Raw genomic sequence first — 144,179 nt, forward strand, 5'->3', positions numbered from 1 at the left:
GTGCTGAGACCCCGGGGGGGGCACTCACATGTTAAGGTGGTACGGGTATGTGCGGCGCTCAAGGGTCCCTTTTTCAGGCTCTCCCGCAGTTCCTTAAGCCCCACATTTGGATCTGCTCCAGTTCTTTGAGCCTCAAACTCTGACAATTGTAGCTCTTTAAGCTCAAATTTGGAAAAATTTTGAAATTTTTAGCTCAACAGCCTATAATTTGGCCCTAATTTCAGTTCTTCAAGCCCCTATTTTGCCCGAAAATCAGTTCTTAGTTCTCAAAGTTTGGCGCTCCGCGCCGCACACCCCTACCAAAATTTAAGTTGAGTGCCCCCGGGGCTGAGACTTGTGGATCAACGTCTAGGCGTTGTGCCTTTGCGTAGCGCACTATAAATCACTGCGCGTTTTTTTATAATTTTTCACAAGGTCATCCATCAAAATGAACCAAAATTACACACAGGATTACTTCAATACTCTACTCTAAACACATGTCCGTAACCATGCAAGCAGTAGTCCAACTGACACAACATAAAAATGTACTGACATGGAACAACTTCCTGGATCACATTCACAGTCCAATAATTGACACCCAGCTCAAGAAGTGTCTGCTTTATAAATATTCATATCGTACTGATCACTCCCATTTGTCAGATTAGTGTCTATGAAAAGAGCGGTATTGTATTCAATCTATGATTGCTGATATACACGGATGATGAGTGCAACCTGCTTGTAGTGCAACGCGATATATTAAAAAATTGTTTGACCCTGTTACATCGTCACTTCTACGGCGAATTGCCCGTGCTATTTCAAGTAAACACATATCAAAACGGAATTACCCCCTTATTTATTTCTGGGCATTATGACACATCATTTGTTGCAATGGTCCCAACATTGATGTCGCAGCGTACATTTAACCCAAGATTTCAATGTTGCAGCAAAATCCTATTTAATTAGTATCCATGAAAGGAAATGTTTCGAATTTGGAGGCGTTCAAAGCGAGGCCGGTCGAGATCCGTCGGAACATGCTTTTCAATACGGAATAAATGCATACCTCATCGTGACATCATCCAAGCAGCAAAGTTCATTTCCCATTGAAAAGCGTTATCCGACGGATCTGCAGTCGACCATTCTGAAGCACATGATAATCAATAAAAAAATGGCACATTCACATCAGTACTTATTGCTATCGAATCTGTGACGTCAATATTGATATCGATTTACAATTAGGCTGTTCCAGTTAAATTACATACCCATTGGCCATTGGCTGTTCCATTTAATTTATATACTCCCTCTGGAATAGATTTCCCCTAATCAAATTGCATAGTGTGAACTTCAATCTATCAAATTGCATAGCTTCACTGTGAAAGAGAGATTTTTTTTACTTTTTTTTTTTTACTTTAAAATTTTTTTTACATTTTTTGTGTCAGTTTTGGTTTGGGTCCGAATCGACCTGCTTCCATTCTGAATAGCAGAAAATGGCGAAAAATTACATACAAGGCAAAAGGCAACTATTCTAGGCATTGTTGACATGGTGCCTTCGCGAAAGAAAGTTTCCTACTATAAAGACCTAACTTTTGAGACGGCTTTCTATGTTTGAAGGTGCAAAATTAACAATAAGGCGCCCGGTTATACCGCCCGCGTTCAGCATGTCATCAAAGTTTGTTTTGACAGATGACGTCAGACGCGATGAAGTTTTTTAATCTCCGTCTTTGATAATATCGAATGATAGAATTCGCCATCTTCGTCCTGTGAATAATTTGAAGAAAACGCTAGAATAGAAGGCTGACGCTGCGCCGAAACACGTATATGTAAGTGTATAATTATTTAATGATAAATGAACTATCATATCACTAAATGTTCCTGTCATTGCTGCAGTGCAAAACTTCTCATGCAATTCCATCTTTAACATTACATTCAAATAATAATTATATTGTAAATTGGAACTGACGCCATTTTTTTTCAGGAATATCTTGTTTGGGGAAGAACAAGGGTTAATCAGTATGCTTCGACAATATTTATAAATACATATTTATAAATACGCACGTGACCACCTCCGCGCTGCTATAACAGCTTGTAGACAGTAAGTCTCGAAGTGACCTTTTACCATAGCGGGTGGTCTTCCTGTACATTTGAACGCAAAGGTGGTAAACAACACGAGACTAATGTGCAATTACTATTATTATTATTATTATTATTATTATTATTATTATTATTATTATTATTATTATTATTATTAGTATTATTATCATCATAATTAGCGTTATTATTATCGTTATTATTATTATCGTCCCAGGCACAGTCCTTCCCACATATTCCCTGGAATATAGTGAATACAAGGTGGTCGAGGATCAATCACCATTTACATTCAACATCAAGAGGTCACAAATAGGAAATCCCGCAACAATCTGTAAGTCAAACAAAATTTCATGTGATCTTTTGTAAATAAATCATTATTGAAGAATAATTTTACTGGCAAAACCATCAGCTGTGGTGTATTGTTATTTTTCAAGTACTGTTCAAAAACATGAACATACAAGTTCTTTGTTAAAGTCCCTGGTCCATTGTAAGCTCATTCCGTCAGTCAATCAACAACTACGGAAGTATGGTCATAAAGCAACGTAAAGGATTGTGAGTGAAATCTTGTCTCACATGCATAGATTTGTGAGTCACCGAAATTAAAAGCCAGTTATAGTCCATATGTTACAATCGTTGGAGGAAGAGTTTAATCAAATTTATTATATTAAAATAATATTATTATTATTTGCTATAAATCAGGAAATGTTGTATATACATTAACGACTCTGTCAGTTTTGATTTAAATATCGCACAATTTACACGAAAGATTGATGATAAGTAATTGTCCATTCGGCACTCATTATGGTAGTAGATCACCCCTCATTTAGTGTAATTAAAGTGACCCGCATCCGAAAAGTTTCGATCTTTAGATTGACCAATGATGCAACATCGATGCTTAATATTTCACAAGTTGTAGGGATCGACCAATATCGACCATCTATTCCAAGATCGAGGTTACCATGGTTACGCATTTGAAGACCTGACCGCAAGAAGACCGTAAGTCCACTTGGCCCCTAAACATGTATACACTAAAGTTGCGTATAGTTTCGTATAGTTTGGTTATGTTTTATACATGTTCAGGGGCCAAAACTAATCTTTCACAACCTTTCATCACCCTGGAACATATGTTTTAAACATTATAAAACCCTAAGAAACTATACGTAACTTTAGTGTATACATGTTGAGTGGCCAAGTGGACTTACGGTCTTCTTGCGCTCAGGTCTTCATTTATTGCCCGGATCCTTTTCAACGCGTCATGTTAGCACCACCGGACAAGATCTTGATGCAGTATCCGACACCATACTGACGTTTGCACAGGGCTCACAAACCGCTGTTGGAAGTGTTACTATTATACCGGATAAATCGAAGGAAGATCCGGAGGTGTTTGAGGTTTCTATTGCGAATCCCAGTGACGGAGAATTAGGCGAAATCAGCCAGGCTAGAGTGACGATTTGCGACACAGACTCTTCAAGTAAGCGAGCACTATACATTGTGTCATGTGGTGTAACCAATGTGGTAGGGTGGTGATACCCCTCGCCCCGTCAGGGACCCCGGTCAAGGACCAAATGAAATGCACATTTTGTCAGTATGTAGTACCGGTAGCGGCCCACGTAGCGGCATACATTTACGATATGAAGTATAAATCAGTCATACTGTGGCAATGGAACACTTTCAATTTTGACCCCCGTATAACCCTATGGGGTCATTTATTTCAAATTGCCCAAGGGTGCTAGGGTGGCATCAGCCAGATTCTGAACCAGTGGGTCTCTCAGATATAGAAAAAACAAAACAAAAAACATTTTGTGCGGACCAGACTATTTGTACATTTTTGTCTTATCCACAGAGACTAGTTTTTTCTTAGATAGTACGAGCTATCCGGTAATGGAAAACAGTGGCTCGACAGTTGTAGTGGTTCGTCGGACGGGGGAAATTGGTAACGAAGGAAGTGTAGGTAAGTTGCAGTGCATCTGGACAAGTATAGACGAATCCAACTTCACGCATTCCTACACCTCAAAGCTAGGTCCCTGCTGAGTCTATTCCACCAGAAATGTGAAATGATGCGTCCATGGCGGGAATTTTACGTGTTACACGTAGACAAAATGTCGGGTTATATAAAGTTTATGAAAACAGTTTTGAAAACATGTAATATGAAAAAAACCAAAACAACGTTTTTAAAAATGTTATCAAAATGTTACTGTAACAATATTTTTCGGCAAACATTTTTGCAAACTATTTTTATAACACCAGAATGTTTTGCAGTACATTTTATAAAAACTTTTTTTTTATTGAATGTTATTAATGTGTTATACCATCTATATAGTTACTTATATAACCCGATAGTCTACACTCATCTAGATGCATTTATTACTGCTCTGCGTGCTAGCCATGCGCTTCAACGAAAAAGTTCAAGTTTTTGAAATATTTTCTCAAAATATCAAGAGCTATCATAAGAACTACTGAACCAATACTAGGCTTGTTTGTTCTCATTTTAATGCATTTTTCATGCTGGTTCCAAATATGGTCATGAAAATTTATATTGATTTTTTGAAATATTTGAATTTTAAAAAATTTGAAACTTGTCGTCTGCAGTCGACACCCGCGTGAAGAGAGTTAACGTTTTTTGTAATACGTTGTGTGTTTGCTGGTATATTACAGTTTTGGTTACTAGCGAAGTTGATGCCAAATCAGGAGCAGACTACACCGACGTTAGAGAAGTATTAGAATTTTCTCCTGATGAATCCGAGAAGGTAGTTGAGCTGCAGATTTTGGACGACACTGTCGTGGAGACTGCCGAGTGTTTCAGGGTTTCGTTGTATCAACCCGTGGGTGGTGTGCTTAACACAAATGCTAATGCTACAGTTACGATCAAAGATGATGACTGTGAGTATAAAGTCGTGTTCACGTGGTGTGATATAAGTGACTTATTACCGGTAATAAGTGACTTATGTCCGACCGTTTAGTTACGAATAAAGTAACATGAGATGACCGCATTGTTGCTAATCAAAGATCAGGAACTGATATGATATAATCTCACGCGCTTATCATTTGCAAACACAAATCATTTAAATGGGCATTTCGTGATCCACAGCCTCATCCCCCACTTTTCCTAAAAAAAAGTTGAGATCTTTATACCACTGGAAACCTCTGGCTACATAATGTTTATATACCAAACATTTCTTACAGATTAATTCGTTTAGCAAAAATATCGTCAAATTTGAATTTCGTTCTTGTATACCAGGGAATAAGCTTTTTTCGTGGATATCTAATGAAAATGTCATAAAAAGAAGATGCTAGGATCACGAAATCCGCCTTTAACTTGTATTGCCAGAATTGTATCATCGAATCGGGAGTACTTAGAGACTGTTTTTTCAGTGTAATTTTGTGTTTCTCTTTAACAGTTTGTTTTTCATTAGAAAGTCGATACTTTGGTGGTTTGGAATCTACAGTTCCTCTACAGATTGGAATTACGAAGAATGGATACCATGGTGCTCCAGCCACCACTGTTAGTAAGTACTGTTTTCATCTGTAACTGTATTGTGCATAATGTTATACGCTGCATACGCTGCAGATTAAAATAAATACCACCCAAAAGGTGCAAAACAACATTAATATACATGGCCGATAGGGAACAAAATTTTACTATGTTGATTAATGTGAAATAAGTACTCTTTAGTTAGCAGATAAACAAGATAATTTTAATGTATCAGACGAAATGACGAATTTCCAGCGATTCCGTTTTGTACAAAAGTTTGTGTGACTTCGGCATACTGGGAATCCCAGAACAACGTGTAAAATAAACCATCCCTTTGCATTATAATGAATATCATAGGGGACGACCGTATCGATTTATTTGCAATGCTAAGCCGTTTTACTATGTTCGCTATGCGCGGTCGGCGAATCGCTAAAAGCACTGCACGGGTTTATAATCATATTTGGACGGTAACATAATTATACCTTTTGCAGGGTTTCGAACTGTTGAAACGGGGACAGCTGAATCGGATAGAGATTTCACGTATATTGATCGAACCATTGACTTCCCATCTGAACGCAGCTTTATGTATGTTTCTGATCTTGTTCTCCGTAAGGATGATACATACGAAAGTCAGGAAGCGTTTCGTGTTACGCTAAGCTCCGACGATGAAAATCGTGTGTGCGAACCCTCATCGGCGACGGTCATGATCGACAGCATTGACGGCAAGTATATGAGGCTATAGACATGTTGCTGTTATTATTATTATTATTATTATTATTATTATTATTATTATTATTATTATTATTATCATTATCATTATTATTATTAGTAGTAGTAGTATTATTAGTGTTAATATTATTATTATTATTATTAGTAGTAGTAGTAGTAGTAGTAGTAGTAGTAGTAGTAGTAGTAGTAGTAGTAGTAGTAGTAGTAGTAGTAGTAGTAGTAGTATCAGTATCAGTATTATTATTAATAAATAACGATCATATTAAGCATGATTATTGTTTAATGTTTAATGATAATGTCGATTGCATAATTGCGTAAACTCTAAATAAACATTAATTTTCACCAGGTTGGCCGTCGCAAAATAATAAAGGAGACAAGGAGAAAAAGCAATCCCGCCTGGGAATCGATCGAACCCAGGACCTCAGGTTTACGAGACCTATGCCTTAACCACTTGGCCACGGGAGCTTCATGATTAGGCTGGTTGAAATTCGAACCCATAAGCGGTCACTTAAACTTATCTCCTCCCCTGCGTAAACTCTCGTACTTTAAATAAAACGCGTGACCGATCTCATGGTTCAATAACCCAATTATATCTCACGTTATGATTGTATTATGGTTGATCTTCTCGTTGCAGAAAAGTGTAACCATGCATGCCTGAACGACGGTGTATGTGTTGATATCAATCGATGCCTGTGTCAACCTGGATACACCGGAGATATTTGTGATCAGAGTAAGTTATATTTCATTTGCAATCATTAGCGTATCCAGTGGTATATTTCATTTGGAAAAGTGGTGAGATGCACTGATGACAAGAAAATAAAGGACAGATGGAAAGACCGTGGAAATTACACTAAGGCATCAGCCTCCTCAGCTTTGCAGGGGTAGTAGTTTGCTTCAAACTAGAATTAAGAAGAAACCTGAAAAGATCCTATAAGGATCTGAGGCAGGATTCAGATCAGGCAGAAGCTGGCAGAAGTGCATAATTCCCGATTGTTTTCGACAGCTGGCTGAAAAATAGACAGAGATAATTATCATGATTATGGTAGCCACTGCTGGTCTGCTGCTACATTGACTATCTAAAAGCTTTCGATACTGTCTAGCAAGAAGGTCTCTGGAAAGCTCTGGACCACCTAGGCTACTCTCCGTAAGGATGATGCATGCGGAAGTCAGGAAGCGTTTCGTGTTACGCTAAGCTCAGACGATGAAAATCGTGTGTGCGAGCCCTCATCGGCGACGGATCGACAGCACGACAAGTATGAATCTATGAATGAGCCCGTAGACGTGTTGCTGTTATGTTTATTATTTATATTAACGATGATGATAACGATGATGATGAATAAACATGATTATTGTATAATGTTTAATGATAACGTCGATAACATATTGTGTAAACTCTCGTACTTTAAATAAAACGCGTGACCGACGGTTTATTGCCCCCTCTTAAAGACGGACCCATCTCATGGTTCAATAACCCAATTATATCTCACCTTATGATTATATTATGGTTGAACTTCTCATTTCAGAATTGTGTAACCGTGCATGCATGAACGGCGGTGTATGTGTTGATATCAATCGATGCCTGTGTCAACCTGGATACACCGGAGATATCTGCGATCAGAGTAAGTTATAATTTCATTTGCAATCATTAGCGTATCCAGTGGTGTATTTCATATGGAGGAAAAGGAGGTGCACTGATGACAAGAAAATAAAGGACAGATGCAATGAGTGTTGAAATTACACTAAGGCATCAGCCTCCTCAGCTTGGCAGGGATAGTAGTTTGCTAAATCATTTAAACTAGAAACAAATCATATCAGGATTCTCGGGCAGGATTCAGATCAGGCAGAAGTGCAGTAGACCAATAATATTGTTTTCTTTCATTTCGACAACTGGCTGAAAAATACACAGATATAGGGAAACCACCGCTGCTCGATACTGTCTAGCAAGGTCTCTGGAACGCTCTGGACCACCTAGGCTACTCGAGAAAGATAGTTAGACTTCTCTACGCCTAGACAGACTTGACATTTACTATGGAATATTTCTTCACGAAGTGCCAAGACTAATCTGAAAGGCGTATGCATAAACCGCACGGGTTAAATATTTAGTGGTGTGTGTCGAGAGATGGTGTCAAATTTTTTGTGATAGAAAATGTTCTTTCCATGAGTCTTCATTATGGTGCTCATAATGTAGCGAATTAGCCTAAAAAGGCCCATTCAGTGATTTGCTCATCCGGACAAGCATAAAAATCATCATAATTCAGATTTTGGTACCTTTGTTATTGTCATAGATGTGCTAACATAGCCTGTAAGTGGTTCCGCCGAAAGCTGTGTATATTTACGACAAAATGAGACATTTTACACGAATCTGTAATTTAGATACTGACAGTATCTAAATTAGCTACGTGTATTTGAATGGGGCTTCAACTTCATCAATACTGCTGTTTTCTTCGTTTTTTGCCAAATTTGTCATTTCAAAAATACCAAATGACAATTTGAATGACTCATCCTTCACTTTTTAGCAATTTATAAACAATTTTAATTTTTTTACACTTGCGCTGGGATCACTGAATGGGTTTTAAGGAGACTAAATTTGAGTTTTGTTGGAGGTTAATGTCTGAATTTCGGAACATTCTTATGATATTATTAAATTAATTGAAGTTTGAGGTGATATGTACTGAACTTAAATACCAGTAAGTGTTGATCAAAACTGAATGCACTTGTAATGTACCAGTTTTGAATGTGGGAGGAGCTTTTGAAAAAAAAATGGCTCTTCAAAGTGGTATGTACTCAGAAAGTTTGAACGCCCCTCTGAGGTCAAGTGTTCTAAACTTGCTGTACATAAATAAACAGCGTGAGTTTATTGGACAACCAGGAATCCGCGCAGTTGTTTTTGTACCGTAAGTTTATAACATTTGACCCCAGTGAGGGACATTCAAAGTTTCTGAGTTCGTACCACTTTTAACAGCCATATTTCAAGCTCCTCCCATCCTACTATAATTCACCAGAATCTGTTTGTGTGTTTGTGTATCTGTTTGTCTGTCCGCCTCTTTTCTCGGAGACCGGGGGTCGCGCGTTCCTCAAACTTGGTGGGTGGGTGCAGCTTGGTATGAGGAAGAACGAGTTTATATTTTTTAAGGTCAAAGGTCAACGACCGGGTCAAGTCTAATTGAAGTCTAATTTCAAATTGCTCCTATGGAGCTAAAACTTGGTGGGTGTGTTGACCTTGGACTAACAAATAAAAGTTTCCACGGTGACCTTTTCGTCAGACCTACGGTTAAGAGGTCATAGGTCAAGAAAGGTAAAATTTTCAAATTGCCCCTATGGAGCTCAAACTTGGTGGGTGGGTGGATCTTGGACTAACAAACAAAAGTTTCAACGGTGACCTTTTTGTCGGACCTACGGTTAAGAGGTCATAGGTCAAAAAAGGTAGAAATTTCAAATTGCCTCTATGGAGCTCAAACTTGGTGGGTGTGTTGACCTTGGACTAACAAACAAAAGTTTCCACGGTGACCTTTTCGTCACACCTACGGTTAAGAGGTCATAGGTCAAAAAAGGTAGAAATTTCAAATTGCCTCTATGGAGCTCAAATGTGGTTGGTTGGCGGATCTTGGACTAACAAACAAAAGTTTCCACGGTGACCTTTTCGTCACACCTACGGTTAAGAGGTCATAGGTCAAAAAAGGTAGAAATTTCAAATTGCCTCTATGGAGCTCAAACTTGGTGGGTGAGTGGACCTTGGACTAACAATCAAAAGTTTTCACAGTGACCTTTTTGCCAGACCTATGGTTAAGAGGTCATAGGTCAAAAAGCGTAAAAATTTCAAATTGCTCATATAATTGAGCTCAAACTTTGTGAATGGGTGTAACTTTGGCCAAAGAAGCGCAGGTTTGCGTTTGTTAGGTCATACATGGTCAAAGGTCAGGTCAAATTTCAAATTGAGGGCGAATGTAAGGGCAAATTGTAAAACGCTGCAATTGAGCTCAGCTGTGAGGAAAGTGATCCCAGCCAAAGGACACACCCTGATTTTGAGATCTGAAAAAGCCAATAACCATGATAGCCGAAAACCGCGAGATACGGGTAACCGCCTAGTTTTCAAAATTTGCCACATTACAAGTGCATTCAACTGTGAAAAATACCAATTGCCGGCAAATTTTAGGAAATATCACCTCAAAAGCTCTCAAACCCCAATAAATTTGATAACAGAAACATAACGTCCGAAATTGTGTCCCCACAAAGCTTAAATTCAGCCTCCTTAAATCCGCAATTTTAGGCAAATGCACTACATTATGAGCACCATAATGTAAAATTCTTGGAAAACACTTTTTCTATCAAATATTATTTGACATCATCTCCTGACACACCCCAGTAAATATTTAATCCGTGCGGTTTATGCAGACCCCTTTACGATTAGTCCTGGCACTTCGTGAAGAAAATAATATTCCATACTAAATGTCAAGTCTGTACAACACCTCTTAAAGTACAATAACTTCGAAGTTTGAAGTTCACCCAATTATATCCCATCTTCATGATTATACTGTGATTGAACTTCTCATTTCAGAATTATGTAACCGTGCATGCCTGAACGACGGTGTATGTGTTGATATCAACCGATGTCTGTGTCAACCTGGATACACCGGAGATATTTGCGATCAGAGTAAGCCATTACATTTGCAATCTACAGTGGCGGGGCAATGATTTTTTTGGGGGGGCAGCAAAGTGAATTTCAGGAGGAGGGGCAAAATCAACAGATTTTGCGCAAAATTGCAGCAAAAAGTGGAACTTTTCGTAATTTTGGGTTTTTACTGGGGGAAACTATGGACAAGAGTTCTGACTGAGGGAATTTGCCCCCCCCTCCCCACCGTGGTGCCGCCACTGGCATTCAGTAGCGTATCCAATTGAACTTTTTCGGTAAATCCCATAAGCCTCTGCGAGTACACCTGAGAACACGTCATTTTACGTCACGCCGATCTGCGCCGATGCGCACATCGTTTATCGAACATCGTTACTGCGCATTACAAGTCGGCGTGACGTAAAATGACGATTTCTAAGGTGTACTTGCAAAGGCTTATGGGATTTACCGAAAAGGTCAATCCTTTTGAATCGAGGAGACACAACGAGGAAAACACCATTCACATGTTCACAGGGCAGAAATCGTAACGTTCCCGAGTTCCAATAATTGACAATTCCGGACTACGTCCGGGAGTTTCAAAAAGTATAGTGCATGTGACTCCAAGTTTTAATCTGCATTAACATCTGTACTTAGGTGTCCGCACGAAGAAATCTTTGCTCTACAAATGATTGGAAATCACACATTTGTAACCACTTTTCATCACAATATATGATATGTACACACAGGTAAGCAATGTATGGATGGGGCAAACAGGTTGTCAATTATTGTTGATATTAATATTTTACCAATTACATTAATGCAAACTGGAGTCACTACACCGAACGTTCTACAGTACAACTTCAGAACAATTCCACAAACGTTCAAATTTTGTAGTTACTGCATAGGGCATCCGGGGGAAAGGGTTTTAAACGAAATCTCCCTCCTCCACACAAGATTTCGCCACTGTTTGCGATCATTCGATGTGAAAAATGATTTCAATAATTCATTTATCATGTTTAAATATTTCCCTGTGTTTCAGCTCAATGTACCTCTCCGTGCGTTAACGGAGTATGTGTCGGTCCGAACGAGTGCCGTTGTAACAACGGATTTTCAGGAGCTACTTGCGCAGGTCAGTTATTCCATGCAGTAACAAAATGTTCTAAGAGACTGATATTAAATTATAAATCATCCTAATGTCTTAGCACTAGCAGAAAAACTATTTCTCATGTATTGTTCTTAAATATCGAAAAATTGGAGCCCGAATTGGAGTTAGCCGAGCCAAAATGCCATCAACGGTAGGAAAGGGTCAATATTATTAGAACACTATATTTTAGGGATTTTCAATTCAACTTTTTGGTCAATCCCATAAGCCTTTGCGTTTGTAAACCTGATGTCATCACGCCGATGCGCACATCGAATATACCAACACTTCAGTTTGAAGAGTTTGATTGAACAGATTCATCAGGATCGGTATAGTAAACTGGTTAACAAAGTTCTTGTATCTGATCCAGATACACTGGATCAGATACAAAGAACTTTGTTAACCAGTAAAGTGAGAGTTATTTTGTGTACTTCTTTTCTTTAGAATTTTCTTCAGAAAGTTGCGCAGGTTTCTGTTTCAATGGAGGCGAGTGTGTCATAAGAGGATCGACCAGGACCTGCAGGTGATTATATTCTGTTTTGTTTATATCGCGGCTGTTTGATATGATCATTTATTAGATTTTCTAACAAAACATTATATAATGTTTAATTTTAGACGTAGACAATACCAACAACTATCAAACTAATATGAACATATATTTTCAGGTCTTTTTAAAACATAGATTTTCGTTTCCTTTCCAACTTATTCGTCTGTTTCTGTTTTTTGTGGTATTTTTTATTCTATAAACTGTATATTTATGTCCAAATTGAGGGCGCTATTTATACATCTTTTTAATTTAATTTAGCTAAATAATATAAGTTATTCCTAACATTTCATGATAAAAAGTTTTTTGAAAATTTCGTTGCTATAATAAATGATATTTGATACTCCTCTCCTGATGTTTATACCAGTGTCTACTCCTTGTAAAGATGAAAATATGATTTCAGATAAATAGCGCCATCAGTGTTCACCTTTTCTTAAAAAATGACGCAGTTTTACATGCTATCAAACAACCGATTATTTGTTTGTCTTTTTCCTCCCACCCCATAATAAACTGCAGCTAACAAAATTCTTCACACGTTCATTAATTTGTGTTTTGTTTACTAATTACCTTCAAAACAATATGCATATTGATGCACATAATGGTCACAATAATAATATAATGTTTTAATTATTAAGAGTAAATTAATGATTATATTATTTCATATGTCGTTGGGATTTCCGCATTCTGACAAACGCTATCTAGAATAACTAAAATAGTTTATTTATCTCTTGACTTTTATATCATAAAATATGTTTCGTTTAAGATGCACTGATGGTTTCACTGGTGACCAGTGTGATGAGCAGATTGTTACGGACAGTGGTAATGGTAATGGTAAGTTAAAGGAAGATTTCGTCGTGATCCTAGCATCCTCTTTTTATGACATTTTCAGTAGATATCCACGAAAAAAGCTTATTTCCAAAATTTCAATTGATTCCGATTTTGCATTTGCGAGTTATACATGATTATGTGCATTACACTGCTCCATAGGCCACTGTTGTAATTTCGTTCTGGTATAGACGAATCCAAGTAGCCAAGTCATGGTCAGGATTTGGTCGGACATCTTTGGGTAGCCGCTAGCACCAACCTGGTGCTTTGAGCGTCCAATTGTGCAAATAAAAGCCGCCTAACACCTAGAAAAGATGCAAGGACGAGGAGGGTTAATAGAATAATAGCTAATAATATATATAATCGAGATAATTCCGCAGGTAATCCCGTCGCATCTATTCATACATATAGTATGGGCGGCCGTGAGGGCCAAAAGGGTCTCAAAACTACACAAGGGTCTCAAAAGTACAATAAGGTCTCAAAAACACACAAAGGTTTCAGAAATAAATACACAGTTAAGTCTCAATAGCACAATACGGTCTCAAAAACAGAGAAAGGTCTCAGAAACAAACACACAACAATGTCTCAATAGTATAATAAGGTCTCAGAAACAGGGAAAGGTCTCAAAAACAGAGAAAGGTATCAAAAACAGAGAAAGGTCTCAAAAACAGAGAGGTCTCAAATACAGAGAAAGGTCTCAAATACAGAGAAAGGTCTCAAAAACAGAGAAAGGTCTCAAATACAGAGAAAGGTATCAAAAACAGAGAAAGGTCTCAAAAACAGAGAAAGGTCTCAAAACAGAGAAAAGTCTCAAACACAGAGAAAGGTCTCAAAAAAAGAGAAAGGTCTCAAAAACAGAGAAAGGTCTCAAATACAGAGAAAGGTCTCAAAAACAGAGAAAGGTCTCAAAAACAGAGAAAGGTCTCAAAAACAGAGAAAGGTCTCAAAAACAGAGAAAGGTCTCAAAAACAGAAAAAGGTCTCAAAAACACGTTAAGGTCTCAAAAACACGCTATGGTCTCAAAAACACGTTATGGTCTCAAAAACACGTTATGGTCTCAAAAACACGTTATGGTCTCAAAAACACGTTATGGTCTCAAAACACGTTATGGTCTCAAAAACACGTTATGGTCTCAAAACACATTATGGTCTCAAAAACACGTTATGGTCTCAAAAACACGTTATGGTCTCAAAAACACATTATGGTCTCAAAAACACGCTATGGTCTCAAAAACACGTTATGGTCTCAAAAAATACGTCAAGGTCTCAAACCAGGTATTACAACCGACCGTTATATGTGCAGTACCGCATGCAGTATACTGCACACATCAGCAGGCGAAACTACACATTCCGTCACGCACTTCCGCATGAGGAACTACATATCCCAACTTGCATTTCCGCATGCGGTGATGCAGGTCGGGATGTGCAGTTCCGCATGGGGAACTGCAATATTATTGGTGTATTTCCGCATGGGGAATTTCGGTATATAGGCCTATGGATGGGTCATTTTGTTTTCAAAATTTTCTTAATTTCTTTTGGAAAATAGACCAACTTTGCATCACTGCAGCCAAAATGTTTCTCAAATTGCTTGCGGTTGTAAGTTGTAAAAACTAAGACAATTTGTGTTAGATTTGGCCAAAACTTTTGTCCAAATTTCTTACAAAATTACAAGTTGGACTTAAAAAGTCTTATCATATAATGCGATTGAAAAGAAATTTTGCATATTTGAACACGTTCCTAACGTTTTCCTACACCTTTTAGTGTGTAATATAGAAACGTTGCCCAAAATATATGTGCCAAAATTGCTTGCTCCCCCCCTCCCACACCCTTTCGACCTGCCAAAATTACTTGACCCGCCCTTTCGACCTGCCAAAAATGCTCCCCCTTTGACATGCCAAAAATGCTTTGCGCCCCCCCCCCCTATAATTCACCACCCCGGCCCCGGGTGTACAATTTATTGCACCACCCTGACAAGTTCATCAGGCGCCTAGAGGTGTAAGTGAATTGAATAGAAATTTAGTATGAAATGGGTCTATTGAGAAGATTTATCAATTTTGTCCAGGTATTTGGAACATGGGATCACTCAGGGTCCACCACATATCCATGTTGGTATATCACTGTGGAGGATGAATCTTATTCAAAAATTGAGTTTTATTGGAATTCAGCAGCAGGCATTGCATTCACTAATTTGGACATTTTCAAAACAACTTGCACCTCCCTCATCAAAACAAAACTTCACTGAAACCCTCAGTTTTGGCAAAAATCAATGCCTTTTTACACCACAGAAAAAAAGTCTTCTTTGTGCAAGGGGTAAATGTGAAAGATAAAAAGCATCACAAAGAGAATATTTTGAGGCAATTTATGAATTGTTTTCAGCTCAAAAAAATTGACATATTTTGCTTAAAATTGTTTTCCTTATAAATTTGGGGTTTTTTTTTTCTTGTTTCACCCTTGCTATTAAAAAAGCTCAACAATTAACTTGTCTAATATTGATCAGCCCTTACACCAGTCACCATGAAAACAAACACATAGATACATGTTAAATTGTATTCTTATTTATAGTCACTTTATTTTTCTAAGCACACACAAGTATTCCAACATGTGGTCAGTATACATGTATGATTCAAACAAAAATACACAAAGTTGTAAAACCTAAAGCATGTGTTACATTTTTAGAATTATTAATAAATTTGTTGTTTAAAATTATCAAATTTTACTAGCAGTGCCCGTATTATTTTGAATATGCATAATTAACATTAAAAGTTGGGTTGTTTGTCTGTCACTTTTTAATTGATTTAAGGAATATCAACAAGGAATTACAAGAATAATAACAAAGCAGCCATGAAAGTGAAAATTTTAGCTCTTTTGACCTTGGGAACTCAGGCCTGTACATGGGGGAGTGGGGAGGGGTGCGACCACACCTTCACCCCCAAATTTGCACAAGTATACACAAAGTACCAAAATATCACATTTTTGTGAGCATAGCAAGCAAAAAAATCAGGTTTTTACGCTTTTTTGGTCAAAAAAGGTGAAAATTCCACTTTTCACTATATCACCCCCCCTGAAAAAAGTGTACTTTCTCAAAATCAGCATCTCCAAAAAAATCCTGCGTAGGCCTACTACGGGCCTGAGGGAACTGTGACAAGCCCTAACTTACAGCTAAAGAGCATTACTTCTTGTCATTTATATAAAGCACTTATGATTTAGAGCTAATAATTCTGTTTGTACTGAATTTATTCCTAAAAATCATAGATTCTGAATCAGCACCCCAAAATTGACTAAGAACACTTCTCAAACCTTGTATAGCTCTCTGTGTAGACCCCAGTCCGAAACCCCGTCAGTCCGACACCAGCGCCTTAGACCGCTCGGCTATCAAGGCTTGATGGTGTCATGATGAAAATTTAAAAATATAATCGCAACTTCATTACTTCAACATACCACGTGTGACAAGCAAATACAGAAAACGTACCATATTTTGGAATTTTATTTGTTTAAAAACATTAATGTGTATTAATAGCGCTCAATTGTTGATAACTGCGTGTTTTATAATACAGAAATAGGAATGAGGCTATACACGCACAATAGTATAATCGATTTTGATTCACACGTGCGCTACGAACTCGCCGTATACTAAAAGCATAGGTTATCAATGTGGCGTGGCCTACCATTTTTCTTGTAGCTTCGTTTATACACGTCGATGTTTTCATCAATTACACAATTAATCCACATTAGACCCCTAATTTTATTTCAGGAAATAAAAGATTAGATTACCATAAAAACGAAACAGTTATCATTGGTTGGGTCTAATGTAATTTATACATGGAATTTGCAACGTTTTTTCTATCGCCATTCTCGCTCAATTAAAAAAATATTTTGGCGTAGGCCTATATAAAATTGAAATAAAATTCTCTGCCTCATAAAACGACATCAAATGTGCCACAATTGGGTATCACGAATCGTTATATATGATGTGCAGTTAATATTCATATTTTCTTTTATACAGAGGATGCTTCAGTTTTGACAGGAAAAATATTTTCTTGAAAACCCTCTCACTCGGTTATTTTTAAAAGATAACCACGCTTCCCTAGAATGTGCAATAATTACAATTAAAATTTTTATTATTCTAACAGCAAGCGTTTCTAAAATGCAGTATGGCGAAATGTGGTGTAGATATTAACAAACCATCTAACCCAATAAGTATGATAGGGCCTATATTGTGACGAGCTTAGTAACTTAGGGACCGCTCATTATTAATGTGGGAGGGGGGCGGGAAAAATGTAGGGAGGTTATGTGATTTTCACTTTGACAAACAGGGGGGTTATGTGATTTTATTTTTCCTGATTGGGGGGGGGGGGACATGTGAAATTGAATAGTCATTCACTATTTTTTAATACCAAGAATCCTGGAAGGTCTTGCATACAGTAGCAATATCAATCATACCAGTCCTCATACCATACATAATTGTCTAACTTGACTTGAACAAAATTGTTCCCATTTTGCACCATATGTCACAATTTTAGCTTCAATTGGGGCAAAAATGTGCGCGCTTCACGCACATTTTATAGTTATAAACATTGTCAACAGCCAAAATGTGCTGGATTCACTATACCAAGTTCAAGATATATTTTCCTTTTCCTACCCCATCCCCCCAATGTCAAAAAAGAAATCTACGCCACTGCCATATGCTACACACACCTCTCACTCCTCACCACATTTTGACCACCCCACCTCCAAGCACACACCTATAAATTTCAAGATCAAAAGTAGATCTATTGACATAGGGGTAGATCCGTGGGGATGGGTGTGGGTTAAATTCCCTCCTATTTGGCCAGGGAGATGGTCCATACAATCACCTGTAGGCCTATGTGGGTTTCTGACCATATTAACCATATAATTATTTGGTAATTTTAGTCACAAAATTGCAAATTTTTGTGCGCTTCGCGCGAATTTATTCCACTTTTGCATCATATTTCATCAATTCAGCTTCAAAATTGCAAATATTTCCTCGCGCTTCGCGCGCATTTGTACAATAGGCCTACACTTATTTTGTCGCCAAAAAGAGCTGGATTCCCTATGACTTCAAGAAATTGTTTCCCACCCCATCACCCCAATGTCAAAATCCCAATCTCTGTGACTGAATTAATTAATATTTAAGTTTGCTTGAAGCGGGGGGGTTATGTGATTTTGTTTGATTCAATAGGGGGTTACATGAAATTGATTCATCGCAATAGGGGGATTAGGTATTTTTCACCCATAAAGCTCAACATTTTCCCGGCCCCCCTCCCGCATTAATAATGAGCGGTCCCTTAATTTAGCATGTGATCCTAGCATCCTTTTTTATGACATTTTTCAATAGATATCCACGAAAAAAGCTTATTCACAAAATTTCAATCCGATTTTGCGTTTGCGAGTTATGCATGATTATGTGTATTACACTGCTCCATAGGCCACTGTTGTAATTTCGATCTGGTATACCGGTACCAGAACAAAATTCAAATTTTTCATGTCATGATATTTTTGCTAAATGAATTAATCTGCAAGAAATATTTAGTACATAAACATTATGTAGCCAAAAGTTCCCAATGGTATAAAAATCTCAACTTTTTTTGTGAAAAAGTGGGGGTATGAAGCTGTGGATCACGAAATGCCCTTTTAACTGCATGTCAAAGCACGTAGCCATTTGACTTAAACTTTTGATTAATACATCCAATTTGGAAATGTACCAAAAATTGCATTTCCCCATGCGGAAATACACCAAACATATTGCAGTTCCCCATACGGAAATACACCAAAAATATTGCAGTTCCCCATGCGGGACTGCAAGCGGATGTTGCAGTTCTGTATGCGGTACTGCATATATACGGTCGGTTGTAATACCTGATTTGAGACCTAGACGTGTTTTTGAGACCAAGATGTGTTTTGAGACCAAGACGTACTTTTGAGACCCTTTTGGCACTCACGGCGCGGCCGCCGGGGTCAAAAGGGTCAACGCCGAGGAATACTATGGGCGGCCGTGTGTGTCAAAAAGGGTGTCAAAACACGTTCATGTCTCAAAAACACGTCTAGGTCTCAAATCAGGTATTACAAAGTCAACCGACCGTTATGTGCCGTCTATGTCTCTGAGGTATATGCCTCTGAGACCTTTCTCTATTTTTGAGATCTTTCTCTGTTTTTGAGACCATAACGTGTTTTTGAGACCATAACGTGTTTTGAGACCATAATGTGTTTTTGAGACCATAACGTGTTTTGAGACCATAACGTGTTTTTGAGACCATAACGTGTTTTTGAGACCATAACGTGTTTTTGAGACCTTTTTCTGTTTTTGAGACCTTTCTCTGTTTTTGAGATCTTCCTCTGTTTTTGAAACCTTTTTCTGTTTTTGAGACCTTTCTCTGTTTTTGAGACCTTTCTCTGTTTTTGAGACCTTTCTCTGTTTTTGAGACCTTTCTCTGTTTTTGAGACCTTTCTCTGTTTTTGAGACCTTTCTCTGTTTTTGAGACCTTTCTCTGTATTTGAGACCTTTCTCTGTTTTGAGACCTTTCTCTGTTTTTGAGACCTTTCTCTGTTTTTGAGACCTTTACCTGTTTTTTGAGCCTTTTCTCGGTATTTGAGACCTTTCTCTGTTTTTGAGACCTTCCTCTGTTTTTGAAACCTTTTTTTTTGTTTTTGAGACCTTTCTGTTTTTGAGACCTTTCTCTGTGTTTGAGACCTTTCTCTATTTTTGAGACCTTATTGTACTATTGAGACCTTGTTGTGTGTTTGTTTCTGAGACCTTTCTCTGTTTTTGAGACCTTATTATACTTTTGAGACCTTATTGTGTGTTTATTTCTGAGACCTTTTATGTGTTTTTGAGACCTTATTATACGTTTGAGACCTTATTATGTGTTTATTTCTGAGACCTTTGTGTGTTTTTGAGACCTTATTGTACTTTTGAGACCCGTGTGTGATTTTGAGACCCTTTTGGCCCTCATGGCCGCCCATAATATAGTCCTTTTGTTCGCAAGTACATCAATGCATAGATACCGCGTGTAGTTAATCCGATTATTATGTCACTTCAACAGCGAATAGACCATGCTGTGTGTTTTGTCGAAGGGAACTGTATTGTGCTATTCTTTTGTCTGCCTGTGTTTTCGCGGAAGGTGTAAAACGGGTGATGGAATGCAGTTTAAAATTTCCGCCAAGGCCGAATCATTTCACATTTTGAGTGCATTGTAGCCGACGTCTACCCAACTAAAGGCTGCTAGTCAGGTGTAGGAATGCGTGTATTTGGATTCGTCTATACCAGAACGAAATTCCAATTTGACGATATTTACTAAAAACGAATTGATCTGCAAGAAATTTTTGGTACATAAACATGATGTAGCCAGAGGTTTCCAGTGGTATAAAAATCTCAACTTTTTTTTAGAATCTCAACTTTTTTTTTGGAGGGATGAGGCTGTGGATCACGAAATGTACTTTTGAGTAACTCTATTGGTAAGGTGCATTGGCACGATTCAAATCTTTAGTATTGCTTTTATATGACGTTGAAAACGGTGTTAAATATTGCTAGTCTCTGTTCCAAACTGGATTGTGCTCATTCATCACGAAGGAAAACAAGGTGGCTCGAACAAAGACTATAATATCTGATCTGGTCGATAGAGGGCATAGTGATTGAAAATTTAATGGTCACCGAGTCTCTGTCTAATTCAAACAGCATGCTTTTGATTTTGACTAAAAACCAAGCTTAACATGCTGCTTAAACTTAATTGTATTTTTGGGCTCCAAAAATATTATACTTGCCTCAAAACATATATAATAAACACACCTATCATCTCCTATTAACATCATTATTCTTCGCATGTAACAACAAGACGAAGTAAACAACTTTACAGTTACTTAAAATGGGAAAAACATCACAGTTACTTCATCTGAATTTGAGATATTTTAGAACTAGTAGTAATTTTGAAACCAAAATCCTTATTATACAAACTTGAAGGGGTGTCCCGCCACAGTAGCTCACAGTGCGGTAGTGATGCGTAATGTGCGCAATGATCAGTCGCGTCGGAAGCATTAAAATCTGGGTTTTTTTTTCACATTTAAACGTTGCTAGTGGTAGTACGTGATGTTGTAAAATAGCAACCCAGTCAAAAAGCTTCAAAAGTACAAAATTTGCTTCACACCCCGGAACACCCTTCCTTACATACACACCCTTTTTAGATTATTGAGCGCCCTGGGGAAAAATTGGGGTCAGTCGACGTAATAAATTTTCCTTTGTTAATTTTTCATTCCTTTTATCATTGCCTATTTATTTTTTTTTTTTTCTATTTGCATCACATTTTAGGCGCGCATAGCTTGGTGCTCTTAGGCGACCATACTGGTATTTGTGTAGGAAACTCCCGGTACAGCACATTTATTATGTACAGCCCCGCTACCGTCTCGCTCCACCTATAGGGCTAGGGCCGTTAAAATCGAACTTGCAAGTAATGGTCTCCCAATTTATTAGAGCCCCGCAGGGCATGAAAGCAAGGGTAAATAACAATTTGCGATATCAAAAAAATATATCAATTAAGTTAATTGTTAAGTTAAAGCATCCCGGTGGTGTGGCGGTGGGGGAAGCTAGCTGGAAATTTAAGGCAAATCACAAAAGGCAATATTGATCTTTCTTGCAGCGAGGGAGTTGCAGGACTGTACTGATGCTGTACCTGGTTTTCCACTACCATACGGCCACCTATAGTACGTCTATTTCTTTCCAGAGGCCTGTAACAGAGGCCGTCTGTTAGTTGGTACTGTGCACTAATCCCCACAAATGATATACTATACGATTTCAGAACTGTCCGGCGGAGCAATTGCTGGAATATCCATCGCTGCAACAATTGCTGTCGTCACGCTTGTCATTGGTGCCATGATAGGATTACGATTGTTGACAAGAAGTCGCCAGCTTCCTCTGTCAGGCGCACAACGGCCACCAGCGATCCCACAGAATCAGCCTGGTATCTTATTTGATGGACAAGGATTGGTACGTATACTGCAACTTGGGTCTGCTCTGCATGCTAGCCATAGGCTTCAACATAAAATGGCCAAGTTTTGAGATATTTTCTCAAAATATCAAGAACTATCTTAAGAACCACTGAACCAATACTAGGTTTCTTTGCACTCATTCTAATCATGCTAATTCCAAATATGGTCATGAAAAGGGGCGTGCCCTTGGCGTCACATGCCGGGGGGGGCAGAAAGAAATGGGTAAACGGAACATAAAAAAAAAAGTGGGATGTGGTAGGCCATGTATTAATGTATAGACGAATCCAACGAGCCAAGTGATGGTCAGAATTCAGTCGGCCATTACTGGGTCCCGTCTGCACCAAACTGGTGTTGTTACTGCCCAATTAGGTGGATTAAATCCGCTTAAAAATCAATGTTGAATTGTATTGTGTTGTAAACATTCATCATTCTACGTGTAACACGGGTGATGGAATGCAGTTTAATATCCCCGCCAAGGCCACATGTAACGCGTGGCATTTGTTCTAACTATATTCTTTCGGACGGTCAGCTCAGTAGCAAGCGCCCACAAGAGCAGCTTACAAAACGCACCCGAGGAGTGTGCATTGATGCCGTGTTGAGTCACCCATCTGTACTTTTATATTGTCTGTTTTCTCATTTTTCTATTCGCCGTAGAAGTGACGAATAAGAGGATTAACTACCATTACTAGTTGCATTACAACGTTCACGCGTAATAGATGTCAAAGAACAAAGATAAAGACCTGGATCGTAATTGTATAGAATATTCATATCATATCATGTTGAGCACTCGCACCTGTAAGATTAGTATCTTTGAAAAGAGCGGTTGTATCCCATCTATGATTGCAGACAGGTGATGAGTGCAACCTGTTTGTAGTGCATGCAGGGTGATAGGCCTATATTCACAAATCCTCTCATTTCGTCACATCTACGGCGAATTACAATTTCCAATGTTTGGTTTCCAAGTCCCATTACTTCTCGGCATTTTGATTCATTAAAACACTTTATTGTTTTTTATTATAAAAGAGTAATTTTATGTTCTCCATTGATTTTTCCAGATGTTTCCATACACACCGCGACGATAGACCAGGCAGGACAGCATGTGATACACGGGTGTGAGAGTTCCTCTTTTCAGCTGATTTCCTCTTTTTTATTTTACCCATTTTTTTTTTAATTCTTAGCCCATATTTGCCGTTTTTACCCTGATTTTACGCTGTTTTTCAGTTTGTTTTTAAATAATTTTCCTCTTTTTTGCTGATGCTTCTCACACCCTTGGTGACTTACGCTGAATGCTGATGCGTCCAATGCAGTCAACTCTGCGGGGCTCGTTCATTAGACGCAGCAGCTTCTCAGCGCTTGTGTTGTTGTGTCATCTCTCTCAACAAGTGATATGCAATTATTAACCTTAAATAATAATAAATAATTATAAATCTTAAAAAGTAACATCTCTTTTACGTATGTATACAATTAAAACGTGGTGTATTTAAAGTTGACATAATGGTATATAATGTTTTGATTTGAGTTATCTTACTATAAATAGGCTAATGTTGTGTGTGTGTATGTATGTATGTATGTATGTATGTGGTTTATGTAAAAGGCTCCGTCAGTTTCGATCCAAATGTCGCCAAATTCATACGGGAAATCGAGGAATATACGGGAAATTGCCTCGACTTTATTTGGTTGAAATCGGTCAAGAATTGGCCTCAAAATCAGTGAAAATGTGGTCCGTTGCTATGCTGGGTAAACAAAAAAGTGAGTCAGTTGTTAAGCTAGCCATGCGCGTCGTACGGGCGTATCTAATGCCAAGCCGCTCGCGTAGCGCAGCGATACCGCGCGGGTAACGCAGCACTACGCCATGCCGCGCGTAAACGACGCAGAGTCACGTAATGAATGATAATACGGGTGAACGACCGACCGTATAAATACGGGGAAAAGATGTGTGTTAAAAAGTACAAACAACATGAAGAGGTAGGCCTACTGTAATTAAAAAAGAAAACAAAATGAGGACAAACAGGTAGGCCTACGAGTATGTGGGTTATAGTTAGTCACAGTAAGAAAATGAAAACGGGAATAAAATAGGCTAAAGAAGGAAAGAATAATAAAATCTAATAAAATTAGATGATTTAAATAAAAAAGCTATTAAACTGAGGACAGAACTAAATAAATAACATGAAAACGGGAAATCACAAGCTAAGCAGCAAATCAAAAATGAAGCCAACAGGGAAATGTAAGAAAGGACAGATTTAGAAAATAACGGGAACGGGATTGAGTAAATAAAAAACATGGTAACGGAAATTCGCAAGCTTAGCAGCAAAATGTTTTTTAAAAATGGAACAAAATTGGCTCATGTAGAAGAAACTAAAAAGAAAGAAAGAAGCTAAAATGGAAACTTAGGCTTAACGAGGGTCAGACTCAGATAAATGAAATTTACCTTTTCAATGATTCTACCTGTTCAGTAATTCCTCCTGTTTTAGTGAACGCTCCCATTTACTCACCTAGCGGGGACCCGCGCGTAGCGCGGGTGTCCCGCTAGTCTTACTATAAATAGGCTAATGTTGTGTGTGTGTGTGTGTGTATGTGTGTATGTATGTATGTGGTTTATGTAAAAGGCTCCGTCAGTTTCGATCCAAATGTCGCCAAATTCATACGGGAGATCGAGGAATATACGGAAATTGCCTGGACTTTATTTGGTTGAAATCGGTCAAGAATTGGCTGCAAAAACAGTGAAAATATGGGTAAAAATGGGGTTTTTGTTATGAAAATCAGTTGCCAGCCTGCGCGTCACTGCAGCTGGCAGGCAGCGCGTCGGCGCGCGAGCGTAATGCGCAATACGCCAATGCGCGAGTAAACGGCGCAGAGCTACGCGACTTGCGAGCCAGAGACCAGTGGACATGATAATACAGAAAGAAGGAAAAATAAATAAAAATTAAAGGACAAAAAGGTACATGGACGGGTCACGGGATTATGATGAAGATGAACACGTCCGCATACACGCTATGAGAGGACGTATACGGGAAAAATATGTGTGTTGTATAAACAAAATGAAGCGGTAGACCTATACTATAAAGAAAAATGAAATTAAAATGACAAAAGAGGTCAATTAGGCCAACGGGTTAAATTAACTAAATGAAACGGGAACGAAACAAAGAAGGAAAGAAACTAATCAGGAAATGTAAGAAAAAAAAGAAGCTATAATAATGATAACAGAATTAAATAAAAAACATGGAAACGGGAAATCACAAGCAGCAAATAAAAAATGAAGCTAAAAGGAAATGTATCAAATAACAGATTTAGAAAAAAAAATGGGAACGGGTTTAAATAAATAAATAACATGGAAACGAAAAATCAAAATGTATCTTTTCGATGATTCTACCTGTCCAGTAATTCTTCCTGTTATAGTGAACGCTCCCATTTACTCATCTAGCGGGGACCCGCGCGAAGCGCGGTATCCCGCTAGTTTCTATAATAATAATAATATAGTAATGTATATTAAATGATTTCATATTAAAAGGTTTCTATGCAAAAACGATTCTCTTATAAACCATCATGCGCACAGTTTCCACCTCGATACACCTGAGCACACATTTTTTCGTCCCAAGAGCTTCCAAGCAAACAACAACAAGCAGCGAATGTCTCCACCATAGTCTTTGATTACATTACACGGTTGAGTGCATAGCAATGTGGGAGCTGTGAAGCTTCTGGCTAAAAAAATGGGCATCATTGATTGGTTTTTGTGGAAACCTGAAGTGTTCCCTTCATCCAATCAGATATTTTAAATCAAACGAAAGCTAACACTTCCCCCTAAAACACTTTTAGTCACTAGGTCAACAGATAACACAATTCAATGTTATAGCAAGGCGAATGTGGAAAATCTGTTGAAAACTACCTATCCAAGCACATTTTTTGACCAAAATGTAGGTTTTAAAAGTCAAAACCTCAAGTGTTCCTTACAATATTTTTTCCAATTTTATGTCATTAGATGAAAAAGCACACTTATATTGTCCATATACTAGCTTCATTTTAATGAACAATGACCAATTCTCTTTAAATTGCAAATCTTGTGCATAAGGTTACTATTTTCGCCTGTTTTGTCATACGGTTGTAAATTCAATGAACTATGACTTTTAAAAAAGAGCGCTTACAAATTGATATGTTTCATGAATCTCCATTTAATTTTATTTTAAGAAGGAGATTGACTTAGAAACAGTGGCATAGCCAGGGAGCAAAGAGGGCAGCTACCACTCCTGTTAAAATATTTGCCTTCCTTGTGGAAAGCTAGCCGCCTTTATATTTAAGATTTTTATGCCTTTTTGTACTTTTTGTTGCCCATTTTCGCTAAATTTTCCCACTTGAATGTTGCATTCCCCCTCGGCCATCCACCATTCGCCCCGTCTCCCAAAGTCCTGGCTACGCCACTGCATAGAAAGTTAAGCAAGAACGAAAGGTAGAAAGACATGAAAGAAGGGAGGGAGACTAGGGGAGGATGGAGGAAGAGATGGAGAGTGAGAGGGGGCGTGGAGGACAGAGAGAAAGAGCAAGGATAAAGAGAAAGTAATAAAGATACGACATTGTAAAAGGGTATTCTTCATCTGTGAATAAAATAAAATAAATGTGCACGTGTGCATGCATATTCAATTATTTCCCGTGCTCATAATATGAATTTTTTATTTTGTGAAACCATATAATATAAGAAACTAGTATTTTCATAAGTAAAAAAGCGGGATGAGGTATGGGGCTTGCAGTGGGTGTCAATACGTTACAACAAAAACCACTAACCGCTAAATTTGGATATCCAACTAGTTTGCCTCGCAGGGCTACAAAGAACCACTAACGGCAAAATATGGATACATCCAACAAGCTTAAACTCTAAATTAGCCCCTGATACTTGAAGAATGATGGAAATCAAGTGGTAAAAGATAAAAACATTAATAATAGAAGTAGAATATAAATTATATTCAGTATCATAAAAACAAAAACATTAAAGCCGCATCCTCGAGGTCGGTGACTCCACTCAAAGTGGGGTCCCAATATAAGGGCCCCCGCAGGGCAAGAAAGCAAAGAGTAATCTGAATGTAATATAGCCAACAGCGCCCCCACGTACCAAATATTGGGGCTGCAGCGCTGAAGACGTCCAAGAGAATACTGGATGAAAGCTTCCTCTCGGTAAGCAATTTCAAGTTTGTGAGAAATAAGAAAAGTTAAACATTAACCTTTATTTGACACCACACAATTCCATATCTTAATCGAAAAGGCAGAAGAGGCGCATTTTGCACGCGGCTTTGCCTCGGGGGGAGGGGAGTACTCGAGTTTGGTTTTGGAAGGGTGTGCTGCTGAGAATTGGAGAAAAGTGGACTCATCGATACAAAAAGTCAAATTGTTGGCCGAATTTAACCCAAATTGTGTTAGTTTTTACAAGTTTTCCCCAAAAAATTTGGCTCTAAATGTTGACTGTAGCCACCAAAAAACGAGCCAAGCACATTATGGCACTTCAATTATCGCGACAAAGTTTCATGAAACTAGGAGTCCGCGTGAAATTCACCGTCTCTAGTTTCCCGCAGCTGGTCGGATATCAAGTACATGTAAGTTAGCAATATAAGAATGTAGACAAGCTTCTAATCATGTGACTCTAAATGATGCGACAGTCTGAAGCTTCAGGGGTCTGGAAGACCGCAAACTGTTAGATCACAAGTAAACATTGCTAGACCTATGCATACGTTGCAAATAGACCCAAAGAGCAGCAGCTAGATCCCGGTGGGGGATAACCCCCCATATTTTGCCAGGGGGAGCTTACTTATTGTGTCTTCTATACTATTCATCATATACCCCTGCTTAACGGAATTCAACAATATTCAATACCCAAAGCAATATCCTCACTACAATAGGCCCCCAAAACAGAACTACCCCACCCCGCATAATCGCAAATGGACACGAAAGCTTCATTCCCATTTATTTCATCCAAAACGGTCCTGCCATATACCTTCCCCAATCAAACACATTTCTCTTGCATTTGATCATCTTCTACTCTTCCCTAGAAAAATCATTATAATACCAACTCTACACACCATGGAATTCACCATATCACGTCCAAGCTCACATTGGGCGCCCCATTCCTTTTTAAAGGAATTTTTATTATGATTAGGGAGCACGGTGGCCGAGCGGAACGGGCTAGGACTCATAATCTGAAGGTTGCGGGTTCGAGCCCCGGCGACGCCATCGTGTTGTGCCCTTGAGTAAGGCACTTTATCTCGATTACTCCTCTCCACCCAGGTGTGAAATGGGGAGCTGTTATGAATACTGTCCATTGAGCGCCGCCCAAAGGTGTGAGCATGCCTTGGGCATTGTATGGCAGCTGACATATTCTAATGACGGCGGAATAAATGTAAAGCGCTTTGGTACATGTTCACATGTGAAAGGCGCTGTATAAATACCAACATTTTTTAACATTTATTATACGAGGAGGTATCCATACAAACTGCAGCACCGTGTGCAGCTACAAAAATGGGTGGTTTTATTCAAATGAGAATAACTCGGGGTTTGCAGAAAGCAATACAACAATTCTGTTTTAATTTAGCCGTTCAGGATCTGCTCTTTTCACTTACATCGGCTTCTTTTTAGATTTCGTACAAAAGCGTCACAAACACGAGTTGACTTTATTTTGACTCACCCTGTAAATCGCGACAGCCGAAAACTGCCAATATGGGTAACCGCCTAGTATTGACCATAAAAACAGCCGGCTCTCAACACGCAATATTCAAAATTCCCGCACCGAAATTTTCTAGTACAATGACGTCATGGTTATTTGTGCTCAATTGTCGTCAGCTTTCATTGTATTACTAGGACGTCATTGCACTAGACAATGTAAGTGCCCTGGAATGTGGAATATCGCGTGTTGAGAGACAGCTGTTTTTATTCATTTTATGGCAAATTTGAGTTTATTTTAAAATAAAACACATTATTTGTGCTTGATAATTATTTTTCTAACATATAAGGCGTAATGTGTGATTGCCGGAGACTTACTTCAAGCAAGCAATTAATATGTACCATTTCAACAGTTTTAAAAAGGAAAGTAAATGTATTTTATTGCAAAAATATCTTTAAACATGTACGATTCTACAGCTACAAATAAGCCTAAGTGAAATACAATACAATATTTTAAGGTTTTTCTATCAATACGAGTTTACCAAGAACAACAATAGACAATAAAATAGAGCATCTGAAAATGATCAGTGATAGCTTCCATGTAGTTATAAACTTTTGTTTGATAAGCAGCCTCATCCCCCTAAATTACTGTAAAAAAGTTGAGACCATCAGAAACCAGTCACAACATCATAATACATGAAGTTTTCTTCTAGATTCGGTCGTTCGACAAAGATTTTGTCCAATTATCGGGTTGTCGACAACATGCGTAATACCGTATATTATCTCGCGAATCCAATATCCAAATCAACTAAACGTTTGGATATAGGCTTTTTCGTGGACATGTATTGAACTATACCATTAACAGATGATGGATAAATCACGAAATACCACTTTCAACATCATAAACCATTACCATTACCTATTTTTGCATTTTTCTCAAAAATTATAGCACATTGGTGACAAGTAAGATATGTACATTATAGGGGCAAGGACTACAACTACTGTACTGAAAATTCAGCAACTCAAAGCAAGTAGTTATTGATTTATTGATCAAATATTGGTTTTCCTCATTTTTGACTGTAACTCCACAACTGTTGTCTGTGCTGAAATAAAATTTCCAGCGCAGTAGTTGTAGTCCTTGCCCCTATAATATACATATCTTACTTGTCCCCAATGCGCTATAATTTTTGAGAAAAATGCAAAAATATGCACAAAATTGGGCAGGGGGTAGTTCCCCCTTAAAGCCATATTGTAACATTTCCATAAAAATAGATTAGTATTTCTTTTTCATGTCGTATGTCTTTATTTTTAAGTTATATAAAGATAAAATCTATTTATCATACCACAAAAATTTCACATCAAGTACAAAATATAATCCATGTCTGATTTACACAACTCGACTTTATATTTTCTCGAAAAGTTGTTTTTAGTCCTTATTGATACATTATCATGAGAAATTCAAGTATTGTATTAAATATCAATGGGTGCAGTAGACTACTGAAAGTACTGCTTACCCATAGAACTACGAAGGGGGAGGGTGTACCACCGCCCCTAAGATTTGTTATCCGTCGCAAAAAACAAAACAAAAACAAAACGCACGCGTTTACGCCCAAAGCTAATCGTAGATCCATCCTTAGCGCTCATGTTAGTGATAAAATATCATTTACCTCAGGACCTTGTCAAAATGTTCTTGGGAGCCACAACCATGATGAAACAGTGCTATAATTTTCTAAATGCCATACCACTATTGATGATAGACTGCACAAATACTCCATCTACTTGTCGATATCCATAAATCGTAAAGTTAATGGAAAATAATGCCAATTTTGACAAATTTGGAAACTTGAGGCGTGAGCTCATTAGGAAAATAAAAATCAATTGCCAATTACATTTGACTATGCCTATAGATGAGTTGACCTTAATGTTTATCAACAAAGGCAAGGGACTGGTATATCTTTATGCTTGAGTGAACCATATACAACCACTGCACTGTTCAATAGTCTTATTGTGATGTGGCGGGAGTTTTAAAAACACGAGCCCTGAACAAAATATGATGCGCGCGCATACTGTCAGGCAAAAAACAATGGAAATTGAGATGATGCATGGGCATATACTGCCAGGCATTGACGTCAGAAGTCGACTCATCTACACTTTCATGTAACGCGGACTTTCTTGTATAATTCCGAATCTATTTTTTTTTTTTGCGGGGACTTCAGATTCTAAACCAGGAACCCATCTTCACTACCAGCAATACTTGGGACAGTGGCTCTACCACTTTTAGATAACTGCACAAAATTTCCAAGACTACTAGGTACTGGGCTAGGTGTAGCTGAGCCTCGATGACCAGACAAGGCCCCAACACGATTTGCACTCCTGTCCTCTTGTTGTTTACGTCGTAGTCTCTCAATGTAGTCGCGTTCATCCTGTTCTTCACTTACTCTGGAGTCTGCCGTCATAGCACTTATACTGGGAGGAGCACCTGGAAGGATACATTCAAGAACATAAATTGTATGATTACTGAATGGTGAAACTGGTATTTTTCTAACGGTGCGCGCGATTACTGAATATGTCGGCAACTATAATGACACAATTGATACCTCCACTAATGCATCTAACCATGTGTATTTTCACACGGCTCATTTTATCTCACTTGAAGCCCGCAGGAGAGGAGCATTACCTTGCCGTGTTTACATATTGAGACAGATAAAGCTGACACACAAAAAATAAAAATAAAGGAGATCCAAAGGCTTACATTACAAAGGTGTCATTTTTTTACTCGTGTGCGTGATTTTTTTGGTATATTTTTATCCTTAACTCAAGAACCGGAAGACCTGTGGAAATATAAATGCTATTATTGGCTATCATTATTGGTCTTACCATATGAATCCCAGCTAGGAGCGTACGATGGTGGTCTATATCCAGTGTTATAGAATCCCGGCTCAGCCTCACGGTACATCCTTTCTGAGCCACGGTCACGCACAATTGGTCGATGATCCTCGTCAAATCTATCGCTTACGCTGTAATCCCGATCACTATAATCATCACGATATCGTCGATCATCGTAATCGCGATTAGCACCGGAGTAGCGACGAGCATCGGAATAGCGACGATCGTCGTAATCGTAGTCATCCTCGGTGGAATATCCGCGGTCTCTCTCGGAGTCAGCTTTGGACAGCGAGTCCATTGAGTGACTTTCCGTCGGAGCGCTATCTTGACTGCAATATTTCAAAAAAGGTAAAATCATTATAAATATTTAATTATCAATCGATTTGGTACTAAAATCATTAATTCCGGGATCACGTTTTAGAAATATAGCACAATCATATCTAAAAATGTGATTTTACTCTCACGTATCTGCTTTAAAATGTGGCTAAGGGATGAAAAACCGCCGATCGAGTTTTTGTGCGGCACAAACAATCATTTTCCCTCTGGTACTTAATATGTTCTTCTATTTAAAAAATAAAGATCGGGGACGAAGTCAATCCAAGTAATCAATTAATGGCGTGACCTAAGGTAACAACTCGATATTAAACTAACACTGTAACAGTACCTTCCACGTCGCACTTTTTCCAGCTTAACTCCAGATTTATCTGTTAAATGAGAGAGGGAGAGAGAGGAGAGGAAAACAAAGATTAGTCAATCATACGATTTGTTGAGGTCATTCTGATAAAGTATCAAAGAAACAATAAACTTTGCTTAGAAATTTAGTATACAATGGTAACGCGGGTGACGGAAAAACAGCATCACTTGGCATCCTGTATTTTAGGTCATCATTGTAATGTCAAACATAGGATTCGGTATGTGGGTGGGTGGGGTTATTGCGGAGGGATGGAGTGGGTTGCTATTTGTGTACTTAGAGCGAGTCGTTATTTATTATAGTATATATGCAGTGAATGATAGCGCTCATACCTATAGTTTACAAATTTAAACTTACCCGCCAATTCTTTCTTTGCTCTTCGTTTCTTCACCAAACAGCAGCACAGGAAAATATTGAGAAACACACAGGATAGGAGGAGAAGAAATACCACCAGCAAGAACAGATACAACGGTAAGTCACCTACCAATATACCTGTAACAAAACAAATTTGTTATGAGATCACAATGTTCGGTATATTCCGCGGACGGAAAACTACATCACTAAGGAGCACCATCATAGCATTGTCTGGGATGGCGATCCCTGGTAGTCAAGCGGCAAGTTAAGGGTGGACGAGGTATTGTTGGTCGAGCCAACCTAAAAATTGATTTTACTTCTACAAATCGTATACTTTGCAAACTTGCTTAATTTATTGTTGTTAATGAGTTATGTACGTTTTACAAAAGTGTTGTTGTTTCAGCCCTCTTTACAACGTAACTCAAGAACCGCAGCACCTATAAAAGTATATCTGTGATACTTTAATTCTTCTACACGCTCGCTATGAATTGAGCAATGCAGTTTTTGTCAAAGCTCACTACCATTCGTAAGATGCTGTGAACTACCAAATCACAACAGTTTAAAATAATTAATAACCTTAATTGAACTCTTCATTAGGTAGCCTGTGAGCCTACTGAAGAAGATCTGTAGATACATGTCGCAAGCTACCACAGTTCTGCAAATAGGAAGTCTTGTGATTGTTGTTACACATCTACTATAGCACTAGGATCCACAACATATTCATCAATCAGGGCACAATTCTTTGACCCCAATACATTTGTACATTCATTAAATGACCTTTGACAATTTGGGTACTCATACTCTGCAACTTGAAGTCAAATTTTGTACTATGATTGTTTAATTGTGGTTATTGAACTTCGTCATTGAGATGAGGCCATTGTGGTCCATAGTATAGTATTTATAATATTTAGTATGGTTCACAATGTGCAATATATCAATTTTTTCTTTTTTTTCTTTTAGCTTTGGTATATAGGTCCCCTATAGCAAATATTTATCATTATAAATATGAATAATTTTCTTTTTTGTTCCATGAACCATATTTTTGACACAGTAAATGAAGTTTTTGGATGTGCGCTGTAGAAATCCCATTAATAATGTATGTCTTGTCATTAATTGGAATCAATCCCGCTCTACTTAGATCCTCAATAGGAAATACCAGTGTGTACGATTTGGTATAAGATGCCAGGAAGAGTCGCGTATTTAAATATGTAAGCCATTTTGGCATATAACTAGAGGTAGCGAGTTTAGCAGACTGGCATTGAAGACACTAACACGTTAATAAGACACCTTTTAAAAATGTTGAGTTAAAGTGAATATTCTTTGTTAAATTGTGCGAAAGAATAAGTGGAAAGTAACGTCACAAAATAATGTTACCGTTACATAACTTTCAACCTCTATTCAAACACTTTTGTAAATCGTTTATATTAGCATGATTAGTGTGTCTTGACATACTGTAACTAGAATAATTATGAAGTGTTTTCGTCACAAACGTAAGTTGTTCAACACCAAATCGATCTTTTCGAAAGCTGATACTTCAGCAATGAGACAGAGCAACCATTATTACCACAGATGGTGGTTACTAACCTTTAGGCGGTCCTGGCGGCAATGTTGGCTCAACTGTAACAGTAATATAGATGAAACAAATTACTTCAAGAAAAATATATTTATAAAGCAAATACTGAAGGAGTAATAAGCTACAGAAATTCAAACAAACCAAACCCGAACCCAGCGACAGGACGAAATAATAGGACAGCGACAGACATCTCTTCTTACCCTCAGTGACTGCATTTATAATGCCCGCATAGAACGGGCCAGGTCCCAGAATATTTTTGCCTCTCACTGTCACCTCATACTCCGTACCAGGACTCAGATTGGTAATGGTGAATATTGTAGCATTAGGTGGGTTGACATCGACGTACTGGTATTGTACGCTGTCTTTTCTGCTAAAACGGACGGTGAAAGTTTGGTCTAATCCACCGTCAAAACCTGATACAACAAAATAAAATGGTAAGGTTAGCATTTTCTAACAGTCCCAGCATCAGCATTTTAGTTCATCTACAACATGTTTAAAGAGGAAGCCCCGCCTGAGCAGTACTTCTGGGGTGAAGCAAATATGCCTGGTTATCAAATTAATCAATGACAAGCTTGTCTCTGAATTTGACAGGTGCTAATTGGTGCAATAACATAAAAACATCAATTAGCACCTGCCACCTGTTAAATTCAGAGATAACCTTGTCACTGATTAATTTGATAACCAGTCAGTTTTAGTTCACCCCAGGAGAATGGCTCTGGCGGGGCTTTCTCTTTAACCAATCATTCTGGGCGGACATATACTTGGATCCTGACGGAACCAGGCTCAAGTTAATTTCTCAAACAAAACTCTGCTGCTAGGCTTCTCATCAATGGAATCTGAGTCGTAGTAATCCCATCGGTTCACATTCAGTGACTTTGAGAATCAATTCACCTGTGATTAGATTTGCGAGAACATTTTTAAATTTCCTAAAACCACACATCAGTATGCATTTGCATCCATGGTTTTACTATCACCTGATACTAACAATTGGAGGTTGTTTATTCCATCCTCCAGAGTACACCAGACACACACAATTCATCATGGTTTGTTGTCTGCAGAATTATAAACAGTTATTTTGTAATTTAATCTATAATTACCCGCTTTCCAGCTCAGTGTTATGGAGTCATGTGTCTTTCTTACAACAGTCGGTTCGGAGGGGGCATCTGGGGCACCTTCAAACAAGAAAATTCAATAAGATATGGTAAATAATCAGACATGGTTAAAGTTATGGTAAATAATCAGACATGCACTTTTATTTATTTTTAAAACTTAATATGTTGTTGATTCAAAGTGTAGTTTTACTGTTACAATTGATAATAGTATAAGCATTTAATACAATTGATTTAAAGTTAGATTTATTATAACTATTTCAAGAAATGTTAATGTATGTGGCATATTTTGTGTTCTTATTCAATTGGTGTATGAAACTCTTATCATACAATCTGATTGGTTCTTGGCACTACTGTATAAACTTATCACGTTTCCAACAATTTAGGCCCAAAAAAAAAATTGTTGTGTTGCCCTCAAGTGGGAAAATGGGAAAGTTGGGTCGGACGGTCGGATTTCTTTTTTTTTTTTTTAAACCTTCAGTTTTTTAAAATCCCCTAAAATTTTAAATAATGCTTCTTCAATTAGGGGAAAATTTTGACTTCTGGATACCTGCTAGACATCAATTATTAAAGACTAGTCTTTCAATAAAATATTAATTTTAAGTGAAAAACATTGATTTTTTTGAACAAATCTGTAAAAATCATCATTAAAACAAAATGCGACCCTGATTTTTCAGGATTTAGGGTCGGACGGTTGAGGGCAACACAACAATTTTTTTGGGCTTAAAGTATGATTTGAGAGTGATAATCACCAACATGATAACAGAACGTCTGAAAACTAGGGCTGGGCCACTTGCCAGCCGGGCCGGTTAGGTCGAAGTTACAACCGATCCTTGCGATTACAACGATTTACCGGCGGCCCGATGTCGGGCAGCCGGTTTTGAGTTACCCACACTAATCTATACAGACAGACAGGCGAGTACTTTAAGATTTTACAACACAAGATTAAAGTAAATCACTGGTACGCGAACAGGTGTTCAGGTTAACTGAATCAAAATTCCTTTTTTAAAGGTACTTACTTGTTTTCTCAAGTTGGACGATAAATAAACCTTCTCCCAATGCATTGTGGGCTTTACACTCATACATTCCATAATCAAAATTTTCATTCACATGACTGATGATCAATCTACTCTCATATCTATTGCTGTACTTTACATCCTTCCACGTGTCCTCGGCATATCGGTCAGAGGTCATGTTGACTGGGCCGCCATCTTTTTGCCACGTGAATATTACGTTTGGGGATCCTTCTGCGGCGCACCGCAATATAGCTGTTTGGCCCGCAGTTTGTGCTACCTTTGAAGGCATACTCTGGTCTATTTGGGGCTTAACTGAAAGGGAAAATATGTTTCATAATTATAATCATATTAAAAAGGTCGTTTTCATGCTAAGTTAGATCAAAGATTGCTCATTATCAACAGCTATTTGTTACGTTTGAAAGCACAAACGGTCCTCTATTGTATTACTTTCTAAAATTATACTGCCCACAAAAATATGAACATGATAAAATTCCTATCACCAGATGACAAAATTCTAAAAATATATTATGTAAATACCATACAGTTTGATCAGCTCGTAATCGGCGGGCCTTATAACATCGCGGATTAATATCAATATATTTCATTTTGAGAATTGCCTTGTGACATCTCGTCAGAAGCATCACACAATATTAATTGAAGACCTATACTTCGTTTCATTTATTTAACACGCACAATACAGACCAGATAGGTCAACTATATCACTCTTAACGTGGATCTACTTTTCGGCGTAGTGGTAAAAGCTTAAAAATTCCTGCCGACTACGAGCTGATCAAAGTATACTAACATTGTACTATTATTTGTACGTCCTTCTTGGCCGATGGTTCGATTCCGTTGTTAGCATTGCAGGTATATAATCCCGCGTCAGCTAAACTAACATTCAGTATCCGCATAATCTTCTTGCCTTCTGTATACTCGTGTTCGAAACCCGAGAGATCAAACCCTTGCCTGGTCCATGTGAGGAAATTATCTGGCTTCGGGTGAGCGTCGGCTTCGCATACAATCTCGCCGACGGCGTAGAGTGTAACGGTTATAGTTGCAGTGGTTGATATGGTTGGCGCATCTAGAAAATATTAATAACAATCCGGGATAACAATGAATACGAGCCAGATGAATAATAATAAGATTTTGTTTAATAGGCCCTATAACCCGATGGTATAACCAATATTATCACTGGTCTTAACAGCACAAACCGTCTGAGTGATATTTTTTTCCGTCAACAAACAACAACGTTGCCATTTTTTACAGGAAAAAAAACCCGTTTTTTGCTTTGATCGCTTCTCGCGTTCGGCGAATCGCCTCTCGCGCTCAGCGAATCGCCTACAGCACTTCACGTATTAGATTGGGACGGTTTATATTAAATAGTTATTCGGTATTTTGTAATATATAGCAACATTGTATACGTGCGAATGTGGGTACACCTGGGTCATACCGATGTATCAAATTAATACTTTCAGCAGTGAGTTGGTTATCACTGACCAATTTACTTTCAGTTTTCAACAGAATTCCAATATTGTATTTTAAAGAAAAGACTTGTGCCGACAAACACTGCAAGATTTCTATTTGGACCGCCTGCACAGGTACACCATCGTCAAGGTACCTACCTGACTGGTACACATAAAGTACCTACACAATACCAATGCTGCTACTGCGCAGGACCCACCAACAGTGGTACTGCACTGGTACTAGTCCTCTGGTACTGTACTGTACCAGGCAAGTACCTAGGCGACGGTGTACTTCTGCAGGCGGCCGTGATAGGAACATGGTAGTCACTAGGATCCAAAACATTCTCATCTATTAGTGCACAGTTCTTTAACCCCAATACATTTGTACATTCATTGAATGACCTTTGAAACGTTGGGTACAAAAACCTCATACTCTGCAACTTGAGGTCAAATTTTGCACTATGATTGTTTAATTGTGGTTATTGAACTATGCCATTGGGATGAAGCCATTGTGGTCCATAGTGAGTGTACTTACAATTGACGTTGATAGTTGCTGTGATATTACTGTTCCCTTCTTCATTGCTAACGAGACACATATACTTGCCACCGTCACTACGTGTCAGGTTCTGTAACACCAATGCACCGTTATCATTGATAGTAAGCCTCGGATTGGACGCTACATCAATGGCGGCGTCGTTCAAATGCCACGTGTGTGTCAATGTCTCGGGGTTGCCTTCAGCAGCACATTGCAAGGTGTGGGTAGTAAAATCTTCACCAGTGTCAATGGTAGAACCTGACGCAGTCGATATCTTTGGCTTATCTGTAAGGCATGTGTTCAAAAATGTAAAAAAATATTCAAAATTTACTTTTTGCAAATCTAGTTACTTGGTGAAGTGTCCAAACAAAACCCTAATGCGTAAGGGAAATCCCGAAGTCAAAGCCCTAATGTGTTATAAACATGGAAAGGAATCTTAGGGTTTGACACGAAGTTTTTGCACTACGACTTGATATAAATTATAGTAATAACAGCCTAATGTCCTTGAAATTCCTGATGTGGCCGTAAACTACGAATGAGCCGTAAAGTCGGCAAATTGTATTCTGAGTTACATTGTAAAATGTGCTTGAAGGTCGTATTCATAGGTACCTCAATTTGGTGAGACATGATTCTCATTTGATAGTGCGAGTCAAACACCGTTTAAACTAATTGATAATCCTATTGCTGAAGAGAATAATAGTCTTCTATACCTATTTATATAGAATCCTTAACAAGCTCTAGTCTTTGTTTGCTTTGGCTATACGCTAAATCCTGTTCAAGTGGTGGGTTACAAAACATTGTATTGTCTTGGATGGAATAACCAACAATTAACAATGAGAGGACATTCATGAACCTCGTTGACTTGGGGATTATTTGAAATGACCGCCAATTATGACTGTTTGGTATTTATTACCAGAAATGTGGAAAAAGAGACACATGTAGAAACGAAAAAGGTACCATTTTGTTGAAGGAGCAAATTAAGTTCAACAAAGTCCATAACTCCGCTTCTTGATATCGTTTGAAGTCAAATGATATACCATTTTAAAGCTTTTGATATATATTTTCTAAACACGAAATGAAACAAAATTGACCGGAGGAGGAATTCACGGCTCATTCGTGATGTCCGGTCTCAAATAGTCTCTCTCGAGCTCTGTTAACATGGTGAAGTGATATTTTCCTGGAACTAATGCCAGAACATACGGAAGAATCTATCCTACATATTTCGTCCTATATACGAATGTACTTACACTTGATATCTAGGGTGACAGCATCATTTGTACTCTCTGTCAGGATTTCATTGGATGCACGACACTTGAATACAGCCCCATTGTCACTAGCGCTTACTGATATTACTGTTAGCTCACTGCGAGTAATTAATCCTCCATATTCTCCATCCGTGATGTTTGGCTCTCCACCTGAACGAAATTAAAACAGTTTGGTTTTATTCTCCTATTGTTTAATTCAATTCAGTTTAATGATTTTTTTTAATTCAATTCAATTTAATGAATTTTTTAATTCAATTTAATGAATTGAAATAAAAATTGAAGAGACCACTTTTACTGTCATATAATTTTATCTCTAACCTGGTTTTTCTTGTGTTTCTATATAGACCAGCTTGATTCCGGTACAGGCCAGTATACTTTAATATGTGTTTTAAGCCTGACTATGAGACTTCCATCCATGATTCTATTATTAATACTAAAGTCATTAAGGACAAGTGTGTTTCTCCAAAGAATGAGTGTATCAAAATTAAATAAATAAAATCCAGTATCAAAATTAAATACGATATCAAAATTAAATACAGTATCAAAATTAAATACAGTATCAAAATTAAATACAGTATCAAAATTAAATACAGTATCAAAATTAAATACAGTATCAAAATCAAATACAGTATCAAAATTAAATAATTATAGTATCAAAATTAATACAGTATCAAAATTAAATACAGTATCAAAATTAAATATAGTATCAAAATTAATACAGTATCAAAATTATATAAATGGCTACTGTACGTTAACGATACATTCACATAAATAAGAGCACACCTGTGATAGCAACACCATCTCTCCACCAGGATACATCGGACGCTGGATTACTGCTCTTAGTCTCGCATGTCACCGTTACATTATTGCCTTCTTTTGCTGCTGCTGGTTCTGCCGTGACCGCAATGGAATCAGGTGGGACTGAAACAAAGAAATGGTCAACATGATAACATTGGCTACGATACGTCGATGATACATTTACACATAAAGACAAAATATATCGCTTATCAACATGATAATACTCTACATCGACAACATATATACATATTCCACTAGATACGTCATTCAACATGACGTTGCGGGTTACTGTACGTAGACGATATACTCGCAAAGAACGCTAAGAGTTACTTGTAGTGGTTCTACGGTAGCAGCATTTGTAGCATTGCATGAATAATTGGCACCATTGTCAGTCTTGTCAACGAGAACATTGGCTACGATACGTCGATGATACATTTACACATAACCACAAAATATATCGCTTATCAACATGATAGTACTCTAAGTCGACAACATATGTACATATTCCACTAGATACGTCATTCAACAATGTAGACGATATACTCACAATGAACGCTAAGAGTTAATACATCTTGTAGTGGTTCTACGGTAGCAGCATTTGTAGCATTGCACGAATAATTGGCACCATTGTCAGTCTTGTCAACGAGAATCAATAAGTCTCGTGATGCTCTACTGCCACTCTTTATAGTTGGACCCATGGCAGTAGGTGATGCTACTACTGGCTGAAGAAGAAACAAACAAGCAACATAAATATATTCAATCAAGTCGCTTATTATTCAATGCGTTCACATAGGCATTTTACGCTCTAATCAAAGAAGTTAGACAAGGCGGACTCCGTCATTTTTGCGTGTCGCTCTGTAAACTCTTCCATAATGTTGTAATAATCATCTTCATTCTCTCAGACCCACTTTCTTGGTCATGTCTACAGCATTATGGTTATAATTATTATAGGATTAGTAGATTGGGAACGATCAGGATTACAAATGTTCAGTTGAGTTGATTGTTGAGGAAAAATATAATTATCTAGATGTACTTCCAATTTAAGGGTCTGTGCTCGCAGAAAGCAGATAGAAATTGACTTGCTCAAAAGGGTTGTTACGAGTCGTAGCTCCAAAAAGTTGTTCCTTGTTATGTAAATCAGACAGTTTCACGCTCCGTACCTTTTACACATGATTCCGGAGCGTGCTCTATGCTCAAACCTTTCCCTATTTTATGTGTGCAAGCTCGTTTCTAAAATAAAAAAAATAAATGTCGGTGATTTAACGTGCGCTACACCTAAGTACCAGCACACTTCAACCATTATTCCGCTGCCATTAGGATATATCAGAATCATTTCCGCTTCCACAAGTCCGCAACTGATGCGCAGGTACTCTCAGCTGACTTAGATTGTGATTACCCCAGCAGCTCCCCATTTTACACCTGGGTGGAGTGAAGCAATTGGGAATTAAGCCGTCTTGCCCAAGGACGCAACACACTGGCCGCGGTGGGGGTTCGACAGGTGAATGGACACGAAAGGAGAGCATCGCACGAGTATTTCGTGCGGAGTACATATCACATTAGTGAACTCATGGAATGTAATGAACACATGACATTTCAGCTGTGAGAAGAAAACTGGGCGAAAGATGCACTAAAGTGATATCAAGTTCATAATTACCTTCATTAGTGTACTCAGGGAATGTAATGAACTCATGACATTTCAGCTGTAAGAAGAAAACAGGGCGAAACATGCACTGAAGCGATATCAACTTCATAATTACCTCATCGTTTTTATACCAAGCGAGATCCGCAAGTGGATTACCATGGAATGCAGAGCAGCTAAGTCTTAAAGATCTCCCAGATCGTAAGCCCTCTACAGCGGCACTAATCTGAGGCGGTTCTGGCGGATCTGTAAAGAGATGACCAACTTGTCACTCATTAAGTGTATATAATAAAGTGATGATTTACAATTTATTTCACATACATGATAGCCACATAATATTATTTAAAAATCGAATCGGATCCATTGGATTTTTAAAACTAATTGGATAAGTTTTGCTTTGATTCATACATATTATTAATACCTCAGAAATCATCAGGATACTTTTGGTTGAAACGTAACAACATTACCTACATTAAACTGATGTTTGTTCTATAATTTGCGCATTGCATTACTCTGCCTTTAAAAAATATTACATTTTCACGTCATAACTTGAGCCCCACCTTTTATGTCTTTCATCTAACATAGACGTGACCACATAGAGGTTGTTATCCGGTAAGAGGTAGTACATGGGTAAGTTAGCAGGCCTTGTGCCGTCATGTGGTTCCAATGAAGTAACTTAAGCTTATGTCATTATCAGATGTTATCAAATGTTGACAGTCTGGTTACAGGGGGTAGGTTTCATACATTATTTGACTAAATGAGTTATTGCATCGATTTGGCTGAAAAGAGCGATACAACTATAAATACGGAATTTTAAAATGCAGGATTTCCATTAAAAATACTCATAGATTTACTCTCGTTTACATACACATAACATTAACAATCGCTGTCGTCGACGCTATCTCGTTGCCATTTGATGCTTGACACAATATATCCATCCTGTCTGCCGTTCCAGTCATATTCAGTGTAAGAGTTGCTGTTGTGATATAGCCGCCATCAGGATCTTCGATCACAGTTGGGTCTGATTGTATGGCGTTATTACCGCCTCCAGTCCACAAAATGGACGCTTGTGGATTACTTGGTGCTGGAAATGAAAGCATTATACTATAGAGATTATCATGATTGTCCATAATCTGATAATTGTGTTACCTCTAACAAAATGAGCTCGATACGTAGTAAATGCAGGCCCTATTAAATGACTTGTTACCCAACCTACCCAGCAGTTTCCTAATTACATTTGACTATCCAAACGACAATATAAAATACTAAAAGGAAGTGTACGGCAATCACAACATTATCGAATCATATGGTTTTATTTTAAACACACTCATATTGACCATAAAAACGAATAAAAACAGCTGGCTTTCAACACGCGATATTCCAAATTCCCGCGCCGAAATTGTCTAGAGCAATGACGTCCCAATAATACAGTGAAGGCTGACGAAAAATGAGCACAAATAACCATGACGTACGTACCTGTTTTGCATGTCAATGTGACGATGTCTCCTTTTTTAACCATTTCTTCATGGCCAGTAATATTAACGAATGCCGGTGGATCTGCAATTGATGCAAAAAGACATGATATCAAAATCTCTAAGCATGTATAAGATGTGCGTAAAACGTATAATGCGGTATTTTTGCTACAGCGTTTAATCAGTCAAAACGAGACTTAGGGCTATATATTGGTATTTAGGTAAACAAACTGATGATAAATGGACCCCAAATGATACCTTGAGGAACGCCATTACAAATCTCGCATAAATTATGTGGGATGGCCACCGTTGACAGCAAAATCACCAACGTATCAGAGTATCAGAGAGATTTCTTACTCTTTTTATACGATGGTACAGTATACTTAAGGATTGTAAAATAAGCGTCATGGAGGCAACATGTCATCAATCATGTTGATTATTAAAAACAAAATACAGTAGCTGTTTTCGAACGATTGGCCGTCTAACGTTTGTTCGATATTCCGCTTGTACTAAGCCTATATGCAATTAACAACAAAGACAAGGTATACTTGTGTCTTTCGATCGGGTTAGGTCAGTAGGGTTAACCGTGTCGAACAAGTGGAGTGTCGATCAAACATCGGGGCGTCCTTTTCAAATAATTGACTTACACACGACTCGCAGGTCAACAAATGCCGTAAGTGGCTCCGTTTGCACGACATTAGTAGCTTTACACGTGTACCTTGCACCGTCATCACTTCTATCGGCTACAGGGCGGATTTCATTAATTGACCTGATTCTATCGGTGATGTAAGAAAAATCTAATCGCACATCGTCCTTCCACCAATACACCTATATTATAGAAAACAAATTAAATGGGATTCACTGATCATCGACTCTCATTTTTTAAAGTAAATCTTCGACAATCACAACATTATGCCTTATGGCCACGCGTTTTGAACTCGCCACCCAAAAATGGTGGTTTTGTTACGCTTTTCCAAATCGAGACTCGTTCAAATTGTTATATCTCTGCTTAAACAAAAGGTATTGTAGTGTGTTTGGTGTCATTTTGTAGCTAAATGAGTGACCTAACGGACTTCCAAAGGAGACTTGTTTATCAGCTAAGATAGTGGAGTTATAATTTTTTGAGTTCAGAATGGCCGAGGTGGTTGTTGTGGCGGTGGCGGTTGTGGCGGTGGCGGTATGTACAAAGTCTATGAGAAATATAGATTTTGTGTGTGCACGTTGAATCAACTGATCATATCTTTGCATCCATATGGGCTACAGGCATGGTTAAGAGCTCTTGTGAAAGGTTATTAATTATGCTAATTGTTTTTAATCATTTTGAACTCTTTATGATTGGTTTAGTCTATAAAATACAAACTTTTACGCACAAAACTACCCGTTTTCATATTAAACACTGTAGTAAGCAATGCGGATGTCTTCAAAATCTAAAAGTTGCTGTAAATATTTAATTACTTATCCTATCATAGTCAAAGTATACATTTTCTGAGAGGAAATTTGATGAGGAATCTAAATATGGACTTACTTTTTCTGTATGGGTTAGGGGTAAAATGTTTTAGTTCAAAATATGTTGAAATGTAAAAAAATTTGAACATATTTTGGGACACCCTGTATTCTGAGATTACCAAACAGCTGTGATTTTTTTCTTCCCCAGTCAGTAGGATCCCCCTAACCTCTAACCAAATCAATGTTGTTTACTTTCAGTTTATAACTGCACGTTAGTAATAAGCAATGCATTAAGTGACCCATTTTTTATTTGGAATTTTTTTATTCCACCCTGTATAACTTCAAGGTCACCCTGTACAATGAGTTGAAATGTGTATATTTGAATTGCTTATGCCTTCAGCTTTTCAAAAATGTATACTTTTGCTAGTTTAGGGTTGATAGTTGTGTAGATATTCTAATTTGAAACTTGATTGGTGTAAAAATTCATAATATTTGTGATGTAACGCTAAGGGTGGCGAGTTCAAAACACACGGCCTTATATGTAAGAAAAAATAATTATCAAGCACAAACTCATATTGATCATAAAAACAAATAAAAACATCCGTCTCTCAACACGCGATATTCAAAACCCCCGGGCGCCAAAATTGTCTGGTGTAATGACGCACAGTGTCATCGACCCTATATCTTCATGGGAGAAATCGCCATGGTAGGTTGAATCCACAGCCACGATTGGCCATTTGGTTCAGACCTTTGAAGCTCTTTGAGACGAATAATTAGTCGAGGGACATGACTAAGGCTACTCACAATAACCATGTAATTGATCTTGGTTGTGCGTGAATAAGCTTGTATACCCCATTGAAGTCAATGGTCATCGACTTTTATACTGCCTAGTAGTGAGTGCAGCTGTACTACACGATGTAGTCCATACAGGACCAACGCAATATAAAATTAGAGTTTTGGTCCGATTTTGAGTTCAAAGCGCACGGCCAATTTTCAAAGCGCATTCTAGCGACCATCATATCTGGTCAACACGTATTTTCAAGTGTATGAGACCACATCTGGTTTCTTGAGAAAAATTCATTTACGGGAGATATTCATCATTTTCAAACCCGGTATCCGAAGATTTTCGTCTGATATCAAAATCGTGCATAGCAATTCACGTGTATCGATCCCATGTATTCATTTTAGTGTCTCTGCTACACTAAATAATTATTAGCCAGGCGGTGTCGGTGTGTGACGTCCCATTATACAATGAAGGCTGGCGACAACTGAGCACAAATAACGTTGACGACGTCATTGCACTAGACAATTTCGGCGCGGGAATTTTGAATGTGTTGAGAGCCGGGTGTTTTTATTCGTTTTTTCATGGTCAATATGAGTTTGTTTTAAATAAAACCACGTGATTCGTGCTTGATAATTATTTTCTATAGGGCATAATGTTGTGATTGTCGGAGACTTCCTTTAACTTTTCTATGACCTTTCAATAGGCCTCTGATACAAATTGACATAAATAAAAATCATTATTACGGATACTATCATTACCACAACCACTATATCGCCGCCGTCGTTCATCACCTCACCACAACCACCGCTATCGTTCACCTCACCACAACCACCGCCGTCGTTCACCTCACCACATCCACTCCCGCTGCCATCGTTCACCTCACCACAACCACTACCGCCGCCATCGTTCACCTCACCACAACCACTACCTCCGCCGTCGTTCATCACACCACAGCCACTACCTCTCCCGTCATTCACCTCATCACAACCACTACCTCCACCATCGTTCACCTTACCACAACCACTACCGCCGCCGTCGTTCACCTCACCCAAACCACTGCCGCCGATGTCGTTCGCCACAACCAATCATGATGCAGTCATGTCTACAGTAGAATTCACCGCGACCTTTCCAGGACTTAAAAACCCCATTAAAAGCTATTAAACCAAGATAACACTCATTGAAAACAGCTCAACTGATTAAATCAGATCTTCTCTGGTTGTGCACATGTGTCTGTTTTATATGTGCGGTATCGCAATGAGCTGGTATTTATAGCTTCAGTTGGGTAACCGATTATAAAGGAAACGCAAGGAAACAATGGTATGTGGACCTTTGTTCACGAAATGAGACAATGGCCTGCTTTTTGTTAACCAACATTCTTGAAAATGAGCAACATAATGATTGTTGACTTAACACGGTTTGGAAATAATTTCTTCATATTTTTGGTGTTATCTGTCGTTTACATATCCTTCCTAAAACACCAAAGTACGAATATTTCCAAACATCTAAATTAGCTAAAAATTTAGGACATGTTACAAAACTATATTTTCTAGAATTTTAGAAGAGTACTTTTAATATCGGCCGGTTATTTTTCACACAGCGACGTTAACTAGGCAAATCCCCATACTTCTAACGTAGGCTATTTGTAGAGGTCACGCGTCAATGGGAAGAGCACACTGTGTATTGTGTATAGGAAAACGGACAGTAATTGCAGTATGTGATGACAACCACATGCCCTACCTCCACCGTCGTTCACCTCACCACAACCACTAGCACCGCCGTCGTTCACCTCACCACAACGTCATTCTCATGTCTCACTCTTAATCATTGTTGCGTCATCGTCGTCATCATCGCCTATTATTGTAATCATCATCATTCTGTCATTATCATCGTCATCATGGACATGGTCATTATATCATCTTTACCATCATCATCAGCTATTATCATTAGGGAACAAACCAAAAGGTCGATGCCGTCCTTTCGTTACAGAGAAGGGAGTCAAAAAGTTCCCTTGCTAGTATCATTATCAATACCATCATCACCAACACCATCATTATCCTCATCATCATACCACCATCATCTATACTTACATCTGCCAGTGGGTTCCCTCTTGTAGATACACATGTCAGTGTCAATTCTGTTCCCGCTCTAACTTGCATACCTTCTACAAATCCGCTGGTAGAAATAGCTGGAGGACCAGGTGCAACTGTGACAAACGAGAATCCAAAGGGGAGAACAAATTTATAGTGAGAGATACAGAAAAGGGTTATGTCCATGTATATCAGCCTAATGGCCGTTTGAACACTGAATATGTTCCATCAACTAGTGAAAGAAATACATGATAATATAATTACCCAATACCAACAAAATAGTTTCTTAAACAATGGTATTCCAAAACATGGTAATACTTTGGCTCGTCTTCCTTTTTCTTCTTACTTTTTCTTTTGTTATAAAGGAGTATTTCGTGATCCTAGCATCCTCTTTTTATGACATTTTTCAGTAGATATCCACGAAAAAAGCTTATTCCCAAAATTTCAGTTGATTCCGATTTTGCGTTTGTGAGTTATGCATGATTGTGTGTATATTACACTGCTCCATAGACAATGTGTTGTAATTAAATTCAAATTTCACGATAATTATCTTTGCTAAACGAATAAATCTGCAAGAAATTGTTTGTACATAAACATTATGTAGCCAGAGGTTTCCAGTGATACAAAAATCACAACTTTTTTTTAAAAGAAAAGTGGGGGGATGAGGCTGTGGATCACGAAATGCCCTTTTAAATGGGCATATCATTTTGGTTATAGGTGTTGCGAAAAGATAATTGCTGATGCATTTTGTTTCCTATTTCATGTCATGAAACTTAACATTGACATTAGTCACTCTCATTTAGTCACATTACTACGGTGATTTTCATCTAGTTGGATGTGTCACTGACTGACTATTACACATTTTATCTTCATTCCCGTCATCCAATAGTCCGTCCCTATATCATTTATAGTATAGATACTCACATTGCACATTGAGTGATACGGATAGCTCATACGGTGACGTTAGAGCAGGATGTGTAACAATACATTTGTATTCAATCCCGTTATCCTCCTTTTCAGGATTCAAAGTCAGCGTACTAGAGACACTGGACAGCTTCTCACTTCCTCCAGGAGTCACCTAGAACATTAAAATAATAATAAAACCGGTATAGTTTGTAGGAAAATTCATAGCAAAAAGCAAAACAGTGAACCGTGGATGTAATACTGACGAAAGCCCGTTGCTTATACCCCGTTTACATTGGGCGAAAGTCGTAATCGAATTCACTTAAGTCGTAATCGACTTAATTCGTATCATAAGTGTAAACAGGCACAGTCGTAATTAATCGTAATTCAAAAGTCGTAATTCCAATGATGACTTGTATCATCATTCATTTCAAATGAATACGAATAAGTCGTCATTAATTACAACTTTTCGCTAATGTAAACGAACACGTTGTTGAATTCGTATTCATCTGCCGTAACCACTGGTAACAAACGAATTCGATATTTGTGAATGCGAATTTCGAATGGAATTCAGCCAATGTAGTGTAAACACCCACCAAACGAATTAATCTGCTGTCGTAATTCAAAATACAGCTTAAGTCGATTACGACTTTTGCCCAATGTAAACGGGGTATTAGTTACGAAACCGGGAGAAGCGTTGTGGCCTTGAAAGATACCGGGTGACGGGACCGGATGAAGCATCCGTAAATATGTTGTGGTTTTATTGTACTGACTAATATTAAACAATGAAAAGATTACTATAAACTGCCACCATCTCGGATTCGTCGCTATGTAAAACTCACAACGAACAATACCGTAGGCCTACTGTTAATGTATCTATGTATATTCGCTGTAGAAGTGACGTAATTAATCGGATTAACTACCATAGCAATTGATGAATACAATTTTGAATATATCGCACTGCACTACAACGTTCACGCGGTACCTGTGCATTGAACCATAGATGTCAAAGAAAGGCTGATCACTCGCACCTGAAAGATTAGTATCTTTGAAAAGAGCGGTATTGTATACAGTCTATGTTTGCTGACATACACAGGGGATTAGTTTAGTACAATCTGCGTGTAGTGCATAGCGATCTACTCAAAAAAATTTATTCATCTATTGCTATGGTAGTTAATCCGATTATTACGTCACTTCTACGGCGAATTGTTACCTCTATAACTGGCGTATCATGAACCAATGGTTGGCCGTCTTTCAACCAAGTAATCGTCGCAGCTGGCTTGGCGTTATTGGCACGGCATGCGAGTACTACCGGCTGCGGTGGTTGTATAGTAATCGCAGAGCCATTCTGACGGCTGTCGATTACTGGAACCTCTGGTGGTACTAAGAGAATTTGTGGGAGAAAGTTGAAGAATAGTGGTTATTCAAACAAGGTAATGTTAAACCCGGGGGAGGTCACTCCCATTGTGGCCTGTACACCATCCGTGATAATGAAAACGCGTAAAAAGGGCCGTTTCTCGTGGGTAGGCACGATACTCGCGTATCGCGTTTAGGGTGTCAAAAACATGTAAAATTGGAAAAAAGGGTAGCAAAATTGCAATTTCTAAATAGGCTACGCGAAAATGAAATTTAGGGTATGAAATTTGATGTTAGGGATGAAATCCCTGTTTGAGGTGTCGTTTTAACCAAGGATTAAATCCTTGTTTAGGGTGCTTTTCAAACGTTTATTATCGCGGATGGTGTACAGGCCACAATGGGAGTGACCCCCCGGGTGTTAAACATAATTGAGTTAGGATCCTTTTATCAATTACTGCAATTGGTTAACTATTGTATTGAAACTTGCATGTGACGTTAGGTCCGTATGCACAGAACAAGTTAGACCAGGTCTAACTTTAGACCCAGTCTGACTATGGAGATAAGTCCAACGGAGGCAACTTTTTGGTATTTACAACTTATTCTTTGTAATGTACATACATGTAGCTTAATATTTGCGCGTATTTGTTCTCTGTAGCTTAATATTAGATGGCTGTCGTTTAATTTTTGGACCTTGCCAAGAGTATAAGCAGGAAAAGAAAAGATCAAAGGGATTCCACCCTAACTCTAACTTCTATTCGTTAGGTTAGTCCTGGTGCAGACGATATTTGTGTCTATTTAGACACATGTCTGGATGTGTCTTTCTGCACGACACCGATTTTACAGTGTGGATATTTTAACGTATAGATTATAGAGAATCATTACCCTTCAGCAGATTTATAACAGGTCTTTGATGCTATGGATCAAACCCAAAAATATTTATCTGATAAAAAGACGAACAAGACCCTTATCAGTCATCAACACATAATGAACTCCGAACATTGAAAAATTCAAAAAATGTCAGAATTGTACATTTGCATGACCATATTTGGCAACAGCATGAAAAATGTATTAAAATGAGTACAAATAAAACTAGAGCTACTGTGGCTCACAAGCCACAAATATCAGGCGGTGACTTCTGATTTACCTCATTTGACCTTTGACCGTGGGTAAACTCAGGTTGACAACTCATACTCTCTCAACTCAAGGATAATTTGCATTTAAGCCCAATCGGGCCTTACTTTAACATTTGACCTTTCCTGAACAGTGACCTTGGATGACCTTTACTCCCCAGGTGTCAGGGATCATTTTCCGCAAGTTACAGCCCGATCAGAACAACTCCAAATTTGTCCTGAACTTTGACCTTGGATGACCTTTATGGTTTCATACTCCTGAAGTGTCAGGAATCATTTTCTAATTTTTTGCAAGTTACAGCTTGATCGGAACAATTTAAAATTTGACCTGACCTTTGACCTCAGATGATCTTTGCAGTTTCATACTCCTGAAGTGCCAGGCATTGTTTTCCCTGAGTTACAGGTCGATCGGAGCAACTTTCAATTTGACCTGACCTTTGACCTCAGATGACCTTTGCAGTTTAATACTCCCCAAGTGTCAGGGATCATTTTCCCAGAGTTACAGTCCAATCGCAGCAACTTAAAATTTGACCTGACCTTTAACCTCAGATGACCTTTGTGGTTTTACACACCCCAAGGGTCAGGGATCATTTTCCCCAAGTTACAGCAACTCTAAATTTGACCTGACCTTTGACCTCTGATGGCCTTTGCAGTTTCATACTCCCCAAATGCCGCGGATTGTTTACATTTAGTTACAGCCTCATCGGAGCAACTTTAAGTTTGACCTGACCTTTGACCTCAGATGACCTTTGCCGTTTCATACTCCCCAAGTGCGAGGGATTGTTTTCCCCGAGTTACAGCCCCATCGGAGCAGCTTTAACATTTGACCTTTGACCTTGGATGACCTCGGTTGATGTTTCATGATCCCTTATCAATGATTATTTGTACATGTACTAAGTTTTAGCTCAATCGGACATATTTCAAAATTTTGGTAGAAACTATATAGCATTTACCTAGTAGCCTTTAGTGTGCATGTATAGATTTTCATAAATGCATCATGGGAAGGAATAACATTTGACCACCAAACCCCCACCGCACAAATATTCACTATTATTGCACAATCAGAGGCAACTATATAGCATTTACCATATACCTTGTGTGTATTTTCATAAATGCATCATGGGACACCATAATTTCCCGTGATTATTTAACTAACCACAAAATGGGCTATTCCACTGGGCGATTTTAGACACGTCCAGTTTGGTCCTTTCTGTGGTTAGGATACTGTTTTTAATAATATTTACTTCACTTTCTTGGAAACAATATGCTTGTTATCAAAATAGCAGACACGCTGTCTCCCAGCACAAGTTACTTACCAAATTGCTGCCTCTAAAGATAGCTGCTTCATTACATTTCACGCAAATATTTTCACAAAATGACCCCTATTAAGCCTTACATGAACTATGACCCCAATCTGTGGTACAACTTATTTGAAGCTTGGGCCAGCGGTTCTTGCTGACCATAATTGGTGGTCATAGCATGTCATTTAAAGGAAGAGTAGCATTTTTAAGATTTTCACAAAACGACCCCTAATAACCTTCACGTGACCTTTGACCCCTATCCGTGTAGAAGTTTTATTAAGCTTAGGTCAGTGCTTCTTGTGGCCAAGTTTGGTCAAAACTGGTTCAAGCGTCTGGCACTAGTAGCAATTTTTGGTTCTACTAAAGAAGAAAGAAGAAGATTTAGGAGCTTCACAGTATATCAGGCGGATAAATCCGCCTGATATAATAAGCCTAGTATTAGTTCAGTGATTCGTGAGTTAGCTCTTGATATTTTGAGAAAATATCTCAAAACTTGTTGAAACCTATGGCTATAACACGCAAAGAAAGAGCTGACTGGTAGCTACTGGTTTTAACTTTATTTACCTTGGACAGTGAGAAACGCTTCGTTTGAATTACTTCCAAAGATATTGAGTTTACACTGGTACGGAGCATCATCGCTTAGCAACACACCCTGGATATGTAAGTTACCCTCTGTCGCTGGATCACCTGTAATTGGATATTAAACTAATTAATCATTAGACATGAAAAAAGGGCGCTGTTTTGTTTACTGTTAGGCCTTACATGTAGGCCTACTCTCTAAATGTATAAGACCACTCAAAAAAGAGTGAAATGTGTTTTTAAACTTTAAAACCACTCAAAAATGCATGAAAGCCACTCTAAAAGAGTGAATTTTAACTCTTTCAAGATAACAAGGAGTTAAATGAAGGACATCTCTAAAAACGTGTTGTTCTTCATTTAACTCCTTGAACGAGTTGAAATACACTCTTTTAGAATGGTTTTCACTCTATTAGAGTGGTTTTCACTCTTTTTTGAGTGGTTTTAAAGTTTAAAAGCACATTCCACTCTTTTTTGAGTGGTTTTATAAGTGAATCATCTCTTTTGGGGAGTTAGTTTTTCACTCTTTTACATTTCGATAGATAACATGATAAACACAACATATTCAGGGAGCATTATGTACTGTTTTGGTTTTATGTACTAGTAGGCCTATAGCATGTACAAACTGATGTAAATCAGCTCAGCATATGAATTATTTAATGTTTTATTTCGCTATCTTTCAAGAAGGAAAATGGATTGGCTAATTGATCAAAAATCTCGGTTAGATTTTTAACCATCAACAAAATAATTTCTGTGACGCATACAAATAAAAACAATCTGTCAAAATAAGGAAATGAATTACAAAATTAATGGTCCCAGAACATCTCCCTGTGGAGCACTAATAATATGGAAGCTGTATCCTGCCTGATGTATCTCTTAACTATGCCCGCGGTACCGGTAAGCGTTAATCTATAATATTGGTCCCCAAATGATACCTTGTGGAATACCATACCTGTGATAGAGTATCTTGGATGGCCACCAACATCCCGCCCTGATGTGAGTGCTTGGCCTGATTTCAGCCATGTAGGAACAAACGTGGCACCTTCTGCTAAACCGGCTACGGCACAATTCAGAGTGGCTTCGTTTCCTGCTATAACTGTCGTATTAGCTGGTTGTACCGTGAAATGGGGATCGCTTAAAACTGTAAAAAAACATGGTTATTTTGCATAAATTTACATAAAAGAAGTTGATACCTGTATCAGTTTGGGCTGCTTTTTTTTTGTTGTTGGTACAATTGATATCAAACGTTTGTAAACAATAATGTGATCAAATCAGGGGTCTGGGAGAGTTACACTGCAAAAAACGAAAAACAAAAAACAAACAAAAAAACTGGAAAAAAACCCGTAAAGTTTAAAGAGTGAAAAGGGAACAGCATCAGAGCAACAAAATGAGTTAATGGAACTCAATATCGATCAAAAGAACAACAAAATGAGTCGATGGATTTGTCGACCAAATGAGTACAATTTTATTGCCTTGTTGTTTCCTTTTTACTCAACAATGAGTAAGTTTCATATCTTTTATTTAGAGTGTAGGCATACCTATATTTAGGGATGCGTTTTAAAAATGTAACATTGTGCAATATTTCCATTGCTAAGTATGTGGTGCGGGTTTTTTTCTCGTAATGTTTACATTGAGGCAATCTAAGCAATAAAATTGCTACGACGCCCTCCTTTTTTTTAACCATTTAACGACAGATCTCAGAGAGGGCAGACTATAACATTGTCAGCAAATCTGCAGCAAATCGAAACCGAAGAAACCGCAATACGCCAAACCCTAAACAACGCAAAATATTTTAAAACGTTATTGGGTCCGTTTGGTCAACACGTTTTTAAAATGTTTTAATACATGTATTTAAATGTCGGGATATATCCCTATGCAGTGTTTTAAAAACGCCTTAACAAAACACTTCAACAACATTTAAAAAATGTTAGCAAAATTTTATTTATTTATCTATTTATTACACTTTATCAAGAAAATGTTCATTTGTAAAATATTTTGAGCAAAGTTTTTTTTGCAAAAAGATATTGTCAACTCTAAAATATTATGTTAGAATGTTTTGCAGCAAGCAAGTTTTCAAAAAACGTTTTTGAATGTTATCATTGAAAAATATGGGCTCGTTGGGTGAGAGCTGGGGGGGGGGGGGTGGTGAGAACATGCTTGTTGGCATTCAAATGCAAAATGTACAACATGAAACGGACCGTTTGGACCTAAATTAGGAGGGCATTGCATTGGTTAAGAATATGACATGGGGTCCTCGAAAGTTGAATTTCTAGTTCTAAATGGCTTCAAATGGCTTTGTTATCTCAAAAAAAAAAGTAAAATCAGTGACAAATGAAGTTGCTATTTAAATTGAAAAAAAAAGGTCTTTGGGTGACATATCAAATGTAAAAAATCACGTTACCTCCAAAGTGGGAGTGAACTATTTCGATCTCATCGACCAGGCATAAAACTGCACTTTCCTTAAACATGTTAAAAAAAATGAAAATGCGCGTGAAATTGGGCAAAAAGTACCAAAAAAAAAACAGGCTGAAATAAAGTTGCGGGAATGTTGACAAAAAAAAAAAGAATTCAGTTTTAAAACTGAAAATTCTCATGCGTGATCGACTTAAACAACAGATTCGAATTGATGCTGTCAACGAGACACCCTATACATCCTCCATGATTAGGCCTACATGCATCTCAGTCTCACCTCTGGATGCCCTTACGATATAGAGGCCATCCACATTGATTTGATACGCTTATTTGCACCAATTTGCCACAATTTCAGGTCATTGATCATTCAGACTGAGACAAATAACAGGTTTCTTCGGTCACATGTCTGTCGATCATCTAGTTCCATGACCAAATGGACTCTAACCTCCATATCAATTATAGAAATACCTGAACCATTGAAGTTAATTACTTAGGGTTAACATCTTCAGTTTCAATCTTTTGAACCGTGAAAGTTAATTTCCAGGGCTGACATTATTTCATTAACATTTCTTGGTCAGTTACATTTCATGAAATTAACGAAGTTGATACATAATGATCTGTTTCGCTAGCACTGAATTTAAAACTATCAAGTACGATGAAGAACGTCATGGCAGATAAGATTCACCTGTTATGCGCCATTAAAATGACTTTTATCCCAGGAAACACAGAAATGTTTTAAACGATGTGTTATGTGTTTACGGTTTTGGTCAAAAGGATATAACCATGATAACCCGGGATGATAACATTTAAATATCGAGTTATACACCGTATGAAATAAAGGTTCTCAATATAACCTTTTTTGTCCTCTCAGGAGAACCCTCCCTCGTGAATCTCTAAAAAAGTTTTTTTGGTTCTTTAGAGAACCTCTGGGTTCTCCTGAGAGGACAACTTAGAACCTTTTTATAGAACCTTTGTTTCTCAGAGTGTATACAATTCATAAAAACGTTTTTATTTCTATTAGGGCCTATGAAAACATATACAATGACGTATAAAAGTTACCAAATGTTGTCAAATTATTGTGAACATTTGTTGGCAAACAATTATTTTGTCAACACTTATAATAATAAACATGAACCTTTTGCCGCAAGTTTTCAAAAATGTTTTTGAATGCATTAAAAACGGTTTGTGTGAGTGTGTGATGGGACATTGCCACGATCATTCGTGAAAACGAACTTAATATAGGCATATAGGAAACTGAATAAAGAAAAAAGATTTTGTTAAAAACATTCTGAAAATTGTTGGTGCTTTAATACATCACACCTTACCTGTTGCAATTGGTACAAAATACATCAGAACCAAGCTACGTATTGCAATGGGTGTCATTCTGGATCGTCAACATTTGACAGTAACTAGATGAAAATGCCAATGAAATCGCGAATTTCTATAAGAGAGAAAGAAGAACCATATTTACGATATTAGGGGCCTATTATTAATGACAATGTGACAAATTGAAAGGAATGTCACCAGGGGGAGGGAAGACGGGCACAAGAGAAGGGACCGGACTAAGGGAGCGATCGTTATTTATGGCAGGGGGGGAATGGGTAAATTTCGGGGGGAACACAACATTTTTTTGTGGTCTTGAGGGGGAACCTGAAATTTTAGTTGAACCAGGAGGGGGATTATTAAATTTTAAATGGAGAAAATTGGCGAAAACAAGGGGGAACGCGAAAATTTTGAGCGGATGCGAGGGGGGAACGCGAAATTTTTTGTCGATATTTTTGCCAAAACACCCATTCCCCCCTGCCGTAAATAACGATCGGTCCCTAAAAAAGAGAGGCGGTGAGAGAAACTAAAAGGGAGAGAAAAGGAGGCGAGGAGAGATACCCACTCTCCTCCTTTTCTCTCTCTTCTGAGAAGAGAGAAAAGGATCTAGGAGGCGAGTGGGTATAAACAAACACCAAGATGTAGGCTTTAATAAAAGTTGAAATTAGACAGAGAGCTATAGGGGCTCTGAGAAAGCAGGAGAGCAGGGGCCTGGGGCACATGCTCTTCATGAACTTTGCAGCAGAGGCGCGTATAGCTATAGGGAGCAAGGGAGGGTATGTGCCCCTGGGCGCTAAATCGGCACCCCCTTCCGACACAACAACCCCTAAACCATGCTAAAGCTACGCCATTGCTTTTCAGCCCTGGTGGTAAACAATTTATGTATAGGGGTCATCTTTGTTTGTAAATAATGCCTCCAATGTTTACATACATTGTATTCAATTAGGACAATTTATTGACCTAATAACCCAGTCAGCGTTCCAATTTCTGTGGTCAGAAGATGGCGTTGTACCCCGCCGACTCAATTAAATCATAGATTATCAAAAATAATCGATGATTAAATTGCAACTTCGGCAACTGTGTCAGATTAGGGATTTGAATGTTTCATATCAGATAGGCCCTAGAAAAGCACTAGTTAGAACACTGTCAGCAAAAATAAATAGACCTACAGACAAAATGTTTTGAAAATGATATTTAGGCCTAACATTTGTTCACTTTCATTTTTTTCTGGCAACCTTTTCTCCTGGCTTTTTCTGTCCTTTAAAATATGATAGGAAAACACTTGGATTTGCTCATTTTGCTAGGCTAGAATTGCCCTTTTTGATGTGAGCATGTGAATGTGAAACAGAGAGGATATGAAAATAGTGCTTTGCACTTGTTTGGCGAACCATGCATACAGGTACCGCGGGACAGGTACCTCCATGATCATAGTTTGCCCGGGAGTTTGCCGCCCAGATTTAACATGTTCAAAGACAAATTGAGCGTCAGATTTGATTTACTAGTATCAGAAAACCTGTTTAGTGTTAGCTCAGTGTGTGATGATAAAACCATAAAATAATTGTCAGTAGCGCATCATTTTTCCTGCATAGTTTGACATTTCGATATGATTTATGTGTTGTCTAACAGTTCCTATCACAGACCAACTGGGAACAATAATTGGGAGCATGAAAGGTCAACAATGGGGTAAAACAATTGATCCACAAGTGAGAAAATTATGAATGACTTGCCATAACAAAGCACGTTTGCCATATTTTACACCAACATCATGGTTTATACCATAGTGATTTTAAATCTATGTTTATACTCAAAATGGAAAGCCGAAAGTTCAAAAAAGACACTGTCATCATGGTCATATTTTCTATAGGCCTAGACCTGTAGGCGTAGCTACGTATGGCCAGGTTCTCAACATATTTACAAATTGAAAGCCTGGCCCGTAACTTATTGGGAGGGGCTGATTTTGAAAAAGTTGACCTTTTTTTCTCAAAATTTGGACCTTTTTGGACCAAAAAGGCATAAAAAAACCAATATGGGACTTTTGTGGTATTTATGGGATGGGGGAGGCCACCCCAATGCCCGTTCAATGGCTATTAACTTTGTACATGTATTTTGGTCTCATTTTTTGGTATAGCCTAAACCTTTCAACTGCTGTTTGAAAGTAGGCCTACTTGTCTTGGTATACGTTTAGAACTGGTTCCAGTTCCTCGCTCGCAGGAAGGGGGGGGGCGGGGTTCGCGAAGCGCGCACGACACAATTTCGCAGTCCCAAAGCATGCAATCACTGCTCACTATTTACCACATTGATATTCTGGGTTTTTTTTACTCCGACCATGTCTATGCACAAACCACAGCTTAAGGAAACGTTGCACAATATTACCATTCCATGCCTGAACCTTTCTGACCGGCTTTCCCCCTGTATATTAAACGCTCGAAATACTGCCAAGTATTTTGCCCCGGAGCTGTATTTACAGATTTCCCTCATGAATCTGAGTGGACACATGGTATTTTGTGTTTTATCAATTTGGCCGAGTCGTTCATCATGTTCACTAAAATATACATGGAATGGAAGCATGCTATATCGCTACAACACATACAATAACACATTATATAACATGTATAATAGAACACGGTTTTCCAAGTTCACATGTATCTAGGCCTATAGCAAATGATCCCAATAAAGCTCTGGTAAGAGTTCCTAGTCGTGATTGACGAATCCATCTACTTCGCATGTTTTAAAACCGCGGCCACCCGCCCATCAAAATACTATCTACAACTCGACTGATGATGTTCAGCAACTTACCTTAAAATATTCGTTGTTTCAAATTTCAACAAATCAAAATGACTTTCTCCAAATATTACCGAAAAGTTATATCATCCAGCTTATTCCAAATCTTGGTTTCAAAATGTAGGGCCTATGTGTTACAAAAACCTTTAGTGTAAAAGATGCACTCGCGATATGTTATGTTGGTAGCAGCTCTCCTCGGTAAATAAATCTTCTCTTGACCATATCGCTACATTTCTCTGATACTAATCGATTCAAAGTTTCTGGAAGTTACCATGGTTTAAAGTGCATGTTGCCCACAATGCACCACTATATCTTTAAACGTTCTTTAATTTGCGCTTTTTATATCACTATTCTGTATCAAAAATTATGATTTTAAAATTATAGTATTATAATGAATACCTTCAGTATTGTTAATAACTGTTTGAAGGTATTTTTGAGCATAAAACGCTGAAAATAATGGTACATTAGGAACTATGGTAAAAAGTTCGATCAGTACCAATATGCAAATGAGGTGATACCCGAGACAACTGGTGCCGCGCTGGTCAGCATTGGAAAATTGGGTGTTGTGAGAAACAGGACGAGTTCGAGCACTTCTACCGCATCTAAACTTTCATACTTGAACAAGAGGTTCAGACAGATAGAGCAGTTACCATTGAAAGAAAATTGTGACATTGTGGAGTTATAATCGTGGAATTAGAGATAGAAATTGGTGGAATTGTTTATTGGAGCTTTATGTGTGTATGGTGCAAACCGGTGCAACCTGTGGTGTGTGTGTGGTCAGAACTGCAAAGATGTTCGCCATAAAATGTCTCGTCTTTGAGGTTGTTTGGATTTTATGTGCTACTGGATTTGTGCGACAAGGTAGGGCGATAAACATGATAAAGAATGTTATCTATATGCATATCATATCAATCAACATCTTGAATGTCAGTATTTTAACGGCGTGTTTATAATATTATCCGCCTAAATATGTTTCCCGGATACGCATGTAGGCTATGGCAATATGCATTGATTGCATTCCCATCTTCACCCTGGGATCTCCGAGTGGGATCACCCTATCCCGGTTTGCCCCTATTTTTTTATGAAGTAGGCCTATGTAGTATCAGGGATATCCCTGGTAGTATCCCGCATGCATATGATACAGGAATAGAGAGCCCCGGGAGAGAGCCATGCATGGGGATCAAAATGGTAGTTTGAAAAATCGTAACGGGGATGACTATGTAAATGAAAACTGTACATGATGTAGGCCCTAAGTGTAAATACTTATAGTTTTATGAAACAGAAGTTCATGCACATGGGTGACGGAATATAGGATCTGTGGAATTACCCCCATCCAGGCCATGATCCTGCCCGGGGATCCTGCAGGCTTGAGAGTACTTAGTCAGTTGCCTTGGCCGCTGCGCGCTGTCCTTCATCCTTGCTTTACCATGTATATATGATCCCTGCAAGGTGTTTGTATCATCAATGGAGTTGATCCCTGATGAAGTCTTCACAGATCCCCCACTCATCCAAGAATACTGATACAATCAGAGTAACATCTGTAAATCATCATGTCTTCTTGCTTGGAAAGACTGTTTATAAGAGCCTCAGGCAATTTAAACACTGAGTTGCTGCAATCATAGACCCTGGAGTACTGCAATTTAGTTTAACCCCCCCCCCCCAAAAAAAAAAACCATGTCGCTTGGAGAGATTTCATGCTTGCTGCAACCATAGATTATCAAAATAATAATAATAATCTATGCTGCAACCAGGGATATCCCTGCTGGATTATATTTTAATAGCTGAAACTTTTTGCACGAGGAACACTCAATAAAATTGTGAATTGGTTTCATTTGATCATTACCCAAAGAACTTTTTACATTGCTGCCACATAAAGTCCCTCACCAAAAGTCCCTCACCATGATAATATAATCTCTCACTGAATGATCCTGCTTTTTTTCTCCAAAATTCAAAAAATTTCACTTCCTTTCAAAATTTTGTTAACTATTTTAAATTGAGAATATATTTGGCAATATTTTTGCAAACTATTTTGTCCACACTCACTCTGTAAATATCATTTGCAAATTGTTTTTCAATCAGTGTTATCAATTTAAGTTTTATACCGTTTAGAGATGAACTTGATATTTAAAGTAACATTTTCTGTTACAAACATTTTGTGTTTAACACATTTATGTCAGTGTGTATGATCTGTCCAACTTTTATTTAAGATTCCGGGCAAAAGGATCTGGGTAATGTCTTCAGAATATTAGTATATCAGTGATCAGTGAAAGTAGTACCAGTATTAAATCTCTTTTGAAAGAAGCACTTTGAACTTGAAGTATGGTCCTATGATAACATTCTAAGATGGTTCCGGTATAACTGCCGTAATCCTAGTTAAGTGATGTTTATCATTTATCAGAGATTTATCAGAGATTTATTTATTGAGAAATGAAGACCGACTCTGGAATTGGTTGGCAAAATACGTTTTCTCACTCTCAGAGCGTTCATAGACCAAAATAGGCCCTACTAAATAGTTCTATAAAAATACAAGCCCTATAAATAATAATTAATAATAAATATAATTACCAAAGATCCTGGGCAAGGATGATTTTTAAACAGCCTTTTAGTAATTTGCTAAAATGCCATTTAAAAATCTTAAAACTCTGCTTGTTTTTAAGAGGGAAAGTCGAATTAGTGTAATTACATGAATGGATGTTTGTAAATTTGGATCCAGAAATCTTTGACTTATTTTGATCCATTTCAATCGATAACCCTTACATACAAACATCCAAATAATATTGTGGATACTATTATACTGCAGCCAGGGTGATGATATGAAAATAGGCCAATATATTTAGAATTCAATTACTCACAGTCACTGATGCGTTCATGGTCAATCATTTCACATCAAATTAGGCATCATTGTCTGCTTAATTGGGCAACAGTAAACAGTTGATAAACCAGATGATAAGTCACATTTTGATGTCAATCTATTAGCTATGTAATGATCCTGCTGATTCCAAGAAGTGCAACAGAAAATAGGTCACAGCATTAATTCTCCATTTATCATTTATTGGTGGGCATGAATCTGAAGCAATCTTTGCACTAGGATCCAAAACATTCTCATCCATTAGTGCACAGTTCTTTTCCCCCTAATACATTTGTACATTCATTGAACGACCTTTGAAAATTTGGGTACAAAAACTCATATACCGTACTCTGCAACTTGAGGTCAATTTTTGCACTATTGTTTAATTGAGGACTATGCCATTGGGATGAGGCCATTGTGGTCCATAGTGTTGGTAATTCATTTCAAGAGTTCGTTTCTATGTGAAATTTACCCAATTTGCAGGAAAGTTCCAGCTCATGACCCTCATGGATTTTCTTTAAAAGTTACTCAAACAGTTACTTTAAAATATTATGCTATTATGTTAAAGTTTATTTTAAAAATTACATAAAATTCAGATGTTGTCAAATGCAAGCCTTGAAATAAGCAGACTGGAACCAGGAGCAATTTGTTTTGAACATTGCTCCTGGTTCACTGGGATTTTACAAGAACCAGGAGCAATTTCTGAAGAAACAGGAGCAATTTTCAATATTTAAAATCCTTTTCTGCATATATACAGCATACCAGCACAACTGCATCAAGTGCAAATCTGTAACCAGGAGCAATTTATTTTAGAAAATTGCTCCTGGTTCATGTGAATTTTACAAGGACCAGGAGCAATTGGTGGCTTTACGAGGGTAAATTTGCTCCCCGCGCCCGCTTATTTCAAGGCTTGGTCAAATGACAATATTCAAAGTAAGACGTCTGTAAGCCTTAGCCTAGATGTTACTTTTATGTTCTCATGATAGTCTCAATTAAGTGTGACCCAGTCCCAATCTATACAATTTCTGTCAAAGTTATATTAATCAGGGAAAGGCAAAAATGCACAAAATTACAGTGTTATAAAAGGCATTGCTATTTTATGTTAAAATATTTCAGTTTCTTGTTGAGACTAACTATAAATGTAGGTACCATACCATACATCACTGTTTATGAGAAACTTGGCTACTGTGTGATAAACTGTTCATGTTGGGAGCATCTGGGAGTCATACTTTAATTGATAAACATAAGACAATCAGAGAGACATGCCAAACTTGGTATCAAATTACATAGATAAGCAGCTGTTATACCATAACCTGATATAAAATAAGAGATAATGAATTTATACAATAATCATTATCCTTTCCATAAAAATTATCCCATTTCTCAGAGATCTATGTTCTGGGAGCTATATCATATATGTGAATATGAGAAACAAAAGTTTATGAGAGATACAAATAACGACTTTCGATAATGGGGAGCACGGTGACCGAGCGGAACGGGCTCCGACTCATAATCGGAAGGTTGCGGGTTCGAGCCCCGGCGACGCCATCGTGTTGTGCCCTTGAGTAAGGTCCTTTATCTCGATTACTCCTATCCACCCAGGTGTATAAATGGGTACCGGCATTCTTTAATGCTGGGAAGGTATAACAGACTCGCTGTGGAGGAGGTGTAGCGATCCCCCCACAGCAACATTACATGGAGGAGTCTGGCCCAATCGCCAATGAAAGAGAGATGGGCACTCCGTTCACTGTTTATATGATACAGGTTCGACTCCTTTACCTTTACCTTTTTTTTACAAATAATTCCGTTTTCAAATAGACCCAAAACAATGACCATCTATTCTTCAATTTCATATTAAAAAAAAAGCCTATTCCATAATATTTAAAATGTTGATTTTATACTGCATGATAATATTGATATTGTCTGAATTTCAAACAATTAAATTGCCCTAACACCAGTAAATACCACAAAATACCACGATGAAAAATTCTGCGCATGCATGAATCCCAGGGTCTGCGATGACGCAATCACCCTAAGTGTGACATGCTCACGGAATTGCTGGCCGGGCAGCAATAACCTGTGTAGCTACCGGTCCGTGATCGTGTGGTTGGCATACGGGGGTCAAATGTTCGAATCCCGGGGGTGCCAAGTCCAAAATTCTTCTTTTTCTTGACTTTTTCGGATCTTCTTTGACTTCCGATATCAAAAAGCAGGGTTCAGTGTTAGGGTTAATAAAAAATAGCTAGCCTTTTGAATTCTTTAGTGGTATTTGCCACAACTAGGAAATTAAGCCATAAAGCAAATTGATAGAGTCTACATTGTAGATAAAAAAATAGGTCAAATTGTTGATTTTAATACTTTATAACCATGAATCTATGCAATCACAATTTTAATTCATTTCAAATTAGACTCGTTTTCAACCACCTTGTCATTTTTAAAGGAAATTCCTGTTTTTCAGCAAGAGGCACATGGAAATTAACTGTCTTTTCAGACTGTGTCTTTTGATACCGTACATAAAGTCGTAATGCCCTTCACAATTGAATTTGAGTTTATTCCCTCCCGACATCCCGCATCCAAAATTGAGAATTACAAAATATTTAATTAAATTTTTTATATTTAATATTTTCTTTGTTAAATGACATTTTAATGACATGAATTTGCTAATTTCTTACCGTACTTAGATCATCCCTAAAACTATGATGGTGAACAAACAAAGAACACCCCTGCATATCAATGTATAAAATCAAACATAATTGCAATATAATTAAATCCGCAGACCCAAAATGTACTGATGATATTGGGCTGCGGACCACTCATTTCACAATAAAGAAAATAATAAGTAATTAATAGTTAATAATTAAAAGTTACCACATGCCTTTTTAAAAATCTTAAACTAAAAATTTAATGTGAAGGGCCTAATGTGCCTTGTTATGGCTGTGACGCAGGAACTTAGGGACGCACCATTAGATATTATCGGGGGGGCTAGGGAGTTTGGGCTGCCTTTGGAAGCAAAATTTTTTTTTTTCGCCTTGCAGCGAAGTTGTCTTTTTTTCAATTTTAATGTATACCTTTATACAGAGCTGGGTAGGGGAAATTTTTTTTTTTTGCTCATCAGTGAGGCAAAATTTTTTTTTTTTACTCATCAGTGAAGCAAATTTTTTTTTTTTTTGCTCATCAGTGAGGCAAAACTTTTTTTTTCAAAAAACTCCCTAGCCCCCCCCCCATGATATCTAATGGTGCGTCCTTATCAACCTTTATCTATTACCAATGAATCCAGTCTTAATGCCGCGTCCTTTCCCAGGAATACAGATACGACCTCTTGACCCTAATAACTGGCTTTTAGATTGATATTTGACACTTTTCGAAAAAGCGATAAGATTCATCTGTTTTGTGATAAGTTTTAGGTTGACTCACTCTGATGACATAAGTGGTATATAAACAGATAATCCTGTCTTGATTGGAATCACATATTTTGTAACAAAGCCACCACAAAATTGATCTTTCCTAAAATTGAAAAGACATGTTTCCTGGAGTTTATGACAGTATCATCATACTCTCTTTAAATTTCAACCCATGATTCAACAAAAAGTGGTTCAATTTTGTCAGGCTTTCCCAAAAATAATGCTGTTGATGTGACCAAAATGTGCACTAAATAGATGTTTACATTATTTTTGCCATAAAAAGCAGTGTAAAGTATGAATTTGACCTTTTCCTGGTATTTCAAATTATAGAGTAAGTTAGATGTCCCACACCAGTGCGACACCACTACCAACTTTAATTTCATAACACAATCCAAGAAATAAAGTTTTTAAATAGAACCTTTTTTGTCCTCTCATGAGAACCTTCCCTCTTGAACCTCTAAAAAAGGTTCTTTAATTTTAAAGAACCCTTAAATGTTCTAAAGAACAGAAAACATTATTTAATCACATTTTTGAGGCCATTTTCGATGGTTTTGGAACCATTTTTGGTTCTTTAGAGAATCCCTAGGGGTTCTCCTGAGAGGACAACCTAATAGAATTTACCCTTTTAGAACCTTTATTTCTTAGAGTGCATGTAGGCCTAATCAGAGAAGATCTTCTCTGGCAAAATGTAAGCCTAAATGAGATTCAAAACAATATCCGCAAGGAACATGTAAGGCCGGAAAAAGTAATGGACAAGAATGAAACATTAATTTTATACTGCTTATTAAACAAATGTATAAAAACAGAATGGCCAATGAAATTAAATTTGTAATTGGAAAAAAAAAACCAAATAAAAAGCAAATTAGGAACATGTAATCAAACTTGGAAATGTAATCTCATCCTGTTTACAACCAAGTTGTTGTAAGCTAACAAACATGCAATTGTCAGTGATGTGGAATGGAATGTCCTAATGACAACAGACTGAAACCTAAGCTTCCCTCTAGCAAGATGAGATGATGACATGTCATCACTTACCCTTGCCAGCTGGTTGACAAACCCACAACAACCACTGATGATGCTGATGATGATCACCAGGATGACCCACTATCTGTCCAACTCATAGATAAACAAGTTGCCACTCGTCATATGCCCTCCCCCCCCCAAATCCACATCTTCATGAACTTGACTGTGATAGTTTCCAAGACACATTTTAAGAATTCTGACAGAAATAATTTAGTGTATGCCTCTCAGATTCTCTGATCAATGTTTAATATCAACTTACAAAATAATCAGTAGCAGAACATAAAACCATATAGACCATTAAAACAACTCAACTCTTTTCTAGATGTGACTTTGTTGTACTATTGATATCAGCATGATCAGCAAGTGTTTTGTAGGTGCTGAACTCTTGCAGACTGTGGTGGGTGCAAAGGGGTGTCTATAACCCACCCAATTTCTGCAAACTTATTCAAAATCAGCCTTTTCTGATGGTGACGGCTAATTTTAGTCTCACTGCAGTGTGTGCCCCTATCCCTAATTTTAGCATTTTTGTTCTTCAAATATTGAATTTGCCTCTCTGTCAATGTGCATGGAAGAACAATATTGTGGAAATAGGGACAGTCACTGTCACACATGGTTTTATGAAATTTAGGCATCAAAAAGTTTCTTGCACTCAGATTTTACCTTCATGGTAGGGCCTATATCTTACAGTCTGGTTCTAAATCCCCCATTATATGGTAGGATCAGCCCTAAAGCTCACAGACAAATCTGTACAGGTCACATTCAGGGAAGATATCTTACACTTCCCACAATGCATTTCTTCCATTATAATTTTCTGTACTGATTTGCTATCGAGCACAACATGGGGGGGGGGGGTAGTGACAAAAAGTATCTTGATGAAAAGAGCACATCCGGATCTTGCAAAATGTGTTTATTTTGTCTGCTATTAGTATTATAACACATCAGTCTATTCTCGAAAGGAAAACAAAGGGAACCTGCACAAAGTAAGGCAAAAAAAAAAAAAAAAGTGTTTGTTTGCCCAGACACGACCGACCCAAAAATTCAAAAAACATCATACACTTTTTTTTTTTTTTTTTTTACAATGATATAAAAATAAAGAAAAGTGATGTTTTTTCCCCATAAAAATGCCACATGACACTTGAAAGTTAATATTCTTGGCAATCACAGGATTCATTTTTCCCATTTAGCCCTCCCCAACCATGCCAACAATAGTTTACCATCAATCAACATCAATATAGAGAACTATTAAGCACAACAAGTACATGTGCAGGTACGGTCTGGGATTTTGTACTCCAGCCCGATTTTGTTACCAAAGAGGTTACGCGCAGTGCTTTCGCACGCTTTTCGGGCGGGTTGATGCATTTATATTTGGTCCTATTTTCCAAATTTTTTAGTGATAGTTTTGTTATAAAAACAACAAAAATCACATGTTTTTTTCTTCTTGTGTAGGAAATACTATTCAAATAGCTAGGTTAATGAATGCATATTTAATACTTATTGCTCTAATTATTAGACTTATTAGACTAAATAATGCACTTGCGCTACGCATCAACATCAGCGCGCATGCATTATTTTTGTCTAATTTTTCTCCCAACAAATAATACACGTTCATTAACCTATAATTAAAGTTTGACACAAGTATAAAATGTAAGGCTGAATGTAGTATATTTTCTCTTACCCCACTTGCTGCAACACATGTACACATCTAAAAAAAAAAAAAAAAAAAAGGAAAAAAAAAGGAAATCGACCTACCGACCCACTCCTTTGTACCCCATGTCTGGGCAAACAAACACTTTTGTTTTTGGCCTAATGGGAGTGTCATTTGAATGATGAAATAAGGTGATGGAACATGTTGCAAAGGATTCTGGGAAGGGTAAGAAATCTTCTATGAGTTAGTATGATGAAACTAGTAATGATTTGGTAAGATTTTTTTATGAGATGTATGATATTTTCCTGAGTTGAAAAAACAACAACAAAAAAGGCCTATGGGACATATCACAAGAAAGTACATTGAAAATCTGTGGTTAGAGGATCTGGGGAACATTTTTAGGTCTACTATAGTTGGAAAGTATGGAAAGAGTTGCATCTCTGGCCTGCTACACATGCATAGGCTTTTTTAAAGGATCTGTTGTTGCTTTCCATTGTTCACAATTTGTTTGTTTTTTTGCATTTTGTGAAGAAATAAGGACTTGAAAAAATTGGACAAAGTGGTGTGCAAAATGAAGGGGCATATCTTCTTGTTCTATTGGTGGCATCGGTATCAATGTAGCTTACATGCTTTTAAAGATGTAGAAGTCAACAAGTAGTAGGGGCCTACATGTCAGTGATGTACCACTTTTTGGCTTCTACCTTTTAGTCAAAAAGTGGTACATCATTGATGTACCATTTTTTGGCTTCTATCTTTAAAAGCATGTAAGCTACATTGATACCGATGCCCACCAAATAGAATGAGAAGATATGACCCTTCATTTTGCATACCACTTTGTCCAATTTTTTTTTTTCTTCACAGAATGCACAAAAAAAAATGCAAAAAAAATACAATGGGTGTAGTACCCCCTTAATTTAACAAATAAAGTTAATGCGAGAAAGTTAAAGGATCGTCTAAATTAAAGTTAAAGGATTTACTCAACCACTTAAAGTGAAATATTTAGAAAGTTTAGCCTTTGTATTTGATGAATACAGTTCGTGGTATATTAAGAGTCAAGTTTGCTACCTTTCACTTCCAGTTACACCAAAAATGTGGGTGCTTTTAGCATTTCTGACATTACCGCCGACCAGGGTACATGTATAATAATGGTTAAAGGCACATTTAAACATTATTTTGTGGGGATGGCAACTGAAATATTATTATTATAGAACTTACTATTTTGATTTCATTTTCCTGATGATGTAGTGTAGTGCAGTCATATATTATACAAAACAACAAAATAAAAGTTGCAACAACATGTTTAATTCAACAAAGGGGCATCATTTGAGAATTTACTTCCTTTTGCCAGTACTAATGTGGCATTTCTGCAACATTGTTTTGTGATATTTAGAAATTACCTACAAAATAGTGAGTTAGTTTAAGAAAGGCCCTGACAAACTTTACCAATATTCACTTCCAGTTTCAAAAATAGGTATTCTCTTCAGAAAAGAACTGGTTCAACCAAAATATTGGATGAACTAAAAGCTCACCTAAGTTCTGCTTGTTTGACCTACGGTTAACAAGATTTCGCACATCCCGTATTTGTTTCAAAGAAAGCACAACGAATTGATGCCAGCACTTAGGTGTAAATACCTAAATGACGCATAAGGATTTCTTATAGCGGCTTATTGTATTGGCATAGGTTGCTGAATTCGGGAGCAGATGTTTTTGCTTGGAGATGGTGAAGCTTAGCCTTATAACCCTTTTGCCTGTGGCAGTTTTTGAAAGAAAAAAACCTGATTGTTGTCATGGATATTGAATATTTTACCAAATGGAACATTTAGGGATTTTTGCGTGTGTACATTCACTGTGCGCTTCCTTTATACTCACACTTGAAAATTTTACAGTAGCTAAATTTAAGGTTAACATCTATTTTAAAGTGTTGCGATTTGGTAGTTCACAGCATCTTGAGAATGGTTAGTGAGCTTTGGAAAAAGTTTGTCAATTTACAAAATAAACCATTATGTGCTAATCAGGCTAAATACCCCCTACCAAAATGTCTTTACTGAAAATATACAGTTCATTTTGGTAAAATTTTGTCATGTTATTTTTAATGCAATCTTGTATGTGGTTCTTTAGGATTTGAAATGCTGTTTTTATCAACATAGTTTTTGCAGTGGCGGCGCCAGGAATTTTTTTTTGTTGGTGGGGGGCATTGGGGGCAATGTGAATTTCAGGGGAGGCAAAATCAACCAAATTTTGCGCAAAATTGCCGCAAAAGGTGGTATTTTTCGTAATTTTTGGTTTTTACTGGGGGAGACAAGGGTTCTGACTGGGGGTATTTACCCCCCCCATCCCCCATGGTGCCGCCACAGAGTTTTTGGCATTATTGCTCAATTGCTGTCCATACTGGACCTGTGGTTGCACCTGAGACCATAATTGCACTCAGTATTATTTTTTTAGCCCATTCTCCACACTGTACCTGTATAACCTGTATACAAAAGGAATTCCCTCTCATCTGCCTTGAGCACCATGTTTTGTTGTCAACATGGCCATGAACATGTGGTTGTTAGTCATCAGTCATCACCCTCATTTAAAGTAATCTTGGCCATGTTCTGTATACAAACTATATGGGTGATATTTGTTCACATTTCACAATGCTGAATTCCATACATGTCTGTTGATGAAAGAGTTATCTTCATAGCATTTTAATATTATAACATAATTATCCTTGTTTAGTGAAATAATAAACATAAAACTGAAAGGAACATAAAAATAACAAATGTCCCTTTGAAACATGATGAAAATGTTTGTGATTCATGGTGTTTAGGTACAGGAGTTATGGGGGTAAAGGTATTTTGCAAGGTGTGAGTTTAAGTTGTGAGATGTCACTATATCGCTATATAATACATAGGCTTAGGAACCGGGGGAGGGGGCTCAGCCCCCTCAATAATTTTGGTGCGGGCTGGAATACCTTTCTGATAAAATAGAGAGAAAATGGGTGTTTGTGACCTATATTTTGCTAAATTTTTTGACTCCGAGGAGGGAAACCCCTCAAAACCCACCAAATTTTTTTTCAGGTTTCAGCCCCCCATGTTGAAAATCTTCCTAAGCCAATGTAATAGCAGGCAAATATAGCAAGGCACCCCCCTTTATGGGATGCATAGGACTGTGTTGGCAATCTAAATTTGACATCTAGAACTTTGAAAGTTTTGGAAAACTCTAGTCTTTGTCAAAGACGACTCACAATCCTTGCCGGGGGGAGCGGCGAAGCCGCGATAGCTCGCCGCGAAGCGGCGAGCGCGAACCGGTAATTTTTACCAACTCAATTTTTACCATGCTATACTCCTACACATGTTGGTAGCTCGCGGGTAGCAATCAGTTTTCCAGTCTGTGTTACAGAAAAACTCCAGTAGTAAGATGTTGCCTAATTTACAGGAGTGAAATGGTATGTGCTATGCGTGACTGCTTTTGGGCTCTGTTGCTTCAGTATAATATCTAGAGATTGCCCCCTCCCAGAAATTTTTCGGGGATAAAATGGGTACATCCAAGTGCCATTTAAGTATAACTGAAAATGGGATAAAAAAATGACAGAGATGGGGATGGAAATGTAGCTTTGCTCCTCCACAGTAAAAGGCTGGCTATGCTCCTGATCCACATAGGTTGTGTCAGTGTGCTCCGTGCTCCACACAGCCCTTCAGGATAGCCTCCTGTTCCCTGCTTTGCTAAGTCTGTGATGGCTACAGACTGCAGCTAATGCAGGCATCAAAGGGAGTCTTGAACATAACCTCCTCAAACCCTTCACCTTGGTTCGCTCTTCAAAAATTATTTCTAGGCAAAGATTCACCCTCTGTCCAAAAATATTATTTCAAGATTCACCACTAGACAAAAATTATTAGGTCAAGATTCACCTGATCTACACAAGGGTGAAAATTAGTCAAAGATTCACCTACAGTTTGTCCACTCTGAAGTACAAAGTGACAACTCACGCGTTTACAGCGCGTAAACAGTGCACAGTGCTGCGTCTCTGCTGCAGGTATGCGTGCCTTCAAAGTCGCCACAATGTATGCGTCCGCATCTGTACTTTGTACTTCAGAGTAGTCTGACTGTATGCAATTATTTGTTTGGTTGAAGCATGGAAGTAAGAGTACTTTTACTTCCATGGTTGAAGATTCACTGCATCTGAGCTGAAAACGTGTTGGGCCAAGATTCACCCTATGGTTTTGTCCAATAAGTTAAAGATTGGAAACATTTTCACCAATGAAATGGTGATTTCCTTTGATCCAGGTGCAATCATGATCATTTATACTCTACTAGTGCACCTGCTGCTGTAATAGCCCTGTAGCTATAAGGGCACCATCTGCATGATAGAGATACTTTTTGACCCCAGATGATGATAGAGATACTTTTTGACCCCAGATGACCTTTGAACTGAGATGACCTCAATGTAATTTTTTCATGCTCCCTCATATCAAGTTTAAGCACAATAGGGCAGTTTAAATTTAGCCCCTAGATGATCTTTGACCTCGGTTGACCTCAATTTTGTTTCGCACATATATTCCCCTCATATCAAGGATTCCACCCACCAAGTTTGAGCCCGATAGGACAAAGTTTGAAATCCATGACCTTTGACCTTTGACCTCGGATGACCTCCATATGTTTTTCATGCTCCCCTCATATGAAGGATTCCACCCACCAAGTTTGAGCCCGATCGGGCAAAGTTTGAAATTTGACCCCTCCGTAATGACCTTATATTCCCCTCATATCAAGGATTCCACCCACCAAGTTTGAGCCCGATAGGACAAAGTTTGAAATCCATGACCTTTGACCTTTGACCTCGGATGACCTCCATATGTTTTTCATGCTCCCCTCATACGAAGGATTCCACCCACCAAGTTTGAGCCCGATCGGGCAAAGTTTGAAATTTGACCCCTCCGTAATGACCTTTGACCTCGGTGAACCTCGATTTTATTTCAGGCATATATTCCCCTCAGATCAAGGATTCCACCCACCAAGTTTGAGCCCGATCGGACAAAGTTTGAAATTTGACCCCTCCGTAATGACATTTGACCTGGGTCGACCTCGATTTTATTTCGGGCATATATTCCCCTCGTATCAAGGATCCCACCCACCAAGTTTGGGGCCGATAGGACAAAGTTTGAAATTTTGACCTTTGACCTTGACCTCCGATGACCTTCAAAACTACCCAGTAAACAGCGCACGCCCGGTACCCATCTATGTCCGAAATATCGAATGATGCGTCGAAGCGGGAAAACGCATTGCCAGACAGACACACAGAGCTCATAGTTTTATTAATGCTAGTGCACCTGTAGCTTTGCAGCAATGCATTCTGGGTAGACATTACAGTGCATTTCAAATTGGGCAGACAGCCAAAAGCTGAATGAAACATGTCCAGAGTTGCCCATTACACATCTTTGTATCCAGTTGCTGCTGCTTTTGCTATCCAGTTGGGGTATTTTTCCCCCTAGATGACCTTTGACCTCGAGGGGCCCTTCAAAACCACCTGGCCAACATGCTTTTCCCCGTCACCTACCCATATCCGAAATTTCGGCTCGATGCGTCGAAGCGCGGCGGAACGCATAGCCGGACAGACAGATAGACAGATACACAGATAGAGACCGCTTATTATTTTATTAGTATAGTGCACCTGCAGCTGTGAGAGCCCTGATGCTGTGAGAGCACTGGCCCACCTCAATTTTGTTTGCGCATATATATTCCCCTCGTATGGAGGATGCCACCCACCAAGTTTGAGCCCGATAGGACAAAGTTTGAAATCCATGACCTTTGACCTTTGACCTCGGATGACCTCCATATAATGGTTTTCATGCTCCCCTCATACAAAGGATTACACCTACCAAGTTTGAGCCCGATTGGACAAAGTTTGAAATTTGACCCCTCCGTAATGACCTTTGACCTCGGTTGACCTCGATTTTATTTCGGGCCTATATTCCCCTCGTATCAAGGGTCCCACCCACCAAATTTGGGCCCGATCGGACAAAGTTTGAAAATTTGACCTTGACCTCCGATGACCTTCAAAACCACACGGTCAACATGCTTTTCCCGGCACCTACCCATGTCCCAAATATCGGATCGATGCGTCGCAGCACGGCGGAACGCATAGCCGGACAGACAGAGACCGCTTATTATTTTATTAGTATAGATGTGATATACCTACACCATACAATGTACATGATGGGATGGAAAAATGATCAAACCAATTCAGTTGTTTTTAGACTCTTTGTGAAGTTCAAAGGTTTTCAAATGCCACCTTCCTGCAGGTTTTACAAAGAAGGCTAACCTAAAACTTCCAAGGAACATTGCAATCATGCAGATAGACATTTTGACTGACCTTACGACCTCTGAAAGTTTAGCTGTCACAAGGAAAGCATTCTTTCAAGATGGGGTGAAATGACCTGTGACCTTAGTGTCTGCTGCACCCATCATCATGATCTGTTCCCATGGTAATAGTATCTTTTCCAGTCTTTGTTGTGCTATAATGGTTAGGGTGTAGTCATGAAAGGGGTTATCTCAGATTTTAATAAAATCTAAGTTAGGCCCCTATTCCCAGCAAACATTTTTCTTTAAAAAAAACCCGTTATAAATGTGGTGTTTGTTTTGTTCAAAACATTTAAATAAGAAAACTGGTGGGGGGGGGGGTAATAATAATAGGCCTATACTATAGGCCGAAAGGTCATGAACAAAAAAAAAAACATTTTGTATGAAAAGCACTTGTTACCAAAATTACCATAACATATTTTAGATAAACATTTTTGCAAAATATTTTGTCAATAACATTAGAATTATGTTTTGCAGCAAGTTTTCAAACTGAATGTTATTAAACATTTTCATTTTTTTAATACCCTTTCTGCAAAATGTTGTTTTGCGAATTGATCACAGAAAAAAAAAATATAAGGAATTATAGCCTATGCCTAGGCCTACATGATTGAATTAAAGGAGGATTTTGTGATCCTAGCATGCTCTTTTTAATACATTTTTAAGTACATATCCACGAAAAAAGCACATTCCCAAAATTTCAGTTGATTCCGATTTTGCGTTTTGCGAGTTATGCATGATTATGTGTATTACACTGCTCCATAGACAATACGTTGTAATTTCGTTCTGGTGCACCAGAACGAAATTCAAATTTCAGCGATATCTTTGCTAAACGAATTAATCTGCAAGAAATATTTTGTACATAAACATTATGTAGCCAGAGTATTCCAGTGATATAAAAATCTCAACTTTTTTTGAGAAAAGTGGGAGGATGAGGCTGTGGATCACGAAATGCCCTTTTAAATGATTTTAATTATGAAAACAATACCAGTAGGGCCTAAAACAATAATTAAATAATGATAAGGCCCTTCGCACTGAATTATTAGTTTCCTGTTGAAGATTTTGAAAAAGGTGCGAGGTGACTTTTAGTTATTAATTGTCTATTATTTTCTTTATTTTAGTTTGAACAATTACAAGCAACCATCAACTCATTTTGACTAGAGCAGGCATTTAATTATTTCACAACAATATTTGGTTTTGTAAATAAGTGAAGGTGGAGTTGTAGCCTACTCCTTGTTTTCATCATTATTGTTGATATTATTAAAGTCAGAAAATGGCAAATAGAAGTAGTTGAAAGTTATTAAATGGAGAAAATCAGAAACAAAAATAAAATAATTAATTATTTTGTGATTTTCAATTTCGGACGCGGGCGGTAAGCAGGAAACTAATTAAGTGTGAAGGGCCTAAAACAATTTCAAAGAACTTTATAAAACACAGAGCTTTCATATTGCTGTTTTGGAATAAAACACAGAGCTTTCATGTTGCTGTTTTGGAATAATTGACAGGCCTAAATATAATCTACAAGCCCATTCATGACTGCATTGGAGCCTACATTTTTCCAAATTCTATGGCCCCCAAATAGACATGAACACTCCCTTAACCCTAACAGCCCTGAATACTACAAAATACTACTTGATATATATGCGCTGTTCAGTGCATGCATCCCACGTGGTGTGATGACGCTAATAGCCCTAAGTGATATATAGGCACGGTTTCGCTGGCCAGCGAAGCCCAAGACCCGTGGCAAGGTGTCGCCGACCGAGTGCCTGGCATGCGAGGGGTCTCGGGTTCAAATCCCACCCAGAGCAAACAACTTCTTTCTTTCTGTTCTCTCTTTATTCTTTCCTTCTTTCCCTAAAAAAAAAAAAAAAGCCCCCTAGGCGGTTAGGGTTAGGTTACCACTATCGAAACTCAGTATAGGCTTCCTTAACCCTAACAGCCCTGAATACTACAAAATACTACTTGATGTAGGCGATGTTCGTGCATGCATCCCACGTGGTGTGATGACGCAATCGCCCTAAGTGATATACAGGCACGGTTTCGCTGGCCAGCGAAGCCCAAGACCCGTGGCAAGGTGTCGCCGACCGAGTGCCTGGCATGCGAGGGGTCTCGGGTTCGAATCCCACCCAGAGCAAACAACTTCTTTCCTTCTTTTCTCTCTTTATTCTTTCCTTCTTTCCCTTCCCGTCGCCAAAAAAGCCCCTAGGCGGTTAGGGTTAAAAGGCTTTGCAATTTCTCCAATTAATTGCTTCATAAGTGCACAAAATAATAGTTTTCTCCTTTGTTGTATTCATTTTATTGGCTCTATACTTTAATTTTATAAAAATATTGGACCTAATTAAAATGTAGTTGAAAACCTACACATTTTTCTCTCATAATTTATGGGCATACGACCATGAAAAGACAAGAAGACAAAACATGTTTCACATGAAATCATTCAATTGAGAACATAAATCTACATGAATGTTGTAGTTCAATGTTAAAAGCACCCATGGTACCCTATAAATCTTGAATTGGATTTTGACAAATTGTTGTTAAGTATAAGCCTACATTACATTTAAATAGTTTGCACCAAAGCCTATGTTTGCAAGGAGTTGTTTTCCTGGTGTTGTTTTGTACATTTGGACATTTCTTGCCATGAAACACATCAAGCAATAGACAAATTTAATAACAATACTGACTCGAGTATAGTCCCACCCCGATTTTGGGTGAACATTTTTCAAAATTGGGGTGGGGGGTGGGACTATACTTGAATTTTAAAAAAAAACACTGCCCGGATTTGGGGTGTCCTTGGACCTAGAGCTAAATGCATGAACCTTGGAGATTTGAACCCTGGCCCTGGACCTTGAGAATGCAAGTCTGATACTCTAACTATATTTCCTATTTTTCTCTTATTCCATGCAGGATCTTGTGAGCAAGCATTTATAGAGCAGCCAGCGGAAACCTCGGCCATCATTGGAGATGCAGAGGCCATCCTCAAATGTGCTGTATCTGATATTGCAGGAGACCTCATATGGGAGAAGGATGGGGTCATCATCGCACATGCTAACCCAAGGGAGGTGAATATTACTAAAGAGACACGTAAGTGCACATAATAGTTGAAACATTTTGTCTATAGTAAATAGTCTGAAATTTGAAAGACATAGGTGTAAATCCTGAAGGGGATACCGGGATGGGGGATAACCCCCCCCCCCCCCAATATTTTGGTAACGCGGATGGTCCATACAATCATCCCCAATGTTGATGCCTGGGGCCTCTGATGAAATTAACCTCATAATTATTTGGCCATTTTCGCCAGAAAAGTGCCAATTTTTGCACTATTTGTGCGAATATGTTCCAGTATTACACTATATTTCACTGTTTTAGCTTCAATATTTCAAAATTTTTCATGCACAATTGTGGCATAAACTTTTATATTCAGATGCCAAAAGGTGCTGGATTCAATATATTTAAGAAATTTGTCCAATGGGCTATTCCATAAAATAAGTGCAAACTCAGGATTTCCCTGCAAAGTCACTTCAGACCACTGTCATCCCTGTATAGCCCCGAATTACTTTGTTAATCATCTGGGGCACAATTATGGTTGAGTATGTTTGTTTTGTATTCTGTTTTCAGAATCACCAGAAACCACTCATGTGACTGGCAACCATACAGCAGGAGAATACCACCTGAGTCTGAAGAACGTCACCTTACAAGATGATGGTAGCTATAGATGCTATGTCACAGAGATTGCCAATCACACAATGATTACTTCACCAGTGGTAAAGTTGACTGTTGGAAGTAAGTTCTTGTATAAGCCAAAAAAAATGTTTGGTTGCCCTCAGAGACCGACCCAAAGTATCAGAAATCTTGGGTCATTTTTTTTTCGATCACATTTTCCGAAGAAACCTTAAATTTGAACAGTATCAAGGACATTTTATATTTGCTATTCACTCATTTCATTTATTAAATGCATATTTGATTAAAAATAAGAAGTATTTCTATTTAAATTCTGTCCAAAAATGCATAAATTTTTTAATGTAAAATGATCAAGAATTTGTCAATACTAGCCTTTTCAAAGTGGTGGAAAAATGGAGGAAGAGCCCATGAAAAAAAAAAGCCTATCGACCTACAGACCCTCCAAATTTTTGTCATGGACGGACGGACGGGCAACCAAACAATTAATTTTTTTTTGGCCTAATTGGAGACTGAAGTATAAAAACTAGTTTGCATCTGATGATTAGCTCCCCATATTATGTGATTGGTTATACTTTGATGATAGTTTGATCAGGTCGTAATCAGCAAGCATTGTAAAATCGCATATTAATACGATATATTTTATACAAGAATATAATGTCTGGTGACATCTTGCAAGAAGCATCACAAATAATTAAACAAAAAATCTGAGAGATGTTGTACTGAAAATTTTCACCGCACCTCTGAAACATTATCCGGGACATTATTACCAGCAAAGATACCCCTTAATATTAATAAGATAAGAAGACTACTAATGTTGCATCCCAAACAAGTTTTTTTAGCAAACAGGAATAGTTGAAAGATATGCTATATATTACTCCATGACTTTCAGTCCAGTCAGATGGATTCCATCTGCTAAAATACAAAAAGATGAGACCTGGGTAAAGTACATGGACCATTTAGCATTGGGCTATGAGGCCATGTTCACATACAGACATAGATTGAGGAGAAATGGAGTTGTTAATTTGTTTTCTTTGACCACAAGGTGAATGACTGGTCATCTGGAGGTTAAAAAAAAGTAGTTGATGGGATGGTTGGCTTGTTGAATCATAGACATGTTGAACCAAAAACTGGGTACTAAATAGGGGTGTATGAATGAGTGGTCATTTTGGGAAAGTTCATCTTCAAAAGGGCATTTTGTGATCCACAGCCTCATCCCTCCAATTTTCTCAAAACAAGTTGAGATTTTTATACCACTTGAAATCTCTTGCAGATTCATTTGTTCTGCAAAACTATCACAGACTTGAAATACATTCTGGCACACCAGAACGAAATTACAACACTGGCCTATGGAACAAACGAAAAATCGCAATCAACTGAAATTTTTAGAATAAGCTTTTTTTTTTGATCAACTGATACTAGTTAGTCATCAAAAGAGGATGCTAGGATCACGAAATACTCCTTTAAAATGATATTTTCCTGCATACACCCTGAAACAGTTCTTTTTTCATTGTCTATGGTTTTTCCTTGTAAATATTTTTACTGCACAAAATGTATAGATGAATCCAATTTCACGCATTCCTACACCTCAATGGCAGCCATTAATAGCTGGGTCCCGGCCGTCGGCTCTATCTCACCTAAAATGTGAAATGATGTGGCCTTGGAGGGTATTTTAAACTGCATTCTATCACCCATGTTACACATAGACAAAAGAATGATGACAGTTTACAACACAAGAGAATCTAACATCGAATTTTAAGCGGGTTTAATCCACCCAATTGGACACTCACAACACCAGTTTGGTGCATATGGGGACCCAATAATGGCCGACCAAATCCTGACCATGACTTGGCTTGTTGGATTCGTCTATATGGAGATACACACATGGTGCCCAATGTTAGCAGGCACCCTCCTTGAATGAAGCGTATGGGTTTCAAACATGCTGGAAACTTCTGGAAGCTCCTAAAAATCCTTCTTTGAGTCATCATAACTGAGCAAATAATACCAAATATCTTGATTTTCTCTGTCTTTCAGAACAGGTTTCACTATTTGTCATAGGCACACAGATTCAAAAATCATGTTTGATTTTTAAAGTTCATTGACTTTATGTTGCTTGCAGCTAAAGCCCATTTCATTTCCCAAGATTCTCCCAATTACCCAGTCACACTTGAAGGGCACCAATTGACCTAGACATTCACCATAGAATAGCCATTACCTACCCAGGGGACATATTGCAACTATGCTGATGGATTTATGGTGCCAATGTTGTTGTACTGTGGCACACTTGTGGCCTGTTTTACAAGATCTTGGGTGTTTCCAACAATAATTCACTAGACCAATTATTGTCTGCATTGTTTTGTGTAAAGGTGTCCACTCCACATGTTGCACAGGCAGTGGTGCAGCACGCCAGGACTTTTCAGAGTTGGGCCAAGGGGGGAGGCAACTTTCAAGGGGGGAATAAGTTGACAAAATTGTCAAAAATGGGCTATTTATGTATTTAGGCTATCAAGGTGGGAAGCCAGCAGCCCACAGAGGGACCCTAATGGGAGAGGGGGCTTCTCTGGGGTGGGGTGGCAGCTGTTCCCTGGCTACACTACTGGGCACATGGTGCGCCCACAAACCTTCCCTGCTGACAGGGACAGGGTTATCCAGAATGAGCAAGCTTAATAAAGTGCACTTGAAGGAAAGAAGAGGTACCAAGATATTCTTCAGAACCCCACGCCAGGGGGGGGGCTGAAGCCCTAAAGCTGCCCATTCAGTGGCATGTCCAGGGGGATATGACTTTCAAGGGTGGGGGAGGGGCAAAAGTTGGTCTAAAAGGCCTAAAATACCATGTTGGTTAACATCCACCCCAAGGGGCACTTGTTTCACAGGGAGGCAGCTACTCCCTTGGGTATGCCACTGCACCCTGCATGGGCCACGCTGCAGAGTTAGAGGGGTTTGAGAGTATGCCACACAATGGGGCCAAAGTAGGCTCTGTTTAGGAACCCAATTTGGTTGAATTTTGTCGAAAACTTGATAAAAGCTTGATGCATGTTCAGATAGGTCTATTGATAGCACAGATGACTTGCACAGGTCAGGCCCCAGAGTCAGCCTAAACATTTTACCAATCAAAGTATCATGTCAGGCAATCAATTTATGAGTGTGACCCATACCCATTTAGTTATAAAATGCTAACCTGTAATTTTACGCTTTATTAATGTTCAGTGTTTTGTGTCAACCCAATTTGAGAAGCATCATAATTAATATTGAATCATGGAGCACTTTTTAAGCAGTTGAAAAGAATCAAAGAAACATTGCCATTCACAAAAAATGCATGGGATAACTTCCTATTCTTTAAGGGCAATACTTTGTTCAAGGGTCAAATGTTGTGAATAATTTGGAGAGTGAAAGTGCTTGTTAGTTGCATACCATAGAGTTGTTAATGGCATACTTCTTTGACAAGATATCAAGATGTTTGCCTGGTCCTGTCAAAATAAACTCATCTGGTGGTGGAATCCTTATCTTTATGTGTATACAGGGTGATACAATTGTTGCAATTTGAAGCAAGTGGTCTGAAAGAACCAGTGGCAAAAAGAGACAAGAGTGGAGGGGGGAGGGTACTCAGTGCAAATAACCATGTGCAGCAAACATGGGTAGCATTTTCGGCCTTCTGGTATGTCAATGATCTCATGTTCTGGGCAAATTTTGGTAAATGGATGAGACCTTTGAAGATTTTGTCAATTTTTATGCGGATAATGGCCCAATTTTGCCTCAATCTAACCAAATTTTTTGAAATTTTGCAAAAATGTGGAGGAAAATTTGTAAAAACTTTCGTTCAATTCAGCTAAAAATTTTGACTGTTGGCACGTTGATGGTTCAAAATTTCTTGAAAAATTGGTATATTGATGGATCCACTTTCAAAATTCTCAGTGGCACACCCCTAGCAAAACCAAACTTGACACCCCCCGACATTAAAGCATATGTATACATTGAAAAAATTGCTATATAAGCAGGTTGTCCAAATTGGGAGCATTTTCCTCTCCTATACCAGGTAAATCCAAGCAGCTTGCCTGTTTAGATCTGTATTTGTAGACAGTTAGCATAGTAAAGGTCATGCGAGGTGATACAAAGTGTCAATGTTGTTTGTTTCATCAAGTTCAGGTACAAGGATGTTTGTGTCTTGAAAAGAAAAATGTGTCAAGTCCATGCTTGAAAGCAAGAGGGTTGTAAGTGCTTTATATATTCCTATGCACTTGCAGTCAATGTTACAGTTAGTCAACATGAACCCGTCTGTAAATGTTAGAATCTGAAGCAACATCATCTGCCAGAACACGGTTCATTAACCCATGTATGCTTCCACATGCACTGATATGACCTATGAATGTTGGGTATAAACTCATACTCAACAACTTGAAGTCAACTTTTGAACTTAATTTGTTTAATTGAAGTGACTGGACTATGACTGTTGGAATGAGGTTACTTGGGTGCATAGCTTAACATTTTTCTGTGCCGAAAGAGTCAAAATGTTCTCATTACATTCCTAATTTGCGACCAAAAATGAACTACATGTACTTTACACTAAAGAATTTAGTAATTTTCTGCACACAAAGAGCCGAAGTGGTTACATTACATTCCTAATTTGTGACCGGTTTAATTAAATAAACTACAAGTACATTTTGTAGAATGCATGTCATGCAGATTAGGCTCATGATCCTGACTTGAGGTTCAACATTAATTGGAGCAGCTTGAACACTAAATGCAATAGACACATTTCTTGTTCAATGGATGTACATTACACTGTTAGTATTAGTTCCAAATATTTTGTGCATTGTACATTTTCATGACAATATTTGAAATCAGTATAAACAAATTAGGCCTGTTATCGATTGTCAAAAGTATCAGAAAATTTATAGACTTCTAGCATGTTGGTACAGTCAATGGTAGTATATCGAATCGATACACAAACAATGTGGCACACATGCTTAGATTATCCCAAATTACCGTCTCCCAATTCCAAGCTGAACCATCATGTTGTCTCAAACCCCTCCAGATTAAAGATCCCCTGAAAGACATTAAAATTGCTGAATTTCAATCAAAACAAGCCAAAAGAAGCGATGTCTGGGATCATTGCGGTTTCCTGAAAGAGGGTGGAGTCGTAAATAAAACGGTAACGCATGTGTGTGTAAATTGCATCTTGAAAATGTGTCAATATATCGATACTGTATCGATATGTTGCATTATTTGCTTCCAATAGGCCTATAACAAATTCAAAAAACTGCATCGATAACAGGCCTTTAGAAAATACATAAAAATTAAACAAACAAGCCTAGTATTGGCTCAGTGGCTCTTGTGATAGCTCTTGATATTTTCAGAAAATATCTCACAACTTGGGATGGCTTTTTATGTTGAAGCATATGCATGGCCAGCATTCAGAACAGTATGCATGATTACAGTTTTAAACACTTTTTCATCACTTTCTGTATGTTCAGAAATATTTGTGCATGTTTATAATAAGTCAGTCCGTTTAAATTATAAGCCAGTATAGCATATCATGTGTATAACTATCAGAAGTCAGAAATCAAGTTTTGTGTGTAAAATGAAAGAATTTGTAGCATATAGCCATTTTCTGCACACAAAGTGTCAAAATGGTTTCGGTACAATTTGTTACTGGTTATAATGAACTATGTGTACTTTGCATTCAACTTGTGTAGAATGCTTGTCGTGCAGATTAGGCTCATGATCCCGACTAAAAGGCTCAACACTAATAATTATTATAGCAGCTTGAACACTGAATGCAACACATGTTTTGTTTATGTAGGCCTACATTACACTGTTAGAACACAGGGTAAAACATTAGGTAAAACATTTCACCCAACATAGGTAGAAATTTACCCAACCTATATTTATCATTGTGGTTTGAGTATAATGGTACTTTTTACCCCATTTTTTGTTAACCCAGTGTTCCATACAAATTGAACCCAAATTATTCAAGCTACAAGGTTTGTTCCTGAATTTATAAGAACATTTTAACATTCCTTCTGCTGCTGCTTACAAGCCAAAGTTGGGGTCTGAGTCTGGATACAAATGTCAGCATTGTTTTCTTAATTTTGTAATCTTTGAGTGAAAATTGGCAAATCTGCTGCTAAAATGGTTAAATCTTTCCCAAAGTTACTAATTCCAATTTTTATGATTTCTAGTTTCAACAGATAACATTTTTCTGGTATCAGATTATAGCTTTTATTAGTTATGCCCCCATTTTTTCCCCATAAATATTCGGGTGAATATTATTTATGATAATTGGCGATTTGGCGTTCAGATATAGGGCGCTGCATATCTCTTTCAATTTTTTTTTCAAAAGTAGGCCTTGGTGTCTGTAGGTGTTGTACCAAACCCCTCTTCCAAATCAATTGCAGCCCAAAATAAATAACAGGTGGAGCTAAAGGCATTAAAGGTATAAAGCATACATACTTCCACAAAATTCCATTGGGCCTATTATTATTATTAGGCCTAAAAATGAGCAGTATACAGGCCCGTAGCCAAGGGTTTTTTTGTAGGGGGTGCTGATTTTGAAAAAGTGGACTTTTTTCCCAAGGGGAGGGGGCAATTTTGTGAAAAGTGGACTTTCGTCCCCAAATTTGGACCTTTTTTTGACCCAAAAAGCTTTAAAAATCAGATTTTTTTGCTTGTTACACTCGCAAATTCGTATATTTTGGGACTTTTTGTACACTTTTGCACATTTTTTTTGGGGTGCACTCTAAATTTCAAGGATTTAAAATAAATCCCAAGGGACTGTGATTAGGGACCAATCAAGTGTTAGATTTAAAATTAAATCTTTAAGATTTAAAATTAAATCTTTTAGATTTAAAATTCAAATCTATAAGATTTATTTTAAATCTAAAATTGATTGGTCCCTAACTACAGTCTTAAGGATTTATTTTTAAATCCTTGTAATTTAGAGTGTGGGCTTACTCTGGCGGTATATTCTTATACATGGTGGGGGTGGGGCTTGAATTGTGTTTTGACTGGGTGTAATTTTTACTTTTACTCAAAAAAAAGCAACATTTTGCTCTTTCAGGTGGCGTTTTTGAAACATGGACACATGTCTAAGGATTTGGAGCGGCGAAGCCAGCTCATGTAATAGCTCTGGGCTTCAGTTCGTTCATAACAGACACTCATTCACTGGTGTCATACTGTCATGCGACTTACTGCTGAGCGCCAGTGAGCGGTGTGACGCATGCGCATTGCATAAAAATGGATACAATCAAGGCTGGTCATTGGTTGAAACGCGATTCCGCAATGGCAAGCGATAAAATACTCTGAACTAAAAACGTTAAACATTGTGTGTGTTTTGCGCGTGCTTGAGGCAATAGCTGTGGCAATGACTGTGGACGCACGCACTGATTTGCACGAGTATCTGTGCAATAGGGATTGGACACGATTGCACCATTGGTAAATCTGTAGTTACAGCGAAGACGGACATAAACAAATATCGCCGCCTTCAAGATTCAATTAAGCTTGTTTGTGAATCCGAACCCTATGTGTTTCAAATCAACCATTCTGTGAAAAAACCTACCCCTATGTCTTGGGATTTGATGTGAAAAACCGACCCATTTAGATGGGAACGCCCCTGTATACGTCAACATGAGGCAAACTGTACACTTTTTTAACCAAATCCATCTTGGCAGTCTAAAGGACATACTTAAAGTACTTTACACTATCCCATATCAACGCTGATCCTGCACATTTTTAATGGAGACATAGTACACATTCAGTGTGATGTTGTTGTTGTAAAGTCTTGTAGAGATTCCTTTGTTTTTACAATGGGATCCGTGGATGAACTCAATCAGTTTGTATTTGAATTGGCTAACAATATAAGCCCTAAACCTTAAAGGGGCTATCTCGGATTGTCACTTATTGCAGACACACTTCAACACACTTTACTTTCCACATTTTCAGTTTTCGTGTGTATAAAGGTGTATATTAGGTGAAAAAAATAAGACTCATAACATCCGTGTATTGATGTAGAATCTGTGTACGCAGTTAGTCGCAGCACTTGCGCTAGTTGTGTGTTGCATAATGCCTGACTGGCGCACGCTTATGTAACTTTACGCGAGTATGAGTTCCGACTTTCTCGACATGCACATTACAAAAACTGAATAATTTTCGCCTATGATAAGCCACAGACTTTTGCCTAGGCCTGTAGTTACATCAATATCTTTGTAATGCCTTACTCTTTAGACCCTCTTGTGTATGTGGATGAGTGAAAAGCCTCAGACCCGGTCCACACTAGTGTGTTTTTTCCCGTCGATTACGATCGTGTCATAATCGTAGTATGATATTGTACAGTGTGTCCACTCAATGTCACCGGCATATTAGAATGGTGTCGTCATTCGTGAATGATGAAAACATCCATGATTGGGCCGGTTTGTAGCATGATTGTGTCATAATTGCCTATGAAAATTACCTGTGTGTACACATTTTGTCATTGTTTTATGTTTACTCAATGGGTTTCGTAATTGTCATGGCGTGTGTATAACCATAATTTATTATGACAAATATGCCAAAAATTAACAAAAAGATAGTTTAGTACATTATAGATGAGTTGACTTCTGATCTCAATGCCTGGCAGTATGCGCATGCATCATCTCAATCTCCATAGTTTTTTGCCTGGTAGTATGCGCGCGCATCATATTTTGTTCAGGGCTTGCGTTTTTACCACATCACAATAAGGCTATTGAACAATGTAGTGATTGCATGGGGTTCACCCAAGCATATCGATATACCAGTCCCTTGCCTTTGTTGATAAACATTGAGGTCAACTCATAGAGTTGTTCCTAATTATGTTCCATTGTTTTTGTTGATTACAGAAGCACCAGGACCGATATCCATCATAGGCAGTCCAAGTAAGACCGTTGTCGCTGGCAAACCAACCAATCTAACCTGCGAAGCTACTAGTGCTAACCCACCAGCCACTATGAGTTGGTTCCGAGATGGTGTGTCAAGTAGTGGCGCCCTCTATGTTACCAAACCAACACCGAATGATGCGTCAAGTAAGTGTTTGTGGAAAAGCGGATATAAATCATTGATCCCATCAAGATACATGTGTGTTCTGTACAGAATGGCGGAGGGGGGGGCACTCATGTATAAAAGTTGTATCCGTGTGAATTGACTTTCAGAAATGACCCTAAGCTAGGATGTTGAAAATTTGTCAAACTAACCCTAATCGAGGATTTTACTCAAATAAAAACATTCTAGCAAGGAATTGGTTTGAAAGTTGCCCCTAAACAAGGATAGACTTTATAAAAACACCCTAAAAGTGAGGAATTGGTTTGACATTTGCCCCTAAACAAGGATAGACATTGCGTGTGTCGATATGAGTGTCATTCAGAATTTTTTGTTTGTAAAATTGTTAGCACTCTTTTGTGCCGAATAACTTGATAAATAATGTCACCACCAATGGCCGTTGTGATTTAAAAAACTACCCTTAAAGCGAGGATCGTCCTTAAAAAACACCCCTTCTTCTCGTGTATACATTTTGAGGGGCCAAGTGGACTTACGGTCTTCTTGCGCTCAGGTCTTCAATTGTGAATCTGCACGGATGCTTACAACTTTTATACATGAGTGCCCCCCCCCCCTTCGGGAGAATGGCCAAACTATAAAACAATAAAATCTTCCAGCATCATGATCTTACTTTTCCCATGACAGTAGATGAAACCTGAGTGCTGACTCACCAATCAGTGCATATCAACATGATTGCTCAACCAAGGTCTGCTTATATCATGTTTAATTAACCCTGATAATTACGCATTTTAATTGAGTTTGGAGATGTCTCACTTAAATTAATATAAGATAAACAGATATACAAGAGCCAACTCCATTCTGAGATTATTGAAAGTCAAGTTATGCTTATTAATTCTCATGCATTATAAGGTTTAATTTTCTGTTTGCATTTTAACCAAAAAAGGGACATTGTTGAAGGGCCAAGAAGTCTCAAAAAGGGGTATTTTTCCTCTGAAAAGTTCGCGAAATAAGATGCTAAAGGGGGTGTTAAGCAACAAGCATGAGTACCCACGAATACACAGAGTGTGCAGGGGGGGGGGCATGTTATTGCAACTGAAAGTCCCCATATTATAATCTTACAAAGTTGAAATATCAAGTAGAATAGAGAGCAGGTTGTTCTGTAAATCTATGTATCAGCTGTCATAGAGGGCTCACTAACTAAATCTGAAAGATGTAGAATGTTTTTTGGCATCAAGCTGCATCATGGAGATCACATAGGATAAGTTGAAATAGGATCATGGGGTTGATTGCAGGGCGTAGCAAGAGCCTCAAGGCCCATGGACAAAAGCCAGGGCAGGGCCCTTTTAACATCTCCTTTATCAGCCCTATTTATAACCCACTTTATTTTCACTTTTGCTCGGGCCCTGAACCCTCGGGCCCATGGACTTTGTCCACCCTGTCCAGTGTCCACCATCTTGCTATGCCCCTGGTTGACTGGTTGGTGGTATTAATCATGTGATCGAAGATCGTTAGTAGTAATCTTTGCATCTTGATTTTTGTTCCTACAAAGAAATAAACAAATTAAAACACTTTGCATTATGTGTAAATTTTAAACATTCTTGTACACATTGGGCTATTCCAGTTGAAATCCATACACCCTGTGGAAAACATGTCCTAATAACCCACACAGGGGATGTAGATTCACATGAGCCACACATTCAGTTAATCCCATTTGAAATTCACACTCCCAGTGTGGAAGATTAAAATCGTACCTTCCATAGGGGGTGTATGGATTTCAACTGGAATAGCCCATTTACTGTTTTTATCTCTACAGAGAAATTATCCGATTCCACAAGTGCGCTGTTGCTTACCCCTACAAAGGATGATAATGGAAGGACCTATGAATGCCAAGCCACCAACATGGCGTTAGAATCGGAGACACCTAGGAAGGCTAATATATCATTGGATGTGCAATGTGAGTAGGCAAGAATAGGCCCAGTGCCAGGTTTTATTGGTGCAGGAGGGCTGTCGGGAGCTAAAAAGCAGACCTTTTGTGATTTTTTTCTACAAAAAAAGGGCTATAAATATAATTTCAATGTTTTTCCTGAAAAAAGCAGACCTTTTGTGAATTTTTTCCTTCCAAAAGAAAAGGGAAGATTTTCAACATTTTCAGCAGAAAAAAGTGGACCTTTTTTCTGGATTGGCATGGGGGGGTCAAAAGTGGGAGAAGATTCAGAAAAAGGTTCATTTTTGGCTCTGAGCGGAGCTTATCAGTGCCTTTGTCATGCAACTAACTAGCATTCATTTTCAGGCCACAATACGCTGTTGGTTTTATGCTAAGGATCATTTAATGACTGATATGAAGACTTAAGTTTCGCTTTCTAAGTTTGGCTAAGTTATTTTCGAATCGATTGCACTCCAGATTTTATTGAAATTCAGGCGATAAAAGTATTATTTTTTTTTTTTTTTGACCAAAATAGTCACGATAATCGAGTTATATCTTGGTTCCCTGTGTGTGCTAGAGATTATTCTGGTCTGTATAATTTAAGATGCGTAATACAGACGGAAACCAATGGAGGTACATTTCTTAAGATTTAGTTCAGATCAGAAATTATTTGACTACTTCTTAACTTTTCTTCACTATTTCTTTATAATTTAAATAAAGAGATAGGTAAGGAATGTCAAAAAATAGTCAAGAACATGTCTGAATCTTGAATAAATCCCGAATAAATCTGAACAAATGACTTTTCTGGGGACTATTTGGCTTGCGCAAGTGCAGTACGAAAGCACTGTGCCGATTTTTTTGTTAAAGGTCACGTTTTTACCGATAAGCTGCGATGCTCAACAAACTTCGTACTTTTCTATGAGGCTATTTTGAACCAATAAATCGATTAGTTTTTCTTGATTGATGACATCACCATTTCTGAACCAATCAGCAAACAGTTTTGTGTGATTGATCGATTCTGCAGTAGTCTCCACAGCAGCCAGTTTGGTTCCGCCCTTCCACACAAACATTTTTGTGGAGGAGCGTAACCAAACTGGCTGCATAGGAGACTAAGTTCACTGACCCACTGACCTTGCAAACTCAACCACAGAGAGCTACGGTGCATAATCGAGGTGAAAATACGCTAGTTTGTTTACCATTCTGAGCTCATGAGCTTCTGGTAAATGTCATTCAAGCATTTACGAGCATACCATAATATTTTTTAATTAAATATAAAGATGTTTATTTAAGTTATTTGTAAAATTCAGCGATGGACTTAATATAGAAGTGGTTTGATTTTAGTTGTAAACGCTGACTCGACCGGCATGACAAGTTGAACATGTGAAGTTCCAAATTCGGAAGCCATGTACTACTATTCCATGTAATGTAGGTCTCACACGAACTGCTCCGAGGTTATACTGACTACTAGATTGTCTACTTTTGTACTTTCGTAAGTGATGAAATTGAAGAAAAAATCATGAAGTGAAATCTATCAGAAATAAACACTGATGTGATGTAGGCTAGTCCTGCTTAATCGGAGTACAGCATCCAGACCAGGCAGATCCAGATCCGAACAGAACTTACGATTGTTCAGATGGAACAGTTACAACACACATGACACAACAGACATGTCAGGACAGAACAGTTTTGGTGTTTACAAAAAAATGCAAATGATCTCAAGTCACAAAAATTTGTTATAAAATTTCATTTTTTGTCTCGCCTCAGTCCCGGGGGGGCCTCTCCCTAAGAAATGGTATACGGGGATGCTCAAAGGTTTAGAGGTGCATTTTCATCGTTTTTGGTATACCGATGGGGTGGTTTTGAAGTTGTTTCGGGTATATTAATGACCCCTTATTTCTGTGATTGTATTGAGATGGGCTGTTGTAAGTTTTTGGTTATATTGATGATATAATGATGGGTCGACCATTACAGTAAAAATGGTATAGAGATGGGTTGGTTAACTGATAGAAGCGACTCAAGCGAGGTATAGTGATCGGGTGTTTTTTTGCACTATGCCGGTATAGAGATGGTCAACATTCAGAAGTCTACTTTTAGCACCCCCTGCATAAATATTTTCCAAGAGGCCCCCGGGCCTCAGTATTTCTGTCTGTCCGGGGTGTGGATGTCCGTGTGTCCGCCTGGAGCTGTATCTGGGAAACTGTAAGACCCACGCAGTACGTGGACGCTACTTGGTGGGAGGAAGGGTATCTAAGTTTGCTCCGTAATTGTATGTTTTCGGTGAAAAATAATGCAAATTAACATAGCTAATTTATGCAAAAATCAGCGCAAATTGATAAAATTTCATTTCTGAACTTTGTTCAGGATGGGACTTAGTAATCACTATTTCCGCCTGTGTGTGGGGGTGGGATGTCCGAATGTTTGTCCGGAGCTGTATCTGGGGCACCGTAAGACCTGCGGGGACGCTACTTGGTGGGAGGAAGGGTATCCAAGTTTGCTCCGTAATTGTATGTTTTCGGTGAAAATATGTAAATTAACATAGCTAATTTGCATAATTTATGCGAATATCAGCGCAAATTGATAGCGGTGCATGGTAACGAAACCTTGTGACAGGAATGATACACACCTGCTGATCACCTGATTAGTTTTTGGCGAAAAGTATGCGCATTTAGTTGTTAAGTTGCATAATTTATGCGGAACGCTTCTACAAAATGGTTGGAAATCTGAAGAAATCCGCCTTGTGAAGCTGTTTCTGGGGATCCGTAAGAATGCTAAGCCCTATGATGATGAAACGTGGTGGGGGTAGCATGACCAGAGGATCTCGACCTGATTCGATTTTCAGCGCAAAATATGGTAATTACCTACCTAATTTGCATAATTTATGCATAATATGCAAAAACCTTTTTCTCGGAGACTAGGGGTCGCACATTCTTCAAACTTGGTGGGCGGGTGCATCTTGACCCCAGACAGAACAAGTTTGTATTGGTTAGTGGGTGAAGGTCACTCGAGGTCATCCAGGGTCATCTAAGGTCAAATTACTAAAACTGTCGTATGGGCATGAAACTTGGTGGGTACAGTTAACATTTAGAGTCAAATTTTTTGACGGTCATTTTGGGGTCATCCGAGGTCACTTAGGGGTCATCCGAGGTCAAATTACTAAAACTGTCGTATGAGCATGAAACTTGATGGATACACTTAACATTATGAGTCAAAGTTTCGAAGGTAATTTCGGGTCATCCAAGGTCACCAAGGGGTCATCTGAGGTTAAATTACTAAAAACTGTCGTATGGGCATGAAACTTGATGGGTACAGTCAACATTTAGAGTCAAATTATCGGACGGTCATCCAAGGTCACCAAGGGGTCACCTGAGGTCAAATTACTAAAAACTTGTATGGGCATGAAACTTGGTGGGTACACTTAACATTTAGAGTCAAATTTTCAGACGGTTATTTTGGGGTCATCTGAGGTCACCAAGGGGTCATCTGAGGTCAAATTACTAAAAACTGTTGTATGGGCATGAAACTTTGTGGGTACAGTCAACATTTAGAGTCAAATTTTTGGAAGGTCATTTGGGGGTCATCCGAGGTCACCCAGGGGTCATCTGAGGTTAAGTTACTAAAAACTCGCATGGGCATGAAACTTGGTGGGTACAGTCAACATTTCAAGCCAAATTTTATGTCATTTTGGGGTCATCCAAGGTCACTCAGGGTCATCTGTGGTCAAATTACTAAAACCTCATGTGGATATGAAACTTATTGATGGATGTATTATGCTCTGCAAATAAGATATAGCTACCAACCAGCAAGATGTATGATTGCGTGTGATCTGGCACATACAATGTATATGATTTCACCTGTTGCACATTCGACTGCAATTACTTTCACATTCAAAAAAGCACAGAGCCACAGCGCCATTGGTGCTCTTGTTTGGTAATAAGGCATTCAAAAAATCTACAAAAAAGAGCACTTTTTCTGGGAATTTAGACCACTTAAAATATGCGCCTGTACACTTTTCATTCAAAAAAGGTTTACTTTTCAGAAGTAATAAATCCTGCATATACAGACCTGTACTGTGATACATTCAATCATGACATCTTATATGCACAAACGTGCCAGAAAAAGGATTTAATATCTATAATATTCTGTTTCAGGGAGGGTGGTTGTCAGCCTCCTATAATTAAAGCACTTTTGTTTATAGGATGTCATCTAACTTTTGGTTTGTTCCCTAAACATATTTTCTTCCAATAGATGCCCCCGTAGTGACTGTTGAAAACAACCAGAGTGAACTTCGTGAAGAGATGATGGCGCTATTCAACTGTACTGTGGACGCCAATCCAGAGAGTGTCACATACGCATGGTCCAGGAATGGCGAGCCTATTCCAGGTAAATATGATGTATCATTTCCACAAAAAAGTAGATTTTTTCCCACAAATTGTAGCTTTCTTAGATATAGTGTCTACTTTTCATTTCAAGCAAAACGAACTGGATATTAAAAACAAAGAAGATTTTTATTTAATTCCTGTACCTGCATGTATCCCACTGTTCATTGAATAGTGGGTATGTGAGCAAAGTGAAAAGAGTCATTTTCAAGACATTGGTAACATGAATAGGGTATTTAAACCAAGCAATTTGAGAAAAAAAAAGGTATGATCGAAATCATAAATGTTTTTACACATTAAGACATTAGGATTGTGAATAATATTAATCTAATCTCAATCTGAGACAAGAATACCAACCTCAGATCTCAATTCTATAGAAGCCCTACCTATTGTGCAACAATGCAATACTTGTCATAATTAGGTACGGTTCCATGCAACACATGTACACATTTAAGAATATTTTTGGGTTGTTGAGGTATGCTTTACACTGTCTTCCATTATATTTCACAGGAGAGAGTGGTATGTTGGAGTTGGCTCTTAGCAGAGATGATCATAATGCCATGATAGGATGTGCTGCCACTAATACTATTGGGATCACAGAGGGCAGCTTTACGCTCAGTGTCCTATGTAAGCATCAAACTATAGTGGGAATTCCAATTGAATGCACGCAGCTTTCAATAGCGTGACGAATTTTTGCGTACACTGCGCGATGTACGCCAGTGTGTGCGACTGTGCGTGAGTAACGCGGAAGTGAATCCAACCATGCCAACGCACTCGTGATTGGATAACATTGTGTCCGAGGTCGTGTGTTCGCGTTGTAGTTTGAAATACGCAATATACGATCGCGGTTGGATCGAGTGCAGCTGTTAAAAGCTGCGTTCATTCAATTGGAATTCTTACTATAGACCATTTTACACAGCCATAAACATGGTTTGTAAAGATATGTTTTGACCCATGTTATCTTACCAGGCGAGGTGCATTTGAATGGGCTATCCCAGTTGAAAAGGCTGTTCAACCGCTAATTGGAAGATGTAACCTTAATCTCCCAGACTCCCACACACATGGAGGTGAAATTCAAGGGATGACTCCAAGTTGAAATCTATACACCCTGTGTTTTGGGTATTAAGGTCATGCCTTCTATAGGGGTTGTATGATATAGGCCAGTGGGGAAGGTACTAGCATTCCAAATTTTGTGTGTTGAAGTTCGCACTCTGCATAAATCAATGAACATCAAAAGAAGATATAGGCAGGCTCTGTGTCAAAAAATGACACATAATAATTAATATCTGGTGCACTTGTATAATAATTCTGTAATGTTTCATTTAATCCCTCAGATGGACCCAAAATCATAGAATCTCCAGAGGGAGTATCAGTAGATCTTGGAGCACCTGGTAGTATGCAGTGTTCAGCTGTTGGTAACCCTTCCCCCACAATCAAATGGACACGTCTTGGTTCTCAAGCCACTCTCAGTAACATGCCCACGCTTCAGTTTGATAGCGTTACTGAAAGCGCTATTGGAGTGTATGTGTGTACGGCAACTGTGGTGGGTTTTGATCCTGTAGTCAGCTATGGAAGATTGGCCATTAATGGTAAGTCTGTACAACGTATGCTGTTTCTTTTCTGAATGAAACATTGAAAGTTCCGGGTAGTCCACAGAATTAGAGAAGGAGAACCGGACTCCCTATACCGCCACGCATAATCGCGCCGTCAGCTATGGGGAGAAAATTGGGGTATTCGGTCCTTGCTGACAGTGCGCCGAGACGAACGAAAACAATTCTGCGTCTCATTTGAAGCGTTGTCGTACTCGCGTGCTGGTCGCATCAAGTGCGTTTCTCAAATGCGCCCATCCATGTCGCGCTTGCATGACAACGAATGTCTCGAGCGCATTCCGAGGGAAACCGAATACCCCCAATTTTTGCTCCATGCCTGTATCAAGATGGCAGTCGAGTCCTGGTTCTCTGGTTTTAATTCTGTGGGGTAGTCAGATCTCATATTTAAGTGTTGAGCAGCCACTGTTTGGTGTTTAGTCTCTGCATCAATGTCTGCCATAAGCTCCATTTGGTGGATGAGAGAGCAGGCACTCAAGGGATGTGGTTGGCTGTCTTTTGCTCTGTTCTGCATTCACAGGCTGGGCGCAGACAGAACCCCTATCAATGGCAGAGCGTCATAGGGGTGCGAGGTGGAGGGACTTCAATCGATTTGAAAATTTAGGAAAATTGCCAACATCTGGGAAGAAGCATGTCATGATTGGTTGCTAATCATTGTCAAGACATCAGACACAATATCCAGAGTTTATCTCTATAGATTCATTTCTCTCATAAGGGAATAACTCTCATAAGGGAATAACCCAACATTCTGATGATGTCCTATAAACAAAAGTGCTTTCGTTAATAGGAGGTTGACCCCACCCTCCCTCCCTGTAACATAAGTGTGCAATATTGACAATTCCAACCCCAACCGATATTTAAACTATTTTTTTACAATCGTAATCATAAATTTTAACCTCTCCCCCTAATGAAAGGACTTTTAAGACTTAAAAGACTTATAAATCATCAGAATTTTGCTTTGTTCATAACATCTGACGTTATTTTATTTGGCAGGTCTACCAGAGATAACCAGTGCTCCAGTTCAGAAGGCAAAGCTCAAAGGCAAAGCCAAGTTAACCTGTTTCACAGGCACCAAACCAGACCCCCATACAATAATATGGTCTTGGGAAGGTGGTCAGTTACAAGCAGGTGAGAGAGGCTAATACCTTTGAAAGATTTTGTGGCATATTTACCCTTCCAAGAAAAGATGCAGTATCTGCTTAGACTAGCCAGGACTTTGGGGGGGGGGGGCAGAGGGAGAAGGAAACTTGCAAGGGGACAGAATTTGACCAAATGGGCTAAAAAGTACACAAAAGGCAGACAAATCTTAAATATCAGGGTAGCCAGCATAGCATCCCACAGGGAGTATGACTTCTCAGGGGGGTCTACATTTGCCTTCATGTAAGCGTTGAATCATTTGAATGTCGCAAATAGATGAATTGCTAATGAGGGTATATGAGGGTGAGATAATAGTTATTAATGAAAAAATTGTAGAATAAAATTTGTGTTTGTGTTCTCTACAAAATGAAAACCCTGATTACACAAGTAAAATGTTTCCCTCTTTGTTTTCACAGGAACCAAGGGTCGCTATTCTGTTATCAGGGAGGAGACAAGAGGCGGCATACTAAGTACATTGACGATAACCAAAGTTAAAAGTGATGATTTCATGGACTATAACTGTACCATGGTGAACAGTGTCGGCAGCAAGACTTTCATCATTTCTTTGCAGCAAGGACGTGAGTTGTATTGCAGAGTTAAGGGGACGGTGGGTTTGTTTGTGGGAGGATGAGGGACATTCAATTTGCATTTTGATACAAGTGCTTGGTACATCAGGGTAGGGTGGCACATCGATCTGAGACTCACAATCATGAAATAGCTCATAGTCATGGGTTTGAATCCACCTTGAACCAATGTGTTGAGCACTTTTAGGCAAGGCTCTTCACTCATACACTCCTATTTCCTCTCCCCACCAAGGTATACAATAAATGGGTACCAGCTTTATTCAGTGCCGGGAAGGTAACAGATTTGCTGTGGAGGAGATATAGCGATCCTCCCGCAGCAACATTTCATGGAGAAGTCTGGCCCACTGAATGCTACGAAAGAGAGGTGGGCACTCCAACCTGTAAACGCATGTTTGTTTGCTTACCCTTTGGTATCAATTTTTGGAACTTGAAAGACGGAGAGTTCTTGAAGAACCTGTTTGGAAATGACTAGAGGGTTGTGTAGATATGACTTTGCTCTAGCCTTTTTAGTAGTTCTGAACACCGAACACAGAATTCACATAATACAACATACCGTAAACGTTCGCCTAATGGCGCACCTGAGCTCCTTTGACTTGGTAAATTTCATGTACAAAAAGAGAGCTCCCGCCTCTAAAAATCCCATCAAGAAGCAAGGGTACTTGCCCTTATTTGCTGATGGGATTTTTATGGGAGGGCACTTTTAGTTTGTGTCTAAAATTCCAGTTATGTCAAGGGAGCCCATAGCTCCATTTAAAAGGCGAACGTTTACGGTATAGGCCTAAGTAATTATGGTAAATACTATAGAACCATGGAAAGTTAGTAACTTTGCAACCTATTTTGCTAGCTTTTCACTCAGTGTCCAAAAGGGATGTCGGAGATACACAATTAACTTCTAATATCACAGGGCATGCACTGAGTTGGTTGAATTTAAAGTAAAACTTATTCTGATTTCTTTTACCATTTCTCTTAGCAATGGATCTGATCATCTACATCATCATTGGTGTTGTTGCCACGGCCCTGTTCATCTTCCTCGTCACAATAATTCTAATGGTTTACTGCAAACGAAGATACCAACGTGAGTATGAGCTAAGGGATGAAATCAAATCTCGACCAGCGGTTGACCGTCACTTCCGGTCACTTTCTATTGTTCTAAACAATGGAAACTGGGCGGAACCAGTGGTCAACCACCAGTCGAGTTTTGATTTCATCCCTAAACACTTTTTTTAAGGGGGTACTACACCCCTGGCCAATTTTTTGCTTATTTTTGCGTTTTTCTCAAAAATTATAGCGCATTGTTGACAAGTAAGATATGTATATTACAGGAGCAAGGACTAACAACTACTGCACTGAAAATTCAGCAACTCAAGACAAGTAGTTATTGATTTATTGATCAAATATTGGTTTTCCCTCATTTTTGACTGTAACTCCACAACTGTTGTCTGTGCTGAAATAAAATTTCAAGTGTAGCAGTTGTAGTCCTTGCCCCTATAATATACATATCTTACTTGTCACCAATGCTCTATAATTTTTGAGAAAATGCAAAAATAGGCACAAAATTGGGCAGGGGTGTAGTACCCCCTTAACACGTTTATTTCTGTAATTTACACATAAAAAAGTATAGGAAGGGCTGCTTAAAATTAACACTACATTATTTATTGCTGATATTAGCATGTTAAATACCCATGTAAATGTGTTTTGTGGGAAATAAATGCATTGAAGTTTTTTAAAAGTGTTATCGAGGAATTTTTACAGTGCAAGATACGAAGACAACAAAAAGCAGTTTGTGCTAAAAGCATGTTGTTGCATGTGATTTCAGTAGAAAAAGCCATGCATGAAAATAACCTCTAATATATGCCCCCATTTGGAAAATGCAACTCCCGGGGGCGTTTATTCAAGGAAATATGGTATACGGTATTAAAAGATAGTGTACAAAAAAACAAACTAAGATTTTGAGACTTAGAATCAGAAAAAAAAATATCTTGCATGTTCCTTAATATTGTTTAGCTTGAAGCCTAATTCTATTTTGTAATACATGCAGGTCGTCAACAAGGGAAAGGAAAAGTTGAAATTGAAATTGTCCGCAGATCAGACTCCGAAGACAGCATCGACAAACCAAAACGATCTGGTAGTAGTACATCAAGTAGCACAAACTCCAAACCACGTTACGCTGATCCACACGACTATGTACCAGCTCGACGTGGATCCCGTCATACGCATGATACGTGGGAGGATCCCATCTACCATCCTGGATCATACAATCCAGATTGGAGAGATTCCTTTAGAGATCAGTATCCAAGGCGATCATATGCACACTCTAGTAATGATTATATAGAGCCTGATGATCTACCACATGGGGTAAGTGTAATATTGCCATCAGTTTTGAGGGAACGGGGCTAATAACACTTGTTATAAGCTGGTTTCAGAGTTTCTTACTGCTGCTGTTGTGTGGAGTAGCACTTGGTGAATACTGCTTGGGAGTTCTGAGTTGTTGTAATTGGCATTCACCAAGCGTCTAGAATGATTAGATATTTTATTTTTCCTATAGCCTGATTGCATACTGACCTAAGAAATGTCTGCTCAGAGCAGCATGACACTCCAAAAACCATCATTTATAGGGTGTTTTTGTATGGTGTAGTACAATTAAGAAATAAAGGGTAATGCATTATCCTTTACACGCAAATAATGTGTCCGAGGCAGTAAAAACATAAATAATGGGTGAGGCGCAGAGGCGCAGCCGAACCCATTATTTAAACGTTATTACTGTCGAGGACACATTATTTGTGTGTGAAGGATAATGCTGCACCCTTTATTTCTATTCTATTACCAGAAAATAGTGTGATTTAAAGAGAAAATATCATTTTTTGCACAAATATTTAAAGTTGTTTACTTCAAGGTGGAGTGCGTGCGCTTCAGTGACAGCGCCAGATCGCGGAAATAATGCACGCAAGCAACCAAGCGTAATGCTGTGCGTAGAATGTGTTACTGGCGCCGACCCATTATTGCAGAATAATGGGCTCTCATGTGACGCGTTTTAACAAATCACAGTGCGCGATTTTGAATAATGGGTCGTAAGAGTAATAGAATAAATAATAAAGCCCAAATACTTCAATATAATGTAATATTTTCCAGTCTGTCTCATATTAATGTTAATTTCATACTCATACTTGCCGCTTTGACGACGATTTTGTGTCACTGCGCAGTCTCATCAGAAACGACTAGCGCCAAGCTCAGTTATTGCTGTATCATTTTTATAGAAAATTTCTGATGGTGCGTAAGTTGTCAATCTGGTCCATTTATTGGCGACACTATTTGGTGAACATCATTTATCATAAATTTTGCCTCAAAAGATGTTCATGATCATTGTTTAGTTACACTTTTCCTTCTACCATTGTTTACACTTTTCCTTCTACCATTGTTTACACTAAAATAAAAATTTATTCAGCTTACCTAAAATTGGGTCTTTACTCATCCTATATATTTCTTTCTTTCTCAGAATTTGCCAGAATGGAAAGATAATTTTGATGATGACAAGCCACGCAGTGTTGTGGATGATAGCAAGAGTTATGGCAGTATTTCACTCTCACGTCGAAGCAGCAAATACCAGCAACCACCATCATACGACGAATACAAAGATCGTCGAAGCAGCAAGTACCAGCGGCCACAGTCAAATGATGAATTCAAAGATCGCTATCCAGAAGATGACGAATACATGAAGGAATGGCCCGAAATGACTCGCAGATATTCAAACCATAGTTACTCGCGAGACAGTCGATACTCGCGAGACGATCACATATACTCAAACGATCCATATTTCGATCAAGATGATCGTTCTTACAATGACAGAGACCGTTATGGAAAACGTTCCGATTACGATGATCGTGGTTATGATAGATTATCAAATAAAGGTTCTGATGTTTCTTCAAACGATTCCAAACTAAAATTGGCAACTAATGTTTGATGAATTAGCGGGTTGCAATCAAAGATGTAGAACCAAAGAGTACTGACTCTGCCATGTTTGTGTGTCGCTCACGAAGGGCAAATACCGTAAAACCCCGTCTACAAGCATGTAGAGTGCTTCTGATGAAAGCTACATTAATCCAGGCGCCATTATGGATTATGAGCAAATAAATTACGGATCCAAGCATATACAAACAAGTATTATTTTAAGACCAATCTATTGTATTGGTATATTTACGCTGGCTTCGAATTAATTTAGCTTTCATAAAAAACACTATGTATGCTTGTAGACTGGGTTTTACGGCAGTGTACTGTCAAATAATTTTGCTGTGCGCCTGGCAAGCTTCAATTCAAAGGTGTTGCTGTTTGCGTTCAGCGTGTTAACACGTTCATGCCAAATGGCACTTGTGCTAATCCCCATATAGGCAACCGTGTAATGCTGAAGCAGTGTCTTAGCTAGTCACCTGTTAGACGGGGAGTTTGCTCTTGGGACGGGCAAAATTAATGCCTTTGACAGATGCTACATTATAATTGTAGGGGTTGAGAAAGGCTATTGACCTTTTTAGTAAACCAGATTTGCAAAATAAGGCAATAGCAACAAGACTCTTTGAACCACCAATGGACTGAAGAAGTATGGTAAATGTTTTAAAGGTCAAATTAGGAGTGGACAGGCAATTTTATTCAAATGACAGGCAAGCCTCAATTTCTAGCTCAAGCTTAAGGTTATACAGGATTTTGAAATTTTGTGTAGGCAAATTGGCTGCACGTAGCCACCTAAAATATTTTGTTTTTCAAAAAATAAACATGGCAGGCCTAAAAATCATACTTCATCTTAAAGTTGACACTCTAATGATTATTATTGTAATACTTTTAACGTCATAGCTCATACACAAATGTACTTTGTAAGTGTTTCAATTTGTGTTCAATTTCATGAGCATGAGGTTTTTTTGGAAAGAGGCCAGGAAAATATGGGGAGAGGGTCCGATTTCATTGCGATTTCAAGCATATGTGTTACAAACAAACCAATGAAATAATGTACCTATTTATTCTTTCGATAGGTCCTCCTGATTTAAAACAGTAAGCTTACATGTTCACAGAATGTCAATGAAAATGATGGGGTAAATGTCGTCTTTTTTGCAACAACAATATTAATTTAGTGTGCCAATATATTGACACAATTATTCCCTACATTATTTCTTTGAAGTATCAGCTAACACATGCATATCAAAATTTTATGAATCAGATACGGAAACATTAAAAATAATTTATTTTATCTCAGCATATCAGGCCAAATGGTCCAAAATGGAGTTCTGAGATATCCACACATTTAGTTTCAAGTACTCACATTTTCTGCTATTTCACAGTATCAATTCACAATCCCATAATATTCCAGGTGCAGTGCTCCTGTATTACTACTGATAATCCTTACTGCATGGGAAGTATCAATTGATTTTCACAAAACTTGCAGAAATTGACAAATTTCTGCCAAAAGTTCCACACTATCTATATATCATGTTCAAACCATGTGCTAACTTGTTTACAATGCTAGTTAGTGTTGCCAGGGCCAAGGTGATAGTACTTATTTTATTGATTTTGTCTGGTATAGTGCTGGTTGAATACTCATGCTCCACTGTGTATATGCTTCAGTGGTTTTAGCAATATCAAATGAAAATGATAGGGTTGCCAGTTCATGCACTGGAATAATAATCACTATAAGGGGGCACATCACTAAATAAATGTCCCATTGAAATACATGTGAAAATACAATAAAGTAACTAGGTGCATAATAATTATGAGTCCTGGGGGAGGGTAGAATGGGGGAAGGAAAGCAGTTTTTGGCAAACATTTACAGTGCATCTTTATAAAGCTTAGGAAACACTACAGAAACATTCAAATCTGCATCATAATATCTAGGCCATTTAAAGTTTCCACATTGGCAAAGTTAGGCTTGCCGAGATCAGGGCCAGGGGAAGATGACAGGAAATGTTGGCATACCTTTTAAAATCTAACCCACTGGCCCCCCATGTATATTTGGGATTCCCCCTTCCAAAGAAAATGATCGCCCCTCACACCTTTTCTTTCTTCCATGAGTTACACCAAATGCGGAAGGATTTAGTGTAGTGTCCCCTTAAAACAAGAACTGTCTTTAAAAAGAATTAGTGCTGTGGGATATCTAGAGCAAATATTGATACACAAAAATAATTAAAAAATACTTTGTTGATACAATTTTTCAATCTACATCTCTGAGATGTTTAATATATACATATACTTCATAAATAAAAATTAAAAAACAAAAGACAAGTTGAGTGGAATTTTCACCCTCCGTAACCTTAAAGACAACATTATTGTTCGTTAGCATTGCACATGGGGCAGTTTTGAGTCTGTGCTCTTTGGGTATCTCTTTGGTTGTAGTAGATAGAAAGAACTGGAGGTGCAAGACTATTATAATTTTTGTTACATAACTTTTGATACTTATTTTGCTTCAACAGTGTCACATGGTATTTTGTTGCTGGGGTGACAAACCTTGTATCTTAATTTTTGGGTGAAAAGCAGGTAACTCCAAATTTTTTTAGTCTTTCCTATTGTGTTCAGAGTTATTAATGCATATAAAAACTGTTTCTTGACAATGGAAGACAGTCATTGCTAAAAATGTGTTTGACATGCAGCAGTGTTTTTTTGCCCTCCTGCACATTTCGCTTTTTGAGATAATGAGGTTTTCTCACCCCAGCGACATACCGTAAAACCCCGTCTACAAGCTTATAGTGTGCTTCTGATGAAAGCTACATTAATCCAGTCGCCATTATGGAGTTTGAGCAAATAAATTACGGATCCAAGCATATACAAACAAGTATTATTTTAAGACCGATCTATTGTATTGGTATATTAACGCTTGCTTCGAATTAATTAAGGTTTTATAAAAAACACTATATATGCTTGTAGACGGGGTTTTACGGTATTTTTTGTATTATATCCATCTTTTTTAGTGTTTTCACTGTTTTTAATTTTAATGCAGTTGATATTATACTACTTGCTTCATTCCATGCTTGTATGTAGCTATATAGTAATATGCCCATGTAGATTATATAGCCCAATAAGATGCAATAAAAGTTGTGGAACCTCATATTGTGGGTAGACACAGGTTTAACATGCCTTAAATAACATTCTGTCGGTCAGCATGACGTCACTTGCGATAGATCGCATCTACCCATTGGCTGCTTTTGCTGAGATTTTGCTGTTCCATCTCGGACATGAAGGGGACACTTACCGTTGCACTCAATGGAGGAAATCACAAAACAATGCCGTAAAATAGAAACCTCTTGATGAAACAATTCCAAAAGTTTGATTTCTTATCAGGGAAATCAACTTTAGATAATTACCAAAGACAAGGCAAATTGGTATTTTCTGTGCTGAAAAAATTGACTTGAACTGAAAGGCCCTGTACAAACCAATAGGGATTTCATGAGGGCATCTTCTTTGACAGAAGTGAGAAGTGGGCAAGTTCAATAGATGGAACAGCCCCGACCGAGAGAATGGTTTAGAAGTTAACACATGCACAAGCGTTAAAAATATCGCATGTACCACTTTTAAATATCACATATAAAATCTAAAAGTTTTTTTATGTAGTGGCATGTCCCACACTTTCCGTTGTATGGCTTTAGCTACAGTCAGCTTTCGAAATAAGAAAAGCAAGTGGTTATCTGCCTGACAACAATGTTAAATTTTTGGTTGTCCACCATATTTTTTTCTCTTGTCTGTGATAAAGTCAAATATGCTTCAAACTTTTATTCTAATCGTATGAAATCTTCAGACTTTTTGTTTTGGCATCCGCTATACATTTATTTCACAAAAAAAACCCAAAAAAGTTGTTTGTGAAATTAACATATAGCTGATGCCAAAACATGTGCTAATTATAGTGGGTGCAAAAAACAGAACTCTTGATTTATTTTGAATAGTTTGATTTTGTTTTTAAATTGCTCTTATTCATCATAATAATATAAATGACAGAATCATATATTTTTGTTTTTCGCTGGTCGCAGTATCAAAGAGTGTGACGTCCTGTAAATGAAATTCATTTTATTAGGGGGAGTAAGTTTTCAACATTTCACACGAAGACTGCTCAGTGGCAGAAGTGGCCAAGTTAAATATCTGCCCTGTGAACATTTTGCAATTTACACATTGCAGCTATTGCACTTACCCACTTCTGGCACTGAGCAGTTGACATACATTTCAGGGTGGGGAAGAGGTCAGCTTTCTAATGAAAGCACTTTCGTTAATTTTTGGTCTGTTGATTTACTGATAAGTTAATGATGCAAATTTATCTTTGATTTTGTAAGGAATTCTATTCTAGTGAAACTATGGGTATAAAATGTCTACCTTTATTGTACCAAACACTTCTATAATTGCAAGACACAGAACAATAAATTCAATGGATAAACTTTTAAATGATAATTTATTTTATACATGTACACAAAATATACAAAAATATAAAACAATGAATAATCATAATATGGTAAAGTACAGTAGTACATAATAGGCCACAGCTATAAATCAGAGACTTTTAACATGATTTTTATAATTATATTTGATGTAATTTCAAATCGTAAGAGCAAGGACAATATATCGTTATGAATACGGCAGACGGCCAAATCCGGATTCGTCTTTTGGTAAATTTATTTTACGACATGCATTACATTTGAATTAGAGAACAAGGGATCAATGCTGTACAAGATAGAGGGCAGCATATCATTTTTTTAACGGAGACCAGATGATAACAGCATAATAAGTAATCAAAAGAGGGCGGCATACAAGGTTAGTTGACGGTGCATCACAGTACGGCAACCGTTAAAAATCGATATGCTGCCCTCTATAGACATAGCATTGATCCCTTGTTCTCGAATTCAAATGTAATGCATGTGTAAAATGAATTTACCAAAAGCCGAATCCGGATTCGGCCGTCTGCCGTATTCATAACGATATTATAATAAAATAATGAATTGCAAATTGCTGTTAGTTCCCAGTTATTTCTTTTAAATGTTGTTTAATGCACAACCTTGAGCCAAACTAAACTTTTTAGTTGGTAACACTTTGTAGCTTAAAATAATTCCGACTTCAAAGCGTAAACATAGACGTGGGGTTCTGATTGGCTAATTCAGTTGTAACAGACTGGCAGACTGATTGGCCCATTACGCATCAATGAAGCTGCCCTCATCAAAGCCTGACATATGTCGCTCATTAACAATGTGCATGCGTCAATCAGAGCAAAAGAGTACAGTTCTCTGGAAGCTAGTGTAGAACTATTTCGTCGTTGAGCAGGAAAAAAACCTCCGATGTGTCTTTGGCCCCTGAACATGTTAAAAGCAAAACTTCCTATGTAAACTGTTGGCAGTTTTGCTTTAACATGTTCAGGGGCCAAAGACACATGTACGCGGTTTTTCCTGCCCAACAACGATTTATTAATTACTTCATTTAACATTTATTTTAACATTTTGCTTTAACATGTTCAGGGGCCAAAGACACATGTACGCGGTTTTCCTGCCCAACAACGATTTATTAATTACTTCATTTAACATTTATTTTAACATTTCAAATGTTTACTTCTCATGAGCAGTTTTAAAATTCCCCTTCTGTGCATGTCCAAGATTGCCACCATGGGCTTCAGGTTGCACACAATTTCCAAATATTTGCATCACAATACATAAGCTGTAATATGCATACAGACAAGTTTTATAGTTCAAAACATTGTGTATTTAAACAGAGAATCCATGGATTTGAACAAATATTCCAGGTATTGAATTGTAAATCAATCTACTCATATAGTCGTTGGGCAGGACAACCTTCTATGGGATTTTGGCCCCTGAACATCCTTAAAACAAAACTGCCAACAGGTTGCATAAGCTTTAATCATATTCAGGGGCCAATGACACATAACGTCATAACTCACAAACAACATGGGCCTATTGTCAACATGGCCCTATTTTTGATGGAATAATTTATCACTCTAGGACTGAAGCCAAGAAGAATCATTAATTTTAGGATATCCAAAGCTCACTTCAACCTATTGCTCCATAGAAAATGTTCATCCTGCCACTGCTTGTGTACATGTGTATAAAAAATATAGTTCATTATACAGTCATGTCTATCAGTTGTACATATTGTAAATGATGTCAATTTCATAATAAAACAAGATAAATATTGCTTACTGTGAATACAGAGTCTTTATTGGGTAATCTCATAACTTAGATCTAGACCAGTCTTAAAAATTCAATAAATTAGGCTGTACCATTTGAAATCTATACTGCCCTTGTGGAAGATTTAGCTTAAAAAGTCTTTCACATGGGGAGTATGGGTTTCAAATAGAATAAATGATTAGTTAACTTCTGTTTACAATACTCTAGATGTGGAAGATATAGACAAAAGCCATAATACAGAGGAGTATTGGTTTCAAAATAATTAATCATAGCCAATTCCATTTGAAACACATACCCCCTCTGTGGAAGACTTTGTGCAATCTTCCACATGGTTACAGAAGATTTCAAATGGAATACCGTAAAGGTTCATGGGGCTATGGGCTCCCTTGACATAAGTAGAATTTTAGGCACCACCTAAAAGTGCCCTCCCGTAAAATTCCCACCAGCAAATGAGGGCATGGAACCTTACCCCAAGACAAAGGAGGCCAAGTGCGACAATTTGGCAAATCTTTACGGTACCCCAATATTATAACTTACATTGTAGGCAAGAAAAATGGTCTCAGAGTAGCTGCCAATAGCTTGTTCAAATATTGAATTTTTGTGCATTCATTTTTGGTTCATGATTTGATTAGGTTTTTTGTTTGTTTTGCATTCTGAAAAAATATGTTGCCAAAAAATAGCAATTTTTCCAAAGGTGAGACACATTTTTTTCCCTGGCCTTATTTGGGCAAAATTTCAGAGCTACATTATTTGAACACTTTGCTGCTTATAGAAAAATATGTTAACACAATATTATGCACTAGTTACATTCTACATGAAAATAAGGATATGCCAGGGTGAATTGATCAGTAAATCATGGGAAATATACACTAAGCCAAAAAAAGAAACTTATAATTTTTCACAAGGTCATATCTTAAAATCCTGTCTATCAAAATTAACCAAAATTACACACAGGATTGCCTCAATATTCTACTCTAAACACATGTCACTAACTATGCAGTTGTGCAACTGACACAACAGCAAAATGCATTGACATTCAACACCTTCCTGGACCACATTCACAGCGCAACAGATTTCTTTGGCTGGGATCCAATTATTCGCCTGTGAATGTGATCCCGGAAGCTGTTCCGTGTCAGTGCATTTTACTGTTGTGTCAGTTGGACAACTGCTTGGTTACTGACATGTGTTTAGAGTAGAGTATTGAAGTAATCCTGTGTGTAATTTTTGTTCATGTACAGGTGAATAATTGGAACCCAGCCAAAGAAATATGTTGCGCTGTGAATGTGGTCCAGGAAGGTGTTGCATGTCAGTGCATTTTGCTGTTGTGTCAGTTGGACAACTGTTTGGTTACTGACCAGTGTTTAGAGTAGAGTATTGAAGTAATCCTGTGTGCAATTTTTGTTCATTTTTATGAAGTTTCTTTTTTGGCTTAGTGTAGATAGTAATAGAAAAACAAAGATCCATTTTCATACATGTATCTGATTTTGTTTCTGCTGTTTTATTGTGAAAAAACATAAAATATGTTCTTTTTATTTGAATAATATCAATTAACATGAAATAAATGGGAATATTTGAGACGATTGGCCATTATTTGTTTACAGACAATCATCTTTAGCTTTCAATGACAGATAATATGTGACATGATCTGGTCCACGGGGGCCAAAGGAGGCATTTTTGAAAACTGAGTTACTGTAATCATTACATCATAAATACAATAGGCTATCATTTACTGAAAACGCCAAAGGTCTAGCATACTTTGTTCTAAAGCTATGAAGTTTTATGATGTCTATTTTCTTATGTATTTTATTGTTTTTTACTCCATATTTTTGCCTTTATCTCAGTTTCAAATGTGCCGCCTTTGGCCCCCATGGACCAGATCGTGTCACATATACCATGTTCAAGAACATATAAGAGTGGATATTCATACGTAGCGTAGTGGTAGATAAAAATAATTCAAGAGTTTAACATCAACACTACACTGCGCTAGTCGTTGTTCAAATAAATGTAGTGTTTAAGTTAAACTCCTAACCCTAACACCAAACCCTGCTTTTTAATATCGGAAGTTAAAGAAGATAGGAAAAAGGAGAGAAGATGAACAAAGAAGTCACTTGGCACCCCCGGGATTTGAACCTTTGAGCCACCCCCCCACATGCCAAGCACACGATCATGGACCGGTAGCGCTGCCCCGGGCCGCAATTCCATGAGCATTTAACACTCGGGGTGTTAACATCGCAGACCCTGGGATTCATGCATGCGCAGTGGTTTTCATTGTGGTATTTTGTGGTATTTATGGGTGTTAGGGTTAGAGTTTGACTCTACAGAAAATATATTCCTTTTCTTCTGTATAACCATGATCAAGCATGACAAGCTTATAAATTGCAGCAGGAACATGACATTTTGACTACACCAGAAGCTAATAAGGGATGCAAATGAACATGCAGGTTTTGGACTTTTATCATGAAGATGATATCAGCAAGGTTGTGCCAGGTAATAAGGACTATGTATCAGTGAAAATAGATGGAGAAACCCAGTGGAAAACCAAAATGCTCCTACTTGGAAATTTCTTTAGATTTCAAATAACCATCTTACAAATACTGAATACTTAAAATATGTATAAATGAGAATCATAACTCATATAATTAACACCTATCGGCAAAAATAGTTCAACATTGCTAATTTGTTGCAGCAAATTGCCATTTTGAGGTAACAAGAAAAGATTCAATACTTGAAGGACTCTACATAAAATACATGAAACATTTGCTCCTGATGTATAAACTATGTATCAATTAACCACCAGGCCACTTAACAATATCAACTTATTGCAACATGAAGTGGGGAAAAGAGGCAGAAGTTGGAGTTTGAGAACAATAATTACATAGAACTTATGCAACATAGAAACATGAGATCCCCGGATAAGTCAGTCTTAAGGGGAATTGTTGGAGAAAGCTACGCTGAATATAAAGCAAAAAAGGAACTGCTATCTGCACAGCAGACATCAGCACTGGCTGACAAGATAAAAGAAACGACTGCCAAAGACGGACACATAGTCAACATGATGAAGGTTATGGGCAATATTGAGAGATTGAGAAAAGCTACCTCAAGGAAGCACCAGATTCACAACAAACTTAAAAGTAATGGCAGAACTTACAGAAGTGCAAGTAGATGAAAGAGATTGGTGAACTCAAAAAGGAGAAAGAATTCCTCAACAAGAGAATGGAAGACGCTGCATCAGAAATGCGATGGGCTACGGATGCTTTGAGGAAAGCTGCACTAACTACCCATCAGATACTGCGTAAAATGATGAATGATCTATACAAAATGACAAAACTGAAGATAATGAAGAGCTGTGTGATGGTGATGATGAGAACAACTGGAACTAATTGAAATGTTAGTTAAAGCAGAACAGAAGGTAGCATAGGCTCAGGGGCCTATTCTGCAATGTAAATCACTGTGTAGCATAGACTTACCATCAGTGGCATAGCCAGTGGGGGCTCAAACATTATGAATGTACCAACAAAAACATGATTTCACATCTTGTCAAGCATGTCCCGTCAGTTCCTCTCAGTGGCTTACATGCTTCTATGTTGGACCGTCAGTCTGTGTAAACCTCAAAGTTTCTGTAATTCATTTGGCATGTATGTTTCAAGAAATTTCATTTGAGACCAAGAAAAGGTCATCTTATTAATCAAAGTACCGTATTCATTCCATTAACCACCCAGGCTACTTAACAATATCAACTTATTGCAACATGAAGTGGGGAAAAGAGGCAGAAGTTGGAGTTTGAGAACAATAATTACATAGAACTTATGCAACATAAAAACACGAGATCTCTGGATAAGACAGTCTTACGGGGAATTGTTGGAGAAAGCTACGCTGAATATAAAGCAAAAAAAGGAAACTGCTCTCTGCATAGCTGCATAGCAGACATCAGCACTGGCTGACAAGATAAAAGAAACGGCTGCCAAAGATGGACATATAGTCAACATGATGAAGGTTATGGGCAATATTGAGAGATTGAGAAAAGTTACCTCAATGAAGCACCAGATTCACAACAAACTTAAAAGTAATTGGCAGATCTTACAGAAGTGCAAGCAGACGAGAGAGATTGTTGAACTCAAAGAGGAGAAAGAATCCCTCAACAAGAGAATGGTAGAAGCTGCATGAGAAATGCGATGGGCTAGAGATGCTTTCAGGAAAGCTACACTAACTACCCATCAGATACTACGTAAAATTTGCAGCAGGAACATGACATTTTGGCTACACCAGAAGCTAATAAGGGATGCAAACTTCCACATTATCATGATCAGAAGGTTTTGGACTTTTATCATGATGATGATATCAGCAAGGTATGGTAACAACCAGCTACAGACAGTTGTTATTAAAAATCGCCAAGTGGGGCATATCCTGTCTTGATGGGTCCCTTGATGATTACACACAAGCTGCAGAGGCAGAACTATCGGGTTCTGTTAGACTTGATGACACGGATCATGCCAAGTCTATTAAGTGGACTAAAAGCATTTGTGACAGTTTGTGATAAGTTTTGCTGCAACAATACTAACCCATGCAGTCCACTAACCGTGGACACCACTTTCAAGTTTGGAGACTTTTTTGTAGTAACGACCAGCTACAGACATTTGTTATTAAATTCTCCAAGTGGGGCCTATCCTGTCTTGATGGCCCCTTGATGATTACACACAAGCTACAGAGGCAGAGGCAGGTAACAACCAGCTACAGACATTTGTTATTAAATTCGCCAAGTGGGGCCTATCCTGTCTTGATGGCCCCTTGATGATTACACACAAGCTACAGAGGCAGAGGCAGGTAACAACCAGCTACAGACAGTTGTTATTAAATTCGCCAAGTGGGCCTATCCTGTCTTGATGGCCCCTTGATGATTACACACAAGCTACAGAGGCAGAGGCAGGTAACAATCAGCTACAGACAGTTGTTATTAAATTCGCCAAGTGGGGCCTATCCTGTCTTGATGGCCCCTTGATGATTACACACAAGCTACAGAGGCAGAGGCAGGTAACAACCAGCTACAGACAGTTGTTATTAAATTCTCCAAGTGGGGCCTATCCTGTCTTGATGGGCCCCTTGATGATTACACACAAGCTACAGAGGCAGAGGCTGGTAACAACCAGCTACAGACAATTGTTATTAAATTCTCCAAGTGGGGCCTATCCTGTCTTGATTGGTCCCTTGATGATTACACACAAGCTACAGAGGCAGAGGCTGGTAACAACCAGCTACAGACAGTTGTTATTAAATTCTCCAAGTGGGGCCTATCCTGTCTTGATTGGTCCCTTGATGATTACACACAAGCTACAGAGGCAGAGGCTGGTAACAACCAGCTACAGACAGTTGTTATTAAATTCTCCAAGTGGGGCCTATCCTGTCTTGATGGGCCCCTTGATGATTACACACAAGCTACAGAGGCAGAGGCTGGTAACAACCAGCTACAGACAGTTGTTATTAAATTCTCCAAGTGGGGCCTATCCTGTCTTGATGGGCCCCTTGATGATTACACACAAGCTACAGAGGCAGAGGCTGGTAACAACCAGCTACAGACAGTTGTTATTAAATTCTCCAAGTGGGGCCTATCCTGTCTTGATGGGCCCCTTGATGATTACACACAAGCTACAGAGGCAGAGGCTGGTAACAACCAGCTACAGACAATTGTTATTAAATTCTCCAAGTGGGGCCTATCCTGTCTTGATTGGTCCCTTGATGATTACACACAAGCTACAGAGGCAGAGGCTGGTAACAACCAGCTACAGACAGTTGTTATTAAATTCGCCAAGTGGGGCCTATCCTGTCTTGATGGGCAACAACAACCAATACAATCTGATATGCAGGTATTAGTATATACATGCAAGAATTTATCCCAAGTATCAAAGTGATTTAGATGCAAGAGAAAGCCACCAAGCTTGCAGCCCATGCCTGTGTTAGTAGATTTATGGCTTCTAAATCCAGTCTCACAATCTGGACACTTAAACAAGGGAGAAGGCTTAGACTTCAGGTATTGCACATTGCAGCACCATGGGGCCATGGGAATGGAATGGAATATAAAAACGACTTGAGGCGTATCTGGTCCTATATCCAGGAAGAGATCCACTACAAACTGCTCAAGAAAGAGCACAGAGTGGAATATTTGTGGAACATACCAGCAGTTCATAAAGCATAAACTAGAACAAACTAGTTCAATATAATAAGTGATTTGGCTGCAGGGAAAGTGATTTGGTTGCAGGGAAAGTGATTAGCTGCAGGGAAAGCCTGTGTTATAGATTTATGGCTCCAGTCTCACAATCTGGACACTTAAACAAAGGAGAAGGCTTAGACCTTAAGCTAGAAACTTACAACAAGGCCAGTCAAGTGTGGAAGACATGATCACCTATATAAAAGAGATCAGCCAATCCAGCTATGAGCTACTGTACTCAAAATTTGAACCTGTTTGAAGCATTGGATGAAAGGTTGAAGGCTCTTATTAAGAGAAGAAACTTGGATGAGTACCGTATGTAAAACAGAAAAGAATCAACCCACTTGAGTGCCCACACCAAGAGTTAGATGATTATTTATCTAATCTGCCAGTGTTAGGATAGAGCAAGTATGATTTGAATCTTATCAGAGAATATTTGTATCCTGCCATACTAAGAATGTGAAGCATTCAAATTGTAATTAAAGAGGGAAGCGCGGGTCAAGCGCCTATCAGTGCATCAAGACAGAGAGCCTCAAATTTTTAGATGGCATCTGGATACAACTGGTGACCTAATTTCTACTGATTGCAATCAAGTAATTTGAAAGTCATATTAAGTTACAGCTAAGAAGAGAAAAGACAATGCCAAATATGATGAAGTGTTATTATTTGAATGGCCTGATATTTACGGCTAGTTTTTATTACAAAGTAATAAATTTACATCCGATTTTGAAATTATAACTCGTTTTAATAGCTTGAATAATTCTTGACTTTGCACTAGTCACTAAGCCAGATTAATTGTAATTTAGAAATTTTCTCATGAAATTGTATTTTTTCCTTGGATAGGGTCTATGCCCCAAGTTGAGAATGGACCGTCCCACTTGATTTGTAAAAGGTCGCGAACCCTTTCGGTGAACCCAAGTAACTGCCTAAAATGAGGCAAAAAGGTATCCGAAGATTAACAGCAAGATAAAGCTCTTGTAAAAGAAGGTGTTGTCCGATTAAAAACGTTGTTCTGTAGAGAAGAACTTGGACTTAAAAAAGAACTGATGATGGTAGGTAACTTTGCAAGGGAAATGATCAAGCCTAAAACAGTTCAAACCTTATGTGATAAGCTGTTACCACCTCAATGCCCCAATGCTGTGAAGCAGTAGACAATGTCGAGCCCTTCATTGTTCTTCTTTATCATCACATGTTGGGTCCAGTATATGACCCACATTCTGAGGAAGTATGCAACTGCACTATCAAAACATTTTGCACACCACAACCAGCAATTTACATACGTCAACTTGTAAGTTTAAAATGTGATTTGTCTAAAATTAAAAAACAATTTTTTTTGTCTAAAATTTTAAATTAAGCCAGGTGCTACATGAATTTGTTGCCCTCTTTATTTTTATACTTTATTTTTCATTTCAATAAACAAAGCACATCAGAATTAACAATTGTGCCAGGGATTCTTGATTTTTCTTTTTTACTATTAGTATTATTAAAGGTTCCCTTCAGAGAAAATGATTGCAGATTTTTTAGAATCATACAGAAACATGGAAATACTAGTCACATTAAAGCCCCACTTACTTGAAAGTAAAGGAAAAAGTACCAGAATACACCACAGAAGTTGGCATGTATGAAGAAATTAATAACCACATATGCCTACAACAAGGTGCACAAATGATTCTCAATTTCAGAACGTGGCAGCAAGGACTATATGAAATGCTAAAAGAAGAACCAGATGACAGAAAAATAATAGTATTTGTAGACAAGAAAGGTAAACGCGGGTAAATCATACTTCACTCGAGCATACACTGCAATGCACGAAGAAGAAACTTTAAATTTAATAACTGGAAAAGCAACAGACATTATGCATCTCGCACGCCAAAAGAATAGTCCTAAAACATTACTAATAGATTTGGCAAGAGCAGATCAAGGAGATATCAACTATGCAGCAATAGAATACAAAATTGGTAACTTCCCAGCAATGAAGTACCAAGGCAAATATATCAGATGGGCAAGAAGCCCCCATGTAGTAATATTCACTATAAAGAACTTGAATGGAAACAAATGAGTTTCGATCGATGGATCATTTATCAACTATCTCAAAATGCAACAACCAACAACTGGATAGCAACAGACATCACAGCAGACCAGTGCTTTGCAACTCAAAAAGATAAATAAACTGTATAGCAAATATGAACAGGAACATAAATTATGTACTATTACTCTAAAGTACCTATTTTGTCATAATTTATCATTTTTTATGTCTTAGTATATTTTATATTATTATATTAATGAGTGTGTCATTTAGTTACCTCTTTATTTTGCTGAATTTAATCATGCCTTCACATTTCTCGTTGTAGTACATAAATTCAATGGATTTCTAAAAGGACCAATGAGACAACTTCATTGGTCGAAGGGGCGTGGCTCCAAGAACGGTATAAATAGAGGCGACCAAAATTGTAACAAGCATAGTCTTATTTTGTATCATCATAACACCATCAGGTATCACCATGACATCATTCAAACAAGACCGGAGAGTACGTAGAGCGTTCTATCAGTTTTCCACACCTGAAACCCATGTAACACAACTGAAAGCAATACTACAGCAACTCGACTTTTTATATAGCGTGAGGAGGGGCTTGCAGTTCCAGTGCTGAATATTAATCATGGAAACTTTGGAGCTGTCTCATTGGTCAATTTGTTTTCTATAACGCGGGGTTACACAAGGAGGCGGCATGGCTCCACAGTCCACAACAGTATAAATAGAGGAAGTGAAGAATTATTAAACAAATCTGTTTTTTCGAAATATTTTATGACAACTATCACTAAGTTTAATGAGCACATTCATACAAGTCATCGTGAGTAAGCACCAACAAGTCTCAGAGATGAACACCTTAAAACAAGTTGTCACCTGTAATATGAGGGACAGAAGCAGTCCAACATTACGGGACTATGCATGCCTGGGTGTAATAAATGACCAATCAGTGGACGTTCTGCGGGATACCAGCAATGGACTTATAGCGGTACATCCCGCTTTCGTATCAAAAGAACATTACACTGAAAGATGGAGACAAGTTACAATGGGCAAAGATATGCGGATGTTTACATTTCCTGAAGTGATGATAACTGTCAAAACTAAGTTTTTTAACTGGGTGTGCTAACGCCGTCTGCTGGCCCGAATCTGAACATGGTCTTATCATTGGTAACGTGCCTGGCGCTAAAGATGTGACACATGAACTACATAAGACAATTAAGAAGCTACGAAGCTGAGGAGTATGCAAGGATCGTGAACTGATTTACTTTGCCTAGTGCACCCAAAACTGTAGGCCTATTGGCGCCGAATCAGCAGTAAAGACAACCCCTGAACGTTTATGCAAGTGACAAGATATTACAGTTTTCAAGTGCTTTCTAATCAATCAAGTTTAAGGCAGCTATATCCATGACAGAAGAAGAAATGGAACCTGTAGTTATCGATTTGACAGAAAAAATGGAACCTGTAGTTATCTGCAAGGAAAAGCAACCGTCAAGGGCAAGTCAGTTATTTACTGAACAAACCTGATGAATCTGTTCAATGAACTGTAGTTATCGATTTGACAGAAGAAATGGAACCTGTAGTTATCGATTTGACAGAAGAAGAAATGGAACCTGTAGTTATCGATTTGACAGAAGAAATGGAACCTGTAGTTATTGATTTGACAGAAGAAATGGAACCTGTAGTTATCGATTTGACAGAAGAAATGGAACCTGTAGTTATCGATTTGACAGAAGAAATGGAACCTGTAGTTATCGATTTGACAGAAGAAATGGAACATGTAGTTATCGATTTGACAGAAGAAATGGAACCTGTAGTTATTGATTTGACAGAAGAAATGGAGCCTTTAGTTATCGATTTGACAGAAGAAGAAATGGAACCTGTAGTTATCGATTTGACAGAAGAAATGGAACCTGTAGTTATTGATTTGACAGAAGAAATGGAACCTGTAGTTATCGATTTGACAGAAGAAATGGAACCTGTAGTTATCGATTTGACAGAAGAAATGGAACCTGTAGTTATCGATTTGACAGAAGAAATGGAACCTGTAGTTAATGATTTGACAGAAGAAATGGAGCCTTTAGTTATCGATTTGACAGAAGAAGAAATGGAACCTGTAGTTATTGATTTGACAGAAGAAATGGAACCTGTAGTTATCGATTTGATAGAAGAAGAAATGGAACCTGTATAGTTATCGATTTGACAGAAGAAATGGAACTTTTAGTTATCGATTTGACAGAAGAAATGGAACCTGCAGTTATCGATTTGACAGAAGAAATGGAACTTTTAGTTATCGATTTGACAGAAGAAATGGAACTTTTAGTTATCGATTTGACAGAAGAAATGGAACCTGTAGTTATCGATTTGACAGAAATGGAACTTTTAGTTATCGATTTGACAGAAGAAGAAATGGAACCTGTATAGTTATCCATTTGACAGAAGAAATGGAACCTTTAGTTATCGATTTGACAGAAGAAATGGAACCTGTAGTTATCGATTTGACAGAAGAAGAAATGGAACCTGTAGTTATCGATTGGACAGAAGAAGAAATGGAACCTGTATAGTTATCAATTTGACAGAAGAAGAAATGGAACCTTTAGTTATCGATTTGACAGAAGAAATGGAACCTATAGTTATCGATTTGACAGAAGAAGAAATGGAACCTGTATAGTTATTAATTTGACAGAAGAAGAAATGGAACCTTTAGTTATCGATTTGACAGAAGAAATGGAACCTGTATAGTTATCGATTTGACAGAAGAAATGGAACCTGTATTGTTATCAATTTGACAGAAGAAGAAATGGAACCTGTAGTTATTGATTTGACAGAAGAAGAAATGGAACCTGTAGTTATTGATTTGACTGGTGAATAACCAAAGACTCAAAGTGCACAACTTCAAGACATAGCAACATGGACAATGAAATAGGCTAAAGGGCCTACAGTACTAAAACACACAAACAAGAAACTATATACAGACATCACTATAGAGATATAATAAACTATGCAATTTCAAAAATATGTGGCTGGACGCGGCGAATGAGCCGTAAACTCGGCAAACTTCATTTCGAGCTACAGGTGAAAATATATGCAAATCTCGTATTTTGGCGAAGTTGAGATTTTTGCAGATTTGAAATGTTTAAGCTTTCTTCTAAACGCATACAAAGTTTTATTTTAAAGAAATAAGTGGAAATATGAAATAATCTACATTTTCTGAGGCCCATCTGATGAATGGTCATTATGCTTCCCTAACTTTGAACGCGTTTTTCTCGGGTGTGCTAACGCCGTCTGCTGGCCCGAATCTGAACATGGTCTTATCATTGGTAACGTGCCTGGCGCTAAAGATGTGACACATGAACTACATAAGACAATTAAGAAGCTACGAAGCTGAGGAGTATGCAAGGATCGTGAACTGATTTACTTTGCCTAGTGCACCCAAAACTGTAGGCCTATTGGCGCCGAATCAGCAGTAAAGACAACCCCTGAACGTTTATGCAAGTGACAAGATATTACAGTTTTCAAGTGCTTTCTAATCAATCAAGTTTAAGGCAGCTATATCCATGACAGAAGAAGAAATGGAACCTGTAGTTATCGATTTGACAGAAAAAATGGAACCTGTAGTTATCTGCAAGGAAAAGCAACCGTCAAGGGCAAGTCAGTTATTTACTGAACAAACCTGATGAATCTGTTCAATGAACTGTAGTTATCGATTTGACAGAAGAAATGGAACCTGTAGTTATCGATTTGACAGAAGAAGAAATGGAACCTGTAGTTATCGATTTGACAGAAGAAATGGAACCTGTAGTTATTGATTTGACAGAAGAAATGGAACCTGTAGTTATCGATTTGACAGAAGAAATGGAACCTGTAGTTATCGATTTGACAGAAGAAATGGAACCTGTAGTTATCGATTTGACAGAAGAAATGGAACATGTAGTTATCGATTTGACAGAAGAAATGGAACCTGTAGTTATTGATTTGACAGAAGAAATGGAGCCTTTAGTTATCGATTTGACAGAAGAAGAAATGGAACCTGTAGTTATCGATTTGACAGAAGAAATGGAACCTGTAGTTATTGATTTGACAGAAGAAATGGAACCTGTAGTTATCGATTTGACAGAAGAAATGGAACCTGTAGTTATCGATTTGACAGAAGAAATGGAACCTGTAGTTATCGATTTGACAGAAGAAATGGAACCTGTAGTTAATGATTTGACAGAAGAAATGGAGCCTTTAGTTATCGATTTGACAGAAGAAGAAATGGAACCTGTAGTTATTGATTTGACAGAAGAAATGGAACCTGTAGTTATCGATTTGATAGAAGAAGAAATGGAACCTGTATAGTTATCGATTTGACAGAAGAAATGGAACTTTTAGTTATCGATTTGACAGAAGAAATGGAACCTGCAGTTATCGATTTGACAGAAGAAATGGAACTTTTAGTTATCGATTTGACAGAAGAAATGGAACTTTTAGTTATCGATTTGACAGAAGAAATGGAACCTGTAGTTATCGATTTGACAGAAATGGAACTTTTAGTTATCGATTTGACAGAAGAAGAAATGGAACCTGTATAGTTATCCATTTGACAGAAGAAATGGAACCTTTAGTTATCGATTTGACAGAAGAAATGGAACCTGTAGTTATCGATTTGACAGAAGAAGAAATGGAACCTGTAGTTATCGATTGGACAGAAGAAGAAATGGAACCTGTATAGTTATCAATTTGACAGAAGAAGAAATGGAACCTTTAGTTATCGATTTGACAGAAGAAATGGAACCTATAGTTATCGATTTGACAGAAGAAGAAATGGAACCTGTATAGTTATTAATTTGACAGAAGAAGAAATGGAACCTTTAGTTATCGATTTGACAGAAGAAATGGAACCTGTATAGTTATCGATTTGACAGAAGAAATGGAACCTGTATTGTTATCAATTTGACAGAAGAAGAAATGGAACCTGTAGTTATTGATTTGACAGAAGAAGAAATGGAACCTGTAGTTATTGATTTGACTGGTGAATAACCAAAGACTCAAAGTGCACAACTTCAAGACATAGCAACATGGACAATGAAATAGGCTAAAGGGCCTACAGTACTAAAACACACAAACAAGAAACTATATACAGACATCACTATAGAGATATAATAAACTATGCAATTTCAAAAATATGTGGCTGGACGCGGCGAATGAGCCGTAAACTCGGCAAACTTCATTTCGAGCTACAGGTGAAAATATATGCAAATCTCGTATTTTGGCGAAGTTGAGATTTTTGCAGATTTGAAATGTTTAAGCTTTCTTCTAAACGCATACAAAGTTTTATTTTAAAGAAATAAGTGGAAATATGAAATAATCTACATTTTCTGAGGCCCATCTGATGAATGGTCATTATGCTTCCCTAACTTTGAACGCGTTTTTCTCGGGTTCGCGTTTTGATTCATGACAACCTATAACAAGCCATAACTTCGCTTCTGATTGTCATATGAAGTTCATTGAGGTGTCCTTTTAATCCCTGAAACATGCTCTTTGCAAATATGTAAAAAAGTAAAAAAAAAAAGACCAGAGGGGGGCTTTACGGCTTATTCGAGGTGTCCAGGCACATATCAACAATGAAATACCATCAAGACAAGAACATCAATAAAGAACTTGAATGAAATCGAGTCTCGACCGATGGATATACCAAGAAGCTATAAAACAATGAATAACTGCAGGTATAATGATTTTCAGCTTTAAGGCATGCAGCAACTTACTACTAACACCATAGAACTGGCTCAGCTAACTAACACCATAGAACTGTTCCTTGGACAACAAGACCATTTCGCGGCCGTTCGTTCCACAGGCCACAGGTTCAGCCGCTTGTGACTGAACCCAACAAGGCTGCCAGCGGGTACAGGTCATGGCACTAGTTCCAGTGTTACTAACACCAGAAAGTACAATGTATTCTTTTCCTCAGTGTACAATAACATATTTCAACATTTTATCAATCTTAATTATATTGTTTTAAAAGAAATATGCTGTTAAATATGCATTGACAATTTATATTTAAATTAGTAGAATTTGTAAATTTTGGTTTAAAGTTAAACATAGTGTATTTATTTCATTACAATAAAGTTGCTGTCATTGATTAAATTTAATTTATAGAAGTGGCTTGAACTTATGCATGCAAAGATTAAACTTTTATGATAAAATTTCAGGACCAGGAAAACATTTTCCGTACTATTCAACCTGTTTTCAGAGCATCATTTCCCCGATTAACTGCAATAGTTGATTGTTTTGAAAGTTTCATTGATGCACCACAAAATTCAATGGCCCGTGCCCAGTGTTGGAGTAATTATGAAAACCATTGTACTGTTGCGGGGGTGAGCCTGTGTGCCTTACAGCAGCTAAAAGGAATGAATGGGTAGATCCCCAATGGGAGTCCGAGCTAGAAGCAGACAAACGTGAGCTGTTGGCTCAATACAAAGCAAGTACCATATATTTAATGACACAAAGTCGGTTTGAATTGGAACATCCCATTTTTTTTTTTTTTTTTTAATGGGGAATAAAATAAGGCCAAACAAAAAATATATACATTTCAACATTTTATCAATACAGTGGAAACTCGTTAATACGAGATCGCTTAATGCGAGAAACCGCTTACTACGAACAGAAACTCGTGGTCCCGATTTTCCCCTATTATTTACTGTACAAAATAAACTGTTTAATGAGGTAAATAACACGAAATCCATAATCTGAGCACTTGCTGTCAGTCAAAGCTTTTGTTTTCTATTGTTTTTATGATGGATAAAAGCGAGCTAATTTCCCAAGGTAAATTTATGATGTAAATCATGTGAAAAGTTGACAAAATACTCGCTCGAGACATCACTTTTATGGCAAATGAGGATTCCCTTTCCTATTTTTAGATGTTATAAAATCAAGTCATGACGAAATTTGCCATATAAGGCCAATTATTGCTGACGACATATCAGATTAGCCAATCGCAAACGCGGAAGTCCGTCCTTGGGATCGAAAGTGGGAAACCCTTCAAGGCATGTTTACTAGCTGCTGGAAGTAGGGAAATCCCGATATCGCCAGTATAATTGTTTACAATAATCAGCTTCAGAAAATCATCGGAATTACAGCAGAAAGCTGTGAGAAAAATGCCTCTTACCGAAAATCAAAAACAATTATTAGCCTATCATGCCGATTGAGGGAATTTCAAATTGTGACATTGCTCGGAGGCTGCAAATCTAGTATAAAATAATGAAGACGGCTATGCAGACTCGACCAGTGAAGTTTTGCTTGTACAGCCCACTGAGCCGACTTTAGGCTTAAACACATGCAGTCTTCCGATACATATTTTGTACTTGACTTTTAAAACGAACTCCGCTTAATACGAGCTAAACATGCCGAGCCCGGCGATCTCGTATTAACGAGTTTCCACTGTATATCTTAATTTTATTGTTTTAAAAGAAATATGCTGTTAAATATGCATTGACAATTTATATTTTTAGTACAATTTGTACATTTGCATTGGTAGATTGGTTTAAATTTAAACATAGTGTACTTATTTCAAGATAATAAAGTTGCTGTCATTGATTGATTAAACTTAATTTCTAGAAGTGGCTTTAACTTGTGCATGCAAAGATTGGTTTTATGATAAAATTTCTGGGACCAGGAAAACATTTTCCGGACTATTCAACCTGTTTTCAGACCACCGTTTCCCCGATTAACTGCAAGTTGATTATTTCGAAATTTTCATTGATGCACCACAAAATTTCAAGGCCTGTGCCCAGTGTTGGAGTAATCATAAAAACCATTGTACTGTCAAATAGATGCAGATGCTTGTCCTGCAATTGTTATACAACAGTTGCACTTGAGTTTAGAAACAACTTTGAGGACAAGTTAAGTGAGAACGTGTGGTGATGTGCATGTTATTTGACTAGTTGAATCATAAATTTAATGATTTCTTGCCACACTTAACGCGGCTGTGTACTCTAGCCATTGTTTCTTTCTCAAAATTGAGTTTTTATGATATGTTTGTACCTTGTTATGTTTTTTATAAATACAAGGAATGAAAATCCAGATTTGTAAACTCCAACTGCAATATTTTAAGGATTTTATTTCACTATTCCACTCGTGTTTGAAATTGAAAAGGAAAGAAAATCTTTGTTGTACCAGCAAGGTACACGCGGGCAACAACTCATCGCGTTGCGTGTCGCGCAATTTGTTAACGCACAAATCGCTGCGCATAAGCGCGACGCTTATCTGCATGCGTGGCGCATCTTATGGAAACACCACGGAAGCACTGATTTCACAAAAACCTAGTGGTCAAATGGCTCCTTTTTAGCTGATAAAATGTGGGGTTTTTCAAGTTCTTTCCCCCGTTTTAAATATCAAGTTATGAATGGATTTCGCTCAAACTTCTCAAGGGGCTGTGGATTTACCCGATGTTCACGTAACATATGTTACAAAAACGAAAACTGTCGCATTCTCCTGTGAGATTCGATGAAAGTGCAAAATGTGACCACTTTAAACTTCAACGGCCATTATTTCAATGTTCATTTTCTCGGTAAAATGACGATTTAGGTACACGATAACTCAATAAATACAGCATCTATAGGTAAGCAAATATGATCATCGTAAAAAGCATGATCGACTCAAGAAACGGTTTTCTCATTTTTTATATTTTGGTCTATTTCCGATTTTGGGCATCATTTTGTGCAAATAGGCGTTTTTGAATTTTAAAAAGTTCATTTTGATGCCTTATATGGTCAATATCTCAAAAAATAAGGCCAATATCAAAAAAAAAAAAACCGCTTTTGGAATGGAGCCTCAAGATTGAGCTAAAACAAAATAAAATATTTTGGAAAGAGTGTTTTTTTGTTATGATGTACCTAACAAATATTGCCAAAAACTCACTTTTTTGTGATTTTCTTCAAAATTGTTGTTTTTACCCCAAATCTGTATTTATATTAAGATTTATTGATGTCTTGCCTTCATAAAAATGTATACTTTTATATGTTTTATGCGAATAATTACAAAGTTATTGCACTTTTACTACACGCATGTCTGAGAGTACACAGCCACCTTAAGGGATCCAAAATGAGCGTTTATTGCGTTTCGACAGTATTTTTTGTGGGACATGAGAGCACCTCAGACTTATCGAATTGCATTCTGAATACTGAAGCATGTCTTTCTGATATCAAATAATTTTCATTTTTTTAAATCACAATATAATACAAATTTTATGACAAATTATAAAAATTTGATATTTTTCAAATTTTGATATATAACAGTCCTCGAAGTAAATTATATAAATTTAATGATATATTCTTAAAGTGTATGTAGCAGGGAGAAAAAGCCGACGGTCAATTGAAAATTTTGACCTTTCATATTGAAGATATGGATTTTTTTCCCAAAAAGACCTAATTTTTTTTGGTGTTTTGGGAAAAAAAATCCATATCTTCAATACGAAAGGTCAAAATTTTCAATTGATCGTCGGCTTTTCATCCCACCTACATACTTTAAGTATAAATCATCAGATTTATAAAGTTTACTTCAAGTACTGTTAAATATCAAAAATATCAATTTTAATGATTTGCCATAAAATGTGTATTAAATTGCTAATTTCAAAAATCAAAATTATTTGATATCAGAATGACATTCTTCAGTATTCAGAATGCAATTCGATATGTCTGATGTGCTCTAATGTCCCAAAATAAATACTGTCCAAACGCTCATACCCCAGCCCTTAATTCTTTGGTTTTACGTAAATTTTAAATTTTTAATGTGTAATTTCATGCGACTTTTTATATGTAAATTATCATGTGTTTTTGTTAATAATTGAATACCTGAGTGGAAGAAGGGCCCAACTCCATTTTTTTTCAAATATTAGTTAGACCCAGCATTTTATTGCCAGCAGACTGTTCTTTCTTGTGTGTGAAAGATGAGCCAAAATCCACTCTCTAAATAGTCTTTCAAGTACACTTAATCATGGTTTTCATGGAAGAAAGGCCCAACTCCATGGAGTTGGGCCCTTCTTCCACAAATATTGGGTTAAAGAGGAATTTTGTTCTTCCATGAAATCTGCTTTTCACTACAATAAACTTTCTTGCTAACATATTACATGCTTCTACATGTGCAATCAATGGATAATTACCAAATTTCTGTAGCTATTTTTAACACATCTGCTTACGGAACTGGCACTTGCAGTATATTAGTGGAAGAAGGGCCCAACTCCAGGTCGTATTAAGACCTGTACCGTTTATATGGAAACATCATATATAATTTTGATTGTATGTAATATTGTATGTTCATGTATTAAAGGTCCTCTGAAGATGAAAACACTCTGCCTATAAAACTTTTCCAAATATTACGTTTTTTCTTAATATCTCAAAAACAGTTTTGATGGAGTTGGGCCCTTCTTCCACTCAGGTATTCAATTATGTACTTTTAAAGATATAGTTTGATGTATAGTCTTGCATTTGCATTTTAATGGGTTATTTATTATTAATGTAAAGCGCTTTGGCAGTTGTTTATATAGCATGCCCATCCCTTTGTTCTGCATTGCAAGCTGTGCTAAAACCAGCCCATAGAGGAGAGAATGCTGCACCATAAGTAGTGGCAGCGACGTCCATTCTCCTGATGCAATGCCATTCAAAGAATGATCAGCCTGTTGCTATGGAAGCGTCAAGTAAAGAGTTTGGTAAGTTCTTTTTCAAACATCTATAAAAAAATTTTAGATGCATATAATGTATCCAACCAATTCACACATTATTGAATGCTGTAACTGCATTAATTCATTACCTATTCCTACACTCCTATATTAAAGCAGCCAATCAAATTGGTGTAATGTGACAAGCATGTTTTAAGGTTTATACTTAGTATAAGTCCGCTCATACTTTGCAGCAATTGCTTGGCAGTGCGGTGCATTGCTGATATATCGATTGCTGCAAAATTGTTGCATTTCCAAGGTAAAATGTATTTAACTCTATTGCGATATTGCAATGCAGTATGTTGCTAATTACGATTCAATGCGCCACACCGCAAAGCAAGTGGGGGAGTAGTGTGAGGCATGCTGCCAGAAGAATGAAACTCTTTTATCATTTAAAAGACATTTGACGACAGAGAGGCACAAGAAAGAAGCCCTACTATTGAATGGTGTATATTCTGAACCAGAGGAGGATGACAGCAGTAATATCTCTGAAGAAGATGTTTAAGTTACCCTTGCCAAAGTGAACAGCTAATTAAGCCTTCACTAGGCTGTTACTTAGCAGTTGTAAGTTTGAACAGCCAATAGCTTAGTTGTTACATGCTTGGAACAGCTGTCCTTAGCCTTCAGTCATCTCTGAACGCAAAGATTTGGATAGAAAATTCCAAGGATCAATCATACGGAATTTCAATAAAGGCTACAAATGTATGTTCACCAACAAAAACACAACAGTGGCACCAGCTACATCAGTAGACGTACCAAGTGAAGTAATGCAGGCAGCACAACTGATCATTAACCAACAAACACAAGTCGTTGAAATGAAGGACATCAAGGAAGCCACAGATCACCTGTTGACTGTCCAACCAGAAGATACTACTGAAGGTAGTGTCATGTAATCTCGCGTTTTGCGCAAATTTTCGCGTTTAAATTGTATCGCGCGTTTTTTTTTTTTTTTTTCGCGACGCGCGCCATATTTTTTATTTAGAACAGCAGATCAAAAGAGGAGACATCAGTCAACGCAAAGTTTCAGCGGTAGGCCTGTTCAAATTGCCTTTTTTACATATATTTCCTAGAAACAAGGTATGTTGAAACTTATATTTAATGATTACATATTTATATAGACTTTGTAGATTCTTTTCCTAATTGTGTACTATAGTTCAAATCATTGAAATCCGTATATTTAGATCATCTCCTGACGTGAATCGTATTTTATATTTAGCATGTTTTTGTTTTAGCATTGGTTTTGCATTGCAAGCTTAAATTCATTGTAGCAATACCATTTTCACTTTTAGTCAATTAATAGTTATTTTATGAATATCTTAGGAAGATTTAATTTATTATTTCATTCAGTTCGCAAGCAAGAAGTTTAAAACATTGTAGGCCTATAATTATTAAGTCATTTTCTTGTGCATATTTTAAATGTAGGTTTCTTTTTATATTATTGTTTCAGAATTAAATCACAGTTGTTTTAATAAATCATAACGGAGAGTAATAAACACACATTAATCAACGTGAATCAGTTATTCAAGTTTGCCACCGCTATCATCTCATAACAGGTAGTACCCTGTTAGTACTCAAGAAAGTGCTGAACATACTGCTACAAAATTCTGCAACAGACTCACACTGGTGATCATTGACTTAGTTTGTTTTACACGTTAAACCTATTTATACATTGTTTCATATACCAGTATTGATCATTACAACCACCAGAAAATACTGCTGAGGGTAGTACCCTGTTAATACTCAAGAAAGTGCTGAACATACTGCTACAAAATTTTGCAACAGACTCACACATAATTGACTTGTGAGTTAGCTGGTCATCAGATTTTGTTTTAAATAACTTAATTATGTCCTATGAGTAAAACGAACACATTTCAAACGGTAGGTCTCAACTCCTTGTCATTTCCGAGTTATGGCTCGTTGAATTTTGACTTTTTTTGACACGATTTTTGATCAATTTTCCACTTGTGAAATACACACAAAATTGTCCAAAGTACCAACCAAATTTATACCATGGGGGAAGTCCACCACCACAACCAAATTCACACAAGTTCAAAATGCAGGTATGAACTTCCCAGACACTAAAAATCTTAGTGGTGTCATGCCATCTTCATTGTTAAATTAGTGTTTGAATCTGAAATACATAGTAAATTGATAAACTTTGCAAATTATTGCAAATTAAAACTATATGGATCTTCGACCATCAAAAATGTGATGGTCCAGAGATGATGTGACAATGCCTAGCATACCTGGTACACATCCACTGCATATACGGAGTTTAGGGGGTTTTTGCTGATTCAACCAACACAAAACCACTTATCTTCACATGGACCTTTTAAAATTAAAATTTAAAAAAATGTTAGAAACATGCCCATAGTTGAAAGATCCATTTGAGTGATGGGAATTGTTTTGCATCCTAAGTGTGTTATTCATTTTGCAAGTGTAATTCTTTTGTGCAACTTTTCTCTTTGGCATGTACAGGTATGTTGCACTTGATGACTACCGTGGACAGATAACATCAATGCAGCGACTGGATCACCTACATAGTTAGAAATAGGGTTGGATAGCCATTTATTTTTTAAAGGCCACAGCAGCACCTATGGGCACACACATAAGTGTTGTTGGGGAAATTTATTTGATTACAATGATACAAAATGTTCTATACCCAAAAATTTTATTTTTTCACTGTTTCAGGGAAAAGATGACGACGCTGTTAGAGAAGGATGGGTAAGTAGTACTGAAGAGCACCAAACGCTTCTGCGAAATGTGTACAGGCTGAAAAGGACACCAGCTACTCACGTCATGATAATTTCAATTTCTGATGAGGAGCGTCGAAAGAAGCCATATGTTATCCCAGTCTTGTACTTCCAGTATACTGGCATTTCAGATACAGTATTCAGAGAGAAGGTAGCAAGAGTGAGAGAAGAGATGCGTAAAGCCGGTTTAATACCATGTGGTGAGTTGTATTAAGTTAAACCTATAATCACATAATTCATGTGGACCAAAGTGCTGTACAAGTTATGGAAAGATGATCAAGTTCTAACCCTTAACCGTAACATTGTGGAGATGTTTTCAGTGGAGGGTGCCTATGTGGATGCTCCCTGTCCCTGTACTGCTGAAAGGGAGGCAGCCTTTAAAGGAACACTTCGTGATCCACAGCATCAGTTGGTAAATACCATCAGAAACGTATGAAGGACTTTGTAATATTTGTCTTGCTATGATTCAGTTGGTTGGCAAAGATATCATCCAATTTCCCTGTTTGTTTAAAAATAAATTACAACACATTATCCTAATTGGGGCACTTGTAATACATATAATCATAGACATTCAATGTCGATGTCTGAATCAGTTGAAATTTGAGAAAATAAGCTGTTTTTGTAGACATCTATTAAACCATATCCTCAAAAGAGAATACTAGTGAGAATAACAAAATGCCCCCATTATGTATGTAATTGTGCTAAAATTTTCAGGGAGTGTTACAGATGGAGAATTTAACACTTGTCAAATGATTGGTGTAGATGGCAGCACCAACAGCATTTTCAGATATCTACAGATTATGCGGAATCAAGATGCACCTATGAAGGACGAAAAGATGCTCAAGATGATGGTGACGAAGGACAGGAGTATCTATTTACCGTCTTCTTCCTCCTGACTTCAATGCTTTCTTGTCTACTTGTAGGAACTTTTTGCGGTGTGAGTTTGGTGAAGTTGACATGTTTTTTTTTTACTCATCTACATGAAGAGCAATAAGTGATACATGTATGTTCAGGATACATGGGAGGGAAAGTGTGCTGTGATCGCAAAGCTGCTACTATCAAAGCACATGTGAGAATAAATATCAATGAGGGAAATGATGTTGAAGATACGTAACAACTGAAACAATCCATAGAGTCAAGGGGAGCAGTGAATGCAGAGTTGGATATTGAAACGGTTCTACCGTCATCGTATGCTGGATCAACTTAGCTGATAAAAGTGACGACACTATGATCAATATCAACAAGTAAATTTCACTTCTGGATGCAATAAGGTTGCTGAGAGCGGCCTGGAATGAGGCCAGTATCTTAAAAATAAGGAATAAATTTACATGAGCTATCCAATGAGAAGAACATCCTTACATTAATGCAGGCATCATTGTGAATCTTGGACTTGTCCTCTTCAAGCCATGCCAAGCTTCACCATCTTGAAACATGGACATAACAAAACAACTTAATACTGGTGAAGCCAAGGGGAAGTGGTTCAAGATCACATTCCCAGTTTTTAGCAGTCAAACAGCTGGTCAAATAACATCATTTAGAATTTTCAAGGCAATCCATATCAACTCCAGAAGGGTCACTGCAACTAGCTTCAGCGAGAGATTATCTTGAAAACATGGAACACCATGGAACCTCAATTTTCAATAATTCTATTACAGGTCATTTTGTACAGTAATGTTGTTTGCTTTTTCAATTCATAACATCAGCAAAACATAATAGGAGGTGGCATAAGGTTGTCTTGCAGTATATTCAGCTATAATAAATGCAAGTAAAACTCCCATGCATAGACTTCAAGCACAACTATTAACAGTTTTATGGATTTTAATGAATTGGAGCTCCATGCCAGCAGATCTAATGAAGATTAAAGCGGGGCTATGGACATTGGATGGCAGCTTCCGGCGAGATAAAGCAGGTGTCTGGAATGGTGCCTGTGACAGACTGCTACAAAAAGACATTAAGTAATAAGTATGTTGTAGAGTCTCAACGACTACATTACAAAGACATTAAGGTAAGGGTACACTTAATTTGTAAGGGTACAGTGGATGGCAGCTTCCAGTGAGATAATAAAGCAGGTGTCTGGAATGGTGCCTGTGACAGACTTCTTCAAAAATACATTAAGTATGTTGTAGATTTTCAACAACTATGTTACAAAGCCATTAAGGTAAGAGTACACTTAATTTATAAGGGAGAGTGGGGTAATTCGGAAAACCTATCTGTAAAGGCAAGTGTGAGGTAAATAAGACACAGTTCTACTGAGATAATGTTATAATAATAATGGGAAAACTTACCAAAAGAGAAGTTACGTTTTGGAGAAACCACATAATTCAGCCCATAAACAAAGCAAGTGACTTTTGTGCAGGGGCCATTTGCCAAATAAAATGACAAATTCAGAATGGGACAATGCTGAAATAGAGAAGAATCTCCATGTCAAAAGTTAGCATCTATGACAAGTTGTACTACAATTTTCAATAACTCCATATTTCACAGGTCATTTTGTACAGTAATATTGTTTACTTTTTTTGTTCCTAACATCAACAAAACATATTGATGGAAAAGAGTTAACAGAAAAAGAACACCTGTTCTGGAGAAATCATATCATTCAGACAATAAACCAAACAAATAGTTTGCATGCTGGTCAGTTTTAAAGATGCACCTATAATTTCCCAGTGGTAGACCACTTGCTGCACAAATTGTAGATGTTCAACTATACCCACTTCCTGGAAGCGAAGAGGGGTGTCAATTGCGATATACTGCAGCACCTGGCTGAGGAAGCCAAACTCTCTGGACCAGGGTCCAAAGAGAGAAGCATAATTTTAATTTTTGATGAGATAAAGATCAAGGCTGGGCTTGTCTTTTCACTGCATTAAGGCTCTATATCAGGATTCATCAAAAGGAGATCTATCAACGAGCAAATTGCAGCATTTGAAAGGCGAGTGAACTTCAACAAAGATCCCCCAATTGCTACATGATACATGTTGGTGCTTATGGCACATGGGATCTTCTCCTCCTTCAAACAACCTGTGAGCTTCTACCCATGTACTGGGTTCTCTGGAGTACAGCTCTCCCATGTTCTCTGGGAAACTGTTGAGAGCCCGGCCCCCCTCCAATAATTTTGGTGGCTATGGAAAAGTACCATTGGGCCCCCAATAAGCTCCAATAATTTGAGCCAAGTACCATTCCCCCCAATATTTAACATCTTCCGGAGCCCCTGATTTTATTGCAATTTCATCATATGCCTTCATATATGTAGGCCTACCTGTTATACTATCAACCAGGGCTATCAATCAACGAAAAGGCCGTATACCAGCGTATAGTATAGTATAGTGCGAATCGTATGTGTTCGATTTTCGTGCAGCGTATACCGTCCTGTTGGGATGTGGCACCGCAATTTGTGGGTATACAGGTGTTCATAAATAATTTGACGTAGAAAAGGGTAAGTTAGAACCAATAGGACTCCTTTGTACTCATTTTATTGCAATTTCATCACATGCCTTCATGTGTAGGCCTACCTGTTATACTATCAACCCGGGCTATCAACCCAGGCTATCAACCAAATGATTTTTTTCAACAGGTAGCCATGGATGATTACAAGAACGCAGTAATCGAAAAGGTTCGTCTTTTCCCCTGCTGTGGGATCAAACGAACAAAGCATTACATAATCTATTGCCACTCTATTTCTATTCAAAGCTCTTTGGGCACGTGTGCTACTCTATGTGACCCTCCGTGCCCGTATAGCTTATACCGAATAGCGTATAGCGAATATCGTATACCGTATACTTCTATGTGATCGCAGCCTTAGGAACTCAAGACTAATTTTGCCGCTTTCCTTTTGCGAGTCATTACTACTTTAGTCGTGGACCAAAATTAAGCAAGCAATAACTTTAAAGTGTGCTGCAAGCCCTGCTTCATCATACAGGATGGTGAAAAGATTTTTGGTTTCTGGTGAAGAAATTGCCATACCACAGGGTACAGTACGATGTGCCTTCGACAACAACATCATTATGGGTGAGAGTAAAATACCTGACAAGCACCTCGTATGTTCAACTAGACCAGACATCAAAAATCCAAGAGGAAAATAACTTGAAACCTGCTGTAGGGGATGTGCCACTTCTTCAGTACATTTCACTGAGATAGTAGGCATACGAAATATATCGGTACATGTACATGTCCAATTTCAGTCATTTGTTTTATATGGCAGCCCTGCAGACCTACAGCAGATGGTCATAACAAGAGACCATAACTTTTCTTGACTTAATTGGGGAGAACATCAAAACCTACAGAAGTTTCAAGAAGCAGAATCCATTATCAGAAGATAACAAGAATAAATTGCATCACTTGTACGAGAAGAGCGAGTACAAGGAATTATTTTGCATGATACGCAATGCTCACTTATAGCACCACTTAAGATTTGGTTGTCAGGGAGCAAAACACAGACCATGTCTCCCAAGTAAGAGATTACCGTAACCACTCGGGTATAAGCCCAACCCCTTAGATGTCAGATGTCACTTCAAAAATGGGGGTGGGTTTATAACCGGGGAAGGGCTAGTGCTTGAATTTAAAAATTTCTTAAAATTATAATTGTGGAATGTTAATTATCAACTGACATTTTTTTGTATTTGTTCTTAAATATGAGAGCAAAGCATTGATTTGATTCAAGAACTTGGCCAAAATTTAGTACTGGGTCCTCTTTCATAAAGCTTCTATTTAAGAATTAATTTTAAATATTCATCTTAAATTATTTATTTAATTAAGAAGGATTCCTATGCAATTCATCTTAAGTCAAGACATATAATTCATCTTAGGATAACATTAATTTGATCTCAATTCCTCTTATCTTTTAATTAAATTTTAATCTAATGTTCTTGAAAGAGCCTGATTTTTGTGTCGGGTTAATTCAGTGCTGAAATTGTTTCACTTCCGGTTGCACAAATCCGTCGCACAAATCGACAAAGCATAAAGCATGATGTAAAATTTTACAATACATTGAGAATCAGTGAAATGAAGGGGAGGAAAGCCGTTCACAAAACATGTGATTCAGGGAGTGACAAGACTGTTCTGAAAACTTGTAGTGCACCTGCCAATTTAATTCTGAATGTAGGTGCTCCAGTAGTTCTTGTTGACTGCCATAATCTGACATCCCCACTCTTGTGTCAGTTCTCAGTTCACTTAAAACCAAATTTCCAACAAACATTGTACTGCAGTGAAAAAAATTACCAGTTGTACATTTTAATTATCAGAACATAACTATGTTTCCCACAGGGTGTGGTGCAATAAAGATGTGCTTCCAAATGAAGGGGAGGAAAGCCGTTCACAAAACATGTGATTCAGGGAGTGACAAGACTGTTCTGAAAACTTGTAGTGCACCTGCCAATTTAATTCTGAATGTAGGTGCTCCAGTAGTTCTTGTTGACTGTCATAATCTGACATCCCCACTATTGTGTCAGTTCTCAGTTCACTTAAAACAACATTTCCAACAAACATTGTACTGCAGTGAAAAAATTACCAGTTGTACATTTTAATTATCAGAACATAACTATGTAACTATTTCCCACAGGGTGCGGTACAATAAATGTTTTTCCAAATTGTGAACATTTAGCAATCCCAATGCTGGGAGGAATACCATCACATTTGCAAGCTTTGCTGGACCAGATAGCTCAGAGATTAAGATCAAGATGGTGTCTGCAGATGGTACTGAACGAAAGTGTCTGATATTCTCATCCACAGCTATTAAGCCAGAGGATCCAAAGAGATTTAAACTTGGATTTAATGATACAATGAAGAACCTGTTTACTTCTTTATTGTATAGGCCTATATCATGTTGTTGAAAACTTTTCCATGTACAGTACCATCTTATCTTATTTTGTTATTCTATTTATAATATGTGACTCCTCGCCACAACTGAGCCCGGATGTCGCCAGTGCCACTATTGAGATATGCTCCATCGAACTTAACAATAAACAATAGGAAAGAAAGGATTTATTGACTGTTTTATTGATTTTTCACTACTTAAATGTCAAGTACTATAGACATGATATACATCATTTTAAAGCTAATTTCAAGCAGAATATTTTGGTTGAATATCTCAAAAATGATGATTGGCGACATCCGGGCTCAGTTGTGGCGAGGAGTCACATATGTTATTACTTTTGCCATCTTTTTATGTAATCTTGTTTGATATCTCATACCCGGAAGGGTCGATAGAGAAATAAAAGTCAATCATTGGATAGATGCCTAACCTAACCTAGAGAAATTGCCAACAACAGTGGAACAGTATAAGGAGCAAATCCAAGCATTTGCAAACAGGAACTGGAGGTAAGTCCTGATGGAATACTTAGGCTTACCTTGTTGTGGAGATCAAACTGTAGGCTCTAAGCCTGCTAAGAGTACAGATCATTTTTAGTCAGTGGGTGTCGCCTATCAGGCTGTAGACGACCCAACACAAGTTGCATGTGTAACCTTGCCTCAACACTTCAAACAATGTGAGTGTACTTCAACAAAGATGCCCAAATTGCTACATACATGTTGGTGCTTATGGCACATGGGATCTTCTCCTCCTTCAAAAAGCCTGTGAGCTTCTACCCATGTACTGGGTTCTCGGGAGTACAGCTGTTCCATGTTCTCTGGGAAGCTGTTGAGAGACTGGAACTGTATGGCTTCCATGTGAGAGCATTGTTTCCGACGGTGCATTCCCAAACAGAAAGTTTTATCAATTACATTCAGATGAACAACATGGTACTATCACATACTGCACTCCAAATCCAGTAAACCCAGCCAGAAACATATATCTGTGATGTGCCTCACTTAGTAAAAACTATCAAAAACTGCTGGGAGAATTCGGGATGGAATTCCAAAACCAGGAATTTGATCTATGGAATCAATCCTCTTGACAACAAGAAATCATATGCACCTATAATTTCCCAGTGGTAGACCACTTGCCGGACAAATTATGGATGTTAACCGCCAAGTGTTTAAATACAAGTTTGTTGATAGGCAATGACAGAGAGTGGAAATGACAGCAAACATTAGTGATACAATTGGGAGGGATTTAGCCATAGGCAATTGACACACTAACATGAATAATAGGATAAGAGGTAAATGTTTACAAATCTAAGGAAATCAAAGCACTTTGCAATCACATTACAACTCTTGTTCAAAAAGATGTTACCCAATTGTACACTTTGCACAAGTAAGACAAGGAAAAGAGACATATCAGTAAATAGTTTGGCAACATATGACCCAATGGTTTGGCTGAATGCCCATCCCTAAGAACTAATTCAAGTTATGGCAACAGTCTGTGGAATCGATCCTCTTGATGACAAGAAATCATATGCTCTAGCAAATGGCGATAGAACAAAAATAATTCATTGGGAACTCAAGACTAATTTTGCCACTTTCCTTTTGCGAGTCATTACTACTTTACTTGTTTTAGGACGAGGACCCGCCTTCAACATATTCAAGCAATGCCTAAAATAAATATATAGCGGATGATAAAGGTGTGCAAAACCGTATGCCTTGCCAGTGCGATTCATACCAGTTACCACTATTACTGATGCTAAAATGAGTGAACTCTGTGAAGAACTTGTGAAGGCAAGTACATGTAAGCGAGCAAAAACTTTAAAGTGTGTTGCAAGTCCTGCGTCATCATACAGGACGCTGAACAGGTTTTTGGTTTCTAGTGAAAAAATTGCCATACCACAGGGTACAGTACGTTGTGCCTTTGACAACAACCAGGTTATTGGGAAAACATAATAATTATATATCATCAAGTCAAGTCAAGTAATACTTGATTTTTACGGGTGAGAGTAAAATACCTACAAATGTAATGACAAGCACCTCGTATGTTCAACTAGACCAGACATCAAAAATCCAAGAGGAAAATAACTTGAAACCTGCTGTAGGGGATGTGGCACTTCTTCAGTACATTTCACTGAGATAGTAGGCATACGAAAGATATCGGAACATGTCCAATTTCAATGTTAATATGGCAGCCCTGCAGACCTACAGCAGATGGTAACAAGAGACGATAACTTTCCTTGATTTAATTGGGGAGAATATCAAAATCTACAGAAGTTTCAAGAAGCGGAATCCGTTATCAGAAGATAACAAGAATAAAATGTATCACTTGTACGAGAAGGACGAGTACAAGGAATTATTTCGCATGACATGCAATGCTCACTAACAGCACCACTTAGGTTTGGTTGTCTGGCAGCAAAACACAGACCATGTCTCCCAAGTAAGGGATTACCGTAACCACTCGGATATAAGCCCACCCCCCTAGATGTCAGATTTCACTTCAAAAATGGGGGTGAGCTTATAACCGGGGAAAGGGCTAGTGCTTGAAAAAAAAAATTTCTTAAAATTATAAGTGTGGAATGTATACAACAAATACAAAAAAATATCAGTTGACAATTAAAATTATCAACTGATATTTTTTTTTGTATTTGTTCTTAAATATGAGAGCAAAGCATTGATTTGATTCAAGAACTTGGCCAAATTTAGTACTGGGTCCTCTTTCATAAAGCTTCTATTTAAGAATTAATTTTAAGTATTCATCTTAAATTATTTAAGAAGGATTCCTATGCAATTCATTAATTTGATCGCAATTCCTCTTATCTTTTAATTAAATTTTAATCTAGTGTTCTTGAAAGATCCTGATTTTTGTGTCGGGTCAATTCAGTGCTGACATTTTTTCACTTCCGGTTGCACAAATCCGTCGCACAAATCCGTCGCACATATCGACAAAGCATATGAAGCATGATGTAAAATTTTACAATACATTGAGAATCAGTGAAATGAAGGGGAGGAAAGCCGTTCACAAAACATGTGATTCAGGGAGTGACAAGACTGTTCTGAAAACTTGTAGTGCACCTGCCAATTTAATTCTGAAGGTAGGTGCTCCAGTAGTTCTTGTTGACTGTCATAATCTGATGACATCCCCACTCTTGTGTCAGTTCTCAGTTCACTTAAAACCAAATTTCCAACTAACATTGTACTGCAGTGAAAAAAATTACCAGTTGTACATTTTAATTATCAGAACATAACTATGTTTCCCACAGGGTGTGGTGCAATAAAGATGTGCTTCCAAATGAAGGGGAAGAAAGCCGTTCACAAAACATGTGATTCAGGGAGTGACAAGACTGTTCTGAAAACTTGTAGTGCACATGCCAATTTAATTCTGAAGGTAGGTGCTCCAGTAGTTCTTGTTGACTGTCATAATCTGACATCCCCACTATTGTGTCAGTTCTCAGTTCACTTAAAACAACATTTCCAACAAACATTGTACTGCAGTGAAAAAATTACCAGTTGTACATTTTAATTATCAGAACATAACTATGTAACTATTTCCCACAGGGTGCGGTACAATAATGTTTTTCCAAATTGTGAACATTTAGCAATCCCAATGCTGGGAGGAATACCATCACATTTGCAAGCTTTGCTGGACCAGATAGCTCAGAGATTAAGATCAAGATGGTGTCTGCAGATGGTACTGAATGAAAGTGTCTGATATTCTCATCCACAGCTATTAAGCCAGAGGATCCAAAGAGATTTAAACTTGGATTTAATGATACAATGGAGAACCTGTTTACTTCTTTATTGAATAGGCCTATATCATGTTGTTGAAAACTTTTCCATGTACAGTACCATCTTATCTTATTTTGTTATTCTATTTATAATATGTTATTACTTTTGCCATCTTTTTATGTAATCTTGTTTGATATCTCATACCTGGAAGGGTCGATAGAGAAATAAAAGTCAATCATTGGATAGATGCCTAACCTAACCTAGAGAAATTGCCAACAACAGTGGAACAGTAAAAGGAGCAAATCCAAGCATTTGCAAACAGGAACTGGAGGTAAGTCCTGATGGAATACTTAGGCTTACCTTGTTGTGGGGATCAAACTGTAGGCTCTAAGCCTGCTAAGAGTACAGATCATTTTTAGTCAGTGGGTGTCGCCTATCAGGCTGTAGACGACCCAACACAAGTTGCATGTGTAACCTTGCTACAACACTTCAAACCAGGTGAGTGTACTTCAACAAAGATGCCCAAATTGCTACATACATGTTGGTGCTTATGGCACATGGGACCTTCTCCTCCTTCAAAAAGCCTGTGAGCATCTACCCATGTACTGGGTTCTCGGGAGTACAGCTGTTCCATGTTCTCTGGGAAGCTGTTGAGAGACTGGAACTGTATGGCTTCCATGTGAGAGCATTGTTTCCGACGGTGCATTCCCAAACTGAAAGTTTTATCAATTACATTCAGATGAACAACATGGTACTATCACATACTGCACTCCAAATCCAGTAAACCCAGCCAGAAACATATATCTGTGATGTGCCTCACTTAGTAAAAACTACCAAAAACTGCTGGGAGAATTCGGGATGGAATTCCAAAACCAGGAATTTGATCTATGGAATCAATCCTCTTGACAACAAGAAATCATATGCACCTATAATTTCCCAGTGGTAGACCACTTGCGGACAAATTATGGATGTTAACCGCCAAATGTTTAAATACAAGTTTGTTGATAGGCAATGACAGAGAGAGGAAATGACAGCAAACATTAGTGATACAATTGGGAGGGATTTAGCCATAGGCAATTGACACACTAACATGAATGATAGGATAAGAGGTAAATGTTTACAAATCTAAGGAAATCGAAGCACTTTGCAATCACATTACAACTCTTGTTCAAAAAGATGTTACACAATTGTACAATTTGCACAAGTAAGACAAGGAAAAGAGACATATCAGTAAATAGTTTGGCAACATATGACCCAATGGTTTGGCTGAACGCCCATCCCTAAGAACTAATTCAAGTTATGGCAACAGTCTGTGGAATCGATCCTCTTGATGACAAGAAATCATATGCTCTAGGAAAGGCGATAGAACAAAAATAATTCATTGGGAACTCAAGACTAATTTTGCCGCTTTACTTTTGCGAGTCATTACTACTTTACTTGTTTTAGGATGAGGACCCGCCTTCAACATATTCAAGCAATGCCTAAAATAATCGTCTTTAGCGGATGAAAGAAGGTGTGCAAAACCGTATGCCTTGCCAGTGCAATTCATGCCAGTTACCACTATTACTGATGCTAAAATGAGTGAACTCTGTGAAAAACTTGTGAAGGCAAGTACATGTAAGCAAGCAAAAACTTTAAAGTGTGTTGCAAGCCCTGCATCATCATACAGGACAGGGACAGCGAACAAATTTTTGGTTTCTAGTAAAGAAATTGCCATACCACAGGGTACAGTATGTTGTGCCTTTGACAACAACCAGGTTATTGGAAAAACATATATGATCAAGTCAAGTCAAGTAATACTTGATTTTTACGGGTGAGAATAAAATACCTACAAGTGTAATGACAAGCACCTTGTATGCAACTAGATCAGACATCAAAAATCCAAGAGGAAAATAACTTGAAACCTGCTGCAAGAGATGTGCCACTTCTCCAGTACATTTCACTGAGATAGTAGGCATACAAAATATATCGGTACACATCCAATTTCAGTCACTTGTTAATATGGCAACCCTGCGGACGTACAGCAGATGGTCACAAGAGACGATAACTTAATTTTGGAGAATATCAAGACCTACCTGCCAATGTGGCCCAGGACAACATGTTGACAACAACCAGGTTATTGGGAAAACATTTATGATCAAGTCAAGTCAAGTAATACTTGATTTTTACGGGTGAGAGTAAAATACCTACAAGTGTAATGACAAGAGACGATAACTTAATTTTGGAGAATATCAAGACCTACCTGTCAATATTTCATGGTGGACCAGGACCCTATTTCCTGTCAAAAACAACACAATCTGTGAAGGGGAGCAGCCCTATATGGAAAGTTACAATACACCCTTCTCCAGGAAGAAGTAATATCATGCTCTGTGGCATTGGGGTTTCTGCAGCGGAATCCGTTATCAGACAATAACAAGAATATCAAGACATACCTGTCAATACTTCATGGTGGACCAGGACCCTATTTCCTGACAAAAACAACACAGAAGACAATATGTGAAGGGGAGCAGCCCTATATGGAAAGTTACAATACACTCTTCTCCAGGAAAATGAAGTAATACCATGCTCTGTGGCACTGGGGTTTCTGCAGTGGAATCCGTTATCAGAAGATAACAAGAATATCAAGACATACCTGTCAATATTTCATGGTGGACCAGGACCCTATTTCCTGTCAAAAACAACACAGAAGACAATCTGTGAAGGCGGAGCAGCCCTATATGGAAAGTTACAATACACCCTTCTCCAGGAAAAAAGTAATACCATTCTCTGTGGCACTGGAGTTTATGCAACACAGAAGACAATCTGTGAAGGGGAGCAGCCCTATATGGAAAGTTACAATACACCCTTCTCCAGGAAAAAGAAGTAATACCATTCTCTGAGGCATTGGAGTTTATGCAACACAGAAGACAATCTGTGAAGGGGAGCAGCCCTATATGGAAAGTTACAATACACCCTTCTCCAGGAAAAAGAAGTAATACCATGCTCTGTGGCACTGGGGTTTCTGCAGTGGAATCCGTTATCAGAAGATAACAAGAATATCAAGACATACCTGTCAATATTTCATGGTGGACCAGGACCCTATTTCCTGTCAAAAACAACACAGAAGACAATCTGTGAAGGCGGAGCAGCCCTATATGGAAAGTTACAATACACCCTTCTCCAGGAAAAAGAAGTAATACCATTCTCTGTGGCACTGGAGTTTATGCAACACAGAAGACAATCTGTGAAGGGGAGCAGCCCTATGTGGAAAGTTACAATACACCCTTCTCCAGGAAAAAGAAGTAATACCATTCTCTGAGGCATTGGAGTTTATGCAACACAGAAGACAATCTGTGAAGGGGAGCAGCCCTATATGGAAAGTTACAATACACCCTTCTCCAGGAAAAAGAAGTAATACCATGCTCTGTGGCACTGGAGTTTATGCAACACAGAAGACAATCCGTGAAGGGGGAGCAGCCCTATATGGAAAGTTACAATACACCCTTCTCCAGGAAAAAGAAGTAATACCATTCTCTGAGGCATTGGAGTTTATGCAACACAGAAGACAATCTGTGAAGGGGAGCAGCCCTATATGGAAAGTTACAATACACCTTCTCCAGGAAAAAGAAGTAATACCATGCTCTGTGGCACTGGAGTTTATGCAACACAGAAGACAATCCGTGAAGGGGGAGCAGCCCTATATGGAAAGTTACAATACACCCTTCTCCAGGAAAAAGAAGTAATACTCTGCTCTGAGGCATTGGAGTTTCTGCAGCGGAATCTGTTATCAGAAGATAACAAGAATAAATTGTTCTAAGTAAAAACTCAGGATGGAATTCCAAAACCAGGAATTTAATCTGTGGAATCAATCCTTTTGATGACAATAAATCATTATGCTCTAGCAAAGGCGATAGAACAAATATATTTCATTAGGAACTCAAGACTAAGATTGCCGCTTTCCTTTTGTGAGTCATTGCTTCTTTACTCATGCACCAAAATTAAGCAAGCAATAACTTTAAAGTGTGTTGCAAGTCTTGCATCATCATACAGGACGGTGAACAGATTTTTGGTTTCTAGTGAAGCAATTGCCATACCATAGGGTACAGTATGATGTGCATTTGACAACAACCAGGTTATTGGGAAAACATATATGATCAAGTCAAGTCAAGTAATACTTGATTTTTACGGGTGAGGGTAAAATACTCGCAAGTGTAATGACAAGCACCTTGTATGTACAACTAGACCAGACATCAAAAATCCAAGAGGAAAATAACTTGTTATTAATTACCTGCTGTAGGGGATGTGGTACTTCAGTACATTTCACTGAGATAGTAGGCATACCAAATATATTGGTACATGTTTAATTTCAGTCATTTGATAATATGGCAGCCCTGCGGACGTATAGTAGATGGTCACAACAAGCGAAGATAACTTAATTTTGGAGAATATGAAGACCTACCTGTCAATACTTCATGGTTGACCAGGACCCTATTTCCTGTCAAAAACAACACAGAAGACAATCTGTGAAGGGGAAGGAGCCCTCAGCTTAGTGCTATCATGAAAAATAAATACTCTGCTGTTATTATTATATTTTGCAGACACAAATACCGACTTGAAGGCCAGACTCAAGAAAATGTTTGATGGTCTGGCTGACAAAGTGGATCTTTATCCAGATTTGTTTGTGCCAGCCATCACCTCCATGGTGAATCAATATGAAACCAAGCTGCACACCGACACTTCGCTTACATCAGCACTGCACACCTTCGGCAAGTACACAGGGGCTATATATGGAAAGTTACAATACACCCTTCTCCAGGAAAAAGAAGTGATACCCTGCTCTGAGGCATTGGAGTTTATGCAGCGGAATCCGTTATCAGAAGATAACAAGAATAAAATGTTCTAAATAAAACCCAGGATGGAATTCCAAAACCAGGAATTTAATCTGTGGAATCAATCCTCTTGACAACAAGAAATCATTATGCTCTACCAAAGACGATAGAACAAATATATTTCATTAGGAACTCAAGACTAATATTGCCGCCTTCCTTTTGCGAATCATTACTACTTTACTTGTTTTAGGACGAGGACCCGCCTTCAACATATTCAAGCAATGCCCAAAATAATCATCTTTAGCAGATGAAAGAAGGTGTGCAAAACCGTATGCATTGCCAGTGCGATTCATGCCAGTTACCACTATTACTGATGCTAAAATGAAACTCTGTGAAGAACTTGTGAAGGCAAAAAACTGTACATGTAAGTAAACAAAAACTTTAAAGTGTGTTGCAAGCCCTGCATCATCATACAGGACGGTGAATAGATTTTTGGTTTCTGGTGAAGAAATTACCATACCACAGGGTACAGTACGATGTGCCTTTGACAACAACCAGGTTATTGGGAAA

General features: G+C 38.0%; 2 protein-coding genes and 1 long non-coding RNA gene across 3 annotated transcripts; 2 read left to right on the forward strand and 1 right to left on the reverse strand.

Moving 5' to 3' along the window:
* Nucleotides 1-10,845: 10,845 nt before the first annotated feature.
* On the forward strand, nucleotides 10,846-13,381 carry LOC140169062 (uncharacterized). The gene is made up of 4 exons (XR_011861335.1): nucleotides 10,846-10,916; nucleotides 11,911-12,000; nucleotides 12,457-12,535; nucleotides 13,320-13,381. It is a non-coding gene; the product is annotated as an uncharacterized lncRNA (long non-coding RNA).
* A 17,838-nt stretch (nucleotides 13,382-31,219) lies between these two features.
* LOC140169460 (nephrin-like) lies at nucleotides 31,220-55,865 on the reverse strand. The gene is made up of 23 exons (XM_072192721.1): nucleotides 55,799-55,865; nucleotides 54,350-54,538; nucleotides 53,386-53,508; nucleotides 50,248-50,417; nucleotides 49,056-49,209; nucleotides 48,132-48,247; nucleotides 44,462-44,642; nucleotides 43,819-43,899; nucleotides 43,211-43,426; nucleotides 42,461-42,588; nucleotides 41,251-41,425; nucleotides 40,689-40,826; nucleotides 39,888-40,055; nucleotides 38,641-38,925; nucleotides 37,448-37,723; nucleotides 36,646-36,954; nucleotides 35,615-35,689; nucleotides 34,718-34,930; nucleotides 34,529-34,561; nucleotides 32,948-33,082; nucleotides 32,564-32,603; nucleotides 31,891-32,228; nucleotides 31,220-31,492 (listed from the first exon to the last, which is right to left on the reverse strand). Exons 1-23 carry the CDS (start codon nucleotides 55,863-55,865, stop codon nucleotides 31,233-31,235), a joined length of 3,870 nt encoding a protein of 1,289 aa, XP_072048822.1. The 3' UTR covers nucleotides 31,220-31,232.
* A 4,604-nt stretch (nucleotides 55,866-60,469) lies between these two features.
* On the forward strand, nucleotides 60,470-102,141 carry LOC140170214 (kin of IRRE-like protein 3). Its single transcript, XM_072193549.1, has 13 exons — nucleotides 60,470-60,774; nucleotides 78,068-78,244; nucleotides 78,779-78,943; nucleotides 87,688-87,870; nucleotides 89,655-89,795; nucleotides 94,011-94,145; nucleotides 94,652-94,768; nucleotides 95,476-95,730; nucleotides 96,742-96,876; nucleotides 97,302-97,463; nucleotides 98,440-98,544; nucleotides 99,508-99,824; nucleotides 100,963-102,141. Exons 1-13 carry the CDS (start codon nucleotides 60,654-60,656, stop codon nucleotides 101,425-101,427), a joined length of 2,478 nt encoding a protein of 825 aa, XP_072049650.1. The 5' UTR covers nucleotides 60,470-60,653; the 3' UTR covers nucleotides 101,428-102,141.
* The last annotated feature ends 42,038 nt before the right edge of the window (nucleotides 102,142-144,179 follow it).

The sequence above is a fragment of the Amphiura filiformis genome, chromosome 14 (genome assembly GCF_039555335.1).
Source record: "Amphiura filiformis chromosome 14, Afil_fr2py, whole genome shotgun sequence".
Lineage (NCBI taxonomy): Eukaryota > Metazoa > Echinodermata > Ophiuroidea > Amphilepidida > Amphiuridae > Amphiura > Amphiura filiformis.

What these genes read in the sequence shown, in the direction of transcription:
- LOC140170214 (XM_072193549.1), top strand. Translation starts at nt 60,654, where the DNA reads ATGGTGCAAACCGGTGCAACCTGTGGTGTGTGTGTGGTCAGAACTGCA. An exon ending in TATATCATTGGATGTGCAAT is followed by an intron (nt 89,796 to 94,010) that starts GTGAGTAGGCAA and finishes TTCTTCCAATAG; the next exon opens with ATGCCCCCGTAGTGACTGTT. An exon ending in CATTTCTTTGCAGCAAGGAC is followed by an intron (nt 97,464 to 98,439) that starts GTGAGTTGTATT and finishes CATTTCTCTTAG; the next exon opens with CAATGGATCTGATCATCTAC.
- LOC140169460 (XM_072192721.1), bottom strand. Translation starts at nt 55,865, where the DNA reads ATGTTTAAGGAAAGTGCAGTTTTATGCCTGGTCGATGAGATCGAAATA. An exon ending in TCCAAGATACTCTATCACAG is followed by an intron (nt 53,509 to 54,349) that starts GTATGGTATTCC and finishes ATCCAATTACAG; the next exon opens with GTGATCCAGCGACAGAGGGT. An exon ending in AGCAACTATCAACGTCAATT is followed by an intron (nt 37,724 to 38,640) that starts GTAAGTACACTC and finishes AATATTTTCTAG; the next exon opens with ATGCGCCAACCATATCAACC.